General features: G+C 38.2%; 7 protein-coding genes across 18 annotated transcripts in view; 6 read left to right on the top strand and 1 right to left on the bottom strand.

Moving 5' to 3' along the window:
* The first annotated feature begins 17966 nt into the window (after positions 1–17966).
* Positions 17967–31961, top strand: LOC139144867 (placenta-specific gene 8 protein-like). Of its 2 annotated transcripts, none has more exons than XM_070715685.1 (5): positions 17967–18136; positions 28046–28157; positions 28816–28909; positions 29656–29804; positions 31121–31961. In XM_070715685.1, the coding sequence occupies exons 2-5, from the start codon at positions 28062–28064 to the stop codon at positions 31220–31222; spliced, it is 441 nt and encodes a 146-aa protein (XP_070571786.1). In that variant the 5' UTR covers positions 17967–18136; positions 28046–28061; the 3' UTR covers positions 31223–31961. The 2 variants fall into 2 exon arrangements, with proteins under 2 accessions (XP_070571786.1, XP_070571787.1); XM_070715686.1 differs by lacking the exon at positions 17967–18136 and adding an exon at positions 23989–24089.
* Positions 31962–35303: 3342 nt separating this feature from the next.
* Positions 35304–48634, top strand: LOC139144865 (placenta-specific gene 8 protein-like). The gene is made up of 5 exons (XM_070715682.1): positions 35304–35551; positions 44175–44295; positions 44910–45006; positions 46118–46266; positions 47519–48634. The coding sequence occupies exons 2-5, from the start codon at positions 44191–44193 to the stop codon at positions 47621–47623; spliced, it is 456 nt and encodes a 151-aa protein (XP_070571783.1). The 5' UTR covers positions 35304–35551; positions 44175–44190; the 3' UTR covers positions 47624–48634.
* LOC139144866 (placenta-specific gene 8 protein-like) lies at positions 38395–91039 on the top strand. Its single transcript, XM_070715684.1, has 5 exons — positions 38395–38454; positions 86944–87055; positions 87689–87785; positions 88689–88837; positions 90094–91039. Exons 2-5 carry the CDS (start codon positions 86960–86962, stop codon positions 90196–90198), a joined length of 447 nt encoding a protein of 148 aa, XP_070571785.1. The 5' UTR covers positions 38395–38454; positions 86944–86959; the 3' UTR covers positions 90199–91039.
* A 7022-nt stretch (positions 91040–98061) lies between these two features.
* Positions 98062–106118, top strand: LOC139144857 (uncharacterized). The gene is made up of 9 exons (XM_070715660.1): positions 98062–98109; positions 98330–98433; positions 99190–99287; positions 101117–101539; positions 102371–102502; positions 103033–103082; positions 103308–103411; positions 103672–103769; positions 104373–106118. The coding sequence occupies exons 4-9, from the start codon at positions 101156–101158 to the stop codon at positions 105045–105047; spliced, it is 1443 nt and encodes a 480-aa protein (XP_070571761.1). The 5' UTR covers positions 98062–98109; positions 98330–98433; positions 99190–99287; positions 101117–101155; the 3' UTR covers positions 105048–106118.
* Positions 106119–108195: 2077 nt separating this feature from the next.
* LOC139144858 (cornifelin homolog B-like) lies at positions 108196–117269 on the top strand. 2 transcript variants are annotated; one of them, XM_070715661.1, is made up of 5 exons: positions 108196–108637; positions 110863–111040; positions 112014–112095; positions 113777–113919; positions 115253–117269. In XM_070715661.1, the coding sequence occupies exons 2-5, from the start codon at positions 110882–110884 to the stop codon at positions 115352–115354; spliced, it is 486 nt and encodes a 161-aa protein (XP_070571762.1). In that variant the 5' UTR covers positions 108196–108637; positions 110863–110881; the 3' UTR covers positions 115355–117269. The 2 variants fall into 2 exon arrangements, with proteins under 2 accessions (XP_070571762.1, XP_070571763.1); XM_070715662.1 differs by having other exon boundaries at positions 108549–108637; positions 110872–111040; positions 115253–116778.
* A 1710-nt stretch (positions 117270–118979) lies between these two features.
* On the top strand, positions 118980–124999 carry LOC139144859 (uncharacterized). Of its 2 annotated transcripts, none has more exons than XM_070715663.1 (5): positions 118980–119368; positions 121977–122677; positions 122812–122962; positions 123219–123366; positions 124051–124322. In XM_070715663.1, exons 1-5 carry the CDS (start codon positions 119135–119137, stop codon positions 124179–124181), a joined length of 1365 nt encoding a protein of 454 aa, XP_070571764.1. In that variant the 5' UTR covers positions 118980–119134; the 3' UTR covers positions 124182–124322. The 2 variants fall into 2 exon arrangements, with proteins under 2 accessions (XP_070571764.1, XP_070571765.1); XM_070715664.1 differs by having other exon boundaries at positions 119019–119368; positions 121980–122677; positions 124051–124999.
* A 5928-nt stretch (positions 125000–130927) lies between these two features.
* LOC139144861 (uncharacterized) overlaps positions 130928–144179 on the bottom strand; it is a 50657-nt gene continuing 37405 nt past the window's right edge. For 7 of the 9 annotated variants that reach the window (XM_070715674.1, XM_070715673.1, XM_070715671.1 and 4 more), the window contains 6 exons: positions 143014–143123; positions 141981–142225; positions 141181–141367; positions 140193–140210; positions 138844–138939; positions 130928–136243 (listed from right to left, as the gene is read on the bottom strand). In XM_070715674.1, the coding sequence (XP_070571775.1) occupies positions 136197–136243; positions 138844–138939; positions 140193–140210; positions 141181–141367; positions 141981–142225; positions 143014–143123 (703 nt within the window). In that variant the 3' untranslated portion in view covers positions 130928–136196. The remainder of the gene's footprint in view (positions 136244–138843; positions 138940–140192; positions 140211–141180; positions 141368–141980; positions 142226–143013; positions 143124–144179) is intronic. The other 2 variants (XM_070715666.1, XM_070715667.1) reach the window with 2 other exon arrangements.

Raw genomic sequence — 144179 nt, forward strand, 5'->3', positions numbered from 1 at the left:
AGCAATGACGTCATCTGCCAAGGGTTCTATGCAGGCGCGCATACATTGCTACATTGCATGCAGCTTATTCAAAATGGCCGGCGCTGGGTTGGTGTGCCCAGCCGATTTCAGGACGATTTCTCGCCAGTAGCATAGGGTAAGGTATGATTTTAGGCAAAAGAGGCCAGTCGATCGATTGTTTATGCAACCATCTGACCGTTGACCAGTTTTATCACCGGAAACGCTCAGAGTTCGTGAATTTCGCTGATTTATGAAATCGGGCGGTGAAAAGCTTTCACACCTTCCCTTTCTGTCTGTGCAGCAGTGGACAACGGGCCAAAGCCGGGCCCAAGCCCTGCAGAGCTCTACAGCCGCTCGGTTAAGCTAGCCGACATGTACAGTAATATACGTACGGTTATTCTTTAATAAATAATCAAGTCATGTAGACATTCTACACATTGATGATTATGCAGTGCGTTCGCCGGGCCCGAGCCAGGCAGCCATAGCCATTCGCCAGGCAACATGTGGGCCTATAGGCCTACACTAATATCGCGTACGGTGATTCTTTTATTGAATAATCAAGTTCAATATAGACATTCTACATATTAAATACGATTATTATCCCAGCAATGTGCCAAGCGCCTGTGGTTTGGCGTACATGGAATCTACAACACCCTATCTCAAAACAACGGCGAGTTGGTATCGGGCGAGTTTGAATCGGGCGAGTTGGTTCTGGGCGGGTTGGAAAAAGTGCGAGTTGACTGTAATTCTGTTTTACTTTACCAACCCTTGGAAGCTGAGGAAAAACCCTGTCGCCAAATAGAAAACTTTCCCCTGAAAGGAATTTATTTATTTTCCTACAACCAAATACCTAATCAGTGATATTTTAAAAGTTGTACGTTACGGTCAAAAAGCAGAGAGGAAATTCTTCCGTACTGATTTCCTGCATTATTATTATTATTATTATTATTATTATTATTATTATTATTATTATTATTTTGTGGTTTCCAAAGCTTACATAAAACGAAAAAGACTAACATTTTGATAGGACAGGAAACGCCAGCTGAAAGCCATATAAAAGGTGTTGCTAAACACATATTTTCCGCTGCAAAAAGTTTTAATATTTTATTAAAGCTCGGCAGACAGACACTTTATGAAGTTCACAAGCTTAATTTTCAATTTTGATAAGGGGGTCAAAATTATCTCAATTGCAATTAAGCAAATATTTACAACGAAAACATCACGAGATTTCTAAAAGTTAACAGTATTTGCGAATAGAGGTCACTTTCGCAATTTCCAAAGTTATTTTGTGAACACTTGTCAAGGAAGTGTTCGAAGATTAAAGAAAACTCCTCCACGGCTTTCATTTCATTCTCTCCATTGTACAACATACATTGTGACGCAAATAGATACCAACTTTTCGATGCTGCTCGTCGAATTATGAGATAAAAAAGTTGACACAAGAATACCTTGAAAAGATTACAGTAGCGTGTAGTTGTGACACGAAAATAGTTTGCAGCAATCTGTACTATCTGACCGCACCGGCTATGCGTGTTTAATTATCTCAGAACTGAGTAACCTGCACTATAGCGTTAAACTCCTATTTTGTTAAGAAACGACGAAATCATCTCAATTCCAAGCATTCTTCAATATGCTCACGGCTATCTATTGTCTTCAGTTTCACTTTGCTGCAATCTGCATAGCTGTGATATCGCAGCGGTACTTGTGGCGTGTATCGAACGCGCTCGGGTCATTGAGGTCATCGCCACTGTGGCGATGACCTCAATGACCCGAGCGCGTTCGATACACGCCATACCGCTGCGATATCACAGCTATACAATCTGCAATATCCGACAATCTATGACTCGGCTCCGAGTAACCTTCACTAACGTTAAAACTCCGTCTAGGCTAAAAAAATTACCAATCCGTCTCAGTCTGCAGCATCCTCCAATAGGCCTACACTCAGGACTCTATGAAAGTCCACACATAAGAAAAGTCAATCACTTTGCAGCTATCTGCAAAGGTACAAAAATTATTAGTCTCAGCTCGGAGCAAACTGCACTGACGTTAAACTCCGTCAAGGATGAGAAATTACTGATCTATCTCAGGCCGTAGCATTCTCCAATACACTTAGGACTCTGGGATCAAAGTCCACAGATATGAAAAGTCAATCACTTTGCAGCCATCTGCAATATCTGACAAGCTTTGTATAGTACAAAATAAAATAATGTCTCAGCTCAGAGCAAACTGCACCAAGGTTAAAACTCCGACAATGAAAACAAATTTCAAATCGCAGTCTGTTGCATCTACAATAAACTCAAAACTGTATCTACAGTCCATACATACGAAAAGTCAATAGTTTGAAGCCATCTGCAATATCTGACACGCTATGTATAGTACAGAAATTATAAAATGTCTCAGCTCGGAGCAAAAACCGCACCAAGGTAACAATCCCGACCATGTAAAGAAATTTCAAATCTATGTCAGTCCGTTGCATCCACAATAAACTCAGAACTCTATCAGTGACGTCTGGCGGTTCGCCTGCAATGAGTCGAGAGCCTGTGGGCAAAACCACTGGTTGCAACGCGGTTACTCCACCGAAAACAATCGGTTTTTTTCACCCAAAATGTGATCGATCTCCTATTTTGAGCACGCTCAACTTGTCTACATGCACGATGAGCTAAGCTGTGCTTTTGAACTTACACAAAGCCCACTTTCATCTCTCTATGCGAGGGACCATATCCGTATCAGATGCGCCATATAGTAAATCTCGGTCTTTCACGATATTAAAGCCTCCCACGCACGGTGCACAATAGACAAAACTGCTGATTTTAACGCGCAGTTTCTTTTCCAAAAACAGCCAATTTTAATTAAAAATCGTGATCGATCCTAGTTTTCGAGCACGCTCATCTTGTTTAGATACACAATGTGCTAAGCTGCGTTTTTAGACTTGTGCAAAGTTCGCATTTCTCTCTCTGTGCGAGGGGACCATTTCGCGTCCGCCATTTTGAATCTTGTTCGATAGCCAGTAACACTGCCCTGCTCCGCATAGCTAGCTTTTGAATGGGATGTTGAATTGTGAAATAGGATTTGGAAGTGCATGATGTGTTGTCAAATGAAATTGGGAAGAGCATGTTGAGTTGTAAAATAGGATTTGGAAGTGCATGATGTGTTGTCAAATGAAATTGGGAAGAGCATGTTGAGTTGTAAAATAGGATTTGGAAGTGCATGATGTGTTGTCAAATGAAATTGGGAAGAGCATGTTGAGTTGTAAAATAGGATTTGGAAGTGCATGATGTGTTGTCAAATGAAATTGGGAAGAGCATGTTGAGTTGTAAAATAGGATTTGGAAGTGCATGATGTGTTGTCAAATGAAATTTGGAAGAGCATGTTGAGTTGTAAAATAGGATTTGGAATGGCATGTTGTGTTGTGAAATAGCATGTTGAATTGTAAAATAGAATTCGGAATGGCATGTTGTGTTGTGAAATAGCATGTTGAATTGTAAAATAGAATTCGGAATGGCATGTTGTGTTGTAAAATCAAAGTAGTAATTTTGGCATGGATTGGACACCATACGTGAATGTAGGTACATGATAAGGAAACTTGGCGTGACCGCGATGTTGACAACGAAGCCAGTGTTTTACAACTTTCCTATATTTACATGATTACATGATTTATGAAGCTATCTAATAAGAGTTTTCAATGGATTTTCCACGCGGAGAAAAGTATAATTGCGGGGCAAAAGCCCAGTGGTAAGTGAGTGTGTGGGTTTGAGGGGGGGGGGGGTGATACGAGATGGACACTCTTCTATTGTACAACAACTTTGAGAAATTTTAACTTATTGGGATGCCCTGAGATGCAATCTGAGACAGGCAATTGAAAAAAAATATATTCTTTTTTTAAAGACAAAGAGAAAAAAGGTTATTTCCCCTTTCGTATGACAATAATGTATTGAAAAATATATAGTCATTCTATGCCATCTGCTAGTTTAAAATGACAAGTGCTGATAACATGAAAGACAACACAAACAAGAGTACTAAACGATATTTTCAAGTAAACGATTGTTTTGATGAATGAATTTATGATACTAACTGGTAAAACAACAGTAGTGGCTATTGATATCAAAATTAATGTTTTGGTGAAATGAAATAAAGAGAAAACCCGTTCTACCCTGCTCTTCAAATAACTGCCTTTTGCAGGACGACACCGTTAAATGATATAAACTAACAGTAGAGTGCTGACTCTGGTATGTTCAAGAGAACTCTTGTTTTTTGTAAATGCCAATCCAGGAAAAAACACTAATTCCAATGATTCGGAAGTATTGATTAATATCGCAAAGAAGGAAAAACAGCAGTAATGACCATACTGCGTCACATCACCTTTTGGTGGCAATGTCACAATTAAAACTTACAAACGACAATCAAATAATTTGAACTGTACAATTTACTATGACCGATGATTGATGTGCTGGCTACACCCGCAAAATGCGAGTAAAACGGTAGGGCGAAGCTACATATCTATTCATAGCTATTATCGTACATCTACCAACGAGAACAATAGGATTGTTCTTTTAATATAAGGTGAAAGTGACAAATTGCCTTACGAAGAATACCCCCTGCCGTGACTTGAAATAAATTCCCGTCAAATAAGTCAATATACTGTCCCCAATTACAAGTAAAGCCCCCAAGCACCTGTCAAGAAATTTCACTATGTGATTATTCTAAGATATTTCTGAAGATCAGGTCTAGGTCATCTTAGCGACGTGTCAGTTTCTTCGACCTGGTGGATTTTCTTTTGGTGGAAATCAAATAATGGCCGACTCCCATGAACAAAGACGAAAACAGGGTGACCCCCTATCTAGCCTTGGAAAACAGGAAGTCCCAAGCACCGAGCCACGGGTAGAAAAAAGATAAATAATGAATATGAACCTGTCAAGAAATAGTCACTATGTGATTATGCTAAGATATATTGAAGCTCAGTCGAGTTCCATCCTTGGGTGAATCTAATGAAATGTTGAACTATTACTTCTCTAGTTGATATACGGTAACACGTTTTCGCTGAAAACTTTCACAAATACTGGTATAGAAGGAAAGGGACGTAAAACTATATGTATCTGAAAGTTCAGCTCTAGGTCATCTTAGCGACGTGTCAGTTTCTTCGGCCTGATGGATTATTTTTTTGCGGAAATCAAATAATGGCCGACTCCCATGAAAAAAAACGAAAACAGGGTGACCCCCTATCCAGCCTTGGAAAACAGAAGTCCCAAGCACCGAGCCAAAGGTAGAAAAAAGAGATATATATATATATATATATATATATATATATATATATATATAATCTTTACTTTGCACTATAGACCATCAGCCCTACGTGTCTTAAGTCAGAAAAAATACATGTACAGTCAAAAGTGTGCTATGTTACAGAGTGAGCATCATTGCGTGATTCGAAAGCATTAAATAGAAATTCACTGATATTACAAGTAATTTCTGTCTTATTTGTGGTCAATAATTGTACAATATTTTCAATATTTGGTTGGAAGTGGTAGAATTGGGGATTATCCTTTTTTTCTAAACTCGTTATACAAAGGACATACCAGCAAAAAGTGAAATTCATCCCCAATTGTTACAATTGTTGCATTGTCACAGGAACACACCCTTCGTTCTCTTACACAACCGGTATATCTCCCCTTTTCAATATTTAGCGTATTAGATGATATGCGGAATGAGGTAAGTACAGTTTTGAAGATGGTTTCATTGGGATGTGAAAATAGCTGTCGATACATACGTTGAGAACCTACTTTAATTACTTACAAGATCATGCCAATTCTGTATGTCTATGTCTCTGCAACGCTGTTTGAATTGAGACAAAAGCATTTCTTCATTCCCTACTCCTTGGTTGAACCAACACTCAGCAAAACCATACGGAAAAAGGATACTTTTAAGACTTGTTGCCCAGCCGTTTTAACCATGTTCTGCCATTTCGTATTGTACATTACATGCATGGCAAACATACCTATCTGATTTCATTTTTAAAAGCCTTAGCCAGTATTTGACTATTCTTGGCAGTCTCCTCTATCTGAGTATTGATCTCCCAAAATTTCCTCTAGCAGCTGCATCTATGATATGCTTTTTTTGTCTAATTAAAGGCCTGTGTTGGCACCAGATTGTCTCATCAGAAAATTTAGCCACCAGATTACAATTTCAAAAGAAAACAAAAGGCTATCACACCTCCATAATCCTCTTACAGACCACAACAAAGGCGATCCCAGGGATCGCGAACAGTGCCTTTAATCTCTTAAAAATTTACATGGACCGTTTCAATATTTCGGCCTTCAATGTGTCCCTAACTCAAAATAGGGAGAATCTTTGTGACAAAAAGTTGAAAACACATGTCATAATAGCTCTGTCTCTAAAATAATTAATCTCAGTACAGAGCAAGAAAAGAGCTTTCGAGGCTTGATCTGCCACGACCTCTCGTGCTTTGCTCCATAAACCACTGTAAGAAAACACAACACCTAGATATTTAAAATATGACACAACTGACACTCGTTTTTCCCAAATAGAACCACTTTTCGTAATTAAATAGTGGTCCACCATTTCTGAAGACCATTATACTGGTTTTGTCCAGATTGACTTTTGTTTTATATTTTCTACAGTACAACTCAAGTTGGTTAAGAAGTCTCTGTAGTAAAACCAAATGATCAGCAAAGAGGATATAGAAAATTTCAATTAAACCCAACGAATAGCCACCTACCCATGCAGCTTTCTTAAACTCTTCATACAAGTCATTAATGTAAAGGAAAACAAAAAGGTGACAGTATACATCCCTGTCTAATGCCATATGGACAATTTAAGAATTCAGTCAAATTGTCACTGACGAGTACACAAGATTTTACTTGAGCATAAATTGCCATCAAAGCTCTAAACATTTTACATTTAAGGCCCGCTTTATCCAATTTGTAGAACATAGCAATTCTGCGCACTCTGTCGAAGGCCTTTCAAAGTCTATAAATGAGCGGAAGTAACGTGATACCTCTATAGTTTTTTGCCTGGCCTTTGTCCCCTTTTTTGAAAATTGGAAAAAATTATGGCTTCGCCTCATGATTCGGGTAAAGCACCATTATTGAAGATCTTATTGAATAACTTACATAATAGAGGCGTGATTAAGTGACAACACTGCTTAAAAAATTCTGCTGGTATGCCATCAATGCCAGGGGATTTGTTGTTCTTCAAAAACTTAATATTCTGGACGATTTCGGCTTCAGTTATGGGTTGATCAATTATGTAACTACTTATATCATCAAGGTCGTTGATTGGACAAGTTACCGTCTCGTCATTCATAATCATGCGCACTTCTTTTTTCATATCCTCCAACAAATCACCGTAGGGCGCACTATAATCACTGTTTTCAGGGTTAGAAAGCGAACAGAAATAACTAAAGCAGTCGGTACCTGAGATTGTTTTGGGGGAGTACTACGAATTTTTTAAAAGAAAGACCAAAAACTTAGATAAGTCGTTTGCCTCGACAAGCAGCAATTTAATTTCGGCATTTTTTTTTGAATTCAGGCTTTGTCTTTTCTCTTTAATCAATCTGTTGTACTCCGCTTTCATATTCATGTAGGTTTAAAGGTCCTGACGATTCTTAGGGGTTCTGCAGACATTCAGTTTGGCATAGACTTTACTTTTGGTGCGATGGCATTCCTCGTCAAACCAACTTGTTTCTGACGAACATACTTTTCTACGGTGGTATAATGGTTTTGAAACAGCATAAAATAAATCAATAAATTTACAAACAGAACTATTGACATCGTCATCTGAGTTGACAGAATCATAGAATGCTGCTACAAGGGATTCCATTTCTGGTTGAGTAAATTGATTTACAAAAGTTTCAGCATCAAAGCTATACTTCATAAATTTCGTATCTAGTGTAGCTATAACTCTTGTAACCTCCACAAATGTAATAATCTCCACAAATGTAATATCAACCACAATTGTAATAAAATCAACCACAAATGTAATGAAATAGTCAACCATTAATGTACCAACCCCCAACCACAAATGTAATAAACAAATTAACCATAAATGTAATAAAACTCAACCATAAATGTAATAAACTTGAACTTGCATATGTGATCATTTGTTTGTCAATGCCCTGACTAGGGTAATGTTATTGCATGCTTTCCTGAAACTAGGTTTCCTTTCCGAAACACAGAATAGAATACTTTGAGAACGCTATCAGAAAACGGTGAGGTACTGATCAAACCGTTAGATAATGGAAGTGGAACAGCAGTTCTAGACACTGATAATTACATAATAAGGAAGCGTCAAAATAACTCGTCAACCAGTGATACCACACAAAGTTTATGACAGATGACTCAGAACAAATAACAGAGAAATATGCAACCTTAGAACAGAAACTTACGACACAAAACATGTTGACGACAACATATATTTCAATCTAGTAAAAAACAATACGAACACTACCTTGAACACAGTAGAACAAAATTAGACATCCTGGCATCCCTATAGTGAAGGAACAAACTTCAAGTGGGACAACATAGGAATACAGACAATCTATCGATTATTCCTCACAATTTATCCACTGAAGAAGAATTTGAGGCAGTTGATTAAGAAAGTACGGCAATTTTCGAAAAACAGCGTTAAAGGATCGTAGTGTTATACAGACTTACCACTCTGGAGTAGAGACTGCACTGACGTTCAGATTACAGCTGTGTCTAGCCATGGCCAATCAGTTCTGTACACAAAACAGGGAAACGTAAAATACACTTTCAAATATACAAAACACACTAAACGCAAAAAATTAAGAAATGAATAATGTGTGGAGTTGCTTTCCTTATTACATAGATCAATATTTAAGGGCTAATTCCTCAATTGCAACGACAAAATAGATTTATTACATTTATGGTTGATAACTATTACATTTATGGGTATTTTTTTTATTACATTTATGGTTACCATTTATTACTATTGTGGTTGGTGTTTTTATTACATTTATGGTTGATTTTTGTTACATTTATGGGCGATATTGCATTATGGGTGCATTTTATTACAATTGTGGTTGATATTACATTTGTGGAGATTATTACATTTGTGGAGGTTACAACTCTCACATTGTTGCATAAAGTACATTCATTATTATCGTGAATATTGACATTAATTGTAACTCTCGATGGAAAGTGGTCTTAGTGCAACCGGTTACCAATTTCTAAACGTACAATTCCTATAAACATTGAAATAGAAACAATTACATAGTCAACAACGCTTTGACCTGTTTCTGAAATATAAGTAAATTCACCTGTTTTGTGTCCAGGAATTCTTCCATTGACAATGCATAACGACGATGATATACATAATAATAATTTAATAATTTATTCATTTATAAAGCGACTAAATCCACACAAATAGTGTGATCAGAGACGCTGGGTAAAATACAATCAATTTTAAAAAAGGTTACAAGAATTAAAATCAAAACAAAAACAAAAAAATACAATGAATGAGTTCAGTTAAAAGCAGAATTAAAAAGAAATGTTTTAAGACTTGATTTAAAACTTGTCAGGCTTGGGGAGCGACGAACCTCAATTGGAAGATTGTTCCATAAAAAGGGGGCGGCAATACTGAACGCACGATCCCCATATTTCTTTGTGCGGGACCTGCTTTGACACAGTTTAAATTGGTCAGCGGACCTTAGATTACGGGTTGGGACGTACAAATAACCATGCTAGAAAGATAAGTTGGACCGAGTGAATGGATACATTTAAAGGTGAATATAAGAATCTTAAAAACAATACGTTGAGACACAGGCAGCCAATGCAACTGAAACAAAATCGGGGTGATATGCTCAGTGACTCTTGAGCGAGTTACAATTCTGGCAGCTACATTCTGGATACGTTGAAGGCGATCAATTGAATATTTCGGAAGACCATAAAGAAGCGAATTACATGAATCAATGCGTGATGTCACAAAAGCATGAATCAACTGTTCCGGTCTGATCTAGAAAGATATTTGCGAATATTTGCAATGCGTCGTAAGTGAAAAATAGCTGAGCGGCAGATATTGTTGACATGAGGGTACATTGTAAGACCAGAATCCAGGATAACTCCAAGACTTTTGCCTGACTTTGAGCAGGAATCAGGGTGTCACCGACCCGTATCCCCTGTATTCTATCATCCGAAGCATTACTGGAAGATGCAGAGAAAGTTACAAATTCAGTTTTATCATCATTCAAACAAAGGAAATTAGCAGACATCCAGGACCTAACTTGTGAAATACAAAGTTCAAGATTGCTGGCTGTCGCAGAAGCTTCATTGATCTTAAAAGACATATATAATGATGAATCATCTGCATAAAAAACTATACAGGCAACCATGACTTGCAACTAATTTCCCCAAAGGAGATGTATATACATTAAATAGTATAGGGCCAAGAACGGACCCTTGTGGAACCCCGGTATCAATTTGACGGAAACATGATTTTGTGGAATCGATAATAACACACTGGCTACGGTTAGAAAGATATGAGCGGAACCAATTAAGCGCATTTCCTGAAACACCAAGAAGGTCTGACAGCCGACTTAATAAAATATTATGATTAACGGTATCGAACGCTGCAGAAAGATCAAGTAAAACCAAAAATACATCACGTTTTGCATCAAGTGCTAACAATATGTCATTAGTAACCTTTAAGAGAGCAGTCTCTGTGCTGTGACCAGCTTGTACGCAGATTGTAACGGATCACTCAGGCAATGACTAGCAATATGATTGGTCAGCCTAGTAGCAACTATGCGTTCTAATACCTTTGATAGGAATGGTAGGTTAGAAACAGGCCGATAATTTTTGAGAATCTCATGATCAAGAGATGGTTTCTTGAGAAGAGGTTTAACAACAGCATGTTTAAAATCAGTGGGTACAATACCATCACGTAAAGAGTCATTGAAGAGTTCATTTATGTACGGTAGTAACACCTGTAGGATTTCTGGCTGCTTCAGGATCTTGGTAGGAATTGGATCTAGGCAACATGTGGACGAAGGAGATGACCGAATGGTACGCAAGACTTCCTCAGTGGTTGTTGGCATTAAAGATTCGAAGCGACACTCGGGTTTCAAATCGCAAATCGTGGTGACGAGCGTTGATGGTGAAGATCGTCGGATGACTGGCTCAAGTTCGAAACTAGAGACTTCACACGATGTAAAAAGAAATCTGCAAAGCGATTGGCGATTTCTGACGGGTTATCATGCTTCGGAAGATGAACAGATCTTCGAGGTTGGCCGATTAACCGTTCAACGATATTAAACAACTGTTTCTGGTTGCCTTTGCTATTGTCAATCAAGTCTGAATAATAATGACGTTTGGCGTTTTCAACGAGGCGAACAACGTGAGTCCGCAACTCTCTGTAAATCTGTCGATGTACTTCTAGTTTAGATTTTCTCCAAATCCGTTCAGCTTTCATTCTTTGTGATCTTGCATTCGTAACAGACTTGGTGATCCATGGTGCAGGTTGTCTATTTTGAACAAATTTCACACGCGTAGGGGCATGGTTGTCAAATGTGTCACGTAATACGCGATTCATTATGTCCAATTTTCTCGATACCTCGGTGTTTGGCTGAAGCTGAATTGATGATGAGAGATCATGGGCGAATGAATCAGCAGAAAAACATTTCATGTTTCTTGATATTATACGCTGCCGAATTTCTGCAGAGCAATGGCGATGGTAGACAGTGAAAAGCAAAGGATAGTGATCAGATATGGCATAGATAGGTTCAACTCGGACGTTGGTAATGGTAGTATCATCAATGCGTGTGATTAAGTGGTCAATGGTATGACCAGCACGATGAGTGGGACCGGAGATCCATTGACGCAGGGAGAAAGAGTCAAGTAGATCACGGTACTTCCCGGCACTTGTGCAATTGTGATCGTCGACATGGAAGTTAAAATCACCAACGATGATTAATGGCGAATTTTTGTCAAGGTGAGATGACAAAAAATTCGTAAAATCCTCAACAAAATTATCGACAGTAAGACCGTTTGTCTTATTTGGCGGAGGGCGGTACACAGTGACAGCAGTTATGTGCGATGACGGAGTCTTTATACGCAATTCCAACACTTCTATCGAATTAAATGAGCTGGTTAGCGGAACTTGTGACACTGATAATGACGAGTCAAATATGACAGCGACACCTCCTCCACGTCGACTCCGAGGAACACTGATGATGTTGTAACCGGGCGGGAGAGAGTCAGAAACTAATGATAAATCACTGGCGTCGTCGCGAAGCCATGTTTCCGCTAGGAAAAGTACGTCGAGGTGGCATTCATGCATGAATTCCTTGACGGCGGTAGGTTTATTACACAATGAACGGCAATTCATGAAAGAGCAACGAAAGGAATTGTGTTGTCTCTGAGATGAAGCAGGTTTTGAAACCGACAGTGGTGGGTTTCTGTGCATTGTTTCAGCAGGATTGTTGTACTGACAGGGATATTAACGAGGTTGGCATAGTTGTTTGAGAAACTGTGATTGGTTGGATGGAAACGTTTCAGCAGGTGATGAGGAGTTATCTGAGTTTGGATAGGTCGTTGCATTAGTCTGCCAGCAGTGCAGCCTCGCCTGGTACTCGCAGTCTTACAGATGTTCAGATCTTTGAGACACTTCCACAAATTAGCATTAATTCTCGATAAAGCAGGACTCTTCATAACATTCCATCCAATATTCATCAAGGTGGCAGCGTTGTACAGCATCGAAGGCATGGTTCACAATGGCGATAGTAATTCGATGTAGTTGCAAAAGACAATTTCAAAGTTCAGGGAAAACTCAGGAACCGCAAAATTGACCAACTTCGGAGTTAGGAAGATGTGGTGTAGGAACATTCATGAACAAGCCAAACTGGAGGTAGACGCGATCCGTGGCGGAAATAACGTAAAAAATGGGTCAATAAAGGAGAGTAGTCGAGTGCAGCTCACAGCGCAACTCTATGCAAATGATATACATAAATCGACCAACTGCTTGGCATTAACCTTACAATCTGTGGCAAGTGTCCTATAGATCAGGCGCTTGAACTTGCACTGGCGATCGCTGATGGTGTCCTGGTTGTATTTCCACGATTTGCCCATCCTGGTCATCATATTTGTATAAATAAGTTGTATTGTCATAAATTACAGCTACTCTCCTTTAAAGCAGAACTAAGACAAGACCAGTTTAACTTGTCTTTTCATGATAATTTAGACATAAAAGTTTATTTTCAGAGACAGACACTATGCATTATTTGAGTTCTCTGAATATCCTTGCACTAGCTTCCAAGGTATTGAATATAAATTTTGGTTTCTCCTGTTACCTTTTAAATGACAGGTTCAGAAACTTTATGAGGGAAACTATCAATACCAGTAGTGTTAAAAAGTAGAATTAAGCCCTTACCAAACCAGCGAAGAAATATGAGCCTTTTTGCTTGGTTCCAAATATATCTCCTTAGAAGCCCTGGAGAATTAGTTTTATAAGTAAATCTGATGTGCACAGTGTCTGAGAGGACCTTCTCTTTTTATCCTTGATACCATACAAACGGCTATAACAAAAACGTACTTGGTTGACTATCATTTTAATCATGAAAATCACATCCTTTACTTGAAAACCTTAAACAGAGAGGCAAAGCGTTTCTCTTTTCAGATGCGTTTATGAGAAGAAAAATATCTTGTCAAGTCCATTTAATATGTCGCTGTATCAATTAGTGCATATTGCTTCTCATTATCTGATCTCATAGAGAATGAGAAAACAGTCAAGGGTCAGGTTTTAGTCATGTTTTGTATATAAATTTCAGAATTCATAATGACGAGTAGGCTATGCGAAACAGTCTTTCACTTTGCAAATATCGAGATATCTCTGATATATCACAGTTAAGCTCCCGGAGGGCGCACCGAAAACTGCAACTGAATGATGCAGATCGCGGCAAATAACAAGTAATGAAACCTGTCAAAGTTCTGACTTTGGCTACTCAAAATGAAGGCTTCTGACGACCGAGAGTTGACCTAGGTAAACCTATACCAACTAAAGGTAATCGTACCTGAAACCGGTTTTCCATTTTAAGCGATGTATTCATTGCTTCGCTTCGATAAAGTTTGTTTGCGTTGTGTGATATTGAGCGTAAGAGCGTGAGTACTTCACGGGCCCTCAGCGTGTTGAGGGGTCGCAGTCAGAAAAATTGTAACATCTTAGCTCGGTTATTGAACCAATCTTTTTGAGATTTGGGATTTGGATGAGCGGTTTTGTCTGTGGCTTCTCTGCTAGGTGACTAGGTACCGTACGCTGTGAGTTCGAACCCGAGTGAAACCACCATAATTTCTACTGCAAATTTATCAAGGAGACCCTTCTGCTTGACAGTCACAAAGAACCAAGGGTGTTTCCAAATGTCGGAGTAGAACCCCAGATGAACAAATCATGTCTGTTTTCTGCCTCATTGAAAAAAGACTCCACACAAACGGAACATGACGTACCCTTAGTTTCTGAACCATGGCGAAGAGAATATTATCATAAGTAATAGTGCTGAACTCATTTATAGTTAAATTGTGTTGTTTTAGTGTAATTTTGCTAGACTTCACTACTTATTCAAAGGTAGGGGAAAACTTTTCAAGTCCAGCCTTTGGCTATTCGCAATACTGCCGTGTGTCTGTAAACAAAATCTGTGGTCACCCGACACCGTGGTTTGTACGATTTTGTTGTAAGTTTCACTAGTTTGATGAAGTAAAAATCAGCATTACAATCAAACAAAAACAAAACTTTGGAGTAAAATATTACACTTTAGGAGCATAATTCGTCTACAGGACAGTTTACAAGGTTCTAAGTTTTCGGAAATATTAAATTGTTATCACTATTTTTTGGAATTTTCGTTTTATTCAGCTTTTATTGCATAGACCCATGTTTTTACGCCAGTGAAAGTATGACGGAACACCTCCTGAAATACATCAACAATCCAGACCTGTCACAGGTGTATTTGGGTAGGGTTTTTCTACTTGCTTTATCCTGAGTATCATATTTTTTATTCGCATGACAAATTTATTTTAGCTGTGGCCAAATTTTTTTTATAAGAATTAGTCACAACAGGAGAATGTTGCAAAAAAACCTATCTTGAGTACTGCGATTTATCACGTACGACGAAAACACTCTAAATAAAATCGCATTTCTTGTTGTTTTCAATACGTGCAGGCGAACACATATCCTATTATTAAGATTGGATACGGCTACAACAGTACACTGACCTCACGCTGAATGACGCTGTCGAGGAAAGATTTTGCCCTGCATGTTTACCTGCTTGTTATATTATGGTTATCTATGAAGTCGTTAATGCAAATCCTATCCAATAAATAATTGCACTGTTTCTACTAAATCAGAGCCGGAGAAAATGCTATCACGGGTGTCAATTTCGGTGGCTGCCGGATTCCAATGAATACACGGGTCATCTGCTTTTCTGCGTTTGATGTCCACTGTTGTATAAATTTTGAAACACATAATGAAAGGCCGCTTTGTCTATCGCCCAATGTAATTTCTTTCGGGACGTGCTTCTGTAAGGAAGTTTTATCGACTTAGAGCTCAGAAGAAATTTTAGAAAAGTTTCCTACTTCAAATATTGCAAGGATTCTCAGATTTGTTTTAAAAATTGGACATGTTTGTCGCTGAATTTCTCTTCGGCTTCTTACGGCCACTGCATTCGATTTATGAAATTTTGTAAATTTGAGGTAATTTAATTCATTAATCACAAAATGTGCGTGTTGATAATGAAAGACAATGGTTGGAAGTTTACTCGAGCATCGTGTGAGCAAATTTTTCAAACTTTCGTTTTAAGTAGGACGCTTAAATGTTGGCGGTAGGTGTGCTTTGTGCGGCAGAATATGCTAAGTTTAACATAGGGATCGTGGATAAATACAACATGAAACTAATTGCGGCTGACTTCAAACCTCCCTCCACTAAATAAAAAATTAGAAGTGCTAAAACTCTCCATGTAGTTAGTACTATTTGCGCACTATAAACAAACTCGAGCAAGACACACCCCCTACACTCAATAAGTATTTTAAAGGCGCGATTCCATGATTCACGTAGCCCCTGAGTCTTACGACTCTCTGCCGAGAAGGGTTCGAGCAGGGTTTCTCGCCAACGTACACGTCTTTACTTCCATTAAACTCAAATGACAAGTTGTACATTAATTTACTGTCGAGTAGTTGCATTTTTATTGTGTACTTTTTGATACTCAGCAACATTGTGGCTTTATATATTTGTCGTTGTTGTCTTTGTTGACAATGTTAGTTCGTAAAAATGTTCTTTTTTGATGAATGAATCAGCGAGGGACGATTTTACATGCCATAATTGGAGCTCCACATTTACAACAACCGGCAATACCTGCTTCAGGTGCCATCAGCTGTTGTTTATGTCGAAGATATAGTCTGCATGCATTTGCAAGCGGTTTAAGGTCAAGTGAGGACAAGGACTTGACCCGAGGTCATGATGTGTACTTTGTTCATGGAGGCACAGTCCCTATATGTGGATAGAGGGACAGTGTTCATGGAGGCTTTTATCCTCAAGCACAGAATCAGAGATTGAAAGTGAACAGCGTCCTTTCGATTTGAGTCCAACGAACGGTAGCTTGAGTTTGTCTCGAGCTAAAAAAGTCATGATATGTGGTTATGAATCGACAGAGTAATTCACTGGTCGTTTTAGGAATTTACAGTGATGTTCCACTAAACGAATGACTCTTCATGAAATGTTATATATGGGATTTGTCCGTCGCTACTTTTACTGTCTGATTAACAATATAATTCCGGGCCAACATCTAGTACAGTAATTACATGTAATGCTACGATAGATAGAATGATACATGTTGTAAAATATGATGTTTAGGTAACACGATTAACATGACAATAGATGACGTAACTGTATTTGTAGAGTGTCAAGCTAAAATGAGTCCTCTGCATGCTGGGTATTTGAAACATAGTTTACACGACATGTCAAGGATATGAAATATGGACCAGGGACAAGGATCTCATAGTTGATAATAGCAACCAAGCAATGCCCGTTTCTATCGACATTTATATATACGACAGTATTGCCAACCTCTCGTTTTTTTATGACCGAAACATAAATCATTCCTCTTATGTTAAATTCCACTGCAATCGCTATTCAGGTAATAATGCTCAATGGTTCGCTAGAGTTAATCATAGCTGATCCCGAATTTATCAATAATAAATCTCAAATTGCAAGGAAGGATTGGAAGGTGAGACGGAAAAACAGTTCGGTCTTAGAAAGATACAGTACATTTAACTTCGGTGTCACAACTCAGAGTATGAGACATATTGCAGGTATCACCGTCGACATACTTAAAAGTCACCGACTCATTGATTAATTACAGTAAACCAACATGGGGCAGCCGCTCTCTCGGGGCTGACTAACTTGACCCACAATGTGACTGTTTTTACAATGTCAGTTGAGAGTTGAAGAGTTGAAGGGGTTTTCTCAGCTGAAACCACAGGGGTCTCGATCTCCGATGATGAAGATGACGATGTTGATGATGATGATAATGGTGATGATGATTAAATATTTAAAAAATAAAGAAAAATGTAAATATATTTAGACTCAGTAAATTTGTTGTTGTTGTTGTTGTTGTTGTTGTTGTTGTTGTTGTTGTTGAAAGTATTTGCAGAAAAGAAAAAAGTATGCAAAATTCAATACAGCCTAACTTTACCCCAGGGGTGACTCTTTATTTTCACACACTTTTTCCATCGCCAAAAATGCACCTAGCAAACATCGAAAGTGGTAAAATTCTACGTAGGGTCAAAGCACATTAGTCCTGCTCAATCATACTCAAACATTTTTTAACCTCTTACCAATGAAAAGTCAACAAATCAGCAGGTTTTTCAGCGCATCTTGTCGTCTCTTACATTCCAGATTTGAAAGACCCCCCGTGGTAGATTGAGTCACATGGGCGCATTTCAAATCCAACCAATAGCCGAGCCTGTACTGAACGAATGGGCCCAGCGTGACGTGGTCCCCCGTACGATACTGTGTGTTCCATTCCCACTGCGTCAAAGTCATTCGTGGGCTACAAGTCTATAGACGTGGTTGTAAGATTAAGAGAGCTGCATTTGCATGCGCAAACATCATCAACATTTCGGTAAGTTTCACATGAATTGCAGTAAAAATTTGTTTTTTTTGCTAAGATAAGGATTTACGTTTTGTTATCAGACTCTGATCAGGTTGTTGGAGACAGGTGGCAGTATCATGTTGCGTGTTAGACGTTTAAAGTGAAAGCAAAATTAAAAATGGTTATTACAGATGGATAGGCAAGTCCAATCGCGACTGAAAAGTACTTGTTTGCTTTTATCTTTCGTTTTACCCTCTGTATGTGAATAATTTCCAGTATTAGCGGGCTAATTCACAACTTTGTTTTGTAGCGTTACGCCCATTATCACCGGAAGACCATATATCTTTCTTTCATGAATATGACTTTGTTTGTGTACCGTCTATTTACTGTCTGTTCTGTGCTGTTTTGTGTCTTGTTTACAACTATTGTCTTGCGAATTCCGACCTACTGTCATTGGATTATGGATTGGTATGATTGCGATTATTTCACCTTCGTGTAGGAACGGCGTTCATATGCTCTACATCCTGGTTCTTGATAAGACCTACTCAGACAAATAACGTAGTTGAGAAAATTCGGGCTGACGAGTATATAGATTTTATCAAGCAATTCACAAATTCCTAAAGTCATTAGTAGCTGTTTAAAATCGATTCCAAGATACATGTTTCATGATGTTAAATTTCGAATACCCGACTTTATCTAAATTAGCTTCAAATATACTGCATATATTATCTCTCTTGAAACAAGATAGATAAGTATCTAATTTGTTTATGTTTATGAAACAAGATTTCACAAACTTCAAACGATAATGAATTTAAAACCTTGAGAGACTTGGATTGATTTCTTGCCGGGGTAACCGAGCACACGACACACCGTGTTGCAGGCGAACCTTGGTACTTATCACGTACTACTTCAACAGTCATTCTTTGTTTGCAAAAACTTTGAGAATTACAGCCGGAGGAGTGACCTGGCCAGTTTTGCAATTTCTCTGGCTGCCAGCTTTTAATATCCAAGCAACTTCCGTGATACCAGAATGATGTTTACGCTTTCTGTTAGAGAGTTGTCGATTTGTTTACAACAAAATTATTCGCGGATATTAATTTTGGTTAACATGAAACCAATCTGTCAGACCTTGTATGATTTTATCTGTAGGCGATACTTGGCCCATGTTTTATGTGACCGTCAGCTGTTTGATTTCCTTTGACTTGATAACACGAACAATACGACTTTGGAGGAAAATGATCGGAAAACCCCATTTCAATTGTAAATTTTGACCATGTTTGGAAGATACATATATTACGTCAACAATATAGTCATATTTTTACCGCGTTGTGCGATATTAATGTGATAAAGAGCAATGTTAACTTCAACTTCATGCCTACAATTTTTCAAGCCTATACCTAGTCCACTTATGCGAGATCTGAAGTGCAAGGAGAATTTCTCATATTTCCGATTGCTGTTAGCAAATATTACACACCAAAGGAGCTCCAATGTAACGAATCTGCTTCCATCAGCCGTAGCCGTGTTGTAGAAAAAGGAGAAGAATTACACTAATTTTGACCCGAAACCTGCATTATGGCAATCCATCTTTTTTGTGCCAACGCTCAAATTTTATCTTTAGAAAGGCGATGTAGGATACGTATGTATAAAGTCATGTGCAATATTGCCAGTGCGTGAATTTGTCACTTGAACTCGACTGAAACTGCACTTTTTGCCTAGACAGCTGCAGGTTATTTCAACAATCTGCACTCCGGGCATTGCAACACAAAAGAGACCACCAATTTGTAAACATGAAGATATCTTTGATATACATATATGTGCATATCTGAAACATTACAGTAAGGCGCCCGAAGCCCGAGCCAAAAACTACAACAAAATGATATGTTCAGGCTGGTGTAATGCATTTTATGGAGCCATGAGCCAATGTCTTCCTTAAAAAAAAACTAATCCCCTCATTGAGCATTTCAAAAACATGGTGACCCTCAAGAAACTAAAAAACAAGCGACAAATAGGAAAACCTGTCAAAGTTCTGACTTTGGGCTACTCAAAATGTTTGCTTGTCGGGCCCAGAGTTGACCTAGGTTACCTAGAGGTGACCTACACAAACTCTTAGGTCATCTTATCCAAAACCGTGCTTTCTTATGCAAATCTGACTAGGATACACTTTAGCTGGACAGTCACAAATAACCAACGGTGGTACCTAGCCTTGCCCCAGTCGCCTAGCTTCTCTCGGTAGTTATGCGGACCCAGACGTTCATCCTACGATCTACTCCATAGACTACAACTTAGCGCGGCAGTCTGCTGAAGTTTATTCCCTCAATTTATTCTCTTTTGATATTCATATGCTCACAGACTTGGAGCAAATTTAGGTGATACCACGGTCCCTCCACAATTTTTTATTTTTTATTTCTGGAGGGACCTTGGTTTATACCGAATGTCGCATTATAACCTAAGATGGGCAAGTCATGTATACTCCCTTCCAAATTAAAAACGACTTCATGCAAACACAGAGAAAACGCATGTCGAAAATAATATTATCATAGTGATAGCGGTTACATTATTCTCAATTAAGTTATACTATTTAATCTTGTTTTGTCGCACTGGACAAAGTATTCAAAGGTTTGGGGGAACTATCCGAGTCCGGAGTTTGGCTATTCAAAATGTGTTTATCTGCATCAAATCTGTGGGTGATGTTGTATGACTAAGATTTAAGTGCAAGTTTTACCACTTTGATGTGGTAAAAACTAAGATTACCAGCAAACAAAAACTTTTATAGCTTTAGGAGAGTGGTACTCTACAGTACATTTTATCACTACCTTTCCTTATGAATCTTCGTTTGATTCGGCTTTTATTACACACAACTGTGTTTTTACGCTAGGATGCCCTAAAGTCCAATAAATAGTAAAACGGAACACTCTTTGAAATGGTTCTACTATCCTATACACTCAATAAGTTTCGATTTTGCAAGGGCTTGTTTCCATGATTAACTCGGCCCCTGAGTCTTACGACTGTCTACCGAGAGTACGAGCAGGATTTCTCGCCAACGTACACGTCTTTATTTCCTTTCAACTCAAATTGCACGTTAATTTACTGTCGAGTAGTTGCAGTTTTACTGTGTGCCTTTTGGCACTCGGTAGGTCACGTAAGTTCAACATTATAGCTTTTTGTCGTTTTTTGTTTTTATTGACAGTCTTTACTTTGTAAAAAATGTTCTTTTTTGATGAATGAACCTGCGAGTGACGATTTTACGTGCCACAATTGGAGCTCCACATTTACAAGAACCAGCAATACCTGCTTCAGGTGCCAGCAGCTGTTGTTTGCGTCGAAGTGAAGATATAGTCTGCACGAATTTGCAAGCGGTTTATAAGGTCAAGTCAAGCCAAGGACAAGGACTTGACCCGAGGTCATGTGTACTTTGTTCATGGAGGCTTTTATCCTCGAGCACAGAATCAAAGATTTAAAGTGAACAGCGTCCTTTCTATTTAAGTTCTACGAACTGTAGGTTTAGTTTATCTGGAGCTATAAGCTGATGATATGCATGAGCACCAATATGGCTATGAACCGACACTGTGCATTTACCGTTCTATCATTATTTACAGCTTGGTTGGGTCGGAGGAATGGGAGGGGTCACTCAAAAAAATGAAAAACTTCAAGGGGTTGCTCGCTCAGAATGTGGACAGGAAGAAGGGGGTTACTCAATTTTGGTGCAAAACAAATTGAAACATCTCTCAAATTGCACCATTGCACACATCAATTTCTCAAAATTTTCGATGCGAGAGGGGGGACAACCCCCTCTCGTGCTCTCCCCCTGGGGTGTTCTAACAGTTTTACTAGTAAAAAGCAAAGTGACAACACCTCTCAGATTGCACCAGACTGCACCATTGCACACTTAATGGATCTCGGATGGTTAGCAAGGGGGGTACTCGAAATTTCCGAGTTTCCGATGAGATTCCTCCGACCCTCCGGGCCGTAAATAATGACGGCTCCCTTAAGGTAATATGCACCTCGAAAGTGAAAGACTTAAACTTTTGCTCAAACTTTCCTCAGTGAAACTTTCAACCATTCTCTTACCAAATCAAGAATAAAAATCAGGGGTCACCGTGCAAACTTTTTACTAGAGAGACAAATAACTTGCGATTTCTCGAGATTTGAAATCCAAAATGGCCGCCATCCTGTGTTAATTCTATAAGAAAAAAATAAAATTTTCCATTTTCGAAAAACTAAGACGGTGAAAACTTTTCTTTCGCCAAGAGCTTCAAAATGAGCCCCCACAAGTGGTAGGTCAGAAGAAAATTGATAAAATTTGAAGGCCTGAATTCTGTCCCCGAGGTGCGTTCTACCTTAAGCCGAAAACACTTCATGAAATGTTACTGAAGGGGTTTGTCCGTCGCTACTCACTCTGTCCGATTTACCATAAATTCCTGACCAACATCAAGTACTGTTAAATGTAATACAGTAATGCCATGATAGATAGAATGATACAGGTTGTAAAATATGCTGTTAAGGTAATACGATTATTAAACGCCACAACAGATGACGTAATCGGGTAAATGTGTGTTTGAAAAATATAATTCAATTGACATGTCAAGCATGGGAAATATGGACCAGGACAGGGATCTTGCAGTTGATAATAGCAACCAAACAATGCCCCGGTTCAATATATCTATAATTACGACAAGACTGTCAACCTTTCGTTTTTTATGACCGAAACACAAATAAACGCCCCTTATGTTAAATTCCACTGCATTCGCTATTCAGGTAATAAATAACGTTCAATAGTTCGCTAGATTTCATCATACTTTATCCCGAATTTATCGATAAATTTGGAGTCAATCTCGAATTGCAAGGAAGGATAGGAAGGAGATACGGAAGGACAGTTCAGCCTTTGAAAGATAATCTCAATATTTGATAAGTAAAGACTCCGTATCAAGCTCTTTCTGTTTTCCTATTTAGCTCACGTGTTCACACACATGAGCTGATGTCGCAGTGATGTCTCTGTCTGCCTGTCTGTCTGCCCGTCAGTCTATCTGTCTGTTCGCCGGATATCTCAAAAACGGCTGATTAGATCAGAATCAAATTTGGTATATAAATTCAGTTTGCAAATGGCAAAAATTGATTAGTTTTTGGTGGGTGTGGCTTGCATACATTTTGCTAATGTGCATAATTAATGATTTTTGAAAAAACGGATATACATTTAGAACGACTGCGCACAATTTGATGAGATTTGCTACAAATGTTGATCACACCAGGATATATCAGCCGAAAAAGGTATAAAGGAGTAACATGAAAGGTAATTGCTAATTTGCATATTTTATGAACTTTCTTAATTAAGGATACATATCTGAATTGACACGATCAAAATTGACGAAACTTGGTAATTTATTGAAGATACTGTGATTTAACATCAGTGAAAGTTAAACATTTTTATTCAGCCAATTCCTAATTTGCATCTTTAATGAAATTCATAACTAGCGATATATATCTGAATTGATTTGGCCAAAGTTTATGAAACTTACTATGTACATTGAAGATACTACGATATAACATTATTGAACTCATTAGCATTTTTACTTTAGGTAATTCCTAAAGTGGTAATACAATGAAAGCAGTCAAAGAAATTTAGTATTTTTATTTCAGCTAACTACATATTTGTATACTTAATGATCTTCAGAGTTATTCTCTGGTGAATATTGTTCATAATGTTAACAACTTTTAATGAAACACGGGAGCATTTTCAGTTCATATCTGGTTGAATGTTAGCGTTGCCAAGAAGAGGCGTGTCAGTGTATTCCTTCTATGCTGTTGTAGTTGTTTATGTAAAATTTATATTGTTGTCTTTGCAACAAGAGTACACATTGCGATTTGAGAGTTTATTCACATCACAGATGTAAGGAAAACTGCACTGTAGCCGACATTTACACGCCTGAAGCATTGTCCTTTGAAGACCTTGCCATACTCGGCGCTCACAAGCATCATCAACATTTCGGTAAGTTTCATGTGGATTACAGTAAACAGTCGTTTTTGGCCCACCAAAGTGGGCCTATGTCATAGGTTGGCGTGTGTTAGTCTGTATGTGTGTCTGTAATATATCTATCTATCTGTGTGTGTATTTTTTGTGTGTGTGTATGTGTGTTAATGTGTGTGTGACTGTCTGTTTACACGACAACTCAAAAACGTCTAAACGGATCCAAGTCAGATTTGGTAGACAGGTATCATATGCTAATTGCAAGAACTGATTGGATTTTGGTTAGCATGGCTTGCATATTACTACCATTTGCAGTAATAGAGCGCGAAGCCATTGCAGTGAACTGCAATAAAACTGCTTACACTAATTAGTTTCAGCTGTAGCCGTGACCACTTTGGTGTTGAACAAGGCTATTTGATAAAGACCAAAAAGTCTGCTTGTACAAAGGCAAAACTAGCTCTGTCTGAGGCTCGAGTTGTAAATGAGAGTTTACGATTGGCACCCTGTGTCAAGATTAAGATACAATGTAACATTACCATGCACTGGTCCATGTACAAATCTTTTTTATTTCAACATCCCCAGACAAACTGTCTGCACGGGACATACAATGTTGTCGACTTTGCCAGCTGGCTACAGCTGAAACTGATTAGTGTGAGCAGCTTTATTGCAGTTCACTGCAGTGGCTTCGCGCTCTATTACTGAAAATGGTAGTAATACTATGTTTTGAATGTTATGTTAGTTTCATATAATGGTTTCCAATGGAGACAGTAATGACAATGTCGACATATATCAAGAAATACTGCACAAAATTTCATGAAACTTTTCATACATGACAATCTCAATACATTTTGATGATACTGTGAGTGCCATGTCATTTATCTGTTCATTTGCATATTTAACGAACTTTTGTAATCAGTTATATAACTCTGAAATTCCTAAACCAAATTTGATGATACCTCCAACAAATATTGATCTGATATAAATCTCATTAGTATGGAGTTAATCACATTTGGATATTTTATGAACTTTGTAATTAGTGATATAACTCTGAAATTATGGCACCAAATTTGATAAATCTGATAAATATATAGTTGTTGCGTGAAGCATTGAGCAGTGTCAAGTTAATTAAGGGTTCATTTGCATATGTAATGAACTTTGTAATTGATCTCATTACTCCGAAATTCCAGCATTAAATTTGATGAAACGTGGTACATATGTTGATCTAATAGATATCTAATTGTCCAATGAAGCATTGAGCAGTTTCAAGTTAATAAACAACTCATTTTCATATTAAATGAAGTTTTGTGATTAGTGATTTAACTCCGAAAGTACTGTGCTAAAGTTGATGACACCTGCTACAAATATTGATCTGACAGATATCTGATTGTTTTGTGAAGCGTACTAATATGTAATGAAACTGTTGTAAACCACATCTGGTAATTTGTAGCGTTCAAAACATAAACGGTTCACGTATGAACAGTGAGACTCTCGATTCAAACTTATTTACATGTTTAAGTAATTTCTGTAATTAGACTATATATCAATATTCAGTGCACCGATTTAAATTGGTCCTTTGTCATTTGTTGATCATATCTAGTATTATTTGCAGCAAAAGTTTCATATCTATGACATTTTAATCAATAGATCATTTGCATATTACATGAAACTTTAATAAGGCAGTGTATCAAAAGGCATTTGATTGAACTTCTTGAAAACTTAAGTCATACTTAGACTTAGTCATACTATAAATATGATGACCATGTAGTACTGATTAAAAACTTGTACCTAATGAAATGTATGAATGAGTTTTGACATGAATCTATACTCGTGTCGGTGTAAGTATAAATTTGCCCAGAATGGCGCTGGGTCAGTACCCATAAGAATGCCTATGGTTTTTAAAAGCACTCTCTTGCTATCTAGAAATAGCTTTCTACTATGAGATGTTCTATTGCAGACTTAAATGGTACTTGAGAAAAACAATAGTTTTGTTTATTTTTGCATGCCAAAACGTCATATAAGAAGAGAAATCAATATACCGTTTATTCCACCCTCAAATACAAAGTCAACTACATCATACGACTCTTTCAGTAAATCCTTATATTCTATTTTGGTGTATAGTGTGCTGAAGTCGAATGTCGAGATGCATTTGGCCTTTTTTCTAGAGTTGATGACGTTCAACTTTTCAATTATTTGAAAATATTTCACAAACCAGAAGGTTTTGATGTTGCTTTAAAATTTACTTTTTAGATGTAATCTATGCACTTGTTCAAAAATTAATTTTAAGACAGTTGAAACCACTTTACTGAGTGGTTTTGTTCTACGAGTGCTTGATGCTACAATAAAGTGAGCCCCAGATGGGTTCTTATGCATCTTGGGCATCCGGTACATTATAAGTGGAAGTTTTTGTTCTTTCTCTGATACTTTCATTCCCAAATCTGTCACACACTGCAATGTTGTCCGTGATGACAGATGTCACATCTATTGTTGATATTTTATATGTGTCTGACCCTCTGTTCATGACACCCACTTCAGTGTATATGTGTGTGTATGTGTGTATGTGTGTGGGTGGGTGTGTGGGTATATATATATATATATATATATATATATATATATATATATATATATATATATATATATATATTACTATTTCAGTAACTCGGCCGCTCAGTAAAAGTGTAAATAAAAATAAATAAAAATAAAAAAATATATATAACCCCTTTTTCTCTTCACAGATTTATGAAGGTCAGATCATCATTAATAATCAATTATAGCTTGCAGCAGTCACCATCTGGGAACATAGAAACGACAATGAAAGATGTTTTTCAGACAAAACAACTGGAAAATTTGAATTCACAACCTTTGCTGTCATCTGACCCCTACACAATTCGCAATGCATAACAGTCCAACGAAAAACCCATCTAGGATCATTCATGTCACAACACAATTAATTCCAAAGTTACACTTCACAAGTTTAAATATCTCTAACTTTATTGTAGTTGTTGTGTACATTCCCGAGTTTGTTCTTTCTATGCAATTGTACAGTGTTACCTGAAAAATGCGTATTATCTATTTTAAAACTAATTTGTCTTGCTTCCTTTACCCTAATAAAAGAATGATTGATATTCATTTGGTGACAAATTTTAATATTTAATTAATCTTGCATTTTAACTGTTAGCACGCGGGCATCTTAACTTTTATTTTCATTTTTGTTACGATAGGGATTTATGATTTGTTAGCAGATCAAGTTTTCCGAGACAGATGACGATGTCATGTTGCGTGTTAGATGTTCAAAGTGAAAGCAAAATGAAAGATGGTTCCCTACATCTGTGATATGAATACCCTCTCAAATCGCGCTGTTTACTTGTCTTAGCAATTGTCCCAACTAGAAATAATTTGTGGTAAAAATACATTTTGACTCTGTTAAGGTAACCTACGGTTAACATTTTATATTTCAATATGCTTTAGGGAGAATTAGAGATGTACACGTGTTTTATACGAAAAAAGGACGAATAATGATATGCAGCTAATTGATTCTTGAACTAATTGCAAACTCGGAGGAAAAACTTTGTTCAGAGTTTCTTCGTTCAAAACGTAGAAATATTCGAGGGCCAGTCAATATTTGGCAGGGAACATCTTTCCCAGTTCCCGTTCAAGGGTGCCTTAATGATGGGATCTGTAAAACACGCGGTTGTCTTCAAACATCAAGGCATTTAGCCACCTATATCGGTTTTAGAAATTTAGAAATTAGAAATTGTATATATATATATGATAAAATGATTGTTGAAATAGTAGAAGGTTGAATCTTTTTATCTAACGCATGTTTTCAAAGTGGATCTGACAAGCTCACCGGTCTCGGAACTGAATAACCCCTCCGTAAATTTCATATACTGAATTGGTTTCTTGTTCTTGCCTTTGCCAAGAGCTATTTTCGTTTTGTAAGTTCTTTTAAATAATAAATCTTATCATGTTACTTGCAGTAAAGCGAAGGCAGTCATGGCGATGTCCGGTGAACCGCAAGGCTACATGTCTGGAAATCCAGCCTACATGGGATCTCCTGTCGTCACACAACCGCAATCATCAACGACACAGGTACTTCAAACATGCCTGTAACATATTACACATTTCAAAGATAATATTACTTCCCCACTGTCAGCAGACGCCATAAAGAGTTAATTACTCAGTCTAGCCATACAGTTGAATGTAATTGAATTTGATATTTATTGCTTTGAACCGAATCGGTAAATTGATTTTCATGTATTGAATCCAACTGTAAAGAATACTTCAGCAGTGAATTCGCGTAATGATTTGTTTGTTAGTGGTGATTTAGAGCGACGAAGAAGCTAGTTCCATGAAAAAGGTTTTGGATGAAAGATTCTTTGTCATTGCGAATCTTACTAATTGTTTAAAAAATATTAGGTTAATTTTATGTTTTGGTTTTACATATATTTCTAAATTTTACATTTTACATATATTGTATATTGTGGCGCACAGATCGATATAGACCATGCACTGGGTATGATGTGTTATGTACGATAGGAATAGACCCTAACATCATTTATGGCATCACTCTGTATTTAAAATTATTTTATATGAGTCAGTATTTTGTGTAGATATAATTTCTATTGACCATTTTGCAAATCGATCAAGAAACATGGAAGGGAATTCAGCGAAGTACAATTGTTTTTCATAACCACGCTATGGTTTATTTCGTTACATACTTGAACTGTCATCTTTCTTTTGACATTAGAATGTCGTCGTTGTGCAAACACCCCAAACCGTTCATGTTCATGTTGGTGCATGGACCACAGGACTGTGCGGATGCTTCGAAGATTGTGGAAGTTGTAAGTGTGGTAACACAGAGAGAGAGAGAGAGAGAGAGAGAGAGAGAGAGAGAGAGAGAGAGAGAGAGAGAGAGAGAGAGAGAGAGAGAGAGAGAGAGATTGATTTTGTGCAGCTGTCTGTTGATTGGTTGGAAAAGACCGTGACTGATGGCCAGCATATATGTTTTTCAAGTACATGTAATGCAAAAGTAAAATAAAAGACAATTGAAGTTCATAAGTGTTTAGTTTTTAGTGTTTAGGACGCACCGTGGGACAGGGGTTAGGGTACCGGTCTTACTATCAAAAACGAGAAGAGATAACTATTCTGTAAGACACCACTTGTCGATAGCTTTAGTTCCTTTAAGTTTCAAGCCACTGCAAAGATATGAAAGTTGTTATTTGAATTCGCGTGGTAAGATATGAAAGTTGTTATTTGAATTCGCGTGGTACTTAAATCGAATTTTAGCACAGCAAAGTCAAAAACATGAATTACTTGTTTGACATACATCTGTTCAAGTATTTGACATTTTAAGATTTTAGATATATTCTGGTAAATTTCATAAGTCATTGCTTTTCGATTGCCTTCAAAATTTCCTGTATCAAACGTCTGTTAAATACATATAATACACCGCAAGCTTCGAGTACTCTACTGTCATAAAAGTATTGTTTGATCTTGAAAACAACTGGCGCGTTAACTTTCATTTTTATTCAGCCCGAGAGGGTGTCTCTGAGGGTATATCGGTGACCTTTGACCTCTTCATTCACAGGCTTGGCATCGTTCTACTGTCATAACTGCTACCGATGTTACCTTGCCAACAAGCTTGAAGAAAGTTGCTGCTATCCTATTTGTGTACCTGGAGCAGCCACCGACTTGATGGTTTTGAGGATGAAAGTGAGAATGATAAATAACATCCCGGTAAGAAAAACAAAATATCCTTAAGAATGGTCTATTAGATCGTAGGAGGAGTCACGGCATGTCGCAAAGCATTTTTTCTCGCTTTCGAAAATTTGACAAATATTTTCTTGGGTTTTAAATTTCATGCAGTATTTTGTACAATTATCTACAGATTTCTATTTGCAAAACCTGATATTAATGTTTTTTTTCAAGAGCATGTTGTGAAGTATTAAAATCTTTGCGCTGCACATTTTCCCACCATTTTTGACCAAAGATTTAATGGCAGACCCCTTTCTTTATATGTCGTCAGCTGAGCGTCGATATCTCAGGATGCCGTAATTTTAACAAAGTTTAAAAAAGTAACATTTCATATTACAGTAAAATGTCTAAAAAGGCGTTATCTTATACAGTCACAATGCAAATTAAACTGAAAGATTAAGTCGAGTAATATACTTCCCAACTCCGACTGTGACAAATTAATGATTTACAAATAGCTTCACTTTGGGCGAAAGTATACCCTACCAATGACGGTACGCAGGTCAGATGTAGACAAGGGTCTCGTCCCTGTTTCTGATACAAACTCCTCGCTCGGCGGATGCATGCAAGGGCTAGATTGGCCGACTTTTAAATCATCATTAAGGAGCGCAACAACTTCAATTTTGCGGAGGTCAAACCTTGCCATAACACTGACTTTTGATGGCTTAATTGTATGCAAAAAGAAAAATATAGGGCATATGCAACTATATAATCTAAGACTTTCTAAGTAGCCTACTACAGTTACAGTACGTGTATCAGTCACTGAAAACATGAAGACAAAGTGACCACATATCTAAAGTTGCGAGTGGCATTACTTATATTGGGTAGGTGTCGCGTAAAAGAAAGATCCAGGCAAAAGATTGAAAAGCCTCAACATCACTTAGTTGAACATTATAGGATATGTTTAAATGTTCATTAAACTAAAAAATCTATTGAAAATATATTTCTGAGGAAATGTTGACAACCAGACACAGGTTAGTAAGCAAGTTAGAACATTCGAAGGTGGCCACTGAGCGAATAAGAGAAGTGGCTGATGTTAAAATTACCAAATCTCACAACGCTGTCAAAAGGGTGACAGCTCTTACCACTTAAGTAAGTGTGACTGCATGTGTAAATATTTATCGTCGAAAAAGTTAATTCTTTTGACAGCTAATGCTGTCAACGTGCCAGTAAAGTCAATACTACCGATATATATCTAGTTTGTCTAAATGTAGGCCTTCAATAGCGCCCTCATTGATCAATAGTGTATTTCATTTCTGCCAAGCATAGTTTTACACAATGTAATCTTTCCTTTCCTACAGGGTAACGCCATGAATGACTGTTGTGCCGCCTGTTGCTGTCCATACTGTGTAGCTGCTCAGTTATCGCGAGAATGGGATAATACTGTCGGCAAGAGAGGCTAGACGCTCGTGTTCCAAAATCGATGTCGGTGACACGACGAAAAAAGTCACCAGACCAGTCATTTTTTATCTCATCAATTGCAACTGTCTTCTTTCACCGGATTGTAATATCTAGTAGCTGCTGCCGAGGAACGTCAAGCGACTACCAGTAACACGATTGGAACCAATTTTGGATAATTGGATCTTCACATTTTTCAAATTTCTTAAAAATGTTAGGTTCCCTATAGCTGAATGTTGCAATATTACAAATTACTCATAAAAACAAATGTATAACTTAACAAGAAAAGCAGATGAGCTTACATTTGCAGATTAAACCGACATTACTTCACCATCCAATTATCGCAAATTAGTTCCAATCGTGTTCAGTCTGTGTGACATTTTGTGAAACACATAATCAAAGCGCAATCTTTCTTTCCTTTTGGATTTTCTTTCGCCACGCGCTTCTGTCGCGAGTTTTATCGACTTAGAGCTTACAAGAAAGTTAGATAGTTTCCTATTTCGTATATTGCAAGGATATTTAGATTTGTTTTTAAAAAATTGACATATTTGACTTGCAATTTCTCTGAAAGCCTCTGATTTGATCATGAAATTTTGTATTTGAGGTAAATTGATTCACAAAGCACAATATATGCATGTTGATAACGAAAGAAAATACCTGGAAGTGCACGTATGAGCAATTTTTTAAACTTATCGTTTTAACGAGGACGCTAAATGCTTTAGAAATAAAATGACTTGGGCAGCGCTTGTGGTGTGTTGTGCTTTTGTGCAGGCAGGACAAGTTTATGTTGAAGGTAGGGGGCTCGATCCCAGGGATTGAGTTTGAGTTTGTTCTAGTCTGTAAGAGAATTATGAAGGTGTCATAGCCTTTTGTTCTATTGTAATCTAGTAAGCAAATTTCCTGGCACGACAATCTGACCCTTGAACCATGCCTTTAAACAAGTTAACATAAGGGAGCTTTCAGTAATTACAGGGGGATGGGCCGGCGGAATTTCGCGCACACCTGTACCGTAAAATGTGACCCTTCCCCTATCCTCCTGTCTAAAATGTGACCCTCCCCCTTGTCCGACATTCTAAAACTTGACCCTCCCCCTCAACCACTGCGGTATTCTCCCCACGAATAACTGAAACAGTATCAGCTAATTTACACGCAAGAATTTTTGAAGAGATATGGTATTTCATACATTTGAGGGAGGGTCACCATATTTTGTGCAACTATAAGAAGGCAAGATGTGGCTGATTTAGTGCTTTATCCAAAAATATCAAATCACAATACATGGGGTCTATCGGGCAAATTATTGACAAATTGTCCCCCACAAAACATGCTATATCTGTATATTATATATGTTTGATAATGTATTTAAATGTACTTTGCTTGAATTGGGAATTAAAATGTGCATTTGTGTACAAGAAATTGATTTCTGAATTTCATCAAAAAGTTGGTACACTATCCATGGTGTCTATGATGAAACTATGAATAGTTTTTTCCCAATACAAAAATAGGTAAATCTTTGCATTTGTGTACTCTTGATTATTGATATTAATGTTGTTGATATGACTACAGTGTTTACAAGTCTATGGTTGTGTAAGAAATTTCACCAAAATGTCGATTCACTCTGCATTGGGGTCTATGATGAAACTATGAATACTTTTTTCCCAGTACAAAATTAGATAAATCTGTGCATTTATGTATGCTGGATTATTTACATTATTGTTCTTGATTAGACTAGAGTGGTTGCAAGTCCATGGTTGTGCAAGAAATTTGATTTTGGAATTTCACTGAAAAGTTGATTTACTGTACATGGTGGTCTATGAGAGAACTATGTACAATTTTTTCCAATATAAAACTGACAATATCTTTGCACTTTATGTACATTTGATAATTGATATACACTTTTCCACCTGTTGCATATGTTTTGTCGCTTGTCTTTTATCAGTTTTAACTGTTCAAGGTGTTTAATGTAGGATACCACTGCATCTTCTATATCTTCTGTATTTTCTACCCTGGGTTGGTAGCTCTGCTGGTGGACAGAATTGTACCCGAGGTTATCGTTCGCCCAGTTAAAGCGATGTATTCGTTGCTTCGCTTCGATAAAGTTTGTATGTGCGATGTGTGATAGTGAGCATGCGTGAGTGCTTCACGAACTCTAGAACGTGTGGAGCGGTCTCAGTCAGAAAAATGTAACAACTTAGCCGGCTATTGAACCACTCTTTTTTGGGAGTGGAGATTTAGCCGAGCGGTTCTCTCTGTGGCCTCTCCGCTAGGCGACTGATGCCGTATGTTGTGGGTTCGAACCCGATTGAAAACTAGCCGTATTTGCTTGTGAAACTTGTGGATAATGTGTACGAACTTTGTTGGTGATTTGCTATTCAGGAAATATCACACGGACAATCAAAGTTTTGGCCATAAAATAAGCTTCTGTCAAAAGTGACCATCCCCTTGAACTTTTTTCTAAAAAATGACCCTGCCCCAATTCCCCCGGCCCACCCCCACCTGTAATTACTGAAGGCTCCTAAAGAATCGTGAATAATTACGAAATGGAACTTATTGCGTCTGACTTCAAACTTCCCTCCATCAAATGAAAGTTTAAAAGTGCTAAAACTCTCCATACATTAATATGATACGATACGATAATACGATACAATACGATAATCAAAATCGAGCCACACCCATCCCCTTCATTCAACAAGTTTTAGGCACGTTTTCCATTATTCAAAAGGCCCCTGCGTCTTACGACTCTCTGCCGGGCGGATTTCGACTAAACTAGGATTTCTCGCCAACGTGCGCGCCTTTTTTTCTATCAACTCAAATCGTACATTATTTTACTCTCGAGTGGCTGCATTTTTTACTGTGTACCGTTTGACACTCGGTTATTCATGTGAGTTCAACTTTATGTGTTTTTGTGGTTATTGTCTCTACTAACAATATTAGTTTGTTAAAAATGTTCTTTTTTGATGAAGGAACCAGCGAGTGACGATTTTGCGTGCCTCAATCGGAGTTCCATAATAACAACAACCGGTAGTACATGCTTCAGGTGTTTATGTCGAAGATATATAGTCTGCACGAAGTTGCAAGCGGTTTAAGGTCAACTGAGGACAATGACTTGACCCGAGGTCATGTGTACTTTGTTCATGAAGGCTTTTATCCTCGAGCACAGAATCAAAGATTGAAAGTGAACAGCGTCCTTTCGATTTGAATTCTACGAACTGTAGCTTGAGTTTGTCTGAAGCTATAAACTGATGATATACGTGATTGATGCACCAATATGGTTATGAGCCGACACAATTGAACTCACTCATCGTTTTATGAATTTACCGTTCTACTAAGCCAAAGACTCTTCATGAAATGTTACATGAAATGTTAGGCTGTCTGATTATCCATAAAATTCCTGGCTAACATCTATGTACAGTAATTACATGTAACACAGTAGGAATATAACAGATAGAATGATACATGTTGTAAAATATGATGTTAAAATAACACGATTAACACGGCAATAGATGACGTAATTTCATTCGTAGAGTGTCAAGCTAAATTCTATATGCTGGACATTTGAAACATAATTTACACGACATGTCAAAGATATGAAATATGGACCAGGACAAGGATATTACAGTTGATAATAGCAACTAAGTCATGCCCCGATTCAATCTATATTTTCGATAAGATTGTCAACCTTCGTTTTTTATGACCGAAACACAAATAAACGAACCCCATATTAAATTCCACTGCATTCGCTAGTCACGCAACAACATTCAACAGTTGGCTAGATTTCATCATAGTTGATGATCCCGAATTTATCGATAAATTGGGAATCAATCACGAATCGTAAGGCAGGATGGGAAGGAGAGACGGAAGGACAGTTCAGCCTTTGAAAAATAATCTCAATATTTGATAATTAAAGACGCTATTTTTCTTTTCCTTTTCTTTGTTTGGTGCCGCGTCATTTGATGGCGTCAACATTTAACACACACTGCACTTGGAAACGGTAAAGCCACCTGTGACCTTAAATGAACGTTAAGGATGAAAAAAGAAAATAGAGTATTGTTTATTTAGTTTGTTGAATGCAGAACCAAGTTTTATGATAATTCGAATGTTCGCGTCGCCAAGAAGAGGCGTGACAGTGTATTCTCCGTAAACTATGCTGTTGTAGTTGTTTATGTAAAATGTTAATTGTTGTCTAGGTAACAGGAGTAAACATTGCAATCTCTGAGAGTTTGTTCTCATTACATGCGGAAGGAACTCTCCATTGCAGGCGACATTTACACTCCTGCAGCATTTCTTTGAAGACCTTGTTGTGGTACTCGGCAATCACAAGCATCACCATCATTTCGGTAAGTTTCATGTGAATTACAGTAATCAGTCGGGATCTTTTCGTTATCATAGGGATTCATGTTTTGTTATCAGACCCTGATCAATTTGTTTGAGACAGGTGACGATATCATGTTGCGTGTTAGACGTTAAAGTGAAAGCGCCAGTGAAGGATGGTTACAGAGGGATAGGCAAATCCAATGGTGATTGAAAAGCAAGTTCGGTTGGTTTTATCCTTCGTTATACCTTCAGCACAGTGAATGATTTCCTGTTTTAACCGATTAATTCACTTGTCAACTTCATGCAGCATTACACCGATTTTTACTGGCAGATCTTTCACTTCTTGTATGAACCTCGTACATGTTTTCTACATCCGGGTCCTTGAACCGTCCACCATTTTGGGGAAAAGACGTCGATTTCCACAAATGTGAGCTGTTTAGACAAAGACGTTCTAAAAAAGAATTAACCATGAAGTGAGTTGACCTTGTGTCGATGATCTGAGTTAAATATAGCTGATTATTGGTACTGTAAAGGACTGTGTGAACGAGCCAATATATTTCCCTGTTGACAAGTTGATGTAGTTATGTCTAGAGAACAAAGCCATAAAGTCATTATTTATGGTTTTAAATCAATACACGATACGTGTTTCAAGTCTAGCTGCTTTATATTTACATAGTCTACATTACTTTCAAAATAACTGCATATACTCAATCTTTAGAAACAAAACAGAGAAATATCGAATTTATTTCAGTTTATGAAACGGGTTTTTCAAAAAAACAATGCGGAACGTGGGTTGCTCTCTTACCGGGATACCGAGCACACGACACGCAATGTTGAAGGCGTTCACTATATAGTCTAGTATTTTAACACGCACTACTTCAAGTTGCTCAAAGTTATCATGCAACTTCGGTATTATCAGAATGATGTAAACGCTGTCTGCAAGAGAATATCGATTTGTTCACGACAAAACATTCGCAGATATTGATTTTGGTTGGCATGAAACCAATCTGCCAAACATCGTATGATTATATCTTAGGGTGATACTTGTGATGTTTGAAATTACGTCATCATGAGAGTCATATTTTATTACCGCGTTCTACGATATTAATGTTATCAAAAATGTTTCCTTCAACTCCATGCCTGAAAAGCTTTCAAGCCTGATTAACCTGTCCATTTTAGCGAGATCTGAATTACGAGGAGAGTTTATCATATTTTTCAATCGCTGTCTCCAAATACTGCAAAGTAAAAGAGCTTTCGACACGCCGTATCTGTTACCAGCAGCAGTAGCCTTGTTGTAGAAAAAAGAGAAGAATTACACAACTTTAAATCTGAAACCTGAATTAGAATCTATCTTTAATGCACAACGCACAAATTTTCTCTTTAGAAACGCGATATCGGATACGGGACCCGTCTAGGGAGGTCATGATACTGAGGCTGCGTTTAAAAGTCATATGGTTCTGTCACTAGGGTGATTATTTGAAGGTTGCGTGAAACTGGCGACGAGGAAGTCGGCGAAGAAAAACAGTTGAGGGAATATGTTATATTATATTTTGAAATTCCATCAAGTGTATTTCCACTATTTGTGTCGGATATGTGAATACAGAATCTTGTTCTCCTCTTAAATTATGTCGATGTACCGAGTGTTCAGCCTGTCACCACAGCCTGTACATGTGTAATGTAAATATAACCATACGTTACATCTATGGTCCCTTTAAAGGGCCAGTAGCTGCAACTTTTCATTTTTCAATATTTTTGCATTTAATATCAACTTAAGTTTCTTTTTCTTGTTCCAAAAATATATTTAGATAGACGGAGTTTAGCCTGTCAGCTCAGCCTGTTCTCGTGTCAGCTGCATTATTTGTTGAAAAGTGAATTCCAGTCTTGATTGGAATCTAAATGTAAATAATAACAGAACATTTTACACGTGTAGTCGCTGTGTTGACAAGCTAAATAGAGGGTGTTTAAATATGCTTTTTTGGTAGAATAAGAAACAAAATTGGTGAAAAAAATCACCAGAGATTACAATTACAAGCCCTTTCAGATATAATGGACGACTTCAAAGTCTATAAGTATTGTCATTTCCTTGTATCTGCATTATGTTGTAGGGAGAAGTGAGGTGACAAAATATTATTATTAAACTTGTTCCTTGGCAGCAAATAATTTTTATGAAGCTCATCAAACATTGCTTGCAAGTCATAATTCACACGACATGTCAATGATGTGAAATGTGGACCAGGACAAGGATCTCACAGTTGATAATATCAACCAAGCAATGTCCCAATTCAATCTATATTTACGATAGTATTTTCAACCTTCCGTTATTTATGACGGAAACACAAATGAACGCACCCCGTGTTAAATTCCACTGCACTCGCTAGTCAGGTAATAACGTTCAAAAGTTCGCCAGACTTCATCACAGTTAGTCCCCAATTAATCGATAATTTGGAATCAATAGCAAATTGCAAGGGAGAATGGGAAGGAGAGACGGTATGACAGTTCAGTCTTAAAAAGATAATCTCAATATTTGATAATAAAAACTCAATATCACGCTCTTTCTCGTTTCCATTTCCTTGTTTTGCGCAGCGTCATTTGATGGCGTCAACATTTAACACACTCACTTCAAATCGGCAAACTACCTGTGACCTGAAATGAACGTTAAGTATAAAAAAAGTCGAGTCCTGTTTATTTACTTTGTTGAATGCAGAACCGAGGTTTATAGCTATTGAATGTTAGAATTGCCAAGAAGAGGCGTGTCAGTGTGTTATTCGTATGACGTTGTAGTTCTTTATGTAAATTGTAAATTGTTGTCCAGGTAACACGGGTAAACACTACGATTTGAAACGACATTGTAGGCAATATTTACACTCCTACAGTATTCTCCATTGAAGACCCTTGCCATACTCAGCACTCACACGTCAACGTTTCGGTAAGTTTCATTTGAATTACAGCAAAGAGTCGGCTTTTTGTTATGATAGGGACGTATGGTTTGTCATCAGACCCTGGTCAATTTGTTGGAGACAGGTGACGATATCATGTTGCGTCATGGTGTTAGAAGTTAAATTGAAAGCGCCAGTGAAGGACTGTTACGATAGGCAAATCCAATGGTGACATAAAAGCATGTGCAGTTGGTTTTATCCCTCGTTAGTGTACCTTCAGCAAAGTGAATGATTTCCTGTTTTAGCCAACTAATTCACAACTTCATGTGGTGTTACACCCATTTTTACTGGCAGATCTTTCACTTCGTGTAGGAACAGCGTACATATTTTCTACATTCGGGTCCACCATTCTGGGTGGGGGGTGGGGGGGGGAGTCGTCGATTTCCACAAATATGAGCTATTCAGACAAAAACGAACTTATAAGAATTAACCTTGAAGTGAGTTGACCTTGTGTCGATGATCTAAGTTGAATAAAGCTGATTATTGTGAGAACGAGCCAATATATCCCGTATTTGTGTTGACAAGTTGATGTAGTTATGTCTAAAGAATAAATTCATAAAGTCATTAGTAACCGTTTAAAATCAATACACAATACATATTTCAAGATTAGCTGGTCTACTTTACTTTCAAAAATACTGCATATATTAAATCGTTAGAAACAAGACAGAGAAACATCTAATTCATTTCAGTTTTTGAAACGCTTTTCAACAAAATTCAAATGACGAAGTTTTAGAAAACAGCGAGGGACGAGGGTTGCTTTATAAGTGGGGTAACGAGCTCACGACACACAATATGTTGATGCGTACACTAGTATTTTAATATGCAGTACTACCAGTAAGAATGACTTTAACTCTGTTTGCAAAAGAGTGGTCGAGGACAATCTTTAAGAAAACAGCGATGGACGAGGGTTGCTTTATTAGTGGAGTACCGAGCACACGACACACCATGTTGCATGCGTACACTACTATTTTAACACACAATACTCCAAGTAAGAATGATGTAAACTCTGTTTGCAAAAGAGTGGTCGATTTGTTGACGACAAAATCATTTGCGGATATTGATTTTAGTTGACATGAAACCAATCTTTCAGATCTTGTATGGTTTTATCTGTGGGCGATACTTGGCCCATGTTTCATGTGACGGTCACCCTTTTGAATTGTTTACTTAGTAGCACAAACAATAGGAATTTGGTGGGAAATGATCGGATAACCCGATTTCAATTGTAAATTTTGACCATGTTTGAAAGAGTTATAAATTACGTCAACATGAGATACTGGTCAAAAGAAATGCTTTCTAAAGTCCATGTCTAAAAATGTTTCAAGCCTGATTACCCTCCATTTTAGCTAGATGTGAATTTCAAAGAGAGTGTGTCATATTTCTCTGTCTCCAAATACTGCACAGTAAAATAACTTTCGACACACCGTATCTGTTACCAGCAGCAGTAGCCTTGTTGTAGTAAAAAGAGAAGAATTACACAAATTTAAACCTGAAATCTGAATATTTAATCTATCTTTTAGCGTATAACGCACAAATTTCCTCTTTAAAAACGCGATATAGGATACGGGACCCGTCTAGGGAGGTCATGATACAGAGGCTGCGTTGTCTAAATCAAGAATTTTGAAGTCAAGGCTCTGTCACTAGGGTGATTATTTGAAGATTGCGTGAAACTGGCGACGAAGAAGTCGGCGAAGAAAAGCAGTTGAGGGAATATGTTATAAATATTTAGAAATTCGATCAAGTGTATTTCCACTATTTTTTCGGATATGTGAATACAGAATCTTCTTCTCCTCTTAAATTATGTCGATGTACCGAGTGTTCAACCTATCACCACAGCCTGTACATGTGTAATGTAAATATAACCATACATTACATCTATGGTCCCTTTAAAGGGCCAGTAGCTGTAACTTTTCATTTTTCAATATTTTTGCATTTATATATTTATAATGTCAATTTAAGTTTCTTTTTCTTGTCCGAAAAGTATGTTGAGATATACAGGGTACAGCTTGTCAGCTCAGCCTGTTCTCGTGTCAACTGCATTATTTGTTGACAAGGGAATTCTAGTCCGGACCAGAATCCATATGTAAACAATAACAGAACATTTTACGCGTATGGATGCTGTGTAGACAGGCTAAAAATTACGTGGTTAAAATGCTCTTTTGGTAGAATAAAGAACAAAAAATGGTGAAATAATCATCAGAGGTTACAATTACAAGCCCTTTCGGATATAATGGAGGACTTAAAGGCTATAAGTATTGCCTTTTCCTTGTATCTGCAATATGTTTCAGGGAGAAGTGAGATGACAAAATATGATGATAAAACTTGTTCCTTTGCAGCAAATAATTTATGAAATTCATCAAATATTGCTTGCCATTCACCGTTACTCAAAAGAGAAGAGGTGCCGGTGATTTTCATTCGGAGTAGATTTTTATTCCATTGCTACGTGACAACACAAGTTGGCGAAACTTTAAGAATATATTATGAACGATATTGATACTTCGAAAGAGCTGATAAAATTCGCGATAAACAATTATTTACTCTGTTCTTACAGAAATAGATAATCATCCTTTGAGTCGGGGGCCATGTGAATCATGATATCCTTAAAGATCGAAACTTATTGAGTGTATAGGATAGTAGAACCATAGCAAACATCCAGATATCTGATTTACATATATATATATATATATACGCGTATACATATATATATATAATATATATATATATGTATATTCATAAATATGGTGCTACTATCAACAATACAACAAAATCAAAAAATAAGGTGAACCCACCAAATTTATCACCTCCTCAGGCCGAAGAAAGTTACCAGTGCTTCCATATACAAAGTTGGCAAATAATTCACGAGTAAGAAGACTTGTCAAAGTTCTGATTTAGGCTACTCAAAATGACCGCTTGTTGCGACCCAGAGTTGACCTGGGTTAATCTAGATGTGGCCTAGACTTATCTACTCTAGGTCATCTTATCTAAAACCGTGCTTTCTTATGCAAATCCGGCTGGGATACACTTCAGCTGGACAGTCACATAAACCAAGGGTGGTACCGAGACTTGCCTCAAGTCGCCTGGCCACAGTCTGCTGAAGTTTATTTCCTCAATTTATTGTCTTTTGATATTCATATGCTCACAGATTAATTTTGAGCAGGTTGTACCGAATGTGGGAGCATACCTCAGATTGACAAGTCATGTCTACTGTCTTCCAAATTAAAAACGACTTCATGCAAACTTCATGCAAAATCAAGTAAACTTACTTTTGAAGCATGTCGAAAAGAATATTATTATAGCAATAGTGGTTAAGATATTCTAAGTCAAATTGAACTGTTTAATCACTGGACATTCAAAGGTTATATTGGGGGAACCATCCGAGTCCAGAGTTTGGCTATTCAAAATGTGTTTCTGTGCATCAAATCTGTGGTGATGTTGTACGACTTCGATTTTGGTGTGAGTTTCACCACTTTGACATAGAAAAAACTAACATTATCAGCAAACAAAAAAAGTTAAGAGTAAATTGTCGTACCTTCAGGAGAATGGTTACTCTACAGTGCAGTTTATCACTTCTTTTCCTTATGAATCTTCGTTTTATTCAGCTATAATTGCAAAGACCCGTGTTTTTACGCTATAGTCAAACGTAACACCTCGTGAAATACTTCAACGATCCAGACCTGAGTATTTTGCTATAGCTATCCTATACACTCAATAAGTTTACATGATTCACACGGCCCCTGAGTCTCACTTTTTGCCGGGCAGAGTACGAGCAGGATTTCCTACCAAACGTGCATACACGTTTTTATTTATATTCAACTCAAAGGGTAACATTAATTTACTGTAGATTAGTTGCAATTTCTAGTACTTTTGACACTCAGTAAGTCAAGTAATATCAACGTTATGGTTTTTTGTCGTTAATGTCTTATTGACAATCGTTATTTTGAAAAAGGTGTTTTTTTGATGAATGAACCTGGAGTATAGATTTTGCATGCCACGATTGGGGTTCCATATTTCCAAAAAAACGGTAATACATACTTCAGGTGCCATCAGCTATTGTGTTTGTCGAAGGTATATTGTCTGCACGGAGTTGCAAGTGGTCTAAGGTCAACTGGGGACAAGGACTTGACCCTAGGTCATGAGTACATTGTTCATGAGGGCTTTTGTGCTCGAGCACAGAATCAAAGATTGAAAGTGAACGGCGTCCTTTCGATTTGAGTTCTACGAACTGTAGCTTGAGTTTGTCTCAAAGAATGAACCTGCGAGTGACTATTTTGCATGCTACAATTAGAGCTACACATTTACAACAACCGGTACTACATGCTTTAGGTGTCATCAGCTATTGTTAACACGATTGGAACTAATTTGGGATAATTGGATGATGAAGTAATGTCGATTTAATCTACAAATGTAATCTCATCTGCTTTTATTTTTACATTAGGGAGCGTTCAATTATTACGGCCGGGGGTGGGCCGGCAAAATCCAGAGGGGGGGGTCACCTCAAAGTTGAAAACTGCAAAGGGGGGGGGGGGTCATGTATTTTTCAAACAGCTCAGAGGTGGGGGGGTCACTTAATTTTCATAAGCATCCGTCCAGTCAAAAGGCAGTTTCAGTGTTCAGAAATACTCTGGGAGATAAAAATGATTCGCTGCATGATTTCATTCTCTGAAGTCATTTAATTGTAAATCTGAACAAAAGTATAATTATCTGTCACATGAACATCTTGACTTGGCAACTCTGAGGCTTGTTTTATTGTAAATGGAGCTCACTGACCGTAAAGTGTCAAAATTGAACAATTTATATGCTAGGTGTTTGAAATATAACTCACTCGACATGTCAAGGATGTGAAATATAGACCTTGACAAGGATCTTGCGGTTGACAATAGCAACCAAGCAATACTCTGATTCAATCTATATTTAATACGACAAGATTGTCAGCCTTCCGTTTTTATGACCGAAATACAAATAAACGCACCCAATGTTAAATTCCACTGCATTCGCTAGTCAGATAATAACGTTCAAATGTTCTCTGGATTCATCAGAGTTGATCCCTAATTTATAAATATTTGGAATCAATCTCAAATTGCAAAGAACGTTTGGAAGGAAGTATGGATGGACAGTTCAGTCTTACAAAGATAATCTCAATATTTGAACTTGTTCACAGTTTCTTCAATCAAAACAAATATTCTAGGGCCAGTGAAGTTTAGCAGGGAATCTCTTTCTCACTTCCCGTTCAAAGGTGCCTTATATTAATGATAAGATCTGTAAAACACACACTTGGCTGCCAACACCAAGGTTATAGCCACCTATATTGTATTTGGAAATTTAAAATTTAGCAAGTGTTACGTATAGTCGATAAAGAGATTGTTGAAACAGTGAGAGGTAGAAACGTATAGTCGATAAAGAGATTGTTGAAACAGTGAGAGGTAGAAACTTTCTATCTAACGCAGCGTTTTCAAAGTGGATCAGACAAGCTAAACGGTCTCGGCAATGAATAATGCCTCCATAAATTGTTGCTCTTGCCTTTGCTAGTGCTACTTTCACTTCGTAAGTTCTCCTTTGTTGGCCGTGACTGCTTCGCACTAAAAATAACTGTCAGCTGTCATTACATGAAAATAAGTAACCATTACAGATAATCACTAATATCTGTGACGAATTGGATGGTTCGATTTATTGAAAAATTTCTTTCAAATAATATATCTTATGATGTTACTTGCAGTAAAGCGAAGGCAGTCATGACGATGCCCGGTGAACCGCCCGGCTACATGTCGGAGGATCCAGCCTTCATGAAAGCTCCTGTCGTCACACAACCGCAATCATCAATGGCACAATCATCAACGGTAATTCAAACGTGCCTGTAGCACATTACTCATTTCAAAGTTTAAATCACCCAGTGCCATCAGACACCATTAAGCAAAGTTAGTTACTCAGTCCAGCCGTATTGTTGAATTTAATTGAATTTGATATTAACTATTCTGAACCGATGAATCCGTAGATTAACTTTTATGCATTGAATCCAACAGAAAAGAATACTTCAGCAGTTAATTCGCGTAATGATTTGTGAGTTATAATTTATAGCTAACTAGTTCCTTTAGTTGACGTCATGGCGAATCTTACAAATCGATTATCAATATCAGGTTAATTTTATTCTTTAGATTTATATTTTGGTGCACATTTCACCATAATAATATTCGTCCACAGATCGATATTGACTAAACACAGAGTATGATGCGTGATGTACGATAGGAATATTTGAGTTTGACCTTAACATTCACGCTGTAATTAAAACCATTTTATGTGAGTCACTATTTTGTGTAGATAATATAATTTCTATCGACCATTTTGCAAATCGATTGAAACATGGAAGGGAATTCAGCAAGGTGAAATTGTAATTTGTAACCATGCTATGGTTTATTTATCACATTCTTAACTGTCATCTTTCCTTTGACCTTAGAATGTTGTCGTTATGAACACAGCTCCAGCCGTTCATATTATACCGCCTGGTCAGTGGACAACAGGACTGTGCGGATGCTTCGAAGATTGTGGAAGTTGTAAGTGTGGTAACAAGGAGAGAGAGAGAGAGAGAGAGAGAGAGAGAGAGAGAGAGAGAGAGAGAGAGAGAGAGAGAGAGAGAGAGAGAGAGAGAGAGAGAGAGAGAGAGAGAGAGAGAGAGAGAGAGAGAGGAGAGAGAGAGAGAGGAGGGAGGGAGGAGGAGAGAGAGGGAGAGAGGAGAGAGAGAGAGAGGGAGAGAGAGAGAGAGAGAGAGAGAGAGAGAGAGAGAGAGAGAGAGAGAGAGAGAGAGAGAGAGAGAGAGAGAGAGAGAGAGAGAGAGAGAGAGAGATTTTGTGCAGCTGTCTGTTGGTTGGTTGGAAAAAACCGTGACTGATGGCCAGCATATATGTTTTTCAAGTATAGAAAAACTAAAATAAAATACAATTGAAGTTCAAGTTTATAGATGCCTACCTACACGAATCATGATGACATTCCAAGCGTTGATTGAGAGCGGAGACAACACGACAGTCTAAGTACATCATTTGTAGTCACGTTACGAACACAGCAAGTACATAACCAACAGTTATTTGAAAGAAAATGTGCCACAGAAGGCAAGGGGTAAAGTAACCAAAAAGAACTTGTGAATAAATAGACAGCATGAGTGTCAGTGAAGCGGCAGAATTGTTGAAAGCAATCAAAGAGAAAGGACAATCTGAGGATAGACAGTGTATGAAGATTGAACAAAAACGAGCAGAGAGTAAATTGTAACCATTGTGTAAGACTCCACTTGTCAATAGCTTTAGTTCTTGCATGCCACTGCAAAGATATAAAAGTTGTTATTTGAATTCGTGTTGTGCTCAAATCTAATTTTAGTGCAGCAAAAGTCAAAAACAGGAATTACGTGTTTGACATACTTCTGCTCTAGTATTTGACATTTTAAGTAGATATATTCTGGTAGATTTTATCAGTAATTGCATTTCTGTAATCAACCTTCAAATTTCCTTTATCAAACTTCTCTATAATACATCGTACCGTAAGTTTCAAGTACTCTTCTAACATAAAAGTATTGTTTGAATTTAAAAGTATTGGCGCGTTAACTTTCCTTTTTTATTTAGCCTGAGCTTGGGTCTCTGAAGGCATATCGGTGACCTTTGACCTCTTCATTTACAGGCTTGGCATCGTTCTACTGTCATAACTGCTACCGATGTTATCTTGCCAACAAGCTTGATGAAAGTTGCTGCTATCCTATTTGTGTACCTGGAGCAGCCACCGACTTGATGGTTTTAAGGATGAAAGTAAGAACGATGAACAACATCCCGGTAAGAAAAATAACATATCCTTAAGAATGGTCTATTAGATGGTAGGAGGAGTCACGGCATGTCGCAAAGCATTTTTCTCGCTTTCGAAAATTTTACAAATATTTTCTTAGGTTTTAAATTTCATGCACCACTTTCTACAATTATCGCTTGGCCCATTTGTTCAGTACATGCTCTGCTATTGGTTCGATTTGAAAATCGCCCACGTGACTTAGTCTAACGAGGGATCTTATCAATCTTGAATGTAAGAAACGACAAGATGCGCCTAGAAACCTGCTGATTTGTCGACTTTTCATTGGTAAGAGGTAAAAATGTCTGAGTATGATTGAGAAGGACTAATGTGCTTTGAACCTACGTCGAATTTTACCACTTTCGATCTAGGTGCATTTTTGGCGATAGAAAAAAGTGTGTGAAAATGAAGAGGCATCCCTTGTTTAAAGTTAGGCTGTATTGAATTTTGCAGCGCATACTTTGTTCCTTTCTTCAAAAACTATCAACTATACAACAATAACAATAACAACAACAAAAACAACAACAAATTTACTGCGTCTAAACATTTTTCCTTCATTTTTAAAATATTTAATCATCATCACCATCATCTACATCATCATCATCATCATCATCATCATCATCATCATCGGATATCGAGGCCCATATGGCTAGATCGGCCTACTTGTACATCATCAGGCCAATGACGAAGTGAACACGTGGAGGTAGCTATTTTACTGTAAAGGTGTGAGTGGTTTGTGGGCAAGTGACGCGTTGAAGAGAGATCCAGGCAAAGGTTTAAATACCCCAACATCACACATGAACATTACATGATGCATAATGTCTTAATGTTCATTAAACTAAAAATAAGCAAATATAATATAATAATAATAATATATATATATATATATATATATATATATATATATATATATATATATATATATATATATATATATATAATATTATAATATATTTCTGAGGAAATGTTGACAACAAGACACAGGTTATTAACCAAGTTAGAACATTCAAAGATGGCAAATGAGCGAACAGGAGAAGTACCTGTTCTCGGGCGTTTAAACTTACCAAATCTCACAACGCTGACAGGAAAGTCAAAACTACCGATATATATCTATTATAACACATGTAGCTGGAGCACTATTACATGCCTAAATGTAGGCCTTCAATAGCACCCTCATTGATCAAAAGTGTATTTCATTTATGTTCAACATATCTTTACACAATGTATAAATAATCTTTCCTACAGGGTAACGCCATGAATGACTGTGCAGCCGCCTGTTGCTGCCCATACTGTGTAGCTGCTCAGTTATCGCGAGAGTGGGATAACACTATCGGCAGGAGCCACTATTAGACGTCCGTGTTCAAAACTCGATGTCGGTGACACCTCCAACCAAGTTACTATCCATTTTGTATCTCATCATTTGCAACTCTTTTCTTTCTTTAAGATAAAAGTGCATTTCAAGAAATTATGCTTAGTGTGTGAACATTGAACAGTGAAGTATCAAGTATGATATTGACCTTTGAAAATTGTATTTATCCAGGAAAAGATAATCCATCATGATTATTTACTCAAGTTACATATGAAAATTAATGACAAACGAGGCTGTTGCAGATTAAGCATCATTTGAATACTTATGTTCTGTTCATTTTGTAATGTCTTTTGCGTTTTAAAATACTTTAAACGGTGAGAGAAAATCATGGCCTTAAATGTTTAGCTGTTCGACTGACTGACAGACAGCTTCATGTGTGAATGCACATGTATGTATGTATGTATGTATGTATGTATGTATGTATGTATGTATGTATGTATGTATGTATGTATGTATGTATGTATGTATGTATGAATGATTGCGTCTAGACACCCATATGTATATATTTTCTATGCAAATATCCGTGTACATATAATTTACTATGTACCTGTCTCTACGCTTAAACTAGCTCTTTTTGTACCACGTGAATCTGTGTGCACCTTTGTGTAGAAATTGCAACATTACTGATAGTTGGTACTGATAGAGGGATCTTAGTTAAGGGTCGCTTTCAATAGTATTCACAATGATAATAATGAAGAAAAGAGAACGTTTTACACTGCTGCAGCTTTGATAGTGCAAGTACTGAGTTCACGGTTATTGAGTTATAATTTCATGTCCTTGATAAATTATCTACTTAACGCACTCATGGTAAAATACATATACATGGCATTTACAACATTGTCTTCCATTATAGGGGATATAAGATGTAAGGTTTTTGCCATATTCTCAAACTTTCCTAGAGGATAATGAGACATCCAGTACTGTGCCAATAAAACATAAGTAATGTGTATAACAAAGCTTGTTTTTTGCTGATAAATAAATTATAGACTTAAGTTGTTTGTTGTGTTGATGGGCAAAATACAGGGCGTTTCATTATGTCGTCTGTGAGTCAAAGCAAAAACCGCAATTGAGAGTCGGACCAAGTTAACATACACATCAGGTAAGGTTTCGGCTCAATCTGAGAGATGGTGGAACTTCTGCACTTCTTTGTCTGATCAGCTTACTTTCAAGCTAGGAAAGTGCCTCGATCCAAAACTTGCAAAATGAATATAATTTCTTCAATAACGGAATCTATTTTAAGATACTATACAATCGTATTACCATCACCATCAAGCTATACATGAATATTACCTTCACTTAATGCATTTCCAGTTTTGTTTTGTTGTATATTTCTGTTTTGTAAAAGTAGAAACCCTTACCTTGTGATTATGATTTCGTTTTTTATTCTGAATGAACTACTTTGTAAAATTCTCTTTAAACGGTCACTATAACTTTGCGCCAATTGTAAAGCCGTGTAGAAGTTTCAGTAACAATTGCAACCCTGCAAGGCCTCGCTCTACTTAATACACATGCAGAAAGCTATTCCTAAGCAGTTTTCATTAAAAGCAACTGAGAATGCTATTAAGTTAGCAAATAGGCAATTTAAAGGGACAAAGTCGGCCATTTTTTATGAATTTTGTTTGTTGCAAGATATTTCTCATATTCATGCATCGTGTCTAAAACCAGGATCGAATATTAGCATGGTCATCCATTCATTCAGTATCTTTCAACATGTCAAACAAAATAAGTAGTATCTCATATAAGTTAATGAAAAATGACCGACTTTGTCCCTATAATACCGTGTACTTGACCCATACACTATAGGAATGTGCAATTGCACACTCCAGGCAGCTTACCGGTCCAAATGCATAATCTACATCATTGTATGAACATACTGTTACATGCGGTGTCAGTGAGGAGAAAGATTATATCCGCCTACTAACTGACCACAGGGTCCTCGATCTCCGATGACGATGATGATGATGATGATGATGATGATGATGATGATGATGATTTCTGGGTTGTGAAAAATTCTTTTCCAGTAATTGAAAAGTTGAACGTCATCAACACTAGGAAAAAGGCCAAATGCATCTCAACATTCGATTTCAGTACACTTTACACCAAAATTGAACATAAGGATCTACTGAAAGAATTGTACAACGTAGGTGACTTTGTATTTGAGGGTGGAACTATTCGATATATTGATTTCTCTTCTCCTACGGCATTTTGACGCAAAGAGAAACAAAGCCTTTGTTTTTCTAAGGCATCACTAAAGTCTGCTAAAAAACATCTCATAGTTGAAAGCTATTTCCAGATAGGCAACATACTCATTTTACAAAACACAGGCATTCCTATGGGTATTGATCCAGCATCATTTTGGGCAAATTTATATCTACACAGGCATGAGATTTATGTCAAACCTCATTCATATCCATATAGCTCGTGCTCGAAAATTTCATGGATGCGCACGATTCATCGATGACATATGTCTTCTAAATGATGTTGGAGAGTTTGGTAGATCATACGAGCAAATATATCCTGCAGACTCACGTTGAAGTGTGAGCATAATGGACAACATGCTACATTTCTCGAATTGGAAATATCTATAGTAGGTGGAATGTTCGTCTGTGGACTCTTTGGCGGGCTCGATGATTTCGGGTTTTCTATTGTGCGAATGCCAGATCGCGAAAGTAACATCCCTTCGTATATTTTTTGTGGCACTGTGTTGTCAGAATGTCTTCGCATTGCTCGCGCTGCACTTCTAATAGAAGATTTTGTTCCAGGGGTTGCCAGCCTGTGCAGCGGGATGTTGTCTCGGGGGGCGGCAACTTGAGATTATCAGACAGTTTCATGGGGCTATGAACATAAACATAAAATTCATGAACACAAAAATGGTTTTGATGAACATAAACATAAAATTCATGAACACAAAAATGGTTTTGATGAACATAAACATAAAATTCATGAACACAAAAATGGTTTTCATGAACATAAATATGGAATTCATGAACACAAAAATGATTTTTATGAACACAAAAATAGTTTTCATGAACATAAAAATGGTTTTGATGAACATAAACATAAAATTCATGAACACAAAAATGGTATTCATGAACATAAACATGGAATTCATGAACACAAAAATGATTTTTATGAACATAAACATAAAATTCATGAACATAAAAATGGTTTTGATGAACATAAACTTAAAATTCATGAACACAAAAATGGTTTTCATGAACATAAACATGGAATTCATGAACACAAAAATGATTTTTATGAACATAAACATAAAATTCATGAACATAAAAATGGTTTTGATGAACATAAACATAAAATTCATGAACACAAAAATGGTTTTCATGAACATAAACATGGAATTCATGAACACAAAAATGATTTTATGAACATAAACTTAAAATTCATGAACATAAAAATGGCTTTGATGGGCTATAGGAATAGACCCTAACATCATGGCATACACTCTGTAATTAAAACTATTTTATGTCAGTCGGTATTTTGTGTAGATATTGAACATTTTGCAAATCGATTAAAACATGGAAGGGATTTCAGCGAAGTACAATTGTTATGTGTAACCACGCTATGGTTTATTTCGTCACATTCTGAACTTTCATCTTTCTTTTGACATTAGAATGTCGTCATTGTGCAAACACCCCAAGCTGTTCATGTTCATGTTGGTGCATGGACCACAGAACTGTGCGGATGCTTCGAAGATCGTGGAAGTTGTAAGTGTGGTAACACAGAGAGAGAGAGAGAGAGAGAGAGAGAGAGAGAGAGAGAGAGAGAGAGAGAGAGATTTTGTGCAGCTGTCTGTTGATTGGTTGGAAGAGACCGTGACTGATGGCCAGCATATATGTTTTTCAAGTACATGTAATGCCAAAGTAAATAAAAGACAATTGAAGTTCAGAAGTGTTTAGTTTTTAGTGTTTAGGAGGCACCGTGGGACAGGGGTTAGGGTAATTTTAACAAAGTTAAAAAAAGTAACATTTCATATTATAGTAAAATGTCTAAAAAGGTGTTATCTTATACAGTCACTGAAAACATGAAGACAAAGTGACCACATATCTAAAGTTGCGAGTGGCATTACTTATATTGGGGTAGGTGTCGCGTAAAAGAAAGATGCAGGCAAAAGATTGAAGAGCCTCAACATCACTTAGTTGAACATTATAGGATATGTTTAAATGTTCATTAAACTAAAAAATCTATTGAAAATATATTCTGCGGAAATGTTGACAACCAGACACAGGTTAGTAAGCATGTTAGAACATTCGAAGGTGGCCACTGAGCGAATAACAGAAGTGGCTGATGTTAAACTTACCAAATCTCACAAAGCTGTCAAAAGGGTGACAGCTCGTACCACTTAAGTAAGTGTGACTGCATGTGTATAGTCAATATTTATCGTCGGAGAAGTTAATTCTTTTGACAGCTAATTCTGTCAACGTGCCAGTAAAGTCAATACTACCGATATATATCTAGTGTGCCTAAATGTAGGCCTTCAATAGCGCCCTCATTGATCAATAGTGTATATTTCATTTCTGCCAAGCATAGTTTTACACAATGTAATCTTTCCTTTCCTACAGGGTAACGCCATGAATGACTGTTGTGCCGCCTGTTGCTGCCCATACTGTGTAGCTGCTCAGTTATCGCGAGAATGGGATAATACTGTCGGCAAGAGAGGCTAGACGCTCGTGTTCCAAAATCGATGTCGGTGACACGACGAACAAAGTCACCAGTCATTTTTTATCTCATCAAGTGCAACTGTCTTCTTTCACCGGATTGTAATATCTAGTAGCTGCTGCCGAGGAACGCCAAGCGACTACCAGTAACACGATTGGAACTAATTAGGGATAATTGGATCTTCACATTTTTCAAATTTCTTAAAAATGTTAGGTTCCCTATAGCTGAATGTTGCAATATTACAAATTACTCATAAAAACAAGTGTATAACTTAACAAGAAAAGCAGATGTGCTTACATTTGCAGATTAAACCGACATTACTTCACCATCCAATTATCCCAAATTAGTTCCAATCGTGTTCAGTCTGTGTGACATTTTGTGAAACACATAATCAAAGGGCAACTGTCTTTCTTTCGCGACGCGCTTCTATCAGGAGTTTTATCGACTTAGAGCTTACAAGAAATTTAGATAAGTTTTCTATTTCGTATATTGCAAGGATATTTAGGGGCCCAAGCCTATGGGCTGGGCCCCTATTGTTTTTACAGGAGTTCAACTTTCCTCGTTTGGTTCTTCTGCTCTTTTTTGTCGACCTGGAACTCAAACACCGCTTACCACAAAGTTCTAAAACTTGCAGGCTAATAGGTACCTATGAAACGGTCAAATATTGCTTGCAAGTCACCGTTACTTAAAGAGAGGAGATACATGTGATTTTCATGTGGAGCAGATTTTTATTCCACTGCTACGTGACAACACAAGTTGGCCAAACTTCAAGAATATATTCTAGAGACCTGGCACAACCATGTACTAGGATGTGCAACGCTATGCTACAGGGTTGTGCTAGCATCCTAGTACAGTGTAGATGAGCACGACTCTGTAGCATAGCTGTGATTTACATCCATGTAACAGAGTAGATTTTTTTGCAGTCCTTTTGCATGAATGTAGCACGAAACACTGTAGCAGAGTCAGATTTTCTATAGTTGTGTCACAGGGATGTGTGAAACAACACTGTGATTAGACTACAAATTATATCCCTCAACTATGGTTTCCTTTCACAGCCATGTCCCAGTAGCTCTGCTAAGAAGCCCTGCCACAGAGGTGTATATACCACTGTTACATTACTTTACACACATGTGTTGCAGGGGTGCGTACAGACCTTGTACAGTCCTATTGGCCACACATGTGTACCAACCCTGTGTATCATTTCAGGCATTCTCATTGCCTTGCATTTGCACCTTATTAACAATTCTGTACACTATGAGAGTGTTTATACATCTCCACACAACACCTCTTTCATACAAAAGTGCTACAGCAATGAAACATACAAAAATGATACATTTTAATGTCAGAAATTAATGATTTATTTCACACTATTTCAAGCTTTTAACATAGTGCAATATTTTAAACCCACAATGATAGGTCAGGTGTGAAGTAAGCCAGATAACTGGTGTCAACAAGAACGTTATTCATTCATCTTGAATTTGTAGCAAGGTTGACAAATGCACATTGTATAATGATATGAACAAGCAACCTAACGTCAGATGTGGCAAATAACTACTTATGACATGTGTTGATACAGAAGACTGAAATCTTTTTTAGCAGATTTCAGGATGAGCTGACAAAAAACCGGCAAAAACAGCGGCAAAAATACGCAATTGAAGATTGCATTATAATTTGAACATATAACATTAATATCATCCTAAGAACATGTCAATCAAAGCTATTAGACAAGTAGTTTTTTGAGAAACAAAATTTTTCACCAAAAATGGCAATAATTACTGAAGAATAAATAAATTGTAGATTTCATCATGCATATATTTTCAATATATCACATTACAGCCCCCACTCAATTATTCGATTTATCTAATATAAATATTATTTCCTTGATAAAATATTCAATGGAAAACAAAAGAATGACAAGCTGTTAATGGGCTGTTGACACATTTGCTAATGCGAGAACCAGGGATTGAGAAGGGTGCCTTTATGTTCATCTGTAGAAACCTGAAATCACATATCAAAGCTATCAGGTCAGTACTTTTTGAGAAATAGACTTTTAGACCCAAAAATTGCAAAAATTTGCCCAAAAATTATGAATTCCAAGTTTCATCATAATGAATGTATCACATTTTGAGCATCCCTATGAACCTGTATACCAAATATCAAAGCTGGCAGAGGAAATAAATTTTTGACAAAAAATGACAAAAATTGCCTTAAAAATACAAATTTGCATATTTCTGTAAAATTTGAACAAATCTGAAATAGAGCATCACAACAGACTTATATCCCAGACATCAGACATGAAGTTTTGAAGATTTTTGAAAGATTTTTTACCAAAAATGACAAAAATTTGCCTTAAAATCACAAATATGCAAATTTCAGCTGAATTTTATTAAATCTGAGGTCACCCCAGTGACCTGCATACCAAATTTCAAAGTAATCGAATATGTGGTTTCAGAGAAGACTTTTTGACTGAAAACAGCATAAAATACTCAAAAAAAATATGATTATGCAAATTTCATCAACATTTGAACAAACCCAACTGATGCCACTCCAAGTGAACTGCACATCAAATTTCAAAGCAATCAAACATGTGGTTTTAGACACAGAGAAGAATTTGATGGATGACAGATGGACCACAATAAATACGCTGGATGACACTGGACACTCAGCCTATTTGATAAGTGCTCCATGTCGCTGACAGCGAAGATAAAAATGACCACAAAAATGAATGTCTCTGAATTACCATTTTTAAATAATTTCCACTGAATTATATTCTACCGTATACTTTTTAGCTTTCTGTGTAAGTAAAAATCTCATATGGAACAGTTGCCGTCTTTTAATACTGCAATATAAGTTTAATGTAAACTAAATTAGAGTTATAGTTTTAACAATTTGCATTGAAATATTTGTTTACTCTATAGAAAGGATAATGTCTATTGTGTTGAAATATTTTTGTCCAGATTACATTATTTTGAATTCTGCTACATGATGTGACAACTCTACATGTAGTTCCTTCGTAGATATGCTGAATACATGAGTGACCCACAATACTCTCAGCATTTACAAACTCCATATCATCAATTAATCGTAACACTTTGCAATTGTATTGGCAGTACTTGGATATATCTATAAATTTCTGAAAACCAATGTAGGCTTGCTCTTGAACATTCACATATCTTCTTAAGAATCCATATGCAACCTATTAAAATAAACCAAAAACTAACATGTAAGTGCAAAATATTACCAAGGTTGGGAATATGGGCAAGTTACTCGCAAAGTCCTTTCACAGAACACCTTACATCATAATTTAGTTGTGATTCTCTATGCCATATGTAGTAGAAGATAATCTGGATTTTACAGAAAAAGTTCCACTAGTCTACCATACCATGCCTGTCGCATTTTGATTGGTCAAGCAGAACCAGGTGACTGACCACAAATACACAGTAATGGTTTGTTTAAATGCCCATGAATATGAATAATAAGATAAACAACTCAAAGTATTGTAACTTTACAGCTCAAACGTAAATCATAATCAATCACAAAATAAAATTGAGCACTTGTGGGCCAAGTTCAGATACTTTTTTTCTGAAAACATCTCTGGATTTGCCAAATTTTTCCAGTGCACATGACACTGTGTCGCGTATTGCTCAGTTCTGGGGCCCAGTTTTCATACACTTTGGAAATTTTTGCAAATTTTGACGGTTTCCTTGGTTTCGTTGATAATATAATGGAAATAACATACTCCATCCTGACTATTAATGTTTATTTATGGGCGTGGCAAGCCTTACCCATTAATTTTTGGCTTTCCTCTTTTCCTTGCCCATAAATAAATGTTAATGGTCAGCGCTTCACCTGTTATTTCTATAACAAGTCATCGTTGATGACACAGTCCCCACTTGTTAATGGGTAGTACTTTGATTACAGGTCCTCCGAGAGGATAGAGTCCTCTTCATTAGGTCTGTGATAAAAATACTTTTGAATAAATTCGCTTGATACATGTCTGAGCTGTAGTTCAGGACATGAAAAAATCGTAATAAAATGGCCACATGGCGACCTTATTGGATCGTATCACAGAACAAATCTATGTGCATATGTATGACAGACATCCAGCTCTATGGATTTGCTCAGAATTAGATATACGCATAATTAATGAGGTACAGTATGAAGCATCATAAGGTCTCCCATCATACCATATATGAAGGGTGTAGCACTTGTGGTTACTGAGTTATGGACAAACATGTATATTTGAGGTCAAAGGTCATCAAGGTCATGTGACATTTTGTCAAAAAAATTGTTTTGCTAAGTTCTCCCTATATACCAAAAATCAGGCCTCTAGCTCTATTGACTCGCTCAAAATTAGATATGCACATAATTAATGAGGTACAATATGTGGCGCCATAGAGTGTCCCATCATACCATACATGAAGGATGTAGCACTTGTGTTTACTGAGTTATGGACAAATATGTATATTTGAGGTCAAAGGTCACTGAGGTCACATGACATTTTGTCAAAAAAATTGTCGTGCTAAGTTATCCCTATATACCAAAAATCAGACCTCTAGCTCTATTGGCTTGCTCAAAATTAGATATGCACATAATTAATGAGGTACAATATGTGGCATCATAAAGTGTCCCGTCATACCATACATGAAGGTAGTAGCACTTGTGGTTACTGAGTTATGGACAAATATGTATATTTGAGGTCAAAAGTCACCGAGGTCACGTGACATTTTGTCAAAAAAATTGTATTGCTAAATTATCCCTATATACCAAAAATCAGACCTCCAGCTCTATTGGCTTGCTCAAAATTAGATATGTGCATAATTAATGAGGTACAATATGTAGCGTCATAAGCTGTGTCATTATACCATATACCGTATGAAGGGTGTAGCACTTGTGCTTACTGAGTTATGGACGAATATGTATATTTGAGGTCAAAGGTCACTGAGGTCACGTGACATTTTTGAAAAAAATAGCATTGCTAAGTTATCCCTATATACCAAAAATCAGACCTCTAGCTCTATTGGCTTGCTCAAAATTAGATATGTGCATAATTAATGAGGTACAATATGTGGCGTCATTAGCTGTCCCATCATACCATATATGAAGGGTGTAGCACTTACGGTTACTGAGTTATGGACAAATATATATATTTGAGGTCAAAGGTCACCAAGGTCACGTGACATTTTGTCAAAATATCTGAGATATCTGCATGAACGGATGGACTCACAGATGGACTCACGGACGGACATGACCCAATCTATAAGCCCCCTGGACTTCATCTGTGGGGACTAAAAACTGTGTCACTGCATCCTTTTTGCAATATGAATACGATGAGAAACTAAATTTTTATTTTTCTTGGCCTTATACATGGGAGTCTATGGACTGCCTTATACATGGGAGTCTATGGACTGCCTTATACATGGGAGTCTATGGACTGCCTTATACATGGGAGTCTATGGAGAATGCCTTATACATGGGAGTCTATGGAGGTGAAAACTAAAAAGTCCTCTAACACGGCCAAAATTGATCGCATTGTGAAACAAATCGACGTGCATCTGTATGGGGTAGGGAACTATCCTTGTGCAAAGTTTGAAAGAAATTGACCAGGGCATGTCTGAGATATCTGCGTGAACGGACGGACGCACGGACGGACGCACACACGCACGCACGCACGCACGCACGGACGCACGCACGGACATGACCAAACCTATAAGTCCCCCCGGACGGTGTCCGTGGGGACTAACAAACATACTCACATAAAGATGTACATACATACATACATACATATTTACCTGCAGACATACATGCATATATGCTTATATACATTCAGACAGACATAAAGACATATACACAACATACATACAGATAGACATATACACACAGACATAAATACTTAAATACATACAAATATAGGCATACATGCATATACAAACATACATGCATACATTTTTAATAGACACATACAGACATAGACATACAGACACATACATGCATATACATACATACAAATAGGCATACATGCATATATATATACATGTATACATACATCCATCCATATACAACCATATTTTACATACATACATACATACATACATACATACATACACACACACACAGACAGACAGACTGTTCCGTGGCTTAACCCTTTGCAGCCCAGCTCATTTGCATAACAATGTACAGTGGAGACCAGAACTCCCCACTCAAAAATTAAAATATTCTGTAATCATTAACAGTGTATTGTTTATTCCAAATTTGTAAAAAAGTGGCTCAAAACTGACTACAGCAACCTGAAATTATTTTAAAGCTTATAAAATTTCCTTTCCAATGATATATTGCTTATGGGGAATTCAAGAAAATTACTTGACACTTTTCCTCTTCAAATGAAGCTTGCAGCTGATTTATTGCGCAGCTTTACACTTTCCTTTTCAGGTAAGAAGTCCCAGATGAAATAAAAATAAACAAAACACATAATTTGAGTGTTTCTTGTTTTTTTACATGTTATTTTGAAAATCAATGTTTTTCTAATTTTGCAATTGTTGTAGCATCATAGAGCCGAGACTTGCTGTATTATATCATCAACCAACTTGAGCAAATTTCATGGCACATTGAGGAAATGTTTGCATCATTTTTAAACGTATAATACAGTAAAAGTAATATTGAACACAAAATTATCAAATTTACAACAAAATAAAAGTATTTATTTATAAAGTGTCTTTAATTCAAAAAAATGAGGGTACGATAGTTCTCTTTTTGGCGCCTGTACCGTGTACGTCCGCCTTTCTTTCCAATAAATTCTGGGGATTGAAGCTCAGACAGTATCCGCTAAGGGGACAAGTAAGCATCTAAACCTTGAAATACTACTTGACTGGCTTGGCTTGCATGTACTGGATCATATGGTCTTTGAATTTTATCATAGCCTAATCAATCGACAGCTGGCGAAATGACCGTAATTTGCGGGAAAAGAAAATTGAACGCCTGAGGTCAAGATGAGGTCAAAATTTGAACGTACGATCATGCACGCGGTTGAGGTCACCGGCGGACACATCGAGTTCATTATCATTGACATGAAAATACTTCTGATATCGGTTCTTTGGCATTACTTTTGCGATCCCCGGTACTTGTAATCTGTCGTCTGTTGACCAGTAGTCGTTTACATCTGGCATGGTGTGAATTTCGATCAAAATATTTTGCTATGAACGCCCGCATTTCATCAACCTTCGTACTGGTTTACGTCGGCGCCGGGCCATCAACACTGAGTCGCGTAGTGGTTGATTTCATCGACAACTTGTTGACGAAAAGGCGGCGGAATTAACAGAAAAAATAATCTAACGGCTGAGCTCCGATGCCTAAACTATGATAAGAACCAGATTCAGCGACCAGAAAATTCAGAAGATCGATATTTCGTACCATGAGGCGACCCTATGAGATCTCACACTATTTATCGGGCGCTTCCGGTTATAGTTTGCATGCAGCATGTACTTGCCGTAGCGCTGCATTGATCTCACCTACGTCAATGTCACTCACTGTTTCTACGTTTTGTAAATGGAATCAACAGAAAAAATAATCTACTGGATGAGCTCCGACGCCTAAACGATGCTAAGGGCCAGATTCAGCGACCAGAAAATTCTGAAGATCGAAATTTTATACCATGGGTCGACGACGGATCTCACGCAAAATATCGGGCGCTTCCGGTTACAGTTTGAAGTCCTAGAACTGGAGTATTTGCCGTAGCGCTGCATCGATCTCGCCAACGTCTATGTCACTCACTGTGTCTACGTCTGAAAAGCCTTCAAATTCCTCCTTTTCGTCATTGTCAAGGAAAATTCTCATGATTTAGGTATTCGAGCGACCGACATCCGCGATTTTTCAGTGAGGGTTAACGCTACGGCAGGACGTAAACAAAAATTTAAAATTCAAACTTAGCGTTGCGTCCGAGAAAACATCGATCGATTTTGTGCAAAAACTTTTAATGGCAACCTGTATATTTATGAGCGGGAAAATGTAGCCTAACATTTGCTTAGTACGTCATCAGAAAATGATGATACGTTCATCACGGAAAACCGTTACGTTTCCCGCATTTTCAAATCAACCCGGAAGTCTGGAATGTTCGGGCGCTTTTGGGCGCTTTGGCCGCACCCCCATAGGGCGTTTGAGGGCGCTCTGGACTGCAAAGGGTTAAAGTATAGCTTTTACTACCATATACATACTCCATGGTTCCAATGTTTGAAATGTGACTTTTATGTTTCAGACAAATGCTTATGACGCCTGAAAGGGAAACAGTCATCAGAACTGCGCCTTGCGAATTTCTTGTTTACAAACAATGTATTTCGTGCACTATATCTAGATGCATCTCATTATCATAGCTGCAACATTTAAATTATATGATGTAGATTATGACAGTCATGTTAACTTTAATCAATCACCATTGGATACAGTGGATACATTGGTCATATGGGTCCCATACCACCTTGGAGCGCAATTCTGACAACTGTATCCTTTTAACATGAATGTATGAGAGGATGTTAAAACCTACCGGATCAGTTGGCCTTCTTTTCAAATACCACCTCGCATGATGAACTCTAATAATTGCAGTTTGCTGAATGACATTGTTACATCCTTGGATAGGTAGTTACTGTATGTGTATCTTGATCTTACAACCCCCATGAACTGTTCACATCTGGAACAATATGAAGGTATAAACTTTGTGATATGTTTTAAATTAAGGCTGATTAAGACACTGAAATTTTACCAAATAATTGTTATGTAACATTCACACATCAAATAATTAATCAATGCAAACAACAATGAACAAGAAATCCATATATAATAAGATTAAAGCCCCAATAAATGTATGAAAATGTACAGATATTACTTTGACAAGATTTTTTCATTAACCCTTTTCCTGCCAAGTCGGTGAAAATCCGCTTGAAATTCGGTGTAGCCAGAATCTAAGCACTGGTGACCGTTATTCTCCCAACCCGGTGGAAATCGGACCCTTTTTGGGTACCCCCTTTCCTGCCAAGTCGACGGCACTACGTTTTGCTATCCCCTGTGCGTTTAGGGGTCATCCGAGGAGAGGTTTTCTGACAAGGAACGCCTTTTCCCCTCGAAATGGGTTCGCAGGGAGTCGATAGACAGGGAAAGGTGCAGAAACCTGTCCGCCAGTCCCCCACACCCGAGGGGGGCTGGGTTTTTTTTACCGCTTTTTAGCGGACTTGGCAGGATAGCATGGTGACGTTTTCTGGCGGAGTTGGACGTACTTGGCTGCCTGGCACTATAGAGATTGCTGCCGAACTTGACCAACTCGGCAATGCTAATCTAGAAGGCTACCTCTTGTAAACGACTTGGCAGATATGCCGATGGTGCGAGACGAAAGTCACTTATTCAGTTGTGCGTGACTGAAAATGAGAACGTATCTTTGACGGGATGGCTCGACTTGTTCCTCCGATGGAACGGATGTGAACGACTCGGAAATACCATTACAAACTGGTGTCCGACGTACTAAGCTGGGCTTCAGCTCTGCAAGTTCAAGCCAGGCAACGTCCTTCACCGCCTTGGCCGTGCCATTCAATGGACGTAGCTTTGGATTTTTTATTCATTCCATCGTCCGAAGTATTGGCTCTGGTTTGCAGGCAAACGTATCCTCTTGCCGACGCATTGGTAACTACGTACGCTGTTTGCGTACAGAGAATTCATAAGGTCAATAAGGTCAATGTGTAGTCTGCTACGGGGATACCGCCTGCATTTAGCAGGGACTGCTTTTGTTATGCAAACCAGCTAGCAGTACAATATGGCTGCCAGGCATGTGGACACGTCGATGGCTAGAACAATGGAAGCACATTGCGTTGCACCCGTGCATCGCAAAAGTGAACTGAAGACTTGGGTGTAGTGACTGGTTATCACTGGTTAGCTACAGCCCAAGCCATGTCGGTACAAACCCGTACCTGACTTAGGACCACTCGATTAAGTCAGTAATGAACGGTAACTATCGTAAACCAACTCCCAACTGAGCTGGCTAAACTACGTGGAGCTGTGCTTCAATGGCTCAGCCATGTCGTTAATACAACGGCAAAAACGTAGTTTTTTTGCTACACTGCCAAGTCGTTGAAGGTACGTATTCAATTGACCCTACCCTGGGGAAACAGGACGGGTTTGCCGGTGCTGCTGCACCCCTAGCACGACCCTCAGGGTCTCTGACTAACAGACGAGTGAGGTGATGTTTGTGCCTAGCGGACGTGCGTAATACTGAAGGAGTTTATTTCCGAAAAAATAAACATGAAACGGCAATAAAATGACGCACTCCCAGGGGCAAACAAAGCCGGTGACCTAAATTTTTTTCTGCAGTAACCCTTGAGCTCCTTCCCCTGTCTACGGGCATGTAGAAATTATCGAAGTCTAACACGTATAAGTACGGCTAAAACAACCCTGAAAATGGGCGATTTCTGCCAAAATGCCTGGCAGGATAACATGCAGGAGAGCCAATCTTTTACAGGCACATATTATGGGGCGGTTTTCTACTGACTTGGCAAAATAACGGACAAGGGCGCTCGGCAGGAAAAGGGTTAATGAAATTATAAAATACACTTACCAATGGATGTGGACCATAGACAAGTAGAGCCAATTCCACCTCTGTTGAACTTTTAAATGGATAAAAAGCAATATCATGATTAATGTTGCTTTCATCCTCACTAGATTCATCTTGGTCATCGCCATCGTCATCACCATCACCATCATCATCATCCATATTACCCTGTAATACATCTGCACATCCAGTCCGTTGATCATGATTCGTTGCAACTGCATAAGTGGAGACATACATTTTAAGAATAACATATATTATTGTTTTACACACAATAATTCACAGTAACTATACAGTTGAACACGTCATTTAGAATCCCACTGTTGTGGAAGTGGGTCTTGTGATCTGCTTATTCCGTTGAGAAAGGCTGTCAGTTTTGCTGATATACTACAGCTGAAATGTCAAGTACTTTGTTGAAGCAGCATTTGATTGATATTGATATTGATTGATATTCATGGGTGAAAACATGTCAAAAATATTCATTTACTGCTTCACGTGGATTTTTTGTGGAATTTTATCTTTCACGCTGTTAACCTTTCTATTCAAATCAGATATGTTTATGATAGCTGCAGTGTTCTTTTTATACCTGTGGTCCAGAACATTATTGAATTTCAACAAATTTCCTGATGATTAGAATATTTCTGAAAAACCCTGTAGGCTACATGAAACAAACAGTTTGTACGGTACATGATGTTTGAATAAAATCCTAATGATTTTGCATTCTGCAGTCAAAAATGCAATATTTGGATCAAGTTGCACATCTTTTTTCTAATATAAACAAGCGACCTAGCGGCCGATATAGCTCCGCTGTGTTTATGTAGAGAATAACTATTTTTGACACATGTTGATGTAGAAGGTGGAAATCTTTGATAGCTCAATGCAGTGGTCAGAAAAAAGTGGCTAAAATAGCTGCAAAAATACACAATTGAAGATTTCATCATACTTTGAATATATCACATTGGATCATCCCTAAGAACATGTCAACCAAAGCTGATGAGTAGTTTTTTGAGAATAAAATTTTCTGACCAAAAATGGCAACAATTGCCCCCAAAAATAAAAATTGCAGATTTCATCATAATTTCAAAAGATCAAATTTAGTACAACTATAGAAACCTGTATACCAAATTTCCAAGCTGTTAGACCAGTCCTTTTTGAGAAACACATTTTTTGACCCAAAAGTGGGAAAAATTGCTCCAAAAATTCAAAATTGCAGCTTTCATCATTATTTCAATAAATATCATTTAGTTCATCTATAGAAACCTGCATACCAAATTTCAAAGCTATCAGACCAGTAGTTTTGGAAATACACATTTTTTGACCAAAAATGGCAAAAATTGCCCCAAAAATACAAAATTACAGATTTCATCAGAAATTCAATATATATTACTAAGTTCATCTATAGAAACCTGTATACCAAATTTTAAAACTATCAGACCGTACTTTTTGAGAGATACATTTTTTGACCAAATATGGCAAAATTGCCTTAAAAATGCAAATTTGCATATTTCTGCACAATTTGAACAAATCTGAAATAGATCATCCCTAGTGACATATGTACCAAATATCAAAGCTATCTGACTGGTAGTTTTGAAGAAGAAGATTTTGAAAGATTTTTTTACCAAAAATGACAAAAATTGCCTTAAATATACAAATATGCAAATTTCACCAAGATTTGAAGAAATCAGACTGAAGTCACCCTAAGTAAACTGCATATCAAATTTCAAAGCAATCGGACAAGCGGTTTCAGAGAAGATTTTTTTTACCAAAAACACCAAAAAAATGCCCCAAAAATACAAATATGCAAATTTCACCACGATTTGTACAAACTAACGTGAGGTCACCCCAAGTAAACTGCATATAAAATTTCAAAGCAATTGGACTTGCTGTTTTAGAGGAGAAGGCAATTGTTGACGGACGATGACGTCGGAAAATCAACCTATTTGATAAGCTCCGCGTCACTGACAGCAGAGCTAACAAATATAACTGCACAATAACTTACACTTCCATGATTCTATTCCACTGCAACTAACCAGTGTTTCTTGAGAATCCTGAGATGTACACGTTATCATGGGTGATCCATCTTCCTAAAATTGCCAAAAAGGTATGTTGCCATGGATAAATTGACCAAATCACGCAAGCAATGGCATGCACATTCTAGGAAAAGACTGACTGTACTGTATCTCGCTGTTGTGAATTATTCTCCCTTAATGAAAATACAGTATATATATGCATGCATTAAACAGTTCAGGCCCACTCCAAATATATTATTGCTATAATATAATATTAAACACACTATAATCAAATCGCCTATACTGATGTGTCAGATTATGTCATTAGTTACACCATTGACACTGACTAGCCAATATAGACTATTTTTGGACATCAGGTAATTTTTGGACATCAAGTAAGTCAAAGTCCCACTCAAAGTTCTATGCACTTACACTGTCTTGACTTTCCAGAAGCAGTTCTTTTTCAACTGCTTGCCGCTTCACTTCAACTAGATGACTAGTACTTTTAAGGTGTCTTTTGAGATTAAATAATCTACGAAAATCTTTTCCACAAGTTTCACAAACGGTGTCTTGTGTATCCATTCTAAAAGATAAAATAGGCCCATGTTAGCCAGGTAATTAAATTATTGTGTCTTGTAATAATTGTGGGGTACACACTTTGGGATAGATTCGGGTTAGAGAGAAACAGAATTGCCAGAGACAGCTTTGTATTGTGTCTTAGTATGACAAGTTCAAATCTTGACCTTTATTACTATCACAGGTCCATATATACATTGTAGTATGAATAATCATTAGGATTAACGAAAGACACGCCCAACTAATGACACGCCCAATGCATAATCTACTTAATTAGTAAAGGAGTTGGTGGGCGGAGCTACACCATACATGTGATTCCCAACAATAATAGTATGGCTGTAGCAGCTCTCCATCCATGTGTGTACGATACTTTGTAGATGTATTGTAACCACAGGGGACCCAGAAGTCTGATTGTTTTTGTTGTTCTGTATTGTTGTTGTTGTTTATTAGTCATGTTTTTATTGTTATTGTTGTTGAAAATAAAATTCAACAAACATAACTATTGTACATTGTTACGTGCAGAGAAAACGAACAAAAGGGTGAACTCAGCAGTTTACGTTTAAACAAAATTTATTACGAAAACAAAACTAATTGCTAAGTCAGGGACAGAGTACAAGCTTTAAAAGTGTACAGACTACTTATCTCAGCTGGGACGGCAAAGCTCCAGTCTCAGAGTTGTAACAGTCAGTCGGATGAATGAACAGTCCTTTGGCTTGCAGGCTTGAAGCTGCACAAAGTCCACAGTATAAATCCAGCGTTGACAGTGAAGGCCTTGAAAAGTCTTGAGAATGACTACTGCTGGAGTTTAGTAACACACAAGAGACACGATCCCAAAAGTCTGACTGGAAGCTGTGCACGTCCCTTTTATAAAGGCATATAAAAACAATCTAGAACTTTTATTGACATGCTAATTACTGTTCTAAAATTATCTCCCTTACACAACTAATCAACTTTCCAGAACATTCCAAACATGACTAATTGAATTCAAGGTTGTGAGGTCATCAAGGGCAGTGACCTTGAGAATGTTCTAGACTAATTGAACTCAGGTCATGATGAGTGTGGGGGAAATGACCTACATAACACACCCCCTCTTCAAAAAGAAAATTTTTCAAAGAAAAATCTTTCTTTTACAAATGTAATCTTAAAAGTGTGAACAACAATAAGTTCTAAATACGAGAGAGACAGTCTGCAATTAAATTGTCTCTGCCTTTGATATGTCTAATGTCAAGATTAAACTCCTGTAACATTAAACTCCATCTTAGCAATCTCTGATTTTTGCCTTTAAATTTCTGCAGAAAAACAAGAGGGTTGTGATCAATATAAACCACTATTGGCTGATTTGAAGAAGTAACATAAACTTCAAAATGCTGTAAAGCTAATATCAAAGATAAACACTCTTTTTCAATTGTAGAGTAGTTTCTCTGGGATTTGTTAAATTTGCGTGAAAAAATAGCAAACAGGATGATCTATACCATGACTATCCTCTTGCAATAAAACAGCACCAGCAGCCGTATCACTAGCATCTACAGCTAATTTGAATGGCAAAGTGAAATCTGGTGCAGACAACACTGGGGCACTTTGCAGTATGGCTTTAAGTGTATCAAATGCCTGTTGGCATTGCTCTGACCAAACAAACTTTACTTTCTTTTTAAGTAAGTTAGTCAAAGGCTCAGTAATTGCGGAGAAATTTGGACAGAATTTTCTGTAGTAACCAGCCATACCGAGAAAGCGCATCAGTTGTCGTTTGCAGTTTGGTATGGGAAAACTTGAAATGGCACTGATTTTGGCATCAACAGGTTTACCTCACCCTGTCCTACAGTATGTCCGAGGTAAGTTACCCTCGCCCAACCAAACTCAGATTTGGCAAGGTTGACAGTCAACATTGCTTTACTCAGTCTCTCAAAGAACTTCCGCATGAGCTTGATGTGTTCCTCCCAGGTGTCACTATACAGGACTACGTCGTCAACGTAAGCTGCACACCCGTCTAGCCCGGATATGACGTCGTTGATCATCCGTTGGAACGTTGCCGGAGAGTTCTTCATTCCGAATGGCATCACCTTGTACTGGAACAATCCGTCTGGTGTAACAAAGGCGGATATTTCACGAGCACGATCCGTCAGAGGGACTTGCCAAAATCCCTTCAGTAGGTCAAATTTCGTCACATACTTGGCTTTTCCCACTCGGTCGATGCAGTCATCAATCCTCGGGATTGGGAAAGTGTCTGTCTTTGTTAAAGTGTTGACCTTCCTAAAGTCCGTGCACATATGATAACTGTGATCTGATTTGGGAACAAGTATGCACGGCGAACTCCAGTTACTTTTACTGGGTTCAATAAAGTCATTGTCCAGCAGGTATTTGACTTCTTCCTGGAGATATTTCGCTTTTGTTGGATTCAGTCTGTATGGATGCTGTTTTACAGGCTTACTGTCCCCAACATCAACGTCGTGATAGATGACGTTTGTCCTCGTTGGAACATCTTGAAACAAATGTTCATGGATTGGTTCTTTCAGCTGTTGTTGTTGTTCTGGCTGGAGGTGTGCCAACTTTGTAGACTCCAGCTTCTCCAGGATTTCTGAGTTCTGAAGCTTGACCGAGCCCAGCTTTGAGTTTAGAGTATTTTCACTCAAGTCAGTTTCAGTATCACTATCTTCATAATGGTTTGAACTGACTGCACTGACAGGCTGAGTTATAGTAGGATTATCCCTATCAAAATATGGCTTAAGCATATTTATGTGACATAGCTGTTTTGTTTTCGCCTGTCAGGTGTTATTATGATGTAATTTAAATCACTCAATTTCTTATCAATTAGGTATGGCCCAAAGTAACGAGCATGGAGTGGTTTGCCAGGAATTGGAAGTAGAACAAGAACTTTTTGACCTGGTTCAAACTTCCGTTTTGAGGGGTTTTTATCGTATTTGGTTTTCATTGACTGCTGAGATGACTCAAGATTTTCTCTGGCTAATTCACATGCTTTAGAGAGTTTTGTACGAAAATCTGACACATATTGCAAAATATTCAGACAATCATCATCGTCTGATAGGAATTTCTCTTTAACGAGCTTAAGTGGGCCACGGACTGTATGTCCAAATACAAGCTCAAATGGGCTAAAACCAAGAGACTCCTGAATTGACTCTCTAACAGCAAAGAGCAAAAAATGAATTCCTTCATCCCACTGCTTCTCTGTGTCAAAACAGTAGGTCCTAATCATGTTTTTCAAAGTTTGATGAAATCGCTCAAGAGCACCCTGACTTTCTGGATGATAGGCGGATGACCTATACTGTTTAATGCCTAGCTGATCCATTACTTGTTGAAAAATTCCAGACATAAAGTTGGAGCCTTGATCGGACTGGACACATTTAGGGAGGCCAAATAAAGTGAAAAATTTGACTAAAGCTTTCACTATAGTCTTTGTCTTTATATTTCTCAGTGGTATGGCTTCTGGGAACCGAGTTGATGTACACATTATTGTCAGCATGTACTCATTTCCTGATCTTGTTTTTGGTAGGGGCCCAACACAGTCTATTAGTATCCTACTAAATGGTTCTTGAAATGCAGGAATTGGCTGTAAAGGGGCCTTTGGAATGGTCTGATTTGGCTTTCCTACCACTTGACATGTGTGACAAGTTTTACAGAAATGTGCTACGTCCTGCCTGAGATTAGGCCAATAAAAGTGACTGAGAATTTTATGATAAGTTTTCCTGACTCCTAAGTGACCAGCCCAGGGCGTTTCATGGGCCAGGCGCAATATTTCAGCACGATAGGGCTTTGGAATCACAATTTGATGTTTTATAGCCCAATCGTCATCAACCAAAACATCTGGAGGTCTCCATTTACGCATGAGAATACCAGATTTTGATAATAGGAAACAGAGCTATCTGAAGTTTTACCTTCATCATCTACCCTGTCAAACAAAGACAAAATATCTGAGTCTTTGTGTTGTTCTGCAATGAGATTTGATCTAGAAAATGTCTGACTTTGGTCAGCAGAAGTTTTACTGGAAGTTTCAAATCCACGAGGGATAACGGAATGATCCGTGTCAAACACCTGACTGAGAAAGGTGTCATTTAAGTCAACATCTGTGACATTATTTTTGAGAGTATTTTGATTCTCGGAAGTTTTCTTTGACATGGCTCGAGTAATGGCACACGAAGGAAATAAATCGGGTATCTCTTGTTCAATTGGCTCTGGATCCTGATCTAAAGTAGGATTATCAGTCACAAGTGGATTAGTAATGACCTTGTCCCCAGCAAGGTCGTTTCCAAGAAGAAGGTGAATCCCTTCAAAAGGCAAAAAAGGCCTAATACCTAAAGTCACAGGTCCAGAAACAAAGTCCGAAGACAAATAGACATTATGGAGAGGAACAGGAATGTAGTCATTACAATCTACCCCCTTAATAAGAACTTTAGAACCTGAAAATGACTTTTCAGAAAACGGCAGGGTATCTGCCAACAAAAGAGACTGGGAAGCCCCGGGTATCTCTTAAAATTTTGACAGGGGTAGCGGAAGAAAAATCACTAGAAAGTGATATAAAACCATCATGAATAAATGGTTCGAAAATACCCATAATGCTATCTTGAGAAGAATTGACCTTGACCTCATTAATTGGGGATGAGAGGGGTTTAACCTCAGAAATGTGTTGCACACATTATTAGACTCTAATTGAGTTGATGAAGAAATAAAGCCGGTGGGCTTAGATCCACTTTGACTACTTTGACCTTCACGTTTTCTTTTCAATTTGAAACAATCTGACATTAAATGGCCGTCTTTCTTACAATAATTACAAGAAAGTGTACCAAACTGTTTGTCAGAAGGAGATTGAGACTTGGGATCTGATGATGTGGGAGTGTTACTGAACTCTGTGAACTGTTGTCATTGATTTTCTACTGTCCTTTGAAAAATTCTTGGACGAAAAGGAGGAGTTAAATTTACCTGCATTGTTTCTGTATGAAAAGGACTGGGATGGTTTGCTGAGAAATGAAGATTTGTGGGTCAATGAATAATCATCGGCCAAACGTGCAGCAACCTCCAATGTATCTGCCTTTGTTCATTGATAAACGTCTTGATGTCACTCCGAATGCAACCTCTTAAATTCTTCAATCAAAACAAGCTGTCGTAATTTGTCATAATTCTGACTGACCTTTTCCGAAGAACACCAACGATCAAACAGTTGTTCTTTTGTTCGAGCAAATTCAACATAAGTTTGATCCTTCACCTTCTCACAATCCCTAAATTTCTGACGATAAGCTTCAGGCACCAACTCATAGCCCTTGAGAATTAATTCCTTCACAGAATCATAATTTGAAGCCTGCTCTACTGACAACTGAATGTAAATTTCTCTGGCTTTACCCACCAAAGCACTCTGCAAAAGCATAGACCAGGACTCCTTAGGCCAGTTCAGACTCTGAGCAATTTTCTCAAAATGAAGGAAATATTTATCGACATCCTTTTCTTGGAAAGGGGGAACTAACTGAAATGCTTAGTGATGTCAAACTTGTCTGAAGGGAAGAATTTTCCTGACTGTCCAAGCTCTAAACGTTTATTTCTAACTGCAATCGGTGTTCTGCTAATTCTCTTTCCTTTTCTTTTTCCTCTCTTTCTTTCTCCCTTTGTCTTTCTTCCATTTGCAATTCTTTTTCTTTCATTTCCAATTCCCTCTCTTTCTGTCTTTCTTCCATTTCTAACTGCATTTGTATTTTTTCTTTTTTCTAATGCCTGTCTCTCCTTTTCCATTTGTAATTCTTTTTCTTTCATTTGTAATTCTTTTTCTTTTCTAATGCCAATTTTTTTAGCTCGAAATCTGCCTGTATTTCTAATTCCAATTTTTTGAGTTTTAAGGAAGACTCAGGCTCATAATCTTTTAAGGCAGACTCCTCAAAATGGCCAGAATTAACTAAATGTTTTGCAATCTTGAACTGTATTTCTCGCTTGCGCATAGATCTTTTGACATCTACTTTAAGGAAATTGGCCAGTGCTATGAGGTTGTCTTTCTGAGGGAATTAAATGTGTCCTGATCAAGGTCATCCATAAATTCGTCTGGCTTAAATTCCGCCATGATTAAATTTCGCTGAGTTCACAGTATACAGTAGTTTTGAAAAGGTAGGCAAAATGTTGTCAAACGGCTCAAAATATTCGTATCCCGGACGAGCCCCCAATTTGTTACGTGCAGAGAAAACGAACAAAAGGGTGAACTCAGCAGTTACGTTTAAACAAAATTTATTACGAAAACAAAACTAATTGCTAAGTCAGGGACAGAGTACAAGCTTTAAAAGTGTACAGACTACTTATCTCAGCTGGGACGGCAAAGCTCCAGTCTCAGAGTTGTAACAGTCAGTCGGATGAATGAACAGTCCTTTGGCTTGCAGGCTTGAAGCTGCACAAAGTCCACAGTATAAATCCAGCGTTGACAGTGAAGGCCTTGAAAAGTCTTGAGAATGACTACTGCTGGAGTTTAGTAAACACACAAGAGACACGATCCCAAAAGTCTGACTGGAAGCTGTGCACGTCCCTTTTATAAAGGCATATAAGAACAATCTAGAACTTTTATTGACATGCTAATTACTGTTCTAAAATTATCTCCCTTACACAACTAATCAACTTTCCAGAACATTCCAAACATGACTAATTGAATTCAAGGTTGTGAGGTCATCAAGGGCAGTGACCTTGAGAATGTTCTAGACTAATTGAACTCAGGTCATGATGAGTGTGGGGGAAATGACCTACATAACAACATGTATTGTTGTTGTTTCAAATGTATTGTAGATGTCCTAAGAATTGCTATAATGACGCTATCATTATTTGACCCAATATTAGAGTTTTAATGTCAAGAAATGTAAGTCCATGCATATTGGAGTGAATAATCCATCACATGTTTACCAGATGAGCAATATACCACTGCAGCATACCGAGGAGGAAAAAGATCTTGGTGTAACAGTGCATTCCAGCCTCAAACCTTCATCACAGTGTATCCAGGCAGCAAAAACAGCAAATAACATGTTGGGCATCATTAAAAGAACAATTACCACAAATCAACAGACATATATATATAATTAAACGTTTGTACAAGCAACTGGTGAGACCAAGATCGGAATATGGTGTGCAAGCATGGTCACCGTGGTTACAAGAGGATATTACCCTACTAGTACTAGTACTAGAGAAAGTTCAACGCCGGGCCACAAAATTAGTTCGAGAACTACGTAAACTACCATATCAAGAAAGATTAAAGCACTTTGGTCTTACTACACTGGAGCAGAGAAGAACCAGGGGAGACATGTTGCAAGTTTTCAAGATTTTAAATGGATACGACTCATGCAATGTATCACTTCAACTGTCATCAAGTACTACACGTGGACACAATTATAAACTGCTGAAACCAACTGTCGGACTAAATACACGAAAATATTTCTTCTCTTCTAGGATAGTCAATACATGAAACAGTATGCCAGCCAACATTGTTAATGCACAGTCTGTCAATGACTTTAAAAACAAGTACGACGCTCTGCCAATATTAGAGAACTAAGGGATTTTCATTATCCTCTGGATACCTTATCCCTCATCTAAACTGAACTGAACTGAACTGAACAATACAACTCTCTCCAAAAGTAGAGAGTTAACATTTGGAGAGAGTTGCAATGGGTCAAATAATGATAGTGCCGTTGTAGTGATTCTTACTCTTAGGACATCAACATTACGTTTGAAACAACACCAACACTATACTATAGTTATGTTCGTTGAATTTTATTGGTCAACAACAATGACAACAACAACAACAACAACAACAACAAAACAACTAACAAGCATAAACAACAATGGAAACAACAACAACTACCAGACTTGTGGGTCCCCTGTGATATAACAAATCAACAGTTTGTTTCTTGCCCTTCACCATGTCAATAACATAAACATAGCATGGGCCAGGTTCAGGCTATCACATCTATACATTTCGTTAGTGTTATCTCTAACCCGGAAGTTTAAATGAAAGACCTATCGCCCGGAGATGTTCCGCTCTTCTTACTATAAACATACTATGGTCCATAGACCCTTGCTACAGGGTCCATACGGGCCAGATGACGGTCCTGGCCAGATCGGTTCTATTTTTGTACATCCATGATTAGTTCAACCTTAGGGTCTATGGTTTAACCGTAGGCACGATACTAGGGCAGCGTTTGCTCTTTCAATGCTCTTTCAATGGACGGAACGCTTCCGTCCAGCTTTCTGATTGCATGCATTGACGTCGCTATACGACCATTTCACGCAGAGTCGGTTATCGTAGATAAATACTTGACCATTTCATGTGTGGAAATAAAACATACACGCTGGGCCTTATTACCGTGGCCCGATGACAAAGTCCAATGTATCGATAGCCCTGCGTACGATGCTGTGTGTTCCGCTAATCGCCCCGCGATTAGCTGTAGCGGAACACACAGCATCGTACGCAGGGCTAAGGTATCGATAGCATAATCAAAATCAAATAGCATTAGATCAAACTGACATCAAATTTACTATTGTCTAGGTATACCTAGCTAACCTTACTTTTTCAAAAACAAAAATATCAAGTTTGATCAGAAATTCTGACTCACAAAAATTAATCCGGTCGTTCCAACAAAACTTGCGGAATGAGCGTTTCACATTTCTCGTATGCAATGCGATTTTCTTTTTATCAGGTTGCATGACAGTCATATTTATATATGTAAATAATCGAAAAACGAAATATTTTGAAAACTTTTTGAAAAGTCTCTACTTACCTGAGATTTGTGTACGGCTCGGTCGACCAGTCTGTGTGCACTACAATCTAACCAGCTGGAGCCCCGAACACGATCACGTGATCACCTAAGTTGGGAGAATTTGCAATCGTTCTTCATCGGGAAACTCATATTTGTACGTTCTGCACAACGCCGTCTTATTTCTTATGTTGTCAGTCTCATCAAATTATCTCTGAAATGTATATTTTATGCAATTGTTAAGATAAAGCTTATGATTGTGACTCGCGTTTAGAATTTTACTTCACTCACTGGCGATAGTCTCTCACAACCTCCAGGCAGAACGTTGTACCCGGCGTAAGGAATTAGGGAGCCCTCATTATTTTTGGCCGGGGGAGTCGGAGGAATCTGAGAGGGGGGTCACTCAAAAAATCGAAAGCTACAAGGGGGGCTACTCAATTTTGTTGATATGTACTGAAGCATTTAGTGAAGTTGTGAATTAATACAACAATAATAGTGATATGACATTAAACTAGTCCAATAATCATTTTCATTCAAGGTAATACATTACCAGGTACATGGGACATTTGAGATTTACAAATTTAAGTAGGACCATCCTGAACCACTGATAGTTAGTGGTGGTAAAGAACAGCAATATGTATGCTTGAGATATATATGTTCATACCCAGTATATGTACACACACACATTATTCTCTGTATACTCATTACACTTTGTGTTTCACGTTATTGTGATCTTCAGACGAGAATGATCAGCTATTTGACGTGGCAAGGCTTATGTTAGAGGCTAGTACTGAGTACATTTTTCAGTACTTCCTGATTAAAGATTGATATACTTGCCTGATCATTCATGAGAAACGTCTGCTTTCTATATTCTACATTGTATAGGCTACCAATAGGGGAAAATGTGTAAAGCAAGCTAATTCTGATTCTATAAAGTTTAAAACCAGTGGAATGCCTTGAAAACAAACCCATCTTTTAATGCAGGAAAATAATAATAAATAATAAATGTGAATAAATGTATGTCTGTCGCTATTTTTTCTTTTTCAAAAAATGTAATCTTCATTGAAATCAGTGAACTGGAATATAAGCTTTGGAATACTGTCTCAGATTTCTGTTCCTTTGAGTTATCTATAAGAAAAAAATCTGAAAATACTCCCCACGTGCCACCAAATAACACCATTTTAATCTCTATTTTTGAAAAGCTCCAACGACAGCAGGGGGGACACCCCCTCCTGACCTCCCCCTGTCACCACTTGCGCAGTCACTTGTGGTGCTTTCACACAGCATCTTCTCCTGTAAAAAAAATCCTACGGAGAACACTAGATATGACCAGAGCACTGGATACAGATCTGTACATCAGCCCCTATCACAGCAATGGAACCTCTTTCTGACACAGACCTGTACCAAAGGGTTTAATCAGGTTCTGTACAGGGCCTGTGGCAGCAGCAGCAATCCATTTTACTGTATAGATATTTAACTTTCCCAATTTTTTTTTTTGGGGGGGGGAGGTCACTCAAAATTTCTGTAGCAGAGAGGGGGAGGTACTCAAACACGTCATGGTTGGCAGGGGGGTTACTCGAAATTTTGGAGTTTCTAAAGCAATTCTTCTGACCCCTCCAGGCCGTAAATAATGACGGCTCCCTTACCGTTGTAAATATACACCATCGTCATCCATTTTTATGATGTATTTGAGACGGTTGTTGCAATAGAATAAATTCGCTGTTTTGATGTTTTTGATTGAGATTCTTTTATAAAACACTCCACAGTAGGTCATGCATCTTATATATCACAAATTGTATTTATCTTCGTTGCATGAAGCCATTTGTGATGCTCACCGTTATCAGCTACTTGGCATGATTCGTCGGTCTTCCTATCAGCAATAATTATAGCCTGTAAGGTGCATTTTTGATTTGACGGTAAAACGACCCCTACGGACTACAAATATTGCAGCTACACTAGTCTTCTTTGCATCCACTGTCCTGCCCCACGTCCCTGGTCCGGTCAGTTGAATGAACAATCGCGCTGCTTCTATGCTTTCACGGACTAATTATCCCCAAACATACGCATTGGTCACTGGACTTAACCCAGGTGAATGTGCCTGACATGATATTGACACTGACCTTGTGCCTAATTCCCGACATTTGTGCAAGCTAATAGGCACTATTTCGTATGAATTTGGTGACCATACTTTTGTGTTTCATATAGGGGAATTTGGGGAGTTCGAGATTACAAGAAAACAAACAAACACACAATATGCACCCCTCCAAAGTATATAGATTTGGGGCTGTAAAAACACACTGTCGATCAAACAAAGTTGTAAGAAGTAAGACATCTTGGTTAACATGGTTTATTTTCAAACTGAATCGATAAAAGTAGTTTCGTGCACGCAGTACACAGAGTACACCCGGGGCCGGGCAGCGACAGTGCACAAGTGGGCCTACCATTGCATAAATTTACTGTGCTAGGGGGTCCTAACGTGGTTCCTCCTGTGTTACCGGTGGGAAGCCATAAAACGCCGGTAACACACAGCCCTGACACGCAGAGCTGGCGCAGTGATGTGTGTCGAGGTGTCACATAACTGTGAAAAATAGGACTGGTACAGTGATGTGTGTTGATGTGTTGATTGACTTTGTAAAATAGGCTGGTACAGTGATGTGTGATAGGCTGGTACTGGGTTGTGGCAAATAATGCTGTGACAGTGAATGATATGAGAGATCCTAGTACTGAGATGTAAAGTAAATCCCTGTAACAGCCCATTATTCACTGCCATTCCACAGGAATATGCACATCAGTGGCACATGCCTGTGGATCACAGCTATGTCACTACAGTGTTTGTCAAAACACAACAACAGACAAAGTTTTCACAAACTAGTACAGGGTCTGTCACTCCACAGGGCTGTTACAGGACTTTTCACAACTGTGCACCATGTGTTTGAATGTCACAGGGCTGTGGGGTGGGGTTCTCCTGTGTAAATAGTAAGAAAGAATACCAAATGAAATACTTTAACAATCCAGACCTGTGTATTTTGCTATGGCTATCCTATACACTCAATAAGTTTTGATCTTTGAGGGCGTGATTCCATGATTCACACGGCCCCTGAGTCTTACGACTCTCTACCGAGCCGTGTGCAAGCAGGATTTCTCGCCAACCGTGCATACACGTCTTTATTTCTATTTAAGTCATTAATTTACTGAAGAGTAGTTGAATTTTACAGCGAACTTTTTGACACTCAGTAAGTCACGTAAGTGAAACACTACGTTTTTGTCTTATTGACCGTGGTTAATTTGGAAAAAATGTTCTTTTTTAATGAATGAACCTGCGAGTGACTATTTTGCATGCCACAATCGGAGCGACACATTTACAACAACCGGTAATACATGCCCCAGGTGCCACCAGCTATTGCTTATGTCGAAGATATACAGTCTGCACGAAGTTACAAGCGGTCTAAGGTCAACTGAGGACAAGGACTTGAACCGAAGTCGTTGTTCATCGAAGGCTTTTATCCTCGAGCACAGGATCAGAGAGTGAAAAGCGTCTTTTCGATTTGAGTTCTACGAACTGTAGCTTGAGTTTGTCTGAAGCTATAAACTGATGATATACATGATTGGAGCACAATATGGTTTTGAACCGACAGACTAATTCACTGGTGGTTTTTAGGAATTTACCGTTCCATTAAGCCAACAACTCCTGATGAAATAGGGAATTTCTTCGTCGCTACTTACGCTGTCTGATTAACCATAAAATTCCTGGCCAACATCTAGTACAGTAATTACATGTAATGCTATGATAGATAGAATGATACATGTTGTAAAATATGATGTTAAGGTAAGACGATTGAGGTGACAACAGATGACGTAACTGTATTTGTAGTGTGCCAAACTAAAATGAGTCTTCTGTATGCTGGGTATTTGAAACATAATTCACACGACATGTCAAGGATGTGAAATGTTGACCAGGATAAGGATCTTACAGTTGATAATGGCAACCAAACAATGCCCCGATTCAATCTATATTTACGAGAGTATTGCCAACCTTCCGGGTTTTTTTTATGTCCGAAACACAAATAAACGCACCCCGTGTTAAATTCCACTGCTCTCGCTAGTCAGGTAATAAGGTTCAAAAGTTCACCAGAGTTCATCATAGTTGATCCCGAATTAATCAATAATTTGGAATCAATGGCGAATTGCAAGGAAGAATGGGAAGGAGAGAAGGAATGACAGTTCAGTCTTAAAAAGATAATCTCAATATTTGATAATAAAGACTCCATATCACGCTCTTTCTCTTTTCCATTTCTTTGCGTCATTTGATGGCGTCAACATTTAACACGCTCACTTCAAATCGGCAAGCTACCTTTGACCTGAAATGAACGTTAGGGATCAAAAAAAGAAAGTCGAGTCTTGTTTATTTACTTTGTTGAATGCAGAACCGAGGTTTATAGCTTTTGAATGTTAGCATTGCCAAGAAGAGGCGTGTCAGTGTATTCTTCGTATGCTGTTGAAGTTGTTTATGTAAATTGTAAATTGTTGTCTAGGTAACATGGGTAAACACTACGATTTGAGGGTGTATTCACATCTCAGATGTAGGGAAACGCCATTGTAGGTGACATTTACACTCCTACAGTATTCTCCATACACGGCACTCCCAAGTCAACGTTTCGGTAAGTTTCATGTGAATTACATTAAAGAGTCGGTTTTTTGTTATGATCGGGAATTATGTTTTATTATCAGACCCTAATCAATATGTTGGAGACAGGTGACGAACATGTTGCGTCATGGGGTTAGATGTTAAAGTGAAAGCGCCAGTGAAGGACGGTTACGATACGCAAATCCACATAAAGGGGACAGAAAAGCATGTGCAGTTGGTTTTATCCTTCGTTTCACCTCAACTCAATGAATAATTTCCTGTTTTAGCCGACTAATTCACAACTTCATGTGGTGTTACACATTTTTACTGGCAGATCTTTCACTTCGTGTTGGAACCTAAATCGTCCACCATTTTGGGAAAAGTCGTCGATTTCCATAAATATGAGCTATTCAGACAAAAACGTATTTAACAAGAATCAAACATGAAGTGAGTTGACCTTGTGTCGATGATCTGAGTTAAAGAAAGCTGATTATTGGTACTGTAAAGGACTGTGTGAACGAGCCAATTATTTCCGTATTTGTGTTGACAAGTAGAGGTAATTATGTCTGAAGAACAAGTCATTTTTCATCGCCTAAAATCAATACATGATACGTGTTTCAAGATTAGCTAGTCTACATTACATCACTTTCAAAAATACTGCATATGTTAGGCCCTAAATCGTTAGAAACGAGGCAGAGAAACATCTTATTCATTTCAGTTTTTTGAAGCTTTTCAACAAAATTCACATGATGAAGTTTAAAACACAGCGAGGGGCGTGGGTTGCTGTTAAGTGGGGTACCGAGCACACGGCACACCATGATGCCAGCGTACACTAGTTTTTAACACGCAATACTCCCAGTAAGAATGATGTAAACTCTGTTTGCAAGAGAGTGGTCGATTTGTTGATGACAAAATCATTCGCAGGTATTGGTTTTTGTTGGCATGAAACCAATCTGTCAGATCTTGTATGGATGGGCGATACTTGGCCTATGTTTCATGTGAGAGTCATCCTTTTAAATTGTTTACGTAGTAGCACAAACAATAGGAATTTTGTGGGAAATGATCGAATAACCCGATTTCAATTTCAAATTTTGACCATGTTTGGAAGAGTTATAAATTACGTCAACATGAGATACTGGTCAAGAGAAATACTTTCTAAAGTACATGTCTAAAAGTGTTTCAAGCCTGATACCCTGTCCATTTTAGCGTGATCTGAATTGCGAGGAGAGTTTATCATATCTTCCAATCGCTGTCTCCAAATACCGCACAGTACAAGAGCTTCGAACCTACCTTATCTGTTACCAGAAGCCGTAGTCTTGTTGTAGAAAAAAGGAGAAGAAATGCACAAATTTAAACCTGAAACCTGAATATGGCATCTATCTTTTAGTGTACAACGTAAAAATTTTCTTTTTAAACACGCGATATCGGGTATGGGACCCGTCTAGGGAGGGAATGATACTGAGGCTGCGTTGTCTGCATTAAGAATTTTGAAGTTAAGGTTCTGTCACTAGGGTGATTATTTGAAGGTTGCGTGAAGCCGGCGACGAGGAAGTCGGCGAAGAAAAAAAGTTGAGGGAATGTGTTATAACTGTTTTGAAATTCCGTAAGGTGTATCTCCTCTATTTGTGTCGGATAGCTGCAGAATACGGATTCTTGTTCTCCTCTCAAATTATGTCGATGTACCCAGTGTTCTGCCTGTCACCACAGCCTGTACATGTGTAATGTTAATATAACCATGTTACATCTATGGTCCCTTTAATGGGCCAGTAGCTGGAACTTTTCATTTTTCAATATTTTTGCATTTAATATCAATAGGTTGAGATATACAGGGTTCAGCTTGTCAGCTCAGCCTGTTCTCGTGTCAACTGCATTATTTGTTGACAAGGGAATTCTAGTCCGGACTAGAATCCAAATGTAAACAATAACAGAACATTGTACATGTATAGATGTTGTGTAGACAAGCTAAATAAAAGGTGTTTAAACATATTTTTTGGTAGAATAAAAACAAAAATGGTGAAAAAATTACCAGAGTTTACAATTACAAGCCCTTTCGGATATAATGGACGACTTCAAAGTCTATAAGTATTGTCATTTCCTTGTATCTGCATTATGTTGTAGGGAGAAGTGAGGTGACAAAAATATGATGATAAAACTTGTTCCTTGGCAGCAAATAATTGTTATGAAGCTCAACAAATATTGCTTGCAAGTCACCGTTACTTAAAAGAGAGGAGGTACTTGTGATTTTCATTGGGAGCAGATTTTTATTCCACTGCTACGTGACAACACAAGTAGGCCAAACTTCAAGAATATATTATGAAGGATGTTGATTTTTCGAAAGAGTTGATAAAAATTCGCGATTATCAATTATATGCTCTGTTCTTACAGAAATAGATAATCATCCTTTGAGACAGGGGGCGTGTGAATCATGACATCCTTAAAGATCGAAACTTATTGAGTGTATAGGATAGTAGAACCATTTCAAACATCCAGATATCTGATATATATGTATATATATATATATATATATATATATATATATATATATATATATATATATACATATATATATATGTTCACATGGTGCTTCTATCAACAATACAACAAAATAAAAAATAAGGTGAACCCACCAAATTTATCACCCCCTCAGGCCGAAGAAAGTTACCAGTCATTATCTCTTTCAACGTGCTTCCATATACAAATTTGGCAAATAATTCACAAGTAGGAAAACTTGTCAAAGTTCTGATTTTGGCTACTCAAAATGACCGCTTGTTGCGACCCAGAGTTGACCTAGGTTCATCTAGAGGTGACCTAGACTTAGTCTAACTCTAAGTCATCTTATCTAAAACCGTGCTTTCTTATGCAAATCTGGCTGGGATACACTTCAGCTGGACAGTCACATAAACCAAGGGTGGTACCTAGACTTGCCTCCAGTCGCCTGGCTTTTCGCGGCATGGCAACAGTTATGTGGGCCAAAGCGTTCACCCCACGATCTACGCAACAGCCTACCACTTAGCGCGACAGTCTGCTGACGTTTATTCCCTCAATTTATTATCTTTTAATATTCATATGCTCACAGACTTGGACAAGCCTAGGTTGTACCAAATGTGGGAGCCTACCTCAGATGGACAAGTCATGTCCACTGTCTTCCAAATTAAAAACAACTTCATGCAAACACGAGTTCAACTTTATTTCTATTTAACTTAAATGGCACATTAATTTACTGTAGAGTAGTTGAATTTTACAGTATTTTTGACACTCAGTAAGTCACGTAATTTCAACGTTATGGTTTTTTGTCGTTTTTGTCTTATTGACAATCGTTATTTTGGAAAAAATGTTCTTTTTTAATGAATGAACCTGGAGTGACGATTTTGCGTGCCATAATTGGAGCTCCACATTTACAACAACCGGTAATACATGCCCCAGGTGCCATCAGCTATTGCTTATGTTGAAGCACCTGGGTGGGACGGTGAGTGGTTGAAGATATAGTCTGCACGAAGTTGCAAGCGGTTTAAGGTCAACTGAGGACAAGGACTTGACCCTAGGTCATGTGTACTTTGTTCATGAAGGCTTTTGTGCTCGAGCACAGAATCAAAGATTGAAAGTGAACGGCGTCCTTTCGATTTAAGTTCTACGAACTGTAGCTTGAGTTTGTCTCGAGCTATAAACTGATGAATGAACCTGTGAGTGACGATTTTGCATGCTGCACTTAGAGCTGGGTCAAAGTGAACAGCGTCCTTTCGATTTGAGTTCTACGAACTGTAGGTTGAGTTTGTCTGAAGCTATAAACTGATGATACACGTGATTGATACACCAATATGGTTATGAACCGACACAATTGAACTCACTTATCGTTTTATGAATTTACCGTTCCATTAAGCCAAGGACTCTCAATGAAATGTTACATGATAGATAGAATGATACGTGTTGTAAAATATGCTGTTAAGGTAGCACTACTAACGCCAAGTGTAAAGTGTCTAAATTATCTATATAAAATGTCAAAATTGAGTCCTTTATATGCTAGATATTTGAAATATAATTCACTCAACATGTCAAGGATGTGGAATATAGACCAGGACAAGGATCTTACAGTTGATAATAGCAACCAAGCAATGTCCTAAGTCAATCTATATTTACTACGACAAGATTGTCAACCTTTCGTTTTTTACGACCGAAATACAAATAAATGCACCCAATGTTAAATTCCACTGAACTCGCAAGTCAGATAATACCGTTCAAAAGTTCGCTAGATTCATCAGAGTTGATACCTAATTTATAAAATTTGGAATCAATTTAAAATTGCAAGGAACGATGGGAAGGAAGCACGGATGGACAGTTCAGTCTTAGAAAGATAATCTCAATATTTGATAATGATAGGCCCCAAATCACATTTTGTTCTATCCCTATCCTTTGTTGGCACAGCGTCATTTGATGACGTCAGTATTTAACACTCACTCACTCACAAAGGGCCTATGACCTGAAATAAACGTTAAGGACCAAAAAGAAAGCCGAGTCTCTTTACTTTGTTGAGAGCAGAAGCGAGGTTTATAGCTTTTGAATGTTAAGCTTAGCGTTGCCGAGAATTGGCGCGTCGGTGTATTCTCCGTATGCTGTTGTAATTGTTTATGTAAAATGTAACTGGTTGTCAAGGCAACACGAGTAAACATAGCGATTGGAGAGTGCATTCACATCACAGATGTAGGGAACACTCCATTGTAGGCGACATTTACACTCGTACAGAAACAGCATTTCGGTAAGTTTCACATGGATTACATCAAAAAGTCCGTGTTTTTGTTATGATAGGGATTTATGTTTTGTCATCAGACCCCGATCAATTTGTCGGAGACAGTTGACGATATTATGTTGCGTGTTAGACGTTTATAGTGAAAGTAAAGTGAAAGATTGGTTCAGAGGGATAGGCAAATCCAAAATGGTCACTTAAAAGTATTTGTTTGGTTTTATCCTTCGTTTTACCTTCCGCATGTGAACAATTTTCCTGTTTTAGCGGACTAATTCACAAAAATTCATTTAGCGTTACGCCCATTTTTATCCACAGCTCTTTCACTTCGTGTAGGAACGGCTTACATACATTCTATGTCCGGGTCCCTGGATCGGCCATCATTTTCAGAAATGGTCGTTGATTTCCACAAATATAAGCTATTCCGACAAAGGGCGTAGTTGAGAGAACTTGACATGACAAGCAGATGGAATTCGTACGCACGCAACAAATTCATAAAAGTCAATAGTAACCGTTTAATATATATGCACGATACGTGTTTCAAGAATTTTATCTACTTATTTTTACATTATTTTCAAAGATACAGCATATCTTAAATCTCTAGAAACAAGATAGACAAATATATAATTTATTTCAGTTTATGAAGCACTTTCCCACAAAATTGAAATGACCGCGTGTTTAAAAAATTGAGAGACGTGGGTCGCTCTCTTTCCGGGATACCGAGCACACAAAACATCAAGTTGCAGGCGTACACTGGTCTTTTAACACACAACACTCCCAATTGTCTTGATTGCCCAAAGTTTCCAAGCAACTTCCGTGATACCAGAATGATGTAAAGATTTTTGAAAGAGTTTATCTAACGGTGATACTTGGCCTATGTTTCATGTGACCGTCAGCTGTTTGATTCTTTTCCAAGTTTGACTTAGTAACAAAAACACTTAGATATACAAGATGGAAAATGATGGGAAACCCGATTTGAAAGGTAAATTTTGACCATGTTTGGAAGATACATATACTACGTCAACATTACAGTCATATTACAGCTCCCCATTTGTGGATTGCTTTACCATTTGAGATAAGGCTTGCTAATTCTTATAACAATTTTAGAAGTCAGTTAAAAACTTATCTTTTTAGATCATTTTATTCCTAGACACTTTTTAAAATTTTATCTCTTTGCATTTTATTGGTGTTTTCTCGTAATTTTTTTTTATAATTTACCTCTTTTTTAGTGTTGTGTAAAGCGCATTGAGATTTTAAAAATGTAATGCGCTCTATAAGAAATAAATATTATTATTATTATTTTATTATCGCGTTCTACGAGAGAAATGTTTACTTCAACCCCATGTCGACAATGTTTCAAGCCTGATTTACCCCGTCCACTTTTGCGAGATCCGAATTGCGAGGAGGGTTTATCATACTTTGCAATCGCTGTTAGCAAATATAACACAGATCCTTTAACCCCTGCTATCAGAAGCAGTACTATAGTCATGTTGTAGAAAAAGAATAGAGCTACACAAAGTTTGACCAGAAACCATAATTATAAAATCAATCTTTTTTGGAATCAATCTCTTATCTAGAGAAACGCAATATCAGATATGGGACCGTCTATGCTTATAGGGGTGGAACAAGAAACAAAAATGGCGAAACAATCCTAAGAGTCCTGTCAGATATAATAATGGAGGGCTTCATAACCCATAAGTATTTTCATTTCATTTCCTTCAATTGTATCTGCACATGTTGTAGGGAGAAGTGAGGTGACAAAAATATGATGAAAAAAACCTGTTCCAAAGTTACAATTATTTTTGATGACTCACTGCCAACAAATACATTTTAATGCAGCTCATCAAATTTTGCCTGCAAGTTCCACGGTTACTCAAAAGCGAGGAGGTGATTTCCAATCCTCTATGACAACATAAGTGGACCAAAGTGAAAAAACAAGCAGTTATGATGACAAATATCAATATTTTCAAACAGGAATAGAGCACGGTGGGGGTTAGCTAGTCTGGCAGAGACCCTGCGATTCGCGTTCTCCCCTCCCTGTTGGAACACGCGCGCCCTTCAGAGACGCGACGCGAATTCCAGGGCCTAGGTCTTGGACGTTCTTGCAAGCGACCGGTCGGATTTCTGCCTGATCCGGGTACTTTATAGAACTCTACACACCCGTTAATCAAAACAAAAATGACAAGTAGCATAGCCAAATAAAATGAAAAATGAAAAATAAAAACATACCACGTATATAGGTCTACCGGCTACTAGTATATATTCTCTCCGCCCAGTTAGATAGGTGTTTCTTTTGAGGTCAGTACCCTTATGAATATTCATACCCTTGCAAAAACGGACAGTCGCTGTGTCTGGCAGCGCGTGCTCACAGCTGCATAGCGTAGTCTTCGAATGCAGGCCCATCGTGGGCGCGCACAAAACAAGGCACAGCGACTGTGGAGAGTCCAGGGGTTAGCGTGCACCAGCCATAGGGTAGTGTCGTGGCTCCATTACACGTTATAGCTTCCCTCGATGTATTTTTCAGTTTTCTATGCTCCGTTTGCAAGATACGATTTCCTCTGCCACTGTAAATTCACATCGGAAGGCCTGGTGTGAAACTTAAGATCACAGCCTGTATGTGTACATAATGCCCGATGTCATTGTTGGTAGCTGAACTTTAGCATTTGTCCCAAGTAGAATTCGTTTGTGGTAAGAATACATCTTTTGGTACTTACACTCTACACTGTGAAGGCTACCTGAGGTTAATAGTTTATATTTCAATATGCTTTAGGGAGCTAATAAGAAGATGTAGGCCTACACGTATTCTATACGAAAAACACAAAAATGAAATACAGCTATTAATTCTTAAACAAATTGCAAACTCAGAGGAAAAGCTTAGGAAACTTGTTCACAGTTTCTTCAATCAAAACAAATATTCGAGGGCCAGTCAAATTTAGCAAGGGAACCTCTTTCTCACTTCCCGTTCAAGAGTGCCTACACGCTATAGCCATCGATATTGTATTTGGAAATTTAAAATTTAGCAAGTGTTACGTATAGTTGATAAAGAGATTGTTGAAATAGTGAGAGATTGAAACGTTCTATCTAATGCAGCGTTTTCAAAGTGGATCCGACAAGCTCAGCGGTCTCGGCACTGAATTATGTCTCCGCAAATTTCATGAACTGAATTGATTTGTTGTTCTTGCCTTTGCTAGTGCTACTTTCACTTTGTAAACTCTCCTTTGTTGGCTGTGACTGCTTCGCGCCAAAAAATAACTGTCAGTTGCCGTTTCATGAAATTAAGTAACCATTACAGATAATCACTAATAATGATATCTGTGACGAATTGAATGGTTCGATTTCTTGTAAAATTCTTTCAAGTAATAGATCTTATGATGTTACTTGCAGTAAAGCGAAGGCAGTCATGGCGATGCCCGGTGAACCGCCCGGCTACATGTCGGGGGATCCAGCCTTCATGAAAGCTCCAGTCGTCACACAACCGCAATCATCAACGGCACAGGTAACTTCAAACGTGACTGTAACACATCACTCATTTCAAAGATAATATTAGCTCCCAGTGCCATCAGACGCCATTAAGAAATAGTTACTCAGTCCAGCCGTATTGTTGAATTTAATTGAATTTGATATTTATTGCTCTGAACCGATGGATTTAACTGAAAAGAATACTTTAGCAGTGAATTTGCGTAATGATTTGTGAGTGATAATTTATAGCGACGAAAATGCTAGTTCCATTAAAAAACAATAACAAGGTTTTGGAGGGAAATATTCTTTGTCATGGCGAATCTTACAAATTGTTTATCAATATCAGGTTAATTTTATTCTTTAGATTTATATTGTGGTGCACAGTTCACCATAATATATTCGTCGATAGATATTGACTATACACGGAGTATGACGCGTGATGTACGATAGGAATATTTGAGTTTGACCTTAACATTAGTAAGTATGGCATACACGCTGTAATTAAAACTATTTTATGTGAGTCAGTATTTTGTGTTGATATAATTTCTATAGACCATTTTGCAAATCGATTGAAACATGGAAGGGAATTCAGCAAGGTGCACTTGTAATTTGTAACCACGCTATGGTTTATTTATCACATTCTTAACTGTCATATTTCCTTTGACCTTAGAATGTCGTCGTTGTGAACGCAGCCCCAGCCGTTCATATTATACCGCCTGGTCAGTGGACGACAGGACTGTGCGGATGCTTCGAAGATTGTGGAAGTTGTAAGTGTGGTGAGAGAGAGAGAGAGAGAGAGAGAGAGAGAGAGAGAGAGAGAGAGAGAGAGAGAGAGAATGAGTGAGATTGCGATTTTGTGCAGCTGTCTTTTGGTTGGTTTGAAAAGATCGTGAGTGATGGCCAGCATATCCGCTTTTCAAGTATAGACAAACTAAAATAAAATACAATTGAAGTTCAGGAGTATAGATGCCTACCTACATGAATCATGATGACACATTCCAAGCGTTGGTTGAGAGCGAAGACAACACGACAGTCTAAGTACATCATTTATAGTCACGTTACGAACACAGCGAGTAGATAACCAACAGTTATTTGAAAGAAAATGTGCCACAGAAGGCAAGGGGTAAAGTGACTACAAAGAACTTGTGAATGAATAGAGAGCGTGAGTGTCAGTGAAGCGGCAGAATTGTTGAAAGCAATCAAAGAGAAAGGACAATCTGAGGATAGACAGTGTATGAAGATTGAACAAAAACGAGCAGAGAGTAAATTGTAACCATTGTGTAAGACTCCACTTGTCAATAGCTTTAGTTCTTGCATGCCACTGCAAAGATATAAAAGTTGTTATTTGAATTCGAGTTGTGCTCAAATCTAATTTTAGTGCAGCAAAAGTCAAAAACAAGAATTACGTGTTTGACATACATCTGCTTAAGTATTTGACATTTTAAGTAGGTATATTCTGGTAGAATTTATCAGTCATTGCATTTCGGTAATCGACCTTCAAATTTCCTGCATTAAACTTCTCTATAATACATCGTAAGTTTCAAGTACTCTTCTAACATAAAAGTATTGTTTGAATTTAAATGTATTGGCGCGTTAACTTTCCTTTTTTGTTCAACCTGAGATTGGGTCTCTGAATGTATATCGGTGACCTTTGACCTCTTCATTTACAGGCTTGGCATCGTTCTGTTGTCATAACTTCTACCGATGTTACCTTGCCAACAAGCTTGATGAAAGTTGCTGCTATCCTATTTGTGTACCTGGGGCGGCCACCGACTTGATGGTTTTGAGGATGAAAATAAGAACGATGAATAACATCCCGGTAAGAAAAACAAAATATCCTTAGGAATTGTCCATTAGATCGCAGGAGGGGTCGCGGCATGTCGAAAAGCATTTTCTTTCGCTTTCGAAAATTTATTTTGTCGGGTTTTAAATTTCATGCACTTTTTTCTATAATTATCCACAGATTTCTTTTGGTAAAATTGGATATTAATGTTTTCTTTACAAGAGCATGCAACAGCTGTCAGTGTGCAGTATTAACAATCTCTGCGCTGCACATTTCCCCTCATTTTTGACCATTCCCTCCTCACATCTAATGGTAGACCCCTTACTTTTGTCGACTGAGCCTGGTAGTCTACAAAGTTCATAACGGTAAAATTTCGTATTACAGTAAAATATCTAAAGAGGCATTTTCTCATACAGTGACAATGCACATTAAACAGAAAGAGTCAGTGGAGTGTTGGTATTCCCAAACTCCGACTGCGATTAGGATTGTAGGTGGTAGATCATCCACTCGTGTATCCATACGCGAGTATACATTTCAGTTTAAAATACAAATGAGTGCTTTAGAAATAACTTCACTTTTGGCTAAAATACCCGTGCCAATGACGGTGCACATGCAAGAGGTAGACAAGGGTCTCTCCCCATAGAAACTTCTAGGCGGTTGCATGCAAGAGCTAGATAGGCCGACGTGTACATCATCATAAATTTCGCTGAGGTCAATGACAAAGTACACACGCAGTGGACATTTAACTGTAAAGGTGTGAATGGTATTACTTTCGTGGGCAAGTGGCGCGTTGAAGAGAGATCTAGGCAAAGATTGAAATACCTCAACATTACACATGAACATTATTTGATGTATAATGTTCATTCAACTATAAAGTAATCAATTTAAAATATTTTTCTCAAGAAATGTTGACAACCAGACACAGGTTGTTCACCAAGTGAGAACATTCAAAGGAGGCCACTGAGCGAATGAGGGAAGTGGCTGTTCTGGGGCGTTTAAACTTTCCAAATCTCTCACCGCTGTCAAAAGGTGAAAACTCTAACCACTGAAATAGGTGTGGCTGCATGTGTATGGTCAATATTTATCGTCGAAGAAGTCAATTCTTTTGACAGCGAAGTCTGTCAACGTGACAGGAAAGTCAATACTACCGATATATATCTGGTATAACATATATAGCTGGAACCCCATTGCATGCCTAACTGTTGGACTTCAATAGCGCCCTCGTTGATCAACAGTGTATTTCATTTCTGTGAAGCATAATTTTAAACAATGTAATCTTTCCTTTCCTACAGGGTAACGCCATGAATGACTGTTGTGCCGCCAGTTGCTGCCCATACTGTGTAGCTGCTCAGTTATCGCGAGAATGGGATAATACTATCGGCAGGAGACATTATTAGACGTTCGTGTTCCAAAATCGATGTCGGTGACACCGCCAACCCAAGTTACTAACCATTTTGTATCTCATCATTTGCAACTCTTTTCTTTCTCTAAGATAAAAGCGCATTTCAAGAAATTATGTTTAGTTTGTGAACTTTGAACAGTGAAGTGTCAAGTATGATATTGGCCTTTGAAAACTGTATTTATCCAGGAAAAGATAGTCCATCATGATTATTGATCCAAGTTACATATGAACAATGATAAGCGAGGCTGTTGCAGACTAAGCATCCTATGAATGAGTTTGTTCAGTTCATCTTGTATAGTCTTTTGCGTTTTAAAATGAGATAGCCCATGAATGTTTAGCTGTTCGACTGACTGACAAACAGCTCCATGTGTGAACGGTATGTATGTATGTATGTATGTATGTATGTATGTATGTATGTATGTATGTATGTATGTATGTATGTATGTATGTATGTATGTATGTATGTATGTATGTATGTATGTATGTATGTATGTGTGTGTGTGTGTGTGTATGTATGTATGTATGTATGTATGTATGTATGTATGTATAAATAAATGTATAAATGTGCATACATGCTTGCGTCTAGACACACATATGTACATATTTTCTATCCAAATATATCTGTGTATACATGTACCATTTAATTTACTATGTACCTGTTTTTACGCTTAGACTAAGTCTTTTTGTATTATATGAATCTCTGCGTACATTTGTGTAAAACTTGCATCATGAAGCAGGGAAACAGTTATTTAACACAAGCAGAGAACAAGGTAGTGGTGGAGGGATAGAGTTAAGGGGTCGTTTTTATTAGTATTCTACATTACAATATTGAAGAAGTTAAACTTTCCTCCCTGCTTCATATTTAATAGTGCAAGTACTGAGTCCACGATTATTGAATCATAATTCCCTGTTCTGGATAAACCATATACATGACATTACTCAATGCACCAGTATAAATGCCATTTACAACGTTGTCTTCCATTATAGGGGATATAGGCTATAGGCTAATGACTGATAACGTTTCAGCTCAATCTGAGCTATGGTGGAATTTTGGCACTTCTTTGTCTGATCAGCTCACTTTACAAACTAGGAAAGTGATTATTACCTTCACTACAGTTAATGTATTTCCAATTGTGTTTTGTTGTGTCTTTCTGTTTTGTGAAAGTAGAAATCCTTATCTATTGATTATGATTTCGAATTTTATTCTGAATGAACTAGTATATGTAATTTTAGTTTTCACTTTAAACGGTCACTAAAACTTTGCGCCAATTGTAAAGCCGTGCAGAAGTTACAGTAACAATTGCTATTCTGCAAGGCCTCGCTCTATTTAATACATGTGCAGTAGGCTATTCCTAGGCAGTTTTCATTAAAAGAAACTTAGGACGCTACTGAGTTAGCAAATAGACAATTTAATACCGTGTACTTGCCACCATACTATACACTATAGGAAGGAGCTCAACCAATGCCTGAATTCCCAACGGACAACTTCCTGGAGAATGCTTGTGTCGAGAACAGCTTGCCTGACGGATCGGCTGTAGTGCCAGGAATGTGCAATTGCACACCCCAGGGAGCTTACCAGTCATTGTATGAACCTACTGTTACATGTGGTGTCAGTGATGAGAAAGATCATAACGGCCTAACTGACCACAGGGGCCTCGATCTCCGATGATGATGATGATGATGATGATTAAATATTCAAAAAATGAAGAAAAATAAAAATATATTTGGACTAAGTAAATTTGTTGTTGTTTTTGTTGTTGGTATTGCTGTTGTTGGTAGCATTTGCAGAAAAGAACAAAGTATGCGCTGTAAAATTCAATACAGCCTAATTATGCACAAGGGGTGTCTCTTCATTTTCACACACTTTTTTTTCAATCGCCAAAAATGCACCTAGCAAACATCGAAAGTGGTAAAATTCGACGTAGGGTCAAAGCACATTAGTCCTTCTCAATCATACTCAAAAATGTTTTACCTCTTACCAATGAAAAGTCGACAAATCAGCAGGTTTTTCAGCGCATCTTGTTGTGTCTTACATTCCAGATTTAAAGACCCCGTGATAGATCTATGGTTAGATTAAGTCACGTGGGCGCATTTCAAATCCAAACAACAGCAGAGCCTGTACTGAACGAATAAGCCCAGCGTGACAAAGCCCTGCGCGATACTGTGTGTTCCGTTCCCACTGCGTCGGGCTACAAGTCCATAGACGCGTTTGTAAGATTAAGAGAGCTGTTTCTTCATCCTTTATTATCACAGAAACATATATTTTCTTTTACTTCAGTTCAATAACCATTATGACATATATTCAGGCTTTTCATTAAAAGCTGCCAGTGGCAGCTGAGAAATGACATAAGAAGGCCACAGATTTTCCGTTCCAGCATATTCTTTGGCCTTCAGTCTCTGGCAAACTGAGAACTGCTTACAAAACATATTGTCATTGTTTGCTTTTTGAATATTGTGACTCAAACACTGATTATGCAAAATATAAAAATATCAGTGTTCAATGTAATTTTCAAACGATTGAAACACCTCTCAGATTGCACCTTTCCACATATCGATTTCAGATGTGTGTTGTGGATTAATTGCAATTCGTTGCAGTAGAATTCATATTCAGCACGAAGGCTTTGATTTTGAGAAAGCCCCTTGAAGAATTCTATTGATTAGGAGTGGACCATTTGATATCCTGGGGTGTCTGGAAGATTGATGAGGTAGCATTATTTTTTTTCCTGATCCATTGCACATTATTTTTCCCACTCTCCAACCTTTCTTTGTCAAGCCTTCTCTGGCGTATTTTTTGCATCGACATTTGCCGGGAATTTGTTTTTCGAAAATCTTCCAGACCCCCTACCACAGGATATCAAATGGTCAGCCCCTTAGTGACCCCTCGATTCGTCTGATTCTCGTCCCTGAATAATGACAGCTCTCTTGTCCGATGATGACTACAAGTATCTGTCAGTAGAAGTGTTCGCCACCGACTTCGTCACCGGCGCGAAGTCCTCCTCCCGGTACTAAGCACAAAGCAAATATTAAATCTAGAAATTAATCTGTGATACATGTATATTACTAGGTCTGAGAAAGCAGTCGGGAGATGAAGTCGTCTCACATATAGTTACTACTTTTTAACTAAAGTACAAATGATTTATACACAATGGCTAGTAGGCAACATACAGGGAAGCATGACACTTGGTAGACTCTCGCCAGTCGCTTCTACCGCTTGGTCTCGCGTAGCTTCCGGTATTTATAGCTGGTACAACTCGTGCCTTCCGAAGTTCGGCACTCGACCTAGCGCCTTCGGCACTCGGTCACGCGCCTTCGGCGCTCGATCGCCTACGTTGGATTGCTACCGCACTCAATAAAGTGACTCCGGTCAAAAGAAGGCACGAGGGACTATCGACAGTCTAGACACTTGGGTGAGGGTGAGAGACGATCGTTGTGGAGTCCAGTGACGTGAAGTGTCTCTGTAGAAATGTCTCTGATTACTTAGGAAGGCAAGGTTTCCCATTGAAGCAGTTTTAGCGGGAAAAGTGCATATGCGTCACGAGAATGGCAAATAGTGGATTAAACTTATTGTCTTAGGAGATGGCCATGGAATCTGTGGCTGGTAGAATAACCACAGGGGCTCACAAATGGCTATATAAGTCAATATTACAGCGTTTTTCTTTCTTTTTCAATGTTACAAATAAACTAGCTGAGCCTGAAGAGCACAACACTGTGTAGCTGTATTTTGTGTAGCTTGTATTGGCATGTATAGTGCGCCCTCAATAGGGAGTGTGATCATATGTAAATGCGACCTTTGGTTCCGTGACCTCTAGCCATGCCTACTTCCTCTCCATATGGCCGGCCATGCGTACAGACGTGGCTGTGTTTACTGACGTATTTGTGTTTACTGTACTAGTACAGTAAGCATAGCGAGGACAGGAAGTAGGAATGGCTAGAGGTCACGGAACTAAAGGTCGCATTTACATATGATCACACTCCCTATTGAGGGCGCACTATACATGCCAATACAAGCTACACAAAATACAGCTACACAAGTGTTGTGCTCTTCAGGCTCAGCTAGTTTATTTGTAACATTGAAAAAGAAAGAAAAACGCTGTAATATTGACTTATATAGCCATTTGTGAGCCCCTGTGGCTGGTAGAATAACCAGTGATAGAAAGCGGTGCCTCAAAGCTGAAATCTTAGAGGGAAAGTTATTTGAGTGTCTACAGTAAGACATTGTACAAATAGTGACGTAATACAATAATATATTTCGTAACAAAGTGTGTGCTTGGCCACGATTTAGAATGTAAAGACACTGATTGGTAGTTGAACGCGGTCATTTTAGCGCCAAAACATTTGGGAATGAAAAGGCTACGTAACTCTCTGAAATGAGTTCTGCTCAACAGATTTTCTCATGGATAAATATGTTTGCTCTTTGGGAAACGGGACAACAGAATACTCAGATAGGGCGTCCTTTCCCAACTTTCGCGCCAAGAAAACTTCTACGATCTGTGTAGAACGAGCCAAAAACAAGTCAACAAGTTTCCTCACATTTTCCTTGTTGCCTGCCGACAACTCTTACTTTTCACAAGTATGGCACAACAACGACGAGCAACAATAACAGGCAGCTTGTTACAGGAAATGTATCTTCATATCAAAGAAATGAAAAGGGTAAGTTTACATCCATCGTCTTCATGAAACTATGCTGTATGGAGCATGGTATATTATCTTCGATTGTTAGACTGGCTATCGCAATATTCATTATTGAATGCTCATGTATTTTGCTTTGGACAAACCAAAATCGGATCTTGTCATGTAAAGTTGTCAAGCGTATTTTGTTGATGCCTTTACCGCTAGTCTGACATGATTAAACGCCTGTGTATTTACTTAATCTTCCCTGGCATCTGAGCAGCGACAGCAGATGTGTTCCAACGGCGGGCTGGGTGCACCTCGGTTGGCTGAATATAAGTCATGAGAACCGAGGCGCAAAACGCGCCAGAGACACGTTGTCATGCCATAGCCTAGTAGAACTACGGCAGACGAATAATTGATGATCGAGAAATCATTTTGTGTATAACTTTATGTAGGTCGATTCCATTATAGGGAGCGTTCAGATGTTAAGGTTGGGGTGGGCCTATGAAGAATTGTTTTGAACCTTCCGAGACACAGTGTACAAAGTTTACAAGACCTGAAAAAGGGCCGGATTTTTAAGGGGGAGACAAAAACGAAGAAAGGTGAAGGACTACGAAGGACAGTATTTCTGAATACACCTAGGGTTAGAACGGTATTTTCAGTGCAAGCTTGAGTGAAGGACAGCGTAACCTGTCAAAATTAGGGCGATGGACTGTGTTAGGCGCGCAAAATGGGTTGAAGGCCAGAATTTCCACTGCAGACACAGGGGGGTGAGGACACATTTTTACTGCAAAATATGGCGAAGGACAATGTTATTAGTGCAGAATGTGGTAAAGGACGATGGTTTCACTGGGTAGAGTGAACGAGCACGTCCACAACAGAATCGGATGGCGTGTATTTTCACTAGAAAGTATGGTCACAAGGACAGTATTTTCACTTGTATATGTGGGCGAAGGACAAGCCATCAGTGCCACCGAGTCGTACGGAAAATACTATCCCTCGCCTAACTACGAACTTAAAATACTGTTTGCCACTTAATAGGGTTTCTGTTTCTGTTGGCCCTTCACGGTCCTTCGCTTTCTTTCTCGGACCATCCTTTTAGGTTTTGCTGGATTTTGGAAAACTCTCTTTTTCACTGATGACATATTGTACCTTTGCACCGATAATGGCCAATTTTATCATTGCATTATACAGTATACTTACTCAAGCAATATGGGTGGGGCGTCATGAATTTTTTTGTCATCTTAGAAGGGATATAGTCGTCGGAACTGCGCCTGTGCAAGTTTCTTGTTTACAAACAATGTATTTCGTGCACGATATCAAGATGCACCTCATCATCACAGCTGCAACATTTAAATTATACGATGATAGATTATGACAGACATGTTTTAACTGTCATCAATCACCATTGTGCCTTGGATACATTGTTGCCATGGGTTGTATGGGTCACATACTACCTTTGAGCGCAGTTCCGACGTCTATATCCCTTTGAAAGGAAGGAGGGTCATCAATATTTTTGCACAATGAGTGGGGAGTTCACCTATTTTGACTAATGCACGAGAAGATTTTGCCGGCTAAGCCTGAGCCTCAGGCCATAATAACTGAACATCCCCTTATTGACGAGGAAACCAATGTTTCATTTGTTTAAAACATTCACATGTTTACACATAGTGTTTGATTTTGTTCATGGTCGATGTTCATATTTCATAAAAATATACCTTGTTCAAACTCTTGAGAAATGATGTTTAAGTTCATACCTTTGACACTCGTACTTAGGACACCTGTCAAATATCTTTGAAAATGATAACTCACAATTTTTCGACGTTTGGTGGCGCCGTCGGCGCCGAGAAAGTCTAGCTGTTCAACAAGAATTGAAAGAAAATGTAAATAATGATTCAAGTTGGATGGTATTGAATAAAAAAACACTTAATTTAAGTGATGAAAAATGTCATATTTACAGTCAAGGTAAAACAATTGAATTTTACTTGAGTGTGAGCACATGAAGGAAATTTAACAATAATTATTTAATATTTTTGAAATTCAGCCGGCATCCTTGCTCATTATTAGCTCATTTGCATATTTAATGACTCTCTGTATTTAAGTCATACATCAAAACTTAATGCACTAGATTTGATCAGACTTGAAATGTAATGCTGAAATTTGATGAATACAGGCCTACATCATCGAAATTAACTAATTTACACATTTCTAAATTGGTGTTTCTGAATTCTTCCGACTAACCCCTCCACAATCTCTGAATTTCTTCAATGTATTAAAAGGACTCCGATCCTGTTATGGCAAGGAAGTTACAGGTGCATTAAAGAAAAACCATATTGTTGCATGTAATTGTAAGTATGCTCTGAACGCGGCAAAAATCGAGGCTAAGACGGGACGCAGCAAACAAATTTTGAACTTCGAAAATCTAACTAGAATAAACGTTTTCTCAATGAATCGATCATCCCATTTCCTGTTTTTGCCCAGTCAATTATCTCCCTGGTGGAAGTCGTGAGATCATTAGGAGAAAGAGTCAAGACGCTCAAAGAATCGATGGAGCAGAAGAGAGAAGCATTCGTAGGGGTCCGTGGAAAGGCTTCAAGAGAAGTTATTGTAAAAGAAAAAAAGGACATTTCTGTAGTTTTGTGAAACGATTGCATCTTTTCCATGAAACACCTATCCCCCTCTTCCAGCCATATAAATACAAAGACATGGCGGATACATAGATGGATGGATGGATAGATAGATGGATGGGTGGATATGAAAGATAACTGGTAGAGTATATATGCATCGATTGATAGATGGATAGATAGATAGAGAGATAGATAGATAGATAGATAGCCTCTCTCTCTCTCTCTCTCTCTCTCTCTCTCTCTCTCTCTCTCTCTCTCTCTCTCTCTATATATATATATATATCTGCGCGCGCGCGCGCGTGTGTGTGTGTGTGTTGCATTTTTAGTTTTCCCCTTTACTATCTATGACGAAATTTATCATACAGCTGCCGGGAGCCTCTCAAGCCTTGTAAGAAGTCAATTTCAAAAATAGCTACGCTCTGTCTCTGTGTACCCGTTTCTGTCTGTCTTCCATCTTTGAATGCTGTGATCGTAGCGTTGTATGAGAAAGTAGACACGGCGATAGGCGAACCGCGTGAGTGCTGACACGTGTATGAATGGTTTTCTCGAAATCTACGATATGAAAGAGTATCTTCCCGCCTGAAAACAATCGCTATTCTTTTCTGAATTTTTCCACAGGAGACAACAAGGACGGTATTCAGCCAAGTTGATTTTGATTATAGTCAGCGGTGAGTGTACAACACGATGATATAACGAAAGTAGAATCGTTAGGACTGAATTCCACACTTCAGATATAACCAATGTCTGAACGCGTACGGTTTGTCGTCGTATCTTCTGTGTATATTTGTGGCTATTCGTCTAATAATATTTACGGGTGAGCTTACATCTGAAAAAAACGATAGCCTTTATATCCATGAAAACTGTAGAGTAATAAAAAGTATTTTTCAGTGTCGATGACCGAGCAAATTTGAAGAAAATCCAGACCACGGCCGATGAAGTTCTTTCTGCGTGTACCGCTGGACAAATACAATGTGATAGAAGAACAGCACTGCGTAAGTACATGAAATTTATGGCAACATTCCGAGCACAAAGTTATAAAGCCACAATAGCTGCCAATATATAATAAAATATCCTCAGTTTTCCAAGAGTTTTCTTCGATCAATACCCACTAAAGACTTCAAAAGTGTATAACACTGTCATAAGTGTCGACAATGCATAACATCATTTTAGATTTCCTGCCTTTTCAAAGACTAATCGCGTGATAGAGAAAATAAAGATTACAACAAGCAAATGTCAGCCATGGTGTGTTGTGCATTCAAGTAAATGGCATCATGCTTGTTTCTTGGATGATCACGATGTGTATGTACACGCAATGCTGCATTTTTATACTTTTCCGTGGCGGCGCCATGTTACAAATGCGGCACCGGTTTAATTATTTAAACTGTTAAAACGTGCAGGCATGGTCCAACTCAGCGAGCAGTGATGCTTCTATACACGTCATTCGGTTAGCACATTTACACCAACCAACAATGGTTTGAAATTATAATCCTGATAATAATGCATGAAATTTACAGCTATTGTGGCTTTAAGCACCATGGCCAGAGCAAACATATCATTATTTCTCAATAAATGAACTAGTGTATCTGGGCAAATTTGTTCCTACAACGGACGAGGGAAGTGGCATGTTCTTATCACAGAAAAAATGTAGTAACCGAAAAAGTGGACGCATGTTACTGTATAATAAATCGTCAAGTATTTACAATGATAGTTAAGCATACATGCAAATCTTTTTATCTTCTCAATTTCAGTCGCTGTTAAGAACCATTTTCGTTCGAAGAAGAAGGTTTACTGTGGACTTTGCCCGGCAGTAGCGAAGAGGCAGAGGATCTACAGCAGAAAATATCGGGTAAGTAAAAACAAATGATGATAGCGGGGCACAAACTAACGGGATTGACCACAGCTAGAGATGAGACACGACTAGTAAGAGCTGCTAGAGGACCCTTGAGGGCGCACTATATTGCAAGATTTCGTCCGTGATGAAAATCATTTTATTCTTCGACTGCTTGACTCTCTATCCTACTACAGAATAAAAATGTGCTAAAATACGGTTATTACTCAATCTCACTATTGCCTATTATATCATACCAGTATATTGATGGCCCAAATACAGCGATCTGATTGGTCGAGGCACGAAAAGAACCGTGGTATATTAGCGATATACCACGGCTGGCTTACGCGCGAACTCTCGGCTTGAGTAAAAATCCGTTTTTGACGTTCCACGCCAGAATTTCAATATACTGTTATAATAGCAATAAATCACACCCAGCGACGGTATACCACTCGATTTTGACCAGTTCACTTCATATATGAACTCGCTATCGCTCATGCATATATGTCGTGAACTGGTCAAAATCTCGTGGTATAGTACCATCGCTGGGTGTGCTTTATTGCTTAAATATACCAGCGATGTTTCGACACATGACAAGAGTAGGCTAAATGTTGACCAAGGACTTCAAGACTTATTAATTTCCTTCTGAAACATGAAAAGTTATTGGTTGTCGTGCCTTTGTATATATATGCCTTACGAAAAATTTATCACATTCAGTTCTTCCTATACTTGAACGATATTAATCAGTCCGGGTCAGCTCCAAAATTGGAGACTCATTATGATAATGTATTCCGGCATTCAGCCAATCATCGACCAGATTACATCATTAATAAAGTACAGGTCACGCTGGGTCACAAATTACCCACCAAGTGTGATCGGCAGTTTTGGGCCGCTTATTAAGCCCCTGTCTTGTGAATTTCGACGAATTTCGACAGTCAACATAATCCACGTGTTCTGCAGAAGGTCATGTCAAACAAGGAGTCCGATTAGTGAACAAATATTCGAAATATTGACGATTCATTTCTACCCCCAGTTTATCGATTTCGCTCAAGTACCGAGAATCATTTTGTGGATGTTCGTCATCTCTATTAGAAATACTGTTATAAAGGTTATTTGTGTAGGTACGCGTATAACATTTTGCAAGAAAGAAGAACAATGTCAGAGCTTTAAAACGATACCTGTTTTGTAGTTGTCAAACGCAGACTAAAAATGGTACGCGATTTTGAAAATGTGTTGACAGAGTGGCCACACAACTGTTCCCCATACGGTAGAATTTGTATCGCTGCCATCTCCGATACAAATGGGGTATTCTGAACGATCTGTGTAGGTACACGATTTATATTTCGCAGGACTTCAAGCCAGAGTCTAGGAATCACAGCGATATATGGGGTTTGGTTGTCTTAGCCAGAATAAAACTGGTACGCGATTTTGAAATTGTGTTTTGACAGAGTAGCCACACAACTGTTCGACATTATGGCAGAATACGGCGCGGGAGTTCGACACAGTATGGCGTACGTAACGAAGGACGCATGTGGAGGTTGCCAGGAAATACAATTTTACTGATGGCGCGCTGGCCGCTGATTGGCTTATGGGAGGGGAAAATATTATGGTATAGCGTCGCCAATTTTGGAAATTACCCGGACTGATTATTGACTTCGATTTCTGTTCATAATTTGAAGTCAAACGAACCCTGTAGCCTCAAGTTGTTCTGAGAGTCGTTGTTTGATCTCGATGAAAGGTTGATATCTTGACATAGATGGATTTGTTTAGTTTATAAAATTTGTTTTGAGCAACATGGCTATTTCTTATCAATTTTCCACCATTCCCTCGATTGTGTTATATTTCAGAAGCTTCAGCGAAGAAAACGAGCTTTAACAAGAAATGAAATGAAAAAATACGGTGACGTCATGAAAATATCTTACATGAGTTCAGACGAGGATGGCAGTGATGCAGGGGAGGGTGAAGTATCTGAGCGTGTGCTTATGAAAGGTGTTTCGGAGAGTTCGCCCCCAGAAGATGCACCTGAGTGGGCTACGCAGAATGTATCAACATCTACAATGCAAGACCGCATCGAGGAAAATGCTGATGAAGATGCACCTGAGTGGGCCACTCAGGATGCATCGACCTCGGCAAGACAAGACCACATCGGAAATAATGCCGTGAACATCGACAATGGGGAAGGCGAGGGAACCGACAGCGATTTTGATTGTGACGACTTTTATATTGACTGGCCAGATAACGATGCCGATGCATCCAGCGCTGGTTCTGAAGTAAGGGAAAATTGTAATTCTGTCATATCAATACTGGATTCACTGGATTTGATAAGAATAGTAGCGTAATGCTGAGTGTACATTATTATAATTAACCTGTTTTGCATAATTATAAATGTCACTTTCTGAAATTCTTGCAACTAACATCTTCAAAACCTCTGAACTTCTTCAATATATTAAAACGACTACGAAGCTGTTGTAGCGAGAAAGTTACAGGTGCATTAAAGAAAAGCCACTTTGTTTCATAGTATTTAATAGTGTTTAACACGTCACTTGCTCATCCGTGTTATGATTGGCCAGAATACATCACTCGACGGGAAAATAGATACTAGTCCCAACAGAATCGAAAAAAGTGACGTCAGAGGGTATTTATGAAAGACCTTCCTCAGGGAAATAGATTTTAACGGTTTAAATTGCGTCAGCGAAGCGAAAGAGGTCTGTAAGTGACCACCTAGACTAAAAAATCCGTCGCTCGAGGGCGCTCTCTACGCTCCCCCTCTCACTGTGGAGCGTAGAGAGCGTCCTTGAGGGACAGATCTTTCAGTCTACTGACCACCATGGTTGTCTGACTCTCTGTGCGTTAGCTATTAACTAGTTTCCGTGCACCACCAGCTGTCACATAGCGTCATAAACTTACATTCGAAAAAATATTCAAAACCGTAACTAATAATTCTATCTCGTATAACTTTCCGAGGTTTGCAGAATCTTGAATATACTTCGAACTTACAGTTTGTACACATTGCCCATACAATTAGGGTATCCTAAATAACGTGAACATTCTCTCAGTTCATCAATCATCACTGAATCATCCAATTTCCTGTTTTTGTTAAGTCAACTGCCTCACTGGTGGAAGCCGCGAAAGCGTTGAGAGAAAAAGTGTTGTCACGGAAGACTCTCAAAGAATCAACCGATCAGAAAGAAGCATTCGCCCGGGCTCCAAGAAAGGCACCAAGAGAAGTTATGGTAAATGAGAAAGAACGAGTTTTGTAGTCTTGTGAAATGATTCATGAATCTTTAGTCTGAAACACCCACCCATCCTCCACCCTTTCCAGCCGTATAAATGCATAGACATGGCAGATAAATGGATTGATGGATGGACGGATATGAAAGATATACAGTGGAGTATGTATGGATTGATAGAAAGCATGTGCTTGCATATATAAATATATATTTGTTGTACCTTGAGTTTTCCTCTTTTCAATATCTATGGACGAAAGTTATCATACAACTGCAAGGACCATCCCAAGCCTGGTAAGAAGTCAATAATCTAAAAAAAAATTGGTACTCTTTGTCTGTGTGTACCCGTTTCTCTCTCACTTCCATCTTTGACTGCTGTGAGATTTGAGTCGTATGAGAAAGTAGAAAGTAAGGGAAAGGTAGGCAGATTTTGTGAGTGCGTACACGTGTGTATGTATGGATTTCTCGCAATCTACGAGATGCAAAATCGTTCCGTTTTAATGCAATCGCTTTTCTTTTCTGAATTGTTTCCACAGGAGACAACAAGGATGGTATTCAATCAAGTGGATTTTGATTACAGCCGGCGGTGAGTGTACAACACGATGATATAACGAAAGTAGAATCGTTGGGACTGAATTCCGCACTTCAGATGTAACCACCGTCTGTACGGTTTGTCGTCACGGTTATATCCTCTGTGTGTATTTGTGGCTATTCTCAAACTATTTACGGGCGAGCCCACGCCTAGAAAAAAACCGAAAGTTTAGATATTCATGAAAACTATAAAGTGATAATGTAAAGTATGTTTTTGCAGTGTTGATGATCAAGCAAACCGGAAGAAAATCCATACTACGGCCTATGCAGTTTTTTCTGAGTGCAAGGCTAAACAAATACAATGTGATTGGAGAGCAGCCCTGGGTAAGTACATGAAGTTCATGGCAATATTACGAGAACAAAGTTTTTAAGTATTCTGTCCATAGCAAACGTCGTTATTTCTCAAAAAAAGGATATGGTGTATCTAGGCAAATTGGTTCGTACAGCGAACAGGAGCCGTGATATATTCTTGTTACAGAAAAAAAAATGTATTAACCGAAAGAAGGAGACCCGTGATATGGGAAATCGTCAAGTACTTACAATGACACTTTAGCGTACATGCAATTTTTTTTTCTCAATTTTAGTCGCTGTTAAGAACCACTTTCGTTCAAAGAAGAAGGTTTACTGTGGACTTTGCCCGGCAGTAGCGAAGAGGCAGAGGATCTACAGCAGAAAAGATCGAGTAAGTAAAAACAAATGATGATAGCGGGGCACAAACTAACGGGATTGACCACAGCTAGAGATGAGACACGACTAGTTAGAGCTGCTAGAGGACCCTTGAGGGCGCACTATATTGCAAAATTTCGTCCGTGATGAAAATCATTTTACTCTTCGACTGCTTGACTCTCTATCCTACTACAGAATCAAGACGTTCTAAAATACGGTTATTAATCAATCTCGTTATTGCCTGTCAATACCAGCGATGTTTCGACACATGACAAGAGTAGGCTAAATGTTGACCCAGGACTTCAAGGCATTTTAATTTCCTTCTAAAATATGAAAAAGTATTGGTAGTCGTGCCTTTGTATGAATATGCCTTACCAAAAGAAAAATCACATTCAGTTCTTCCTACTTGAACGATATTATTGACTCCGATTTCTGTTCATAAATTTGACGTCAAACGAACCCTGAAGCCTAAAGTTATTCTGAGAGTCGTTGTTTGATCTCGATGAAAGGTTTATATCTTGACACAAATGAATTTGTTTAGTTTATAAAGTCGTGTTTTGAGCAACATGGCTATTTCTTATCCATTTTCCATCATTCCCTCGATTATGTTATATTTCAGAAACTTCAGCGAAGAAAACGAGCTTTAACAAGAGATGAAATGGAAGAATATGGTGACGTCATGAAAATATCTTACATGAGTTCAGATGAGGATGGCAGTGATGCAGGGGAGGGTGAAGTATCTGAAACACTTTTCAGAAAAACTCTTCCATGGAGGTCTGTCTCACTTTGTAATCTTTTCGAGACGCTCGATAAGCGCTCTCAAAAAAAGGCCGCCAGGCGTAACATCAAACAAAAACGTGTGATTCTGAAAGGTGTTTCGGACAGCTCACCCCCGGAAGATGCACCTGAGTGGGCCACGCAGAATGTATCAACATCTACAATGCAAGACCGCATCGAGGAAAATGCTGATGAAGATGCACCTGAGTGGGCCACTCAGGATGCATCGACCTCGGCAAGGCAAGACCACATCGGAAATAATGCCGTGAACATCGACAATGGGGAAGGCGAGGGAACCGACAGCGATTTTGATTGTGACGACTTTTATATTGACTGGCCAGATAACAATACCGACGCAACTAGTACCTCTACTCTCCGTGAAAGTATTCGTCGCACGAGCGCAGGTTCTGAAGTAAGAGGAGGGAGTAATTCTGTCAGAGAAAGAGTTAATAATGCCCCCTCTGTCCCAGCTGGAAAAGCTGGAAGGAGGTTGCGACTGACATTCTCATTTGAATAGGAGGGCTTTATGTCGGTAAATCCCATTGTGACGTTGCAAAGAAACTGCGAATGCCATATAGCCATTCGCTGAGCTAATAATTCTACCTCATATCCGACAGAATAATGTTTTACCTTTAACCCTTGTCTCAATTTTATATTATTCGATGAAATTACAGATCGAGGGTGCATTTTAATGAATCGGAATCTTAAACGAATACTATTATTGTTATTTGAAATTTTCATACCGTAACCTGGGGTAAGGGTATCGCGTCAGAAGAGGTTCACATTTACGCTGATCAGTGTACCAAAGTTTACATGCAAGGAGAAGATATACCTTGCGCCATTGTCAATTGTGTTTTATGTTTGTTATGTAAATAAGTAAACATTATGGCATTTTGTCCCATTCGACTGTGTAGCACTAAGGTTTGAGCCTTGTAATAGTGTATGGATGGCACCGTTTCACTACCGGAAATAGTCGGTCAGCAAGTATGTTCACACATCAGTCATCAAAGTCAAAACAAACAAGAGCACATTAACATTATTGAATAGTTTTATTTGTAGAATTATTTAGTTTTTTAACTTTCAACTTCAAATTAGTTTATTTCTATATTGATTTAGCGGAGTCAACCACGGTTCTTAGCTAGGGCTATATATATTTTTGCGACTTTCTATACCACGTGACCATATATTAGCAGTCTTTCTTTGTCGCCCTCTTCATAGCTTCAATTCACGTTCGATGTAAAACCCGGATTCTACCAAGGGGCTAACACCTGCATGAGATTGGAATAACAAAGTGAGAAAACAAAGAAAACGCTGTAGGTGTCTCTCGTCGTGGTAACTTCGTCAATTACACTAATTCTATTGCTGACTGATTGGTCGGTATCCAATTTAACAATGAGTTTTGTCATATAACTACATAATCAATAAAGTAAGAAAATTTGCGCATTCATATGTTAAGATCTACAATTGCATCGCTGATCTATATTCAGCTAAACTATTTAATTATTTTTCTGACATGTGTATGATTTGTAGTACCATATGTATGAAAAAAGTACGTAAGGAGCAATAAATAGCTTTAAAATTAAAACAACGACATGGTGTATGTTTCAGAATTTTGTGCACTATGCATATTCTCTCTATAGTCGTTCTTTACTGCGATTTCAAGTTCTCAATGTTAATCGATATCACGACTTCTCTTAAGCTTCTCGTTATCACAAGCAGACCGGATTACGTTTAAAATATCAAAATTTCATGAATGTTATCGATATAATTTAAGTTAGGAGCTAGGATGATATGCATACATATTCCAGATGGGAATACGGGTTGAATATTTAATGTCGTATGGTTCGAATTCTCAACACGAACTTAGGTATTCAGAGACAATATTTCACATGCTTCTAATACTACTGAACTTTGACGTGTTCCGATCTATATTGCTTTTCTGATCCATTCTTATACGAATTGCGTTTGGCGCAGTGATGGCGGCAGCGACAATGATGATGATTATTATGATGACGATGATGACACAATTGGATGATCCAATCATATTGTATCCATAAGAATCCCCGATGCACATTTTCATTCGCAGCGCTCTTCCGGATCTTACGTGTCACCAAAAACGACCCCGATACGATGGTACTTTTTATCGTCGACTGAAGGTTTTGTCGATGGAAACACAGAAGTTGACTCCAGACAAGCTATCAGATTTTGCAATAGTTTCCAGTTAAACAGCTTTTTTTACAGCTTGACGTGCGTCGAGGAATCAAGTGCGCCCTCACGAGTCAATTTGTACACGTACTTGTGTGTCGCGCTTGGGCAAACGAAGCACTGAACGACTGAAACTGTCGTACATGCATTTGCAATTTCCTGACGGCGTACAACAACACAGTTCCTCCGGATTTTGAACAAATCCATCATTTCATGTTACTGCCTTTGGCTTTTTATTCGCATTTATGTGTTATCAGCTACGTCAAATAAATTTCCAATTAATTATTCACGGTTCATTTTTATCTTCTTTGTAGTCAGACGTTAACGTTCCAATAGATAACCTCCTACATATAAAACAAACACGCACCCATCTACGGTCCAAACTATGCACTATCAGTGACACATCTATGTTGCCCTTCTGCACGAGGTCAGGTCTGGTTATCCAGACAAAATTTGACCGTTGTTTGACAAAAGTTATAAGGTATGGATATACTAATCACTGAAGAGTTTTCATTTTCACGTTCTTCCTCCACAGTACTCAAATTAATTCTTGGTATAATTTGAAATATGTATAGCATAGAACAGTTTTACGGTCTCGTTTTTCTTGTAAATGACTTTTTAAGAAGAGAGTATAAGCTACATTTAATAAAGAATCTTTCCAAAATGAAAGTCGGGATAATTTCTAATGTGACCTGAAAACTTATTTGATTCATTATTGATTGTGATATCCTTCATTAAAGTATGGGCAAAAGTTTAACAATTTGACTTTGAGTAGATTATATTAAAGACTGAAAATACATATGTGTCACTGGAGAAGGCTGGCGTGTTTTAGCGACGGCAATCGTGAATTGTGATTACACGTCCCTCGATGCTTGCAGCAAAGAAAGCTGGTCTCCCTCGAGCTCCCAGACACTGCATTTCAACTAGCCGTCTTTGTCATTCTTAATTTTCATAGAACTTTTGTGACTAGAGCGCACCATGGCCCGTCTAGACGTAATGATGTATTTGGGATGCTAAGTGAGATGACAGATCAGTGATGGCAATCGTCATGACGGCGATGAATATGATGATGAATGTGACGATGACGACAACAATGATGGAAATGATGACCAGCACATGAAGCGTAAAACCCAGTATTGACTGAAGGAGACAAGCGCGATAAGACACAACCACGGTGAAGAAAGAACTAGGAAAGTCAACGTACTGTTGAATTGCAACTTTTATCTTTCGTTTTTGACGTAATTGCACAAAAAAATGTGACTAACCTCCCATCGGTCAATGAAACTAGCTCCACCCAAACATTACTCGAAATCAGATATCGGAATCAGTCTTCGTAAGCCCTCGCGATAGGCTCATTCAATAGTTGCCATGGATATCGCTGACTCCACGCCACTTCAGATGTGACCTTGAGACGTGAAGGTCCCCTGCTCTTTCTTTCAATTTTAGACTTGTACATAGGTACTTGCGAGGCAAAATGAAAATATATCCAATGGAAGATGTACAGTGGGTGTATACAATCATATTAACACTGCGATAAATTATTACAAAGCTGACAAGTATATTTGTTTCATTTTGCTTCAAATGGCTCCGTCGTTGGACACACAGATTCACCGACACATCAAGGCAAACAATATTTGATAAAATCTGGTATGATTTATGTCTCAGAACTGACAGGTACGCTATTTGCATTCTTTGTATTTACTGTTCACTTGATGGAACCAGAACCGACATGCGTGAAACAGGGCGGTCCCTGGTATTTTGGTGACCATCTTTTTGACTAGACGGAGTTCATTGTGCTGCATCTGTGGATCGTCCTTGTCGTACATCTGTTCTTAAGACGTCTGCAGACAGAAAACGAATTGTACAGAATCTCAGAGTTTTGTAGGTCTCTGCTGAAGTTCGGTGAGTCTCATTTCAAACGTTATAGAGGTTCGCGGTGACCGTCGAAAACAGTTTTTCAATCATTAATTTGTTTTGTCTCGATGGGCATTTTAACTTAACTATGTGATATGAGAGAGAGAGAGAGAGAGAGAGAGAGAGAGAGAGAGAGAGAGGAGAGAGAGAGAGGAGAGAAGAGAGAGAGAGAGAGAGGGGGGGGCAGAGGTATATAGGTGGGGAGGGACTTACATAATTTACAGAAAGCAAGAGCAGATGGAAACTTGGGTCAAGTTCCGCCGTGTTTTACGTCCCTGGGTACGATAAATATGTAAAACGTTCAGAATTATCGATTCAGCGGCAATAAACGAGTCAGTCTTGTGCGGCCAGATTGAATTTCCCCACCGAAATTTCCCTAAACTCTTTGAGAAATATATGAGGCGATGGTAACCGCCTCCGCCAGCATAGTGGAGTCCGACGGCCAATATCCGTTCGAAAGTTACTCCTACCTCCACTCAGCTACCCAATGTGATGCGTTAGTCCGATGCTTTCTCCTCTCATGCACAATATTACATTATTTCTTCAAAAAATATGGCATGGAAATGGCTGTTTTTCTAGCGGGTCTTGAAGGATGACTAACATTATACTCTACATTACGAAAAAACGTCACTAAATATAACCTGCAGTGTCTGTAGTGAATTGTTTCCCACGCCACTGTGTTCACTGCCCCTCCTCCCTTTACGGTCGCACACACGATACATACACTAGGTTTGACGTTAGCCCCTTGCTATGATATCACGTATGGGTAGCTGGGTCTGCGAGGGTTTCTCAGGCAAAAGTTTATAGAAAGAAGCCTTGATCATACTCCAAATTGTACGCTGATTTAATGAAATATCGCCATTTTTCCCATCAGGTAAGTTAGGAACAACATGGCAAATAAATATGTGGATAATTAGCATGATTTATGAAACCTTTTTCTAATTAAACTGAATGCATGTCCAATCACAAATTTATCGTTACATTTTTGCAATCCAATCCAATTCAAGACCATGGCCATCCGCTTCGGCAATTCTAGTCAATGTTCCTTCTGTGCCGTCGTAAAAAAATAGTTCAAACGCGAGCTTAGTACCTTGTCAGCTTTCGGTCAATATGGTGGGTTTCCCATAAAAGTGCCATTGATAGTACAAAATATCACCATCGGCCGGTTAATATATCATCGGGTAAGCCGTATTTTCTGAAGGCGGCCCGGTAAAGTATTACTTGGTAAATCCAGACTCAGAGTTTCGATGTCGTTAATCCACGCCACTCTAATCACACGACGAACATGTTTTGACACTCGTCAACATACCTTGGCCCCTCCATTTAAAATGATTTGCAGGTTTATCTGCGTTGAGTTTATCTCCGGACGTTAAGTGCCCACGTTTGAGTCTGTTTTAAACGATATATCTACCTTATAAGCAGTTCAAAGGGTGGCCATGGGGACGGTACAACTTTGGCATTTTATCTATAAATGGGGGAAATTCTGGCGCGTAAATGATAGTGGTGTCGCGGCAGGCATGAAAATGCCATATCTTAACATTGTGTCGGCCAAAGGTCTGACAATATCAATCACTCCTTGACTGTGTATCAATATCGAAATAATAAACCATTGTGATGATTCGCCCAAGGAGCTAGGCAACAGCAGTCGCAACCCATAGCTGCCAATATTGTGTCAAGTTTATGATCTATATCGTTCAGGCAGAAAAAGATTGTTTCTGGTCATCGCGCGCGTCATTTCAGAACCTGCGCGGTTTTTGTTTTTGTTTTTTTTCGGGGGTGGGGTTACATACTCATCGGTACAGCTATCCTTGATATCCCTGTTTGCATGTCCAAAAATGATAAAATGAAAACAGAAGCATTATGCAGCCAATGATGAAAGACAATAACTGTTGCATCAATTTTGCCAAACCAGCGTTGTTAAGAATAAAAAAGAAAGGAAAAATGAATATTATTACAAGAAAATCGCGTCTCTGCATCACTTTTGCTGAATGTCAAGGACAAACAATGTTTTTTGCCTAAGCATTCATTTATTTGTAAGGACATAGCAATCTTCAACAGAGTCGTCGAACACTAAAAGGTATCAATGAATGAAATACATGTAAGTTCCTTTTCAAATTTTATTTTGCATCGGTTTTATTTGTCTTGACACAGTGATAAAGAAGCTTGGTTTAAATGTGATGTTTACAATGTTTGAGCATTTGTTTTATTTTCAGTGATTAAAGCAAATCAACAATGGCTTCGGGACATCATGGCGACTTTGTCAAAGAGGAAATTGGCGGTTCTCAAATGTACCATCACCATTACAACACGCCGCCGGCGTCGTACGACACACCGCCGTACAACACGCCCCCATACAACACATCACCATACCCACAAACAACAACAACCCAGGTAAAGACAGATTTCGGGACTCATTAAAAACTCTTCAACTTTTTTACTTATAGTGGCGTACAGGTTGTGTACACCAATTCTTCTGGCACCGTCATGCTGCAGTGAAAATCTATTGCTGACATTTTGCCATGTCAAACAATAGTAGATTTAAAGACGTTACTTCCCCATTTCAAAATTTTCCAAAGTGATACTTGGTTTTTATCATGACCTCAGACAAGTCCCACAAGGATATTTAGGATGGAAAAAGTTAAATTTTGACGTGTATGCCTATAATATTGCTGTTTTTACACCCCCGCAAGCGAAAGATGCAGGGCGAGCAATCGTCTCTGTCCTAGAAACAGTTTTGTAGGTTAAACTACAGGTTACTGGCATGAATGTAATTAATTTAGTTTCGAAGTGAAGTAAATATCCCTAGGATACTAGCACACCTGCAGGTAAAGTCAGACGCCGAGTCTAAACATGATAGGCGTCACCTAATAGCGACGCCACTGCACATGCGCTCTTGACACAACGCTCTTAAGTTGATGGAGCAATACGTTCTTGTGTGTTTAAATCTTGTAGACAGTAATTACAAGTTTTAAGGTGGTACTAACTTGTCTCGAAATTGAAAGAAATTTTCTCGAACTTTCCAAGCGAGACTTTCAAATTATTCCCTTTCTAAATCAAGAAAAAAGGGACCATCGCGCAGCATGTTATACCAGAGAAAAGGGTTTACCAACTTTTTAAATTGAAAACGTGCACTATTCCTGTGTTAACTCTATACGCGGAATAATTAAATTTTCGATTTTCCAACAAATAAGCCAGTCACTCCATAAACTTCAAAATGAATCCCCACAAGTGGTAGATCAAAGTAGCATAGTAAACATTTGGGAGTCTGGATATTTGTCTCCGAGACGCATTCTACCTTGTGAAGCGAACTCCTGTTGAAAGCCAAGGAAAAGTTTCATTATTTGTTTCGGCGGTTTTTTTTCAGAATGTTGTAATTGTCAAAGAGCAGCGGCATGGTGGGGAGTGGACTGCTGGACTGTTCGGGTGTTTTGGAGACCTTACGGGATGTAAGTAAAACACACGGTTAAAAAGAATGAAAAATCCCCAAACAGACGAACTGCATGTCCACGTTTAATACCCAACTTACCTTCACCTTACAAAATTTTAGGTTAGGCCAGAGAAAAAAAAATCTTGTTCATCGGATTTTTTGGACCAAGTCCCAGGAGCGGCGAGCGAAAATTTTTTTATTTTTTTTTTAGGCCGAAGGTAAACGCGGTTCTCTGGCATTTTTGCAAAGATGCAGACAAGGCATGATAATTGTTTCCCTTTTTACCAGAAATATCTCAGACAAGAAACACTGATACTGGTAACTGAATTCATACTATATTTCCCAACAATAACATGGGCCATTACATTCACAGTTAGTGTTTGCACACAACATATTCTGAGCATTTCAACATTCTCTCAGAATAAAATTAAAATGAACAGCAAATCACTGAAATTCAACAATTCAGTATTGTCCTTTAATATTGTCCTGGTGGCCCATGTTTTGGCCTCTTTACCACTGTCTATATATACACATTTTACACAATGGTCTAACAACACTGTACTGTGATCGGAGTGAAGTTATATAGTCATCATTCAGATCGTACTTTAACATCGACGCAACCATGTGTTTTGTCATTGCCGTAAATTTTTATACTTTCGATGCAATTTTCATTCAATCGGATGCACCGTCCATCTGCTGTCACGATCTTGTTGAACAAATCGCCGAACGTAATATCAGGACAAACACTAAGTAGCGTCTCTGGAACTAACTGTTGGCCATCACGTCGAATGTTGGCGATCAAATTAATACTCATGATCTGACATGTACTAACCTTTACAAAACGAGCAAATTTCTGGCCATATCGACCCACTTTGCGTCGTGATTCGCCAAATTCAGACGTCACAACAACGTGTTGGCGTCAACTAAGTCCGGACACGTATGAAGTCTCATTCAAAATCCCGTGCCCACGAAAACCCGACACAGTGTAGGGCGCCACCAGCGGCAGTACTAAAAATATTTGTAATGCGGAAGTAAGAATTTGCCGTGATCAAGTGATCAAAAAAAAAAAATTTCCAAATATGCCAAAGTAGAAGCGGCGATTCCGATGAACAATTTATTTTTTCTTCCTGGCCTAACAGCTAATTTTTCTCTTTGCGAAACGTTAGCATATTTAATCTCTGAACTCAAAAAGCGGTCATAGGAGATGGCACAGTCCCTCTATCCACCATAGAGGGACTGTGGAGATGGGTACATTTAAAAAAATCACGGAGGATAGATCCAAAGCTGAGGACGAGACTTATCACAGAAAGCAGTGTCAGAAATGGATTTAAAGAAGTTTAAATTTTGGACGAAGTATCCCCAAGGATAAGTTGGTGGCAAAAATATTGACATTTTCAATGTAGCATTACCAATTTTAGGGGGCGAAACCACTCACACGGACAGATTTTACAGCTTGCTAAGTTTTCAAATCGACATACTTCTGTTGGCTGTCAGGTCTTTTCATAATGTATTTTGTACGTTAATAAAATAGAAGCTTTTGATCACGTCAGATTGACAAGGAGCGTGGACAGAAAGATCCGTCGCTCGAGGACGCTCTCTCGCTCCCCTGCGCGTAGCGAGCGCCCTCAAGCGACGGATCTTTCAGTCCGGTAGGAGCGCTAGCGTGGCACCATTGACACCTGTGATCTCTCTGTCTGTAGGCTTGATGTCTTTCTTCTGCCATCCTTTCTACAAATGTTGCCTCTCAAAGAAGATGGGCGAAAACTTCTGCATGCCGCTGTGTCTGGGCCCTGCCGACTTGATGGTTCTCAGAATGAAACTGAGAACAATGAACAAGATTCCGGTGAGTTCAGTCTTTGTTTGTGCGTCAGAAAATCCTAAATTCCGGCGGGCGATTGCTCTTCCAAGCCGGTACCCATACTCGTTCTGCAGAATTTTAAGATGCCCAACAAAAACGACACCCTTTTTGAAATATATGAGAAAATTTGACCAAAACAGCATCCCATATAAAACACAAACTTTAGGAGAGGAACAGATGAATGCTCATAATACTTGCACGTCATCGAGGGTTTATACAACAGTTACAGAAGCGTCCGATATTTTCAGGGAGAAGGAGGTTGTGTCTTGTAGGACCGGGCTGCATTTTGAATACTGAAGCTTAACAAATTCTGAAAATAGCATACTCCAACTTGACATTGTGTATGTGTTTGGATTTCACTGTAGATAGTCCAATCCCATTATTGGTCAGTACTGTGGAAAAACTATCCATTTTACTTGCTTTCACAAACTGTGATCGATAGTGAACAAAAAAACGATCCCTTCTTCGTGAGTGACTTTGGTAATACGCATCGGTACCCATTTTCCGTGACAGTACTACCACCACGCTTTTAAGTTCATTATCATTTCAGGAGAACTTGACTCCTATGTAGTGTTAACAAATTTCCTGATGTTCATTACTTGAATTAAAGGGATATAGTCGTCGGAACTGCGCTCAAAGGTAGTATGGGACCCATACGACCCATGGCAACAATGTATCCAAGGCACAATGGTGATTAACGGCAGTTAAAACATGTCTGTCATAATCTATCATCGTATAATTTAAATGTTGCAGCTATGATGATGAGGTGCATCTTGATATCGTGCACGAAATACATTGTTTGTAAACAAGAAACTCGCACAGGCGCAGTTCCGACGACTATATCCCTCTAAGTCTGCTTGTCTTATGCATTTTCGGACTGAAAACAAACCAATCGCTGAGCACACTTTATTGTCAAACGCGTATCCTGTCGAAATAAAGATTTTCCTTTGGAGGAACATGCTAAAAATGTTTGCTCATTAAATGTCCCTGTGTTGAAATTTCGATAAGTCAAAGTTCGAATGTTAAAAATTGAAAATTTGTCAAATGACTTGCAAATATTAAGCTCAGACTGTGTTCTGTATTCCGATGATTTATTAAAATCGGGATAATTGACTATGATGAATCCACGCAAGAGTTTTAGCAGAGCCTACCGCTGACTGAAATTGTAAAATTTTACGATAATGTAATAGTTTTGACCTATAGCATTGCTCCTACACGGAAAGCTTGACAAAGTAAGTCTGGCTTCGTTGCCTATTCATCTGGCATCCATCATTGTTCTGAACTTGTGTCATTGACGCAGTTTCTGTTCCTACCGCAGGGTGGCGCCATCGCGGACTGCTGTACGGTCACATGGTGTGCATGTTGTGCAGCTGTTCAGATGTCGCGAGAATGGGACAGTACGGTCATGACACGGATATAGTCACGTGACTGAAGCCAACGTCTCCGTTACCACGTTTCTCGCCAAAACAAGACAACATTATCGTTTACACAGTCGTCACATGGAAGAAGGAACTGTATTTAGCCATTGGAAAACAAGGAAAATTTCAAAATCCAATCGATTATCCTGCATTGTATTGAAAATTTAGTTCAGATTGTTGGTTGCACAGTTAAAATTAGCGGGAATGACAAAATTATCAGAAAAGTCCCTTTGGAAGTTTTCTTATTTTTAGAATTGCCAATTTAATAACGGACTTAAAGTTTCATTTTTTGTACTATACCTCATCGACAGACACTGCTCAGAATTCCAACAATCCTATCAAATCATTGGACTCTAAAACTTTTCTAATTCTTTTCTGATCTACCACTTCAGGTTGTAGAAGTTCATTTTGAATCGCCTGGAGAAAGAATCATTATCTTAGTTTTTTGAAAATCGAAACTTCTATTTTTCTCGATAGAGTTAACACGTACAGGAATGGCCGCCATTTTAAATTACAAATATCGGTAAATCTTGGGAAATGTGTTTATCTAACACAAAAATTTGCAAAATTTGAAAGAGAACGGTTGAAAAATTCCTTGAGGAAAATTTGAACGAAAGGTTTTAGGCTTTCACTTTCGAGGCTCATACTACCTTATAACTGAACATGAGAATGTACATTTTCTGCAGAGCAGCTGGGTTTTTTAAGCGACTTAAGGTAGAACGCACCTCGGCGACAGATATTCGGACTCTAAAACTTTTACAATTCTTTTCTGATATACCACTTGTGGGGGTTCATTTGAAAGCTCTTGGTGTAAGAAAACTTGTCACCGGCTTAGTTTTTTTCTAAATTCGACAATTTTATTTTTCCCAAAAGCGTTAACACAGGGATTGCGGCCATTTTGAATTTTAAATATCGGTAAATTTGGGTTATTTGTTTCTCTAGTACCAAAATTTGCACGGTGACCCCGATTTTTATTCTTGATTTTGAAAGAGAAAGGTTGAAAGTTTCATTTAGGAAAGTTTGAGCAAAAGTTTAAGTCTCTCGCTTTCGAGGCGCATACTACCTTAAGTTCAACATACCATTGTGGCTAGAACATGTGTATTTTCCTCTCAAAACTTTATGTATTGTTTAATTGACAGGCAGGTGAAGGGCAATAAAAGGATAGTTGGGATGAATTGAAGGGAAAATAATATATTTCAAACAGTAATTCAGGGCACAACCAACAGTATTCGTGTTGATCGGAAATATACAAAAAATCTTGCATGTAGATTTAAAAAATCTGAACTTTCCGGTGCTTCCAGCGTTTATTCTCTGTTGAATATAGCCACTATTTTCATCACTATTTTTGCAATTATTTGTAATTGAAGCTTTGAGAAATTTGAAGCGTGTGATATAACTATTAAATAAGCCCAGAGTAAGTAAATTATTTGTTTTGCTTCTGCGCACATGTAGGTTTGAAAGATTTCCATGAAAAAACTCCAAACTTTCCCAACAGATTTTTTCATCGTTCGACTTTCTATAGCAAAATCAACCCATGACGTTTACATTATAACAAAATACCTCCATACATCACTCATATTACTGTCATTGAACCACGTGGCGAAATAAAATTTATCCTCTAGAAGCGGAAAGAAAATAATATAGTTAAAAAATGAGCAGTTTGTATGAGAAAACTGTCAAATGACAAATAATTGCATATTGAGTTTGTGTTAAATCTCTCTCTCTCTCTCTCTCTCTCTCTCTCTCTCTCTCTCTCTCAACCTCTCTCAACCTCTCAACCTCTCTCAACCTCTCTCTCTCAACCTCTCTCTCTCTAAACCTCTCTCTCAACCTCTTACTCGTCTACCTTTCGGAATTTTGAGAGGGTGCAAACCAAGCATTTACTTACTCTGGTCTGAACACTATATTCTTACTCCACTTCAAAGCGTTCATTTGTCATATCTTATGGGCACATACACAATTTATTAGTGAATGTGCGTTGTATTAAAGGTATACTGTCACCTGTTCCAATTTTGCCACAGTTACCATGAAGAGAGAAAATCTAACCAATAACAGATTTTAAGCGGGTGGCCGCTTTTTAAAAATAGCGCCCTCACATGGGAATTTTGAATACCAAAGAACGCCTCTTTGACATATATGAGCATATTTAGATTACATGTGACTGTAGACTTTTAATACCATTGTCCTCACACACGGGTTAAAAAGGGTTTGCCCTATAAACTGAAGAGAAAATAATTTCATTCGGACCCATCGGCAACCTTGATCAATCTTGCGCTTTCAAAGATATTATTTGAAAATTTCCATTCGATTTGCTTGGCCAACAAATGATCCAGAAAGAGAAAGCGAAAATAAAATCCCTTTTGGCATTGTTTTCCGTAAAGTTTCAATGACAATGGCTAAATCTAGCTGCTAAATTTAAATAACCTGGCATTATACACACAAATAAACCTAAGCGGAACGCCCTTCCATTCACGCAACTCGAAATAGTTTTTATTATAATTACAGGCAAACTTCAACAAGTTTTTATTATAATTACAGGCAAACTTCAAATTCGCGGCAACATCATCAATAATAATATGTACATGCCTTGTGCACTCAGTGAAAAGTCAAAGGCTGTCAGCCATATTATAATTCATATTTTTAGAAAAACGAGTAGGGGATGTCTTGTTTCACGATTTTGAAAAAGGGGGGTTGCATTGGAAGAGTAACATTTGAAGTGAAAGCGATCCTGGAAAAAGCAACCTCATTGTCGAAATTCTCATACCAATCACTTCGTAGAAGGCAAGTTCTTCCAAGGACCATGTGCCACAATAGTCACCTATAATGTTACTAGGAACTTGAATTATTGGTATGAAAGACATTATACATGGCAGCAAAGCATGGGTTCAGAAATACGCCATTCAAAGATACTTTGCCGAGCTATTGTACAAGATGGATAATTACTGCCAGTAAATGTATGCCAGGCTTTATTCACACTTTGTAATTCTGTTTTGGTTCACTTTCAAATGCTAATCAGAATATTTTAGTTATGCAACATTTAAATCACATGTAAAGCGATGGAAATAGTTTGAGACCTTTTTTGGAAAAAGGGTCTTGTCATTTATGAACTGACCATCCTTTGAATACATAGTCTCCAACACCAGAAAAAGTAAAATAATAATAAAATGCTGATTTATCTCCCATCTTTGCGGCATTCGCACACGAAGATGTAAAACCACCCCACCACGAACAACAACAACAACAACAACAACAACAACAACAACACGCAAACACTTAAAAAACAAAACACAGGTATGGCGGTGCAAATCAAGAGTGGGCCAATATAAACGTTCTGTTCATTTGTACAGAATGATGTAGGTTATCTAAAATCATTACATATTTTCAGTGGTTTTGGTAAATTGATTTATTTAAATTATTATTGATCTATTTCGCATGGACACAACCAAAGCTTAATGGCAGCAAATGTTGATATCTGTACACGTAGCTGTACCAAGTCGCCGCTGAATCCATTGTTCTCGCAGCGTGTAATATGTAGAGAGGTCGATAAAACACCTCAACGGAAAAAAGTCTGTTATGTAAGGGCGGTATTACCCGCATAAAGGGAACACTCATGCAGGGCACCGATGGTCTGCAATCACTGACCAGCCGTTGTGCCAGCTGTCACGGGGGCCGTCAGTAACATGGACTACCATTTCCACTGGTGATGAGATTGTTGTCGGTGTATGCTCGGCGGATGACGTTCTTGCCTCTCCCGTGTTGTTCTGCAAGCGTGGACTGCAATCATGTTCCGTAGCCCTTCCAAAGGCTATATAATTCAGCACAAACCTGACTGTATAATTCTACTGGAACAGAATGTTATATCTCACGGGTTCAACGGACGATTCAGACTACTGTTCTGTTTCACTGCTGTGATGGCTTCATTCGTAGTGTTATTGAGCTTGTTATATGCTGAAGCAGACGTCCCTCTACTGCCGTCTGGGAAATTTGGTTTTCGTGATCGAAATGAATCTATTCAGGTAATTCTCTATCTGTCAGTATGTCAGTATGTATGTCAGTATGTATGTCAGTATGTATGTATGTATGTGTGTGTATGTATGTATGTATGTATGTATGTATGTATGTATGTATGTATGTATGTATGTATGTATGTATGTATGTATGTATGTATGTATGCATGTATGTATGTATGTATGTATGTATGTATGTATGTATGTATGTATGTATGTATGTATGTATGTATGTATGTATGTATGTATGTATGTATGTATGTATGTATGTATGTATATAATGCTATGTACGTATGGAGGGATTGATTAATGGTTGTAACGGATATGAGGTGTATGTTCGTCTGCGTTTGCTTGCATGTTTTCGCTCCTTCCTCAAGATATGCACAGAATAGCAGACTTGTTTCCTCATACAGCCAGACTCAAACCACTCAAACCAAGTGAATTTCCGTGAACGAGGCTTCGATCCCATGCATGATGAAAGATCATTTTCTGCCGCTTCTCCATTGTATATGCACTTAATATCAGTGTCAGCTTTTTATGAGCCAATATTAAACTGTATAAATGGGTGTGTGTGTTATTATTTCTCGACCACTGCACCGAGTTATTGTTTCCATTATTGTTCTGATCAAGATAAAGAAAAGTTAAGTGTTTGTAAAAACGACAGAAAATTCAATATTTCGATTTCAATATGGCAAATTAATATCATACAGCACTTTCAAAGAAATTCATGTTTTATCGATATTAACGATGTCACACAGGACGTGCAGTGAAGTATGACTATTTTATTATTTATGAAGAGTCCTTGTTACTTTTCGTCGAATTTTGTTCACGTTCACGGACTGACAGGCAGTTGCCGACGCTACAGGAAGAGAACTCCGGTGGCGTCCTCCGTGTATAAATTATGCTGTAACAAGAATTATTCATGAAAAGAATCCGATATAATTACTTGAAACTAGGGCGAACAGCTGTGTCAATGCTGTGTTTTGTCACTATGTGTGGTGTTTTAAATATGTACTTAGAGATGTATGTATACAAAGCCATTGAAAGATTTGATAATTGTTATTTGGAAAACGTGGCGGAATTTATTGGCAATGATAAATGGGCTTAAACAACTGTGATGCGATCCCCAAGCCGTCAGCTAATAAGTCTATTTATCTTTTTTGTGCCCGTGCTGACGGTGTACCTTGGCAGGGTCTGTAGACTACAGCCTGTACAAATACATTAGTGATCACAAAGCGGCAATTGGACATGTATTCGTACACTGTTCTCGCTACCGTGCTAAGGGACCATTCAGTTTTTACGGCCTGGGGGGGGGGCGGCAAAATCTTGTCGCCGGTGTTCAAAAAAATATAGATGAATATAGCTATACATATATATATATATATATATATATATATATATATATATATATAGCTTAGGACGAATGATGACCCCCCTTTGTCAGACGAAAAATTTTGATGACCCCCCCCCAGCCCCGGCTGAAAAATAACCAAAACCCATATGTCAAATTTACCCGCACGGTTTGGATTTGAACTCCGGTACGCGGCGCACTTTATTCGTGTAGCAGAGATGCCAGTGCACAAACTTCTCAGCCACATCCATGCAAACGACTGTAAGGCAATTTTGAACTTCATTTCCATAGACAACTTATGTCCATGGACATTGTATAAAGTAAACTTTATTGGCGTGGTTCGCCAAAGGCAGCCCTCCGGTTAAGAGGGTCATGGGCCATTACGTAAAGTCAACTTTATTCTAGTGGGCAACCAAAGGTGGCCCGCTGGTAAAAAGAGTGTCGACATTGGCAATTGCACGAAGTAAACTTTACTGAACAGGGCCGCTGAAGGCGTCCGGCCGTTAAGATGGTCATGGGGTATTACAATAAAGTCAATTTATTGTAGTGGGCCGCCGCAGGCGGCCCGCCGGTAAAGAGGGTCGATCATGGCCATTGCATGAAGTAACCCTAATTGGAGTGGGCCGCAAAAGGCGTCTGCCCGTTAAGAGGGTCATGGGTAATACATAAAGTATATTTATTGTAGTGGGCCGCCCCACCGGTAAAGAGGGTCGATCATGGCCATGGCATAAAAGTGAACTTTATTGTAGGTATTATGTTTTTGAAAATGTGGTGACCTCCCCCTTTCCTACCAGTGAAAAAGTGATGACCCCCCCCTTCGCGGATTCCAAAATTATGATGACCCCCCTGGATTTTGCCGGGCCCCCCCCGGCCGTAAAAACTGAACGGTCCCTAACAAGTGCATAGACTTTCAATAGAAATCAAAATTACGCCCCCTGTGGTTTGACATGCTCTCCTAAAAAACGATGGTAGTGGGCAACACAGCAAAACTCAACGCCGGTATTGTGATTTTAAAAACGCGATTCCATTGACAGGTTGTACTAGCTAACGTGAGAGGATTACGTCACATCTCTATCGTGGTGAAGGTGCTGCCGTAATGCTGTTTTGTTGTTCATGTACTTTGGTTTATATTCTTTTGTCCGTGATACATTTTTTCCAATGAAATACTCCATCGACAGCCAATAAAGATCTGTTTACATGCCCGTATGCATTCTTCTACCCTACAGAGCATTAATTCTCAATCTACCCTTTTTATCATTATTCTAGCAGTTTACATTGAACAGGACTTCAGATGTTGGTGACACTACCAGCATTGTCTTAAATAACACAAAAAGGAACACAAGCTCTTCGGAAACACGGGAAGAAATCATTCCTGCAAATCGTTTCTTGTTACCAATAATTGTTGAATCTAACACTGATCCTGGGAAGACCTGGGACTTCTTTAAGCGCGCCTTATTAACCAGTATCCATGACAACAGAAGTCTGGTGATGTCTCCGTTCTTCGTGCTCAACACCAACACAAGTTCTCACCAAGCTATTCATATGAACTTTACATTTGACTTCGATAGGTTGGAGGAGGCCGTGCCTGTTGCAACTCTAGATGAATTTAAAGAAAATTGCAGAAACAAATTACAGCTTAGACGGTGTGATTCTTCAAAAGGATATGACGTAACGCGGAACATTTTCACAGAGTTCACGGGAATTGATCTGCCTGATAGTCTGGAGGTGTTAGATATGGCTCCGATGGGAGGAGAGGAGTTTAAAAACTTTAGTAATTCACCTTGTCTTGGTGTTTACAATCCTTGTGGTGAGGGACTTCAAGGAGACGCCGAAGTCCCAGTATCTGTCATTAGAGACCTACAGAGGGCTCCCTTCATTGTGGAAGTAGCGGACGCTGTCATGCTTGAACTCGGTTTAACTGCTGAGGCATTTGCTGCAGTGGAATGGCCGAACAACATATTTGACAAGTAAGCAAAAGGATATTTGCCTTTTGAAGGAATTTTCAATTCCAAAAATTTACCTGACGAATTTCGCGTATTCGTTGTATTTGAAACATTGCTTTTTGATTTTTAATATATTTAATTTTATTCGGTGTACACAGCAAGGCTCTTGTGACTGAGAGCGAAAACAACAGCAATAATGGATCGACAGTTACGGAAAAACAAGTGAAACTTGCAACCGACAAATTAAAATCAATTTTGGAATCCAAAAATATCAAGTGTATGTACGTAACAACATCTCCGTGGATAGAGGTAGGATCAACTATTTTGTATGTTTCTTTGAATGGATTTTATTTAGCTCTGTGTGGCAGGGCTGTGTGTTACCGGCGTTATGAGGCCGTATAACGCCTGTAACACACAGCCCTGTCACGCAGAGCTAGATTTTATTATGCTCTAAAGTTCATTAAATATGCAATGATATCATTGAAACGAAACATGGTCTTGAATGTATGTCACTGTAAACTCTTTCAATTCGCCTATTACATGTGTATTTATCGTTAATTGGCAGAAAGTTGTGGATATTTTATCAAATGAAATACCCAGCCTGAGGATCATGACATCAAATGATGTCAGGCCGATTCTGAAATCTGAATTCGTCAACGATTTTCCAGATGATGCTTACACGTTATCATTCTTGGAACAGGAAATTTGCTACAGTAAGTGACCTTTAACCCCCATAAGGTTTCGCGAAAGCTCTTGCTGCATGTAAGTTTTTTCGTTCTCACAATATGAATCAAGATAATGTGGAGAAAGTGGTGGAACAATGATGCAAGGGTTTTTATGGCTTTGTAGTCTCCCTGGGTGCATTTCAGTCAGGCGTTGCACTATTAGTTACTATATGCACTCGGACTTGATGGATTTCAAGTATATTGTTCGGTGAAAGTGTTTGTAACCTGGCAGACATATGTTACATGGGTAAGATATAGAACATGACAATCAGTTTTTTGTGCTGATAGAAGGACTCTGATGTCCCTTTGATACATTTTGATACTATAAATCGCACCATAAGTTTAAAGTTTGCTTTGTAGCTTGTGTATACCTATTGTAAAACTTGCAGAGAAAATTAGGGGAAACAGAGAGGACATTCTGTCTGTTTTTTGTGGAAATCGGAAAACCACTTTTTCGCAGAGTATTAACAAAATGTTAGGCATTTTGAATTTCAAATTACGGTGAGTTGTTTATGATTTGCTTCCCCTAATGAAACGTTTCCATTATGACCCCTGATTTGTGTTGTTCATTGTGAAAGAGAACCGTTATAGTTAAACTATAAACAACATTTTACAACTTTCATTTTGGGGTACTCAGTTTTGACTTATTGACATGGCATTACTCGTCTGTAGGGTCGAGTGTATTTCTGTCAAGTTCACCATCTGGTTGGTTCAAGTTTGTGAAGGAACAGAGAAATGCAACTGGAAGAACGACTGTCGATATCCTCTCACTGATTGAATCCCAGGAACTGGAGAAAACCTGAAAAGAATCCGTCCGCCTACAGCATGTACAGAGACATTTCTTCAATAGCCTGTCGGGAGAGGGCGCTCTTTCCAATTCGAAGACCTTTCTCGTTCTCCTTCTCAGACGCTAACACAGTATTAAATTCGTCGGCCTGATCCTTTCACCCCTTTCTTCTAGTGTAGAGGTCTCCCGTTACCGTATGTAACAACATGATTGGACCAAACGATGGCAGCGATACAGTTAAATCAATCTACACCCTATATATAGTCTTCGGTGTTTCAGAAATCGTAGCTGAGCTTGTTGTTTGAGTACAACCTGTACAACTACAAGATCGTTTTGAGATAGTCTTGTACCGTCCACAAATTTACATTATCAATGCAAATTTTGGCTAGATTGGCTTGTCTTTTATCTCTTTCCAATTGAAAGGATAAGAAATTGCCGTTTTCCTTGCCATGGATAAGCATACAAACGTGAAATATTTGATTTTTCAGATGTGCGATATGCTCTTTTGAAATTCTTATCTATGTCCATGGACAGGAGACTTAGAGTTAATAGTTTGTCGGATACATTTACATACACTCATTCGGCTATCTTTAAAGAGTTGTTACACTTTGTAGTTTGTGATTGCTAAACTTACATCAGGGAAAAGTGACGGGGGTTACATTCATCTTGTATGCACTGCCTCGGACACAAAATGATATGGTCATGTGACACAGTCAATTTACATGTGATCATAGATTGAACTTTGAAAACATAACATTAAAAAACTTGATACGCTTGAAGAGGTGTGACATCACATTCTGGATCACTTGAAATAAATTGTAAGACTTCAACCTCTGACACCCATTTCCCTGTGAACATGTCCAGCCTCGCTACTGATAACAACGGGATGGGCCAAACCATCAGTGATGAAAGGGCAACGGAATGTACAATGTTTGCAAACTTTAATAGTGAAAGATGGTGATCAAAGATGCACCTCAAAGTCATACTTCCGCTGTTTGAAACATTGCAGTGGAACATGTATTAATCAAAAGTGGAAAAGAGAACTCAAGATACAGTTATGTGAACTCTAATTATAGTTTTCTTGTTGACCGAATTCCCTTGTAATCTTATTTCATTCATTTAGGCTACATTCACAAACACCTCTGGAGGGGGATTCTAAAAAATGTTCGCAGATTTTTTCAAATGCCCCCACCAATCTCACAAAGCGTTCAAGTCCCCCTTTCTGACTTGCTATAATTTTGAAGTCCCCCCTCCCTCAAAGGAAAACGAAATGTGGCCGAAAGTGCTTCGTCCAAAACTATCAAATCATAATTCATGGGAGTCTATTTGGCGAACTATTAACATTTTCTCCATTAAAAACAAGCTATATCTCGACAGTATATATGTTTGATAATTCATGTAAATGTACTTTGCTTGAATTGACAAGTAAAAAGTGATGTGTGTACAAAAAATTGATTTCTGGATTTGATTCACTCTACATGGTATTCTATGAGAAAAGTATGAAAATTTTTTTCCAATATAATACTGGTAATATCTGTGCATTTATAGACGTTTGATAATTGATATAAATGTACTTGATTAGCATACGGTGGTCACAAGTGCATATGTGCACAAGAAATTAAAATTTTGAATTTCGCCCAAAATTTTGATTCACTCTACATTGGAGTCTATGAGAAAACTATGGATAATTTTATCAGAATACAAAACTAACTAAATCTATGTTTCATAATAAGTGTTTAACAATTGATACAAGTGTACTTGATCCAAATAGGGAGTTTGAAAGTTCAGATGTGGACAACAAATATGATATTGGAATTTCACCAAAATTATCATTTCACTTCTCACGGTAGTCTACATGTACATGTAAAGTATTGGATATTTATCCTGACAAAACTTGCTATAGCTGTAATATATAAGTATACGTGTAAGTGTTGTTAAATATTGACTTTTAGGCTGTTATAAATTTCTCAATAAACAATAATAATGCTCTCTGTACAATTTCAAGCCAAACAATAAAGAGCTAAACATAATTACAGCTATTGTCCCTTTTGCGATCACATGAGAAAGGTTTGGACACAGGATGACTTCCCTCACCTATCAGGAAAACTGGACACAATAAACACATTTGTATAAAAGGGACATTAGGTGTACCTTTGGCAAACCTAGTATGTTTTGTTCTGTGTATCGACTGTAGTTTCTTGTTCTACTCCCACAGCATGCTAGAATAACAGAATTCTATTTGGCAAATACTCTGTATATGAAAGTGTAAAAACGATGGTCAATGTTATTGATGGCAAATGAATGCTAGTCCGGACTTAAATTCAATTAAAAAAAAACAATGCTGACTGAGCTAGACTTTTCATCACGCTTCAGGGCGTAGAACACGAAAAAATCAGACTCAGTTCTAATTTACTTATGAACTATCTTCCTGGGTAACCAAACTTTGACGGCATTCCGCCAGACAGTGAACTACTTACAACCGAAACTAAAAACAAGTTTAGACGTCGCAAAAAACTTAAAAAAGCAAAACAAATTAAAACAACCAACCAACAAACAATTGTCTGCACTTGGAATTGACATGGGGTCACCTTAAAATTTTGGGTGATTGACCCGATATGTTCACTGGAGTGAAAGATTTTAACGCGGGCTATGCTTTGCTGTTTTTGGTCCTAATTAATCGGCGGAAAATATTGAGCCGATGCCCGACAGTTTCGAAACTAAAGTGTCTTCCAGAAAGCATGTAACGCCCTAGCTGTGATCTCGCAGCGGTCCTAGTGGCGCCTATCGAACGCGCTCGGATCAAGGGTCACCGCCACAGTACCGCTGCTAGGCTTGGGGACAGTTATTCGGACTCTCAAACAGTTTACTAGTTTACCTCACAGTTTACCTGCCCCTATAGGCTTTAAACCGAACAATTGATTTGCTGAGGGGCTGTGTGTTGAGAAAAGGTAAATTACATGCTCGAATTAAAGCTTGAACTTTAAAGCGAATTTGTTTATTTGAATTTCAAGAGATAAAATGGGAAAATTCGGCCGATTTTGGAAACTTTGGGCGTTCCGGCGGATCTTACTGGGTCAGCATCTTCTGAAGCTATATCCTCACCTGACTTTGCACATCCCCAGGAGTAAAGAACTATTTTATCATCTACCTTTCACATCTTAATCTAAACTTAGACAAACGTGGCTGCATGTAGGAAAAATCAAACTCAGATACTACTTTACTTACGAACTATCTTCGTGGGTAACCAATCTTTTGCAGCATTCTGCTTGACAATCAACTAATCTGCATAATCTCCATAAAGATTCAACTGACATTAAAGCGCAGTGGTCGTCGCGCTGCGCGTGCGTGATTTTTTTGTTGATAAACATAAATGTTTGTAAACATAAGTCTTCTCAACTTCAATAGGAGTGAGATGGGAGCAGTCCCCCACTTTGTTAAGGCCATTGTAAGACTCAACATCATGCAATAGTAAAATATTAAGATCGGAAACGAACTTCCGTGGTGTATTTCTATCTATAAACTCGTGTAGAGCTACGAAAATTGGGACACTACACTCAGCACATTATGTCGCTGAGTTTACTGCACGCAGACACAGTGAACAAATGGGTTTGATGATCGCGCGCGGTCACGCTGGTTGTACACAATGCTATGTACAGTACAGTGAAAATACATGACTAAAATGATCAACATTGCCTATATATGTAGACCAGCAACAAGCACAATGCCTAACACAAAAATTACACTCAAGACCATGATCGGCAAGCCAGAGCAGGACACGTGAGATGTTGTTGGGAGACGGTCACCGCATTGACGTTCACGGATATAGAGAATCCGGTCCCACAACGTACCGGCCCGCTACGACTTGGCCCACAACCAACTGTTGATCACCATGTCTTACTTCTCCTAATATTACGTGGTAAGAAACAGTAAAATGACAGAAAACAATAAACAAAACGAGCGGGTTTTCGCGTCATTTGGCAGGGAAATTGCACGGCTACACCGTGCATAGACGTATCGAGAGATCCTGTGCCCCGGACCTGTGCACGGTCATGGCAGTGATCCAACCGTTAGCTGGTGTAGGCCTACCGGTGCTGGGCAAACTTCGTTGTTGTACCTCCTGATTGCCGGGTAGGTCTGAATCCTCTTTCAAGTGAGATAACCCCCACATAACAAGAAGACCTATGAAAGGTCCTTCGCTTGACTTGATACCTGTACTCGGAATTCTCGTTTGCACCCACAAACGGGGTAAACTTTGTAGTTGAGTTGGATTCTCCACAGCCGAGTGTAGCGCGTCATATACCCGGTTTGACACGGACGTTCATACAGACCACGGAACGGAACAGATGCAGAGATGCTTCTTGCTGCAGCGGGCATTGCTCTGCGAGCTGTAAATTTCTGTAGTTTGGGTTGTTGTACTTGTACTCCTGTCGGGCCTCTTGAAATGAAAGCTCTCGTCCTTGCTAGCGATGTCGAAAACTAGAGCCCGGTCGTTGATAGTCTGTTGGCGTATACATGCGTACGTCTAGCTCTATGGCTCGAGCGATAACAGTAGGAGCCCATTCAACTGATTCAAGAAAATCATGAGCAAATGTGATCTCAATCCAGCGTGCAATCATTGTTCAATATTCAGCAGATATTTAACTTAGATTAATTGACCTTTTATTGCGTGTTACATTTGGATAGTTGGTATGCTTGTGACAGATCAGCCGCCATTTTAACAAGCGGCAATATCGCAAACATTACAATCAACCGGTAACATGTGCGGCGTTCTTGGATTTGTTTACAACAGAGGGGGACCCCCTCAGGAGGATGCGCAGCGCGACGACCACTGCGCTTTAAATACAAGTTTAGACATCGCAAAAAGACCTAAAAAGGCAAAAGAAATCAAAACAACCAAACAATTGTCTGCACTTGGAATTGACATGGGGTCACTTAGGGTCATTGACCAGACAAGTTCATTGGAGTGGAAGAGTTGAACGCGGGCTATGATTTGCTGTTTTGGTCCCCATTAATCGGTGGGAATTAAGCTTATTGAGTTGATGCCTGACAGTTTCGCCACTAAATACCTTCTAGAAAGCATGCAACACTCTTAGTTTTTTTATTGGATTAAGGTAGAATTCGTCTCGGGGACAGATATTCGGACTCTCAAACTTTTTCAATAGCGCTGTTCACGGTTACAGGTGTGTTACTAAATATAGCTGTACGCGCGCGACATCGGACACGCAGCTTGAAATGCGGACAAATTTTATCAATGTTGCATGCGTGGCTGTCTTTGCAGCTTGTACTGTGAGTCGTGAATATGTTTTTTAGTATTCACTGTTACACTAGCAGTCGCCCCCTGAGATGTATTTTCGTCGTTCTTGCATGCGTAATTTTTAAAAGCGTAATCTAAAAATTCGGACAAATATTTATTTTTGCATATTAATGAGAGAACAGTGACGTAAACTCTGAACGGCCCTATTCTTTCTGTTCTACCACTTGTGGGGTTCATTTTGAAGCTGTTGGTGTATTGAAATATTTCAGCGTGTTTGTTTGTTGAAAATTGAAAATTTTATTGTCCTCCTTAGTGTTAACAGAGTTGGCAGCCAGCCTTGCAATTAAAATATCAGTAAATCTTGGGTTATTTGTTTCTCTAGTACAAAAAATTGCACTGTGACCCCAAATTTTTATTCTTGATTTTGAAAGCGAATGGTTGAAATATTAATTGTCGAGAGTTTGAGCAAAAGTCTTTCATTGAGGCGCATACAACCTTAAGTTTACCTCCCTCTGGAGGCTTTTCACCCAATATTTGACCTGGTGTGTTGAGAAAAGGTCAATTACATTGTTGAATTAAAGCTCGAACTTCAAAGCGATTTCATTCATTTGAATTTCAAGAGAGAAAATGGGACAAGCCGGCCAATTTTTGAAACTTGGGCGCTCCTACGGAACTCTTGATTTCTGTTAGGGCTGCCCAAAATACGCCCCCATACGGCCGAGTACTCGACTCTGCATCCCTGAGGGGTTAGCATTTACTGACGCTATCTCCTCAACTGACTTTACACATCCCTAGGAGTAAAAAACCGTTTTATCTCCTATCTTTCACATCTGAATCTAAAGTTACACAAACATGGCTGCATGTAGGAAAAATCCAACTGGGATACAACTTTCCTTAAGGGCTATCTTCGTGGGTAACCAATCTTTGACGGCATTGTACCTGGCAGTCAACTAATCTCCATAAAGTTTCAACTGGAATTAAAAACAAGTTTAGATATAAAAAAACAAACGAAAAAAGCAAAAAAAATCAAAACAACCAACCAATAAACAATTGTTTGCACTTGGAATTGACATGGGGTCACTTAGAGTCATTGACCCGACAAGTTCACTGGAATGAAAGAGTTCAACGCGGGCAATGCTGTTTTTCATGCCCATTAATCGGAGAAATTTTGAGCTGATGCCCGAGAGTTTTGCAACTAAATGTCTTCTAGAAAGCATGTAACACACTAAGTTTTTTGAATGGATTAGGGTAGAATGCACCTCGGCAACAGTTATTCAGACTTTTCTACCACTTGTGGAGGTTCATTTTAAAGCTGATTATTTATAAAATCTTTTCAGCGTTTTTGTTGGTCGAAAATCGAAAATTTTATTTTTCTCCATACAGTTAAACCAGAATTGGCGGTCAGTTGATCACTGAGGGCGCTTGTCTCTCAGACTTGCGGTATACGGTATACGTAAGTACATAAGAAAACACCTAGGTGCAAAAATAAAGACACAACACCAACTTAATGTGGTAAATTATTGACATTTAATGTATTTTTTATATCTTAGCAAATACTTGAAAGAGATCTCTACAAATTTCAATTCAAGGAAAACGTAAGTGTCACATTAAACACCTGAAGAAATTTCCCAATGTACAGCAATTTTTGTATAAAGTTCCTCTTTCTGATAGGTATATCACTTGCAACTTTACAATGTAACAAATCTGTCGAATTATACATTTTAGAAGTCTACACAGACCATATATGACATTGTTCACGCACCAGTTAGGCAAGGAAGGTCTTAAAAAATGGGGACTTGTTCTGTCCAGCATATGCAAAGTCCCAATCTGTATGAATTACCGAACATTACAGAGACGTGAGGGCAGTCAGTGTAAGTAAAAAGCTTACAATATCTACCTGACCTTTTTACGAAAAGAAAGGATAGCATTGCAACTTTGAAACTACAGTTGTTTTACAATTTACACAATATCCCAGCACGAGCTGCTTCAATAAAAGGACACAGGAGTTGAATTTCACTACATCAACAATCTGAGAGTCAAAAATCTGTGGTGCAGTATATTCCCTAACAAGACACTACTGTCTGTTCAGAAAGAAGCTATGGAACTTGAAAAAAATACATCACTTTGAAAAGCACTATCACCACAAATTAACAAAGTAATTATGTTCACAGTATACAAGTACTACACAATGCGCCCCATCTTTTTCCTTATTCATTACTTTCTTCATATGGAAATTACCGTCACTGACGAGGCGACTTAAAAATACTTTTTTAAACGATGAAAGAAAGGTTGAAAAAAGTATAAGTGGACTAATAGTAACAAGAAATCTAGTACAAAGGACAGCTGCTTTCAAAAGAAGGACACCGCCATGTGAGAACAAAAGTTTTTTTTGTGCATGCTCGGACTTGATACACGAAAGCAGAAATTAACAAATATCAATGTTCTCAAATCTCCAGACTCATTTAATCTACAGATGTTCAAGTTCAAGGTCTTGCTAGGTGCTGACATCAGATATATGAAAGATCATGAGTAATACAAAGAAAAGTTACATCTTAGGTCAAAGGTCATGAATGACAAGGGTCAAAGTTGACAAATCTCACATAGATTGGTCCCTTCATATTGTAAATAACCGACCACTAACACAAGCTTCTCAATAATATTTTTTGAGTCCCTGACTGGGAAACACTCTTTGAGATTTGGTTTGTGAAAACAACGATGGATAGAAAGGACAACAGGCAGCTGGCTTCGAAGGATGAAAATGCTGGAATGCATAGTAAATAACTTTGGAAAAGATCAAAAATTTACAGAAGAGATCAAGTGATGATTTTAATTATCATAACGAACACATCCAAACTGGGTAGATATCAATAATAGAGCCCATCTAAAGGTGAAAATAACATGAATAATCAACACATGATGTTCTTCTTTTTCACCTCAAAAAACGATTTTTGCAGATATATACAGCCATCACCGTAGCAACATACAAAATATAAAGAAAGAAGAAAAGTGGAATGGCAAAAAATTACAAATTTTGCAATTATTTACAAATGTCATAGATTTTTTATGAGTATTCTAATCAGCTGATTTACTCTCCATTTTCATGGAACCTAAACTCTACAATAAAAATTCTTGCAGGTTTTTGTTCATGAGGCTACGTACAATGTCTTGAAAACGAAAGGATGCACAGCATGTAACGAGTACAGCATTCACCCTGTCAATGACAACAAACCAAGAAATTATCAACATATCTATCCACATAGTTAGCTGACTTACCAGCGAGTAAATCAACTCATGACAAACAATATTTCCAACACTTTTAATTCTCAGTCATGTGGAATATCGCAAATTTACACTTATAGTGCTTTTGAATCATTATAAACATTGGAATGTTGCATTTCTTGTATACTGGAATGAGCTTTAGCGCTTGCACACACACAAACCACTGTAAATAGACTGTTGAAATCCAAGTTCAAATATAGAACATACTCAAGTACAGTTGAAACTTAGCATGGAATATGCTATATGACATTCTTTGAAATTAGAATCCATTACACAGTCTTAGCTAACACTGCCACACATCCACTCATCCTATACAATATACATTTCTAACTCGGTTCGAAGAAGAAGGAGAAAAAAAATAAATTTTTTGCTTTCTCTTGAATCCCGCCACCACCTACAAGTAACTACTGATTAACTGATGTCTCTAGATTCAAATGAACAAAGAACAAGGTAAGTCACCCACTGTGGGGGTTTCAGCATTTGGTGTCTGAACGTTGCCGTCTACTTATGGCAAATTCATCAACCATTTTTTTTGTATGTGAAGTCCTACTGATATAGAAAGAAAAGCTTACTGATAAAATTTGATTTTCAAGAAAAGACTGCTTTGCCACAGTTTCTAAAACTTGTAGCTAGGCAGTTACAACATTGCATTTGTGTACAATCACTTGATCCTTAACAGAGCCATGCCCTGGACAATATTGCTAAAAATACTCATCAATATAAGAACATCCATTGGCAAACTTCTGTGATCATAATAGCATTTAACACCTAGTGGTGGCACCCCCTGGACAGAGAAATACAATGATGCCTTACTGCAATAACTTTTGTGCTTTGACTGTGGCACCCCCTGGTACAAAGTAAGTACTATCCCTACCGACGATAACACTATACGTTACTGTGGCCTCTTGACTACAGCTACCAGGAAATTACAACTTCCTACTAATAGATTAGTGTTCATGGTACAAAGTGCAACAACATCAAAGTACAGGTGTCATCTGATCGATTTATACAAAAAAGATTTTCATATTCGTGGTTGCAAGACTGAAGGCACCGAACCTCTGAGTAATTTCGCTTTTAAAGAAAGAAGACAACCATATATGGCACTCCATGGTTTATGACATGTTTGAACTCTGACCTCTACTATACTAAACATCTCTTTGTTGTATAATTCATGATTTTTTTGGGGGGAGAGTAGTCAGCCCATAAATGTTAGCATCGTTCATTAGTCGCTGTACTAGTTATTCCCTTTGTATATCTGTGGATCTCTTTTCATTCGTACCATTTTCATATCAAGAGTAGCAAAACTGGGCAGCAGGCACAAAAGGTGCTGTGTTTCAAACAACAGTCCATTACTCTTAACAAAACCTTAACAAAAATACACTTTAATTACACTTTAATTAGCTTTAATTTCTGAAATGCCTGGACATCATTTTTTTCAAATTATTTAGAAAATCATAGAAAAATAGTGTGAAATTTTTGTTAAGATTAAGTAGGCACAACACCAGCTGTATCATCATTTGAGATTTATCAGTCAAGTTTGTGATTCACAAGAGAGCTAAAAAAAATTAGCATTATATTTTGTTTGTTTGCACATCATTATAAACCACGGGCCTCTTTTCACAGTAAGCGGTGGACATATCTTGCATAGTATCATGGACCAGAAATAAAGTGCTGGCTCAAGAATTGAGAAAGTCTTTTCAGGACCACCATGGGACAGTGGCCTGACAATCCACTTTAATATGTTACTCAACTTTCTGACGACTGTTGAATTAACTGTTTTTGTGTTTGCATTAATATGCAGGAAACTTACTGACTCAAATACAGATATCTTGACACAGCATACCGATACGTTTCATTAACTTTTTTCTCTGATTTGCGTTTGATTGACAATGCAATCTGTGTAAGTAAATCAAATACTCCCTCTCTGTGAAAACCCACAGCAGACCTTGATGTATTCACTGAAACACGCAAAAAACATCCCTCTGTCAATAAATTATAATCCATCACGCAAAAAGAGTGAAAGACATTGCAGTACAATGTCTTGCCTCATAACATCTCTTGGGAATGGCTACAAAACTGACACGGCAAAATTTCTACTTTTATTGAACACAAGTCCAACTTTCTGTACTCAAATTTTCATTGAATACAAATTCAAATCTGTATTCAATCTTTTCTATTAAAATGAATCGTTTTGGAATAATCATTAAAACTATGGAGTTATGTTGAAGTGAAATTTTTAGACAAAATTTTGATGGCAAAAATACCACAACAACATCAAAATTTTGTTACACTAATAAAATGTACTGAAAGACTTCTAGCACATAAACACAACCTGAAGTAAGGACAGATGCTTCTTAAGTACTTGAAAAGCCGACGTTTTGAACAAAATCACTTTTACTACCTGTCTCATTTGACAAACTCTTGTTTCTGTTACAAATTTTGTTTTATAAAAGGTGAAGCATTCAGCGTATTAGCCTGATTTAAACAAAGGTCAGAGTGCACATCAAGGTCAGAGGTCAAACCTCCCACTACAAAAACTGTAAGAAACATCACTTCTGGATGTTGGAACAAAAGTGTTTCTTTGTTCGTGGTGTTTGATCGCTACTTGGTAACAGTTATTTTTGATGAAGTACAAAATTAGCAAAATAAATGTCACGTAATAAATCTTGAGCTGCGGGCACAAAAACAAAGATGTTCAATTTTGTTCAATATAGCAAAGATATCATCTTAGAAGATATGAACTAAATGGCACTTATGTGAACTTGATCAAACTATGTCCAGTGTGATTTCTTATCATGGAAAATCATCACCTAAAGATACTTCTTTATCTAGGGACAAGTTTTTCAAGCCAAATATTGCAAGTTGAATAGAATTTTACAAGTGTAAAAAGAAGCCCTGCCTATAATGGACATATTTTGCTTTCCCAATGTCCCCTTCATATAAATGTTTGACTTTTGTTTTGCATGAAATGTTGGTGTACTTTTTAAAAGCCATTTAATATTTTTGGAGATTTTGTTCTCATTCTCTTTAGCTAGACTCTGAATCCAAAATATTTTTGGGGAAATCATCATTTAAAACTACAGTATTTTCACCTGTGTCTCTATAGATGTCAGGGCAAAGTCACTTGTGATTTCAACGATATCAAACTCAGTGCCTGAATTCAGTTTTCTTCTTTTTGGTGAATTTGTTTGATAAGATGTTTATATCTCAACAGATTTTCAATTGCAGGATATAAAACTGAGTGGATGAGGCAGCTACCTCTTGTGCAACACACTGTGGTTGCAATGGTAAATATACACATAACAAAAATGTTTAAAAATATATTTGATTCTCGGCTACTATCTTATTATACAACACTGTAAGTTTTATGTGTTCTTCTTTCTTTAAATCTTCTGAGATAAAATTTCTGGAGGTTCACATTTCTTTTGATCGCAGTCCGCTTAGCACCACACCACGTTTGATGACTCTTTGATTCAGATCCGATATTTCTCTTTCGCTTCAAACCAACTCTCCAGTACTGTCAGCTCCCACTACTTTTTCAAATTCTGAAAAAAGAAATCGGTAGTAACATAATCAGTGGAAAACTCCATTTTCAAATGAATCTTCATTGTGGTACATGAACCTCTATTAATTTGTCATACAAACAGTACATCACTATGGATAGCCATAGATGACTGTGACACCTGAAATGTATTAAATACTCAGTATGCAAATTAACCATGTGACGAGTGTTGACCAATCAGCAAGAGCTATCACCGTATGTCTTTTGCTCAATTCTGCTTTAACTAAATCAGAAAACTGAAAAAAAAGTTAAAAGAGATACAGGAGGATTGCTCATTAAAGTTACAGGTTTGTTTTTCAGCCTGTTTTTCTTGGACACTGACCAAATCGATGAATAAATTCACCTAGGAAAGTCTCCTTGAGTAGAATTTTAAATTTCAGGGTTTCTTTGGTATGCATGTTAGAACAGTTGAACCCCTATGTAAAAATATTCCTCTAGAAATTTGCATGTTATGACAACAAAGAATTGGGTGATAGGCTACTCTCCCTGTTAGATTATCTTGGTATCTGCTTTTTAAACACAGGTGGGTTCACCAGTAAGCTGTATTTTTGTTTGAAAGAGTTGTCTAACAACTTGTATCCTTCTGTATCACCTCAGGATATAAGCACTGACATCAATTGCGTCATATACAGCAATGGTAACATATCAAATCTGTGCTGCTGATCTTTTCAGTTTCCAATGGTCCCTTTATAATAAAACTACGGGACTGGCTTGTACATTTACTGGCTGGATTTCTTGCTCTGATCCCATATGACAAAACGATCTGTTTCCCATCAAACCCGTATTTGCAGTAGACTTTGGTTTCCTGATATTGATACATAATCAGCTCCTTATTAACATTCCAAAAGTACTCAGCAAAGATGACATACTCATATGACACACATGTACTAGCACACGACGTACACGTCAAGGATATATCTACCTCCATGGCAACCTTTTACAAAATAGTTTCCCACTTATTTTACCAAATTGTTTTCAATGGGATGTCAAATGCATCTGTTGAGAATCTTAGAAAATACTTTGTCTGGATCAGAGTAACTCATACAGGGAGAATTGAGAATTGTATATTTAAGTGATAAACCACCCTGGTAACAGGTGTACCATGAGATTTTGAACAGTTCATAAGTGATAGCAGGTGCATGCACAGTAAACTGGTCAAACCAGTGGGGTATACTATTTACTTGTTAGTTTATTGTTACTACATTATAACAGTATGAAAGTTTGGTGTCAAATGATCCAAAGGGATTTTACCTCTGAGAGCTCATGCGTGTTTGAACATTCCAGTTGTACTATATTGCAAATATATCACTGTCATTTTCAAGCCTTGACCAATAATATCACTGTATATTTGCCACCAACATATTGATAAAACAATGTGTGGTATGTTTGAGTGACACAGCATATCTAATTTACTAGGTACTTTAATTATTTATAATTACAGAAGTGAATCTGTTGGTCCACTTACGATATTCAAAATGTTGATATTCATTCATTCATTCATATGTCATGTTTTGCTGTTATTAAACATTCCTTGGTAACCAGAAAATATGTGCTAAAAAAGGACACACAAGGGGAATACTGGGGTATTCCTTAGAATCATAAAACTGGTCAGATGAAAAGCTGTTTTGGCAGAATCTTGACTGCCAATGAAAATCACACAAACCAGCAAAAAGAACTTGCACACTTCCTGCTGGAAACTAAACGGTACACAGTTGTCATTGTTCTATTAATTGCATGTATGGAAGTGTCTGGATTTCTCCGAGACTGAAAGATCCGTCACTCGAGGGCGCTCTCTACGCTTGCGTCTCAAGCGTCCTCGAGTGACGGATCTTTCCGTCTAGATTTCTCCTATTTCTCACTGGTTTTGTCAAGGCAGCATGTCTTGGGGACAGATACTCGGACTCAAAAATGTTTACTATACTTTTTTTATCTACCACTTTTGGGGGCTCATTTTGAAGCTCATGAACTAAACAAAATTTTCACTGTCTTATTTCTGTGAAAATCAAAAATTTAATTTTTTCCATAGAGTTACCAAAGAGAAGGCAGCCATTTTGAAACTCAAAAATTGGCAAATTTAAGGTAATTTGTTTCTCTGGTAACAAAGTTTGCACAATGACCCCTGATATTTATTCTTGATTTTGAGTAAAGATTGTGTGAAAGTTTCATTGAGTAAAGTTGAGCAAAAGTTTTTCACTTTCAAGGCACATACTACCTTAAGTCATATCTGTATGATTAGCCAAGAATTCAACAACTTGACCTGGCAACTAACTGTCATACAAACTGTACGCCTCTAAAAGTTCCTTCTAAACAATTATTAAAACGGCAAGGTTTCAGCAGGAAAAACATTTGAAGCTTCCCATGAAGATGGTTAAAACTAAGCAGTATGACACGTGATTTATGAAGATATGATTTTTTATCCTTTTCCCCGGTGTTACCACAAAATTCAAGTGTGTCTGAGGCATACTCACATTCGATCTGAAACACAACCACACACTGAAATCCTATAAATCCTTACCACAGAACTTCGTCACAACAACACGACACATCACGTCAAAACCATGTACGGGTAGTGAATAAAAATACCTGCTAATCTTCTATTTCTAGCAAACTGAATTTCTTTCATCCAGTCTGGAGACTTAACAGTTTCTGTGTCCCTTGGACTTGTCACAGGTGCTAATCCTAAAATTCATCAAGTTTATTCATGGTGTCAGTACAGTAGACAGACACACGTACACACGACTACAACAACACTGGGCAAAGCGGCGGAGCTGGTGTGCCGACTTTCCGTGAGCCGAAAAATGAGCGATGTTTCGGGAATGGAAGGGGAACTATCTGACACAGATACATGACACTTATGAGTGGGTTGTAAAGTATGAGCAGGTTTACGACGCCGGCGGCAGATTTTGTGAGGTGGCATGATGGTTTTTAGTATGATTACGTACTGCAGAGCCTACATCTACAACACTACACAAACAGGTACATGTAAGTTCAGCCTTCAGTCTACAGACTAGTCCAGTAACTGCCTTGTATTGGTATTATTTGTTTAGTTCACGCACATTACATGCACATTTACATACAAGTACACTTACAGCCATACACATATGCCAGTACACAGAAATATTGACAGATAAAAAGTATAAAGCAAATAGCTAAAAACAAAATTATTCCTTAGTTTACAGAAATGTACCGGTACATAGGTGTATCTACATATATGTATGTCTTCAGACCATACATGTAATTCAAGTGTACAGTACATACGCATCAGCAACACAGTAGAAGATACTCATACAAGTGGTAGACATCTAATCATACTGTACTCTGACTGACAGGTATACTACTTTGGACAAATTCACACACGATTTAAACATTTCCCGTAGATAAACGTTCACATGCATTTAGAGGCACATGCATTTTTGCCACGTTTTCACATTCACAGACTTTCAACACACAATGTTCATTGATATGCGCAATGTCTGCAGCCATGAATTATTCTGTCAGAAATTATGTGTGCATCGCTGCTACACTGCCCGCGACAATGACTTACAAAATTTGAAAATTTGGATAAACATTGGGGTATGCAAACTCTTGTGAGAATTTTGAAAGGTATGTCAAATCAAATTCAAATCTGAAAGGAATCAGAAACAATCTGTTCAACGTTACATCAAATAATTCTGCGTCTACGAAAACACAAGATACAGGAATTCAACCAAGAATCTGCATCAGTTCATGAGAAGATATTTTGTAAGCCATTTCCAGCAAGTTGTACAAACTCAAGCAACAAAATTTCTACCACTGTAAAACTTTTAAACAAATAAATATACATCTTCTTTGTTAGTGATACAACCACAGCAAAACAGGTAAACTAAATCTATCATATGGTATGGAATACATGTTAATAAAAAAAATTAAAACCAAAATAAACTTAAACCTACGTCTAGGGAGAGTTCTTCCTATGTTTGCATGCAAAAAATACACATGCGGGATTATGGATGAACTGATGGTTCTAAAAGTGCAGGGTGCAATATAAAGCTTGAATTTTTTTTTGGAAACTAAACCCCTATGTTTCAATTCTAATGCCGATGGTTGTACTAGGGGTGGGTTTTAGCTATGACGAGAGGTCGTTGTCTGCAGGCTGATGCATGTATGTATTGCAAATATGTTTGCACAGCCATTGGTGTGGAAAGCTGTCTCGTTCCAGTGTCATTGCTGAAACCAACTGTTGAATGATAATGAAGCAACTTAATACATATCGTAAACATTAAACAAAGCAACAAGTTGAGAACATTGTAATCATAGTGAAACCTACCTGCATGCAAATACATTACAATCAGTATATATGATAATGATATTCAGTAAAATTTTGGCAATGTTTGGACGGAACAAAGTGATATTCTATAGGAACACATTTCCTGAAACACATTCACATATTATCAGGAGAGATATTCATTGCTGAAGTTTACAACACCTTATTGTTGTCATGGTAGAACAATTTATTGTTATTCAATTTCAAAATGTAGAAACCTACATAACTTTTGCTTTTGGGGTATGAACTTTCAGAGTAAAACTTCTGATAACATTTATGAATTCATATTGCTGAATTTTATTGGAATTTTACTGTGAAATTAATTTTCTTAAAATTTATTTCTGAAATGATTCCATGCAAGGTACAATATCGAGTGATTGGATCGATTTCATTTTTCAGGATGTGTGTCCATTTCAGTGAGAATTGTCCATTGCCAATGGTCAATACTGCATTTGTATCAGCTGGAATGATGATGAAACCACAGCATATCAAATGAATGCTGGCAACTCATCTAAACATGGGAATAAACATGCAATAAAAAGCAAAAAGCTTGAGATACATCTACCATGCGACAATAAAATGCAGTTTACACTTACAATAAGTACAATCTGACTTACTTGAATCGGAGGCAGTTCTTGTTTTGACAGTTCTGGGAGACCACTGTATTTTGCTGTCAGACGATGATGTCTTTACGTTGGTATTGTCTGTGGGTAGTTGTGTTTCTTTGAGAACATCAGACTTGCGTCGTCTTTCAAGGAGTTCCTTTTTCCACTGTGGTATATTGGCATCTGGTTCCTTTGTAGGCTGTGACAATCAAAAAAATATCAAAGATTTTAGTTGGTCTTTGTAAAACTTGATATTCTATATATTGTTTAGTGTTATCGGTTCATTAGTTTTCCAGTCAGAGATCATGGACAGAAGTGTGTTACTGCTAGATTTGATCTGTTGCAATAGCCTTGCAAAGTTGTATGACAGGAGTAAGCTAAGAGTTGTGCTGATACGTTTCTATATGTACAAGAGCTTGTTAGCCTGGGAGTACATTTACAATAATGGCCATAATGCACTTAAAGTACTTTTTCTCCAAAATACTTAGAAATGGGGGGATTTTGCATCTGATTCATACTGACCAGGTCTTAGAGATTTGATGCACACACAACATTTAAATTGAGAAAATGTTATATGCAATGTACTGTGATGTGACAAGCAAGAAATGCACTTTTATGTTGTTGAATATGTCACTGGGTTTGGAAAATGTATCTTCAAAACTTTCTGAAGAACATTTGATGACCAGTATATCAACTGGCTTTACATGTACACATAGCAGTTCACAGACCATTGTATGCACAACATTCAAAAATTCATAACAATGTGTTGTCACACAAAAACAAAATTTTCAAAGCAAGAGAGGATGACATACACTTGGAGTGCCTTCAACACTTCCCAAACTCTGCCTCTGTTTCCGTCTCTTGGCTGCCTCTATCTTCCACGCTGGTTCAGTTGGCGACGTCTCCACCTTCTCCTCTTCTATATACTTCTTCAGACTGCTCTCTTTGGCTGATTTCCTCCTAGCTGCTAGGTCTAGCTGCCACTGTGGCAGAGTTGTCACCATAGGTGATGGTGAATCCTTTGGTGGCGGTGGTACGACCAGTGGTTTCTTTTTGCCTGCATGGAAAACATCAACATAATACTTGTACTTTGGTAGAATTGAAGGTTGTGTTTTCAAAGAGACATCGTCAACTCTGAAACCACTTTGTGTTTCTGTTTTTACTCAGTTTTCCGGCACAAATGACTGACTTTGCCAAGATGAAAGGCACTTAGAGGCCATTGGTCAAACATCAAGACAAATGTGGAAATGTAATCTATTTGTTATTCAGCTGACTTCACCTCTCCCTGCTAAATGAAATCATGGTAAAGCTATAATAATGTACCAGTCTTATGGCAATTTCCACGTACTGAACACAGTCAAATTAAAACATTCTATCCCCAAATGAAGAAATTATTACAATTTGCATTCACCAGTTCTTTTTAATGGGTTTTTCAAAGATTTGTCTTTGAAAAGGTTCAATATCTAGCAACAAAACCATGAAACCAAAATTTTGGAGAATGGATTGCAAAGGTCAATACTATGGTTCACAGTCAGGTTTGTTTACTAAACATAACTGCACACACGCAGCATTGCTCACTGCTGTTATAACACGGATAAAATATGTCAGTATTGCATGCGTGGCTGTCGTTGCAGCTTGTAGTCTAAGCCATAAATATATTCACTGTCACACTGGCAGTCGCCTACTTAGATGTATTTTCGTCATTCTTCTCGTGTAATTTTCAAAAGCGTAATCTAAAAATACGAACACATATTTTTGCATATTAATAAGAAAACAATGACACCATTTGTGAACAACCCTATTCGGCTGAGTCATGGATGAGGTGATATTTTCACTTGGACTGACCTGGTGTTTCTGCTTCCTGTCTCCTCTTTGCTAGTTCTTGTTTCCACTGAGGCACAGAGGATGGTGACTGGCTGTCTTCCTTGGGTCGTGGTGACACCTTTGGTTTTTGCCTGTTCACGGTTGAAATTTTTCATTGTGAGATGGTCTCAATCTCAAAAAATCTCAAAAAGGTTGAAAGTGCTACAAGACTGATTTTTCACATCACTAAAAACAGTGGCACACTCTCTCCTGAGAACAGAAGACCCAGAAATTACAAGGCAAATACCTATTAGCTTTTATTTTTTTGCCATTTTTGTTTTTGATGTCAACTACAATTTCTTATTCTACTCTCCAAAGCACGGTTAGATACGCATTTTTAAGCTTGTCACCTCTGCCTGTATATGTGTAGACTGCATTGCCATTATTGACAGATGGATTCTGGTCTGTTGTAGAATTCACATGGAAACAATACATGCATTTTACACTTACTGACGCTGTGTTGACAAGTTACGTAGTTTGCAGTTTAACATGCTTTGTTGAGTAGAATAGAACTTGCGATTGAGTAAAAGACAAATACGGAGAAAAAAAAATCATCAAAAGTTCAAGCTAATAGCCCTTTAAAGGGATACAATCATTGGAACTGCACTCACAGGTCGTATGGGACCCATACGACCAATGTAAACACTGTATCCAAGGTACGATGGTGATTGATGAAAGTTAAAACATGTCTGACATAATCTACATTGTATAATTTAAATGTTGCAGCTATGATGATGAGGTGCACCTTGAGATCATGCACGAAAGTCATTGTTTGTAAACAAGAAACTTACACAGGCACAGTTCCGATGATTGTTTCCCTTTACTGTATGGTCAAACATTAATTGCGCATGAAATGAATGATGATTACTGTTATCACAATGAAATTTATGGGTCAATCCATTGACTCTCAAGTTTGGGCAAACGGTGTATGGTAAGCTTGCCAATTTGTTATAGACCTCAGCTGAAGATCTGTTGCTTGAGGGTGCTCTTTGCACTGCACATTTTTTACAAGGAGTGCAAACAGCGCCCTCAAGCAACAGCTCTTGGATGGGTCAATCCATTGACTCTCAAGTTTGGGCAAACGGTGTATGGTAAGCTTGCCAATTTGTTATAGACCTGAAGATCTGTTGCTTGAGGGTGCTCTTTGC

Source organism: Ptychodera flava, chromosome 12 (assembly GCF_041260155.1).
Source record: "Ptychodera flava strain L36383 chromosome 12, AS_Pfla_20210202, whole genome shotgun sequence".
Classification (NCBI taxonomy): Eukaryota; Metazoa; Hemichordata; class Enteropneusta; family Ptychoderidae; genus Ptychodera; species Ptychodera flava.

What these genes read in the sequence shown, in the direction of transcription:
- LOC139144865 (XM_070715682.1), top strand. Translation starts at nt 44,191, where the DNA reads ATGACGATGCCCGGTGAACCGCCCGGCTACATGTCGGAGGATCCAGCC. An exon ending in CTTCGAAGATTGTGGAAGTT is followed by an intron (nt 45,007 to 46,117) that starts GTAAGTGTGGTA and finishes CTTCATTTACAG; the next exon opens with GCTTGGCATCGTTCTACTGT. An exon ending in GAACGATGAACAACATCCCG is followed by an intron (nt 46,267 to 47,518) that starts GTAAGAAAAATA and finishes TCTTTCCTACAG; the next exon opens with GGTAACGCCATGAATGACTG.
- LOC139144859 (XM_070715663.1), top strand. Translation starts at nt 119,135, where the DNA reads ATGTTCCGTAGCCCTTCCAAAGGCTATATAATTCAGCACAAACCTGAC. An exon ending in ATCGAAATGAATCTATTCAG is followed by an intron (nt 119,369 to 121,976) that starts GTAATTCTCTAT and finishes TCATTATTCTAG; the next exon opens with CAGTTTACATTGAACAGGAC. An exon ending in CAACATCTCCGTGGATAGAG is followed by an intron (nt 122,963 to 123,218) that starts GTAGGATCAACT and finishes GTTAATTGGCAG; the next exon opens with AAAGTTGTGGATATTTTATC.
- LOC139144866 (XM_070715684.1), top strand. Translation starts at nt 86,960, where the DNA reads ATGGCGATGCCCGGTGAACCGCCCGGCTACATGTCGGGGGATCCAGCC. An exon ending in CGCAATCATCAACGGCACAG is followed by an intron (nt 87,056 to 87,688) that starts GTAACTTCAAAC and finishes CTTTGACCTTAG; the next exon opens with AATGTCGTCGTTGTGAACGC. An exon ending in GAACGATGAATAACATCCCG is followed by an intron (nt 88,838 to 90,093) that starts GTAAGAAAAACA and finishes CCTTTCCTACAG; the next exon opens with GGTAACGCCATGAATGACTG.
- LOC139144867 (XM_070715685.1), top strand. Translation starts at nt 28,062, where the DNA reads ATGGCGATGTCCGGTGAACCGCAAGGCTACATGTCTGGAAATCCAGCC. An exon ending in CGCAATCATCAACGACACAG is followed by an intron (nt 28,158 to 28,815) that starts GTACTTCAAACA and finishes TTTTGACATTAG; the next exon opens with AATGTCGTCGTTGTGCAAAC. An exon ending in CTTCGAAGATTGTGGAAGTT is followed by an intron (nt 28,910 to 29,655) that starts GTAAGTGTGGTA and finishes CTTCATTCACAG; the next exon opens with GCTTGGCATCGTTCTACTGT.
- LOC139144857 (XM_070715660.1), top strand. Translation starts at nt 101,156, where the DNA reads ATGAAAAAATACGGTGACGTCATGAAAATATCTTACATGAGTTCAGAC. An exon ending in AGGCACCAAGAGAAGTTATG is followed by an intron (nt 102,503 to 103,032) that starts GTAAATGAGAAA and finishes TTGTTTCCACAG; the next exon opens with GAGACAACAAGGATGGTATT. An exon ending in GATTTTGATTACAGCCGGCG is followed by an intron (nt 103,083 to 103,307) that starts GTGAGTGTACAA and finishes ATGTTTTTGCAG; the next exon opens with TGTTGATGATCAAGCAAACC.
- LOC139144858 (XM_070715661.1), top strand. Translation starts at nt 110,882, where the DNA reads ATGGCTTCGGGACATCATGGCGACTTTGTCAAAGAGGAAATTGGCGGT. An exon ending in CACAAACAACAACAACCCAG is followed by an intron (nt 111,041 to 112,013) that starts GTAAAGACAGAT and finishes GTTTTTTTTCAG; the next exon opens with AATGTTGTAATTGTCAAAGA. An exon ending in GAACAATGAACAAGATTCCG is followed by an intron (nt 113,920 to 115,252) that starts GTGAGTTCAGTC and finishes TTCCTACCGCAG; the next exon opens with GGTGGCGCCATCGCGGACTG.